Below are 144179 nucleotides of genomic sequence, written 5' to 3'. Positions count from 1 at the left end.
TTCAATTAAACAAATGTTATTTTTTTAAATATAGTATTTAACTGGTATATATTTCTTTCAGAATAACCATTCTGCATGCTATAAAGCTGTAAGCCACAGGAGGGCGCTGTTTGCTGATGGTGGAATGGCTTAAGAGGTCTAATAGGCAAGGTTATTAGAGTTTAGTTTCAATTTTATTTCCTTTTGATTTTTTGTTTTCAATTTCAGTTTAGCTTTTATTCATTTTTAAAAGGGTTTAGTTTATTTAATTAAAAAAATGGTTTGTTCAATTTAGTTTTTATTTGTTTTTTTAGGCTAAATTTGTATTTTTATTTTTAACTTAATTCACCCTTTGTCAAGTCCCGCCCGTTGTCCCGCCCCTCTTCACACCCATTGGTTGCTGTGTCTCGGTGGGACATTCGGTGGGACACTCCATCCACTACCATTGTAATTCAGTTGCTTCGTATTGTTAGTCTGTGTATTCAATTCTCATTTCAAACTTGGTTTCAGTAAAAATGGAGCTGCTCAGTGGCAGTATAGTGACTCAGAATGTTTTTAAATAATTGTATTCCTCCAAAAATTATGTTTTAGCAAATTCAACATAAAAAAGGCGGAACCAGGGCGGGACAAGGCAGATAGAGCCTTCTGGTTGGTCAGTCAGGGACCAACCAGAAGGCTAACAAAGGGTGTTTTGTCAATTCAATTATTTTTTGTTTGTTTTAGTTGCCTAATAACCTTGCTCTTAGCTGTTTTAAAGATCACGGTAAAGGTGCCTTATTGCTTTCCTAAAACCTTTACCAAATGGCAACATGAAAATCATAGACACGTACAGTAGTAGGCCAGCAGCACAAACAAGGCCAGCACAAACCCACAGGTTGCTGTGCAAACTAATGGATGGTGCTGGAGTGTGCAGACTAGAGAGTTGTGCATCTTGGTATCTGCCTTGTTAAAGCAAGGGTGTTCAACAAGGGGTCTGGGACCTCATTGGGGGTCCTCAAAGTTACGGCAGGGGTGGGGGTGGGGGCAAAACTTTGTGTTATAGATTTTTTTTCCCTTTTCTTTCTTTCTTTTTTTCATTTTTCTTTTTTTACATTTACCACTTTAACACTATATAGCATCCCTATACTAAGGGGAACATTAGCAGAAAATAGCCGATCTATAGGCTCACAACGCCTCGCACTGCACGGCGTGAGAGCTTGTAGATTGGCTATTTTCGCCAAAGAGGTTTGGTGTAGAAGGAAAAAAGAGCAGACCAAGTACAGACCCAAAGGTGACGTTTACTAAGCACTTAGGGTTTAAGTGGTTAAATGTCTGAAAATACACACAAACATATTCATAGAAAGGTTAGTGTGAAATAAAACAGAAACAAAAACAGAAACATGCAATAAGCTACTATGATGAATTGTAATACATCATAGTGAATATTGTAAACAAGACATAGGTGCAGTGATACTGGTAAATGTTTAGATTCAGCTGTTTAGATATGTATTTCAGCTATTCAAAAATAGACACTCTACAAGTTCACAACACGTCACGTTACAATGGATTGGGAGTTTGTACATCAGCTTCTTTCAAAAGAATGACACATTTTGAAAACTTTGAAACAGGACTTTCTGCATTATAAGTACTTTTTTGGAACTTAACGTGTATTTTGAAGGCAATACCTATATGTTTACATTTACTCAAGTTCAATTTTGAATACAGGACCTTCACTTGTAGCAAACTATTCTTATTGTGGTATTGCTACTTTTTCAACTTCTGAACATGATGTATTTCCTGATGGCATGTAACATGTTGACAGTGTAGGTGATTGGCTGTTTAATTAAGACTAATGAAACACATAATGAATGTTTATAAGTTATTAATGTAAATATGAATGCATACTGGACTTGTGTATATGAATTGCACAATGACTTCTGCTTGAATAAAGTTATTTTTCTCACTGATACTAGGTATACTTATTACTCTTAGTACTATTACATTACTAACATCTCAACATGCTGAAAGCTTGTATGTCCTTTTTTCACATGCTACAAATGGAGTGCAAATGTATTTCATTGTAACTTAATAACACTAAGTTACTTGGATATATTGATTCCAACATCATCATTTCATCAGGTAAGCAATGTTCAGTAGCCTAGGGCTTAAAATATCATTGTCTCCACCAGCCGAAGGCATGGAGGAGAGTATGTTTTCGCCCCTGTCCGTCTGTCTGTCCGTGCGTGCGTCCGTGCATGTGTGTGTGCGTCCTTCCAGTTTGTTACCAGCTAATCTCCGGCGCCGTCGGCTTGGTCACGGTGAAACTTTGCACACACACTCCCTGGATGCCAATTCAGAACCTCTGTCCCACATTTTTCAAATGGCCCTGTTCTAGCGCCACCATGAGGCTGATGTTTGCAAAACACATTTCTGTACACTACTCTTAGAGATTTTGTCCACAAATCCTACAAATCGGTAGACAGTATCTCTACAGTCATGTGATCAACATGGATCTGTCCGATTTTCCATATTCCATCCTGATTGGCTGCAATTGGCTTCCAATGTTTGCAGGATTGCTCCATTTTGAACAAAATGCCTCAAATCATGAAAACAGTGTGCAATCTTGGTGAAATTGGACGGCTATGGACGCACACATTCCCACTAGGCAGAGGAAGAAATGCCTATTCAAATGTCTCAAATCAGCCTCATGGTGATGCTATAACAGGGCAATTTGTGTTTTTACCTTTAACTCCACCGATAAGTGCAAAACTTTGTATGTGCACTCCCTAGAGGCTAAGGATAAACCTTTGCCCTGCATTTTTCACATTTGCCTTTTATAGCGCCACCAGGAGGACAACTTATGTAAAACACATTTTTTGCTATTACTCCATCAGATTTTCTCCAACAATCATGCAAATCAGTACACATTAGGGATGAGGCCGAATATTCGGCACCGAAAATTTTCGGCCGAAAATGGCTAAAAATGCATTTTCGGTTTTCGGACGTATTGTTTTTAAAACCGAATAGTATAGCACCGAATAGTGTGAAGAACAGGGGTCCAGTATAACCTCTCAAAAAGCAGCATCAGCATGCCACAGTAGTTCTGTTGGTGTGGCCAACAGCGTTAGCTAGAATCTATATTGTTGACACTTGTAAACAAAGGGAACGGAGGGCTGCTGTCCCTCGGACGCGCCTCCATAGTCCATGTTAAAATAATTTACCGCATCGCGGTAAAAGAAAAACATTAGCGATTAGCGAATAGCAAAGGCCGCGGGCCGCGAGTTTCTGCAAAGTAGACTTCCCAAGCAATATGGAGACGTTTTAATTTTAGAAATCCCTTCATAATTGACTACGCAATCTAATAATGTCCTTAAATCCTTGTGCATTGATTGAAAGCTGCAAAGTGAAAGTAATTTCTGTGCAACTGTGGCTCCCCCTCCGTCCCCTGCATGTGTGTGAAACTTTTGGTGTGTGTCTTAGGGTGCTTTTTTGCCTTGATGAAACTTAAGCAAGGCAGCGACATACAGTACTTTCTTCCTTGACAATAATGAGAGGCAGACAATACCATTACTGACATTTTGCTGAATATAAAAACGTTTTATATTGCTAATAAACAAAGTAAAATGGAATCTTTTGGAAACTTAATGGGTCTGTAACTCAGTGAATAAATGGAACCAAATGGACCTGTTCCATTTGTACTCTAGTATTTTAACATTTAATATAAATTGGGGTCCCAGTGATATAAATATAATTAAATGGGTGTCTGTAGCCTAGTGTATTTAGAAATCCTAGTTCTAAGTTCAAACATTAGCCAAATTGTAAAATAAATATAAGAAATAGAAATCTGGAATAACATGTGGGTCCCTGGCTGGCACACAATATTTTGAGAAGGGAGTCTGTGACTAAATTGGCCTATATAATTATGGTTTTGACATAATCACGTTTGCCATAATAAGGTAGCTTTACAGCAAATGTACTGTAATGACAGCAATGATACAAAAATGGCAATAAAAATACATTATGCGCATAATAATATATATTAATAATATTCGGCTATTCGGTATTCGGTTTTCGGCCGAGTGTTTCCATTATTCGGTATTCGGTTTCGGCCAAGAATTTTCTATTCGGCACATCCCTAGTACACACATAGTATCTCTATAGTCATGTGATCAAGTCTGATCTGTCTGATATTTCATATTCCATCCTAATTGGATAATATTGGCTTCCAAAGTTTGCAGGATTGCTCCGTTTTTGAACAAAATGCCTCAAATCATCAACGCAGCTTGCGATACCGTGACATTTGCCACACATATTCCCACTACATCAAGGAACAAATGCTACCCTTTTCACATTGGCCTGTTATAGCGCCGCCACAGGTAGACTTTAGCAAAACACATTTTTGGAACACAATGCCTCAAATTATGCATGGAGCGTCCGACTGCCTTGAAAGGTCTAAGATTGGCGAAGAACACATGCCACGCTTTTTTCAGGACACCTGGCCTGGTGGAGACCTGTGCTCGGAAGAGCACTGCTTCTAGTTTTTGACCTGTTTTCAAGTTTAAAGATGCAAAAAAGTACATTTTACATTTCTTTATTGGAACAAGGCTTCATGATATCGATATCCTCAGAAACGGCTATTTTAACACAACATTAATTATTACCATTTTAGTCCATTCTGATGGTCTCTATAAAAAAAGTGACATTTATGGTGTTATGGGTCAAAAATTACCTGGCAGAGAAGTGTGACTCAATTCCCCCATTTACATGTTTGAGAAAGAGAGACTTCAATTTGAATTTGCTATTAGGAGTAAGATAAAGTTTGGGTTTATGAAAATAAGTTAATTACTTTACCTTCTTTACTGTATACGGGTAAATTTTGACCCGTAACACCACAAGTGTCACTTTTTTGTTGATATTTGTTAATAAAGAAAAACTTTATTATAGTCAGATAACATCATTAGCTATTGTGTTCAGGACATGTAATTAGTGATAATTACAATTGTTATAATAGAATAGCGAGTTAAATGGTAAATGGTGCATTTATATAGCGCTTTTAATCCAAAGCGCTTTACATAGATTGTGCATTACATTCACCCATTCACACACACATTAATACACCGGTGGCGGAGGAAGCCATGCAAGACACCAACCTACTCACCGGGAGCAATTAGGGGTTCAGAGTCTTGCCCAGGGACCCTTCGACATTAACTCAGGGGGAGCCCGGATTCGAACTGGGAACCCTTCGGGATTTATACCCTTCGTGCTCTAATACCAGTTTCTCTACCCCTGAGCTATGCCGCCCCCGAGTTATATTGAAAGATGACACCCTGACCCTAACCCTAACCCAAAATAATATTTTAATAGTGTTAACATGGATATGAATGCATAACAAGTCAGCTATGAGGTGGGGTAGGAAAAAAAATACATTTATAAGTAGGCCTATTTTGGGCAGAGTTAAATTAAGGGTCAAATTTGACCCGCTAACACCAAAAGTGTCACCAGTTTTCTAACACAATGCAAGGGTTAAGCCTATACACGTTGTCAAGGATGTGACGCCGATCTAGTTTTCTTTTCTTTTTTTTTCCTTTTTTTTTGACAATATGAAGTTCAACAGCACGGCCAACTTTAAGTTGTTCATTTCCCATATATGGTGTGAATGGGGCGTTCCCAGTGCAGTCTACAAAGTGCTGCGTCATGCTTTCTACCATTTATGGGATGTGGGTGCTCCTACCAAAAGTAGTGTGGAAGCAGCGCTTCTGGCAGCTGTATCATGACATACGGTACACAAAATGGGACATAAGCACTGCTTGGTGAATCTCACATCAGTTTTTGCTTACAGAAATATTACAACAGATTTAGTCACTTATTTTACACTATACTGGTAAGACGCCATCAGGGAACTCCACATATAAGGAACTCCCAATAACGTAGCCGTGTACGGAGGTTTCTGTGCACTGGCAACATTTAACAGACAGGAGCTCCAACGAAATGTCATTTCCTGCAGCACCTTTAAGTTATTTCTAGAGTTAGAGCCACAAGTGCGTGACATCATCTTTACGTTCTACGAATCCAAGTATGCCTCTTGTCTCAAACTACTGGATGAAATGAAGGACAACCTTCTGCTGGACATGTGTCTGGTTCCTCATGTCAGAACACTGTACACACAGATCAGGAACAGAGCTGTAGGGATATCTGGTCTGTAGGGATATCACAGGCATATGGGCATAAAAGGGATTCTGTTAGTGTGACATCACAGTGAAGCCAGAGCGTGATGTCAGAGCGGCAAACCCATTCTGTTAGAGTGGTTCCCCTGACAAAAATGTGTACATGTCTACACAGACGGACACGGACAAGCTGTGACGTTTCTCATAGTAAACTGCGACCCTCGGTCGCAACAACCTGATTGATGAGTCGGGCCCAAGATGTGCAATCATATCAATGTGTTTTAAATAAACATTAAACCAGTCCGGCCCTCAACTTGTACATTTTTGAGCGGTGGTAAACCGCTCCTAAGAGTGGCTGTGTGTGTGTCTGTAGCCACTTTTCCTCAGCGTTTTGCCATAGCAATGTGTTTTCCTCAGCATTTCGCCATAGCAATATGTGTGTGTGCGTTGCCATATTACATCATATTACATCTCCAATTATCTGTAGCCACTATCTGTAGCCACTTTTCCACAGCGTTTTGCCATGGCAATGTGTTTTCCTCAGCATTTTGCCATAGCAATGTGCGTGTGTGTAGCCTGTATTACATCACCAATTATCAATTGATTGAAGACGTTATGCAAGCACGACCACCGCTCACTTCACATTGGGTGTGATTTTTTTTTAAATGTTTTGGCCCACTGTGTATTTGAGTTTGACATCCCTGGATGCTGATTATAGCTTCAATTGTGCCTATGTCTGTTATTTATTTATTTATGTAAAATTAATTTGGACATCCTTAGGGGGTCTTTGAGTGATAGGTGTCATTATTTAGATAAGGAAAGGTCCCTGCTCCTCCTCCTTTATTAAATGTAATAAAAGAAAAGCTTTAACATTTAAATTCCTTTAATATTGTCACTTGGAGGTGGGTAGATGCTGTGACATCAGTATTGTTGGGCAGGACTGTGGAATACCCTCTGTTGTCAGATATATAAAACAGATACACAAAGAATAATAATAAACTAGGTTGTGGCAGTTTCATGCCATCGTCCTGGCTGTGCTTTGTGATTTTAACACCAGCTTACGCCTGTTAGTGGCCCTGGTGGAGGAAGTGACCATGTTCAATCTCCCTCACTCACCCACTATTCAATCATTCAATCAATAGGCTCTATGCACAGCAGCCATGGAGAGAAGTTGGGTCTCTTCTCACTTCCTTCAAAGGTGTTACCAATGATACTAGGCTCTGCTCCATTTCATGTACCACAGTCAGACATCCCAAGTATCCCGGAAATAAGCGTCGCTCCCGGACTCCCGCGATTGGCACTAAAACTCACGGAAATCCTGGACGCTCCCGCAAATGCCTGCCATATCCGGCGGGATCCAGTCTAGAAACCGGATCTGCAACCCGCGATGCAAATAAATGTGTTCTCATTCGTCGTCGAACTGTCAATCTGGCAAATGAATGGTCTCAGATGCAGAGACTGGGCTCTCAGGCGCGAAGGATTTAATCAGCTCATAACAGTAAACAGACAGGTTTTGACAGGTCTTGCTTAAAATGAATAAAATAACAGTACTTTACAACTTTCGGTTCTTTTTCGCTGGACATACAACTGGACATATACATGTAGCTGTGTCAGCCTGTGCGACGCACGGCAGCCTGCAGGCAGGCTGTTGTGTCTCACTGTGAGAGTGACAGAACTTTCTCCCAAATACATCATGCTATAAATTAACCCGATTATATTAAGCCTAAAATGGTTCCGCCACGCAGAACCGCTTTTAACCTTAGAAAAAATAGTAAAATCCTCCCGGAAATGCTGATCTCAAAGTTGGGATTTCTCAAACCATTTATTTCATGGACCCCCATAACTCTGAGAGTGTGCAAATGGAACCAAATGTGGTTCCATTTTGCACACTCAGAGTTACACACCTTTAAGGGGTAATTTGGAACCCCCAAGGAACCATGAGGGTCCCCGGACCGCACTTTGAGACCCATCGGTGGAGCAGAGTGTTTCCAGTGAGCCAACATGCACAATATGAGCACCCTGACTCTGTTTGAGCAGAATGGAACGGAGCCTTCATTAGTATTAGTAGTATCATTGGTAACACCTGTGAAGGAAGTGTGAAGGGACCCAACTTCTCTCCAAAATGGCTGCTGTGCATATAGCCTATTCCGGGGAATGAAGCTATTCTAGCCCCTTGGGTTCAAGAGGTTAATCCACAACACCCACACCCACACTCTGGTAATAATATTACCAAAAACACATCAAGAGCTAGCCCTGAATGACCAACTGGTCTGAAACTCTGAGAGTGTACAAATGGAACCAAATGGACCCTTCAGAGCTATGGAGGTCCTCTGAAATAAAACATTAGAGAACTACTGTAGTAGCCTGCTAGTTGGACTGCTATAGTGTCACAGTAAATAAGTGTCATAATATTCTGAAGAAAACCTTCAAGACTTGACATTCAGTGGTTAATTGGGTCTTATGATCAAAATAGGAACATTATAATGGTGTGTGAAACAGTAAATCTAAAATGTGCAACGGACAAGAGCAATTCTTTGCCACGGATACATTGCTGACCCCTGTAGCCTACTTAGTTACTTTACACCACTACTGCTCAAACATCTCATCGCCAGTGTGGAAACCCGAGTTTACTTTATGTATTTATTTCTGGAACATTGATGAACATTTCAATCAAATACACATGATTTCATGTAAATATGCCAGATTTACGTGAGAGGCTCAGAGTAGAACCGCTTCTGCGTGACTTGGAAAGGAGCCAGCTTAGGTGGTTCAGGAATCTATAGTATAGGGGAGAGCGGGGTAAACTGAGACACCGGGTAAACTGAGACGCTCCATTTATCTTGGCAATGGAACACATTTGTGGCCATGTGACCATTATATTTTCAAGCCCCTTGAATTTCCCACTTGTCATGAAAAGAGAGACCTGATAGTGCTTTAGAAAACATGCTTTTTTCACAAAAATGTGTTTTTTGCATGTAAAAGTAAATTTTCTTGCTGTCAACATAATCAGCTGTTGTGTCAAAGCAAATTGATGCAGGGAGAACATTTTATATCATACATGTTGATGAACTACCAACTTATAAATCCATGTGATAGATGCTAGCTGAAGATTACCCTGAATTGATAAAAATATCCCTTTTCCCAAAATGTGGCTGTGGGGTAAAGTGAGACAATTGCTTCGGGGTAAAGTGAGACTATCCTTAACATGAAAGACAGGGAGAAAGCTGTAAAAACCTAATTAAAGGGTGTACCAAACTAGTCTCAATTGATTCTTATGTATTTTCCCCTGTAGAATCCATTTTTGATATATATTTCTTTGTATTGTGCATAATTAATGAGATAATTAGCATATTTGACTAAATATGCGAATTATTTAATTAGTTATGCACAATACAACAATATACTTTGCAGAAATAGATTCTACAGGAAGAATTACATAAGGATCAACTGAGGAAAGTTTGGTAAACCCTTCTATACATTTTTTATAGGGTTTTTAGTTTTTTCCTTCTGCCCATGTGTCACATTATTTGACACATGGGTGGAAATGACAGGACAAAGCCTATTAAAAGAATGTCTGCTATGTACATTTTTGTATTGCGCATATTTAACCCGGTTAACCGGGTTTTTGTGTTTTTATGGTAGTTTTAAGTGAAAAAAGTGAGTGGATCACTTTACCCCGTTGATTTCTCTGGTCTGTCTCAGTTTACCCCGGTCCTGGGGTAAACTGAGACACAAGACCACTTTTTTTAAAACAATCATATTTTCTCTGCCTTTTGTCTTGAATATGTTCTGATAACTTCCATTGTTAGGAAACATCCCAAATTACTGGGAAATGTGTATATTTTTACTGATATATCTTTTAGTTCGCCTCTAGGGGAGAAAATGTAAAAAGTGTCTCAGTTTACCCCGCTCTCCCCTAGATCAGGGGTCTTCAACAGGGGGTCCGGGACCCCTAGGGGGTCCTCAGAGTTACTACAGGGGGTCCTCCAAATCTTCCAATCCTTTTTATATTAACAACTTGAACCCTAGTGTCCATATTCTAAGAACTGTAGCCAAAAATAGCAAATCTACAAGCTCACAACGCCTCGCGCTGCGAGGCGTTGTGAGCTTGTAGATTTGCTATTTTTGGCAGAGGTTTGGTATAGAGGAGAAAAAGAGCAGACTAAGTACAGAGTGAAAGATCAGGTTTATTAGGTAATGACAGCTCAAGTGGTTAAATATTTGAAAACATGAATTAACATGAATCCAAAAATACACTGATGATTGTGCTGTCAAACAATGAAACTATATGGAATCTATGAAAAGGTTGTGGGGGTCCCTGCTTCATCTCTCTCTCAACTAAGGGGTCTTTGGCCTGAAAACGTCGAAGACCCCTGGTATAGATGTCTCCCAAGCGCCTCCCAGGTCCTCTGGGACAGTCCCCCTGGCAGACCAAGGACCAGGTGGAGAGATTACATCTCCACACTGGCCTGGGAACGCCTGGGGATCCCCCCTGGAGGAAGTGGATAATGTTGCTCTGGAAAGAGAAGACTTGAAATCTCTGCTGGAACTGTTACCCCACAACCCGATTCCGAATAAGCGGTTGAAGATGGTGGGAGCGTTTCACTGTTACTACGTGTCATCTTTTCGACACCCAACTCTAACCCTTACCCTAAACCTAACCTCAGTGGGGTGAGTCGCTAACCCTCCCGACGCTCCTTTGTCGAAATGACGGTCGTTCGAAAGAGCGAGATTTCCCAGAAGATGGATGGATATAGAAGCTCATTGCCACCCCTAGTCCCACATACACAACCACTACACACTACATGACAACAAATAGAGCAAATAGAGAACAAAACTACATACACCTGCCTACAAATCACAAATAAAAACATCATACCTAATTTAAGTCTATAACAGCAACCCAAATACGTACAGAATATTCTAATACAGGGGTTCTCAAACTTCTTTATACCACGCCCCCATATGATGGAAATTATTTGGCAATTTGGTTGCCAATACGCGACCCCAACGGCACATTCTCCACTTTGGGTCGGGACCCATAGTTTGAGAACCCCTGGTTAGTAGAATAGTCTAATACCTATAGTCAGTAGAATACCTAGTCAGTAGAATAGTCTAATACAGTAGAATAGTCTAATACCTATAGTCAGTAGAATAATACCTAGTCAGTAGAATAGTCTACAGTAGAATAGTCTAATTATTAGACTATTAGGTATTAGACTCTAATACCTATAGTCAGTAGAATAATACCTAGTCAGTAGAATAGTCTAATACCTAGTCAACAGAACATCTAAACCTATTTTGACACATCTAAGGTTTTAAAACATATCAATGGTTCCATGTTGAAGACATTTCTAACCATTGTTTTAGTTGTGCTTTAAAACTACTCATTCAGGGGTGCCTTGGATGAAAACGTTATTTACAAAAAACCTTTGAGAACCTCTGTTCTAACAACTGACATCTCTTGCACTTTACACCCGTAGCCAATCAGGGACCAATTATGGTTGTGCTTGTGTTAAAAAACATAATTTATGCCCAGTCACTATTACTGTATAGCTGATATGTTCCATTTTGCCGAGACCAAGTTTAAAATAAGAATCGAATATAGAGAATATCAATACAAAGCAACTGAAAAACATACTATGTGGAATCTACTAAAACATTTACAACAAAAATCTTTCATGCCCAGAGTCACTATTACTGTAACTGAGATGATCTGTTCCTTTTTACTGACACCAAGTTTAAAATAATCGAATACAAAGAATATCAATACGAAGCAACTGAAAAACCTATTATTTCAATGGTAGTGGATGGAGAGAAAGTATTTTCGTCCAACAAAGAAACGTCAGGGAGACAGGGAAGACAGGGACAACCACGGGCGAGACTTGACAAAGGGTAAAGAACTGCGACATAATCAGGGACAACATATCGGGGGGGGGGGGGGGGTCACGATGAACTAGAGCCATCATCAAAGCTCTGCTCCAAAAGGAAGTTTGCGGCCATGTTCTCGTTCTTCTCGCAGGCGTAGTAGGCCTGTATGACTATTCCCTCGGGAAAGCCCAGGGCTTTCAGCTTCTCAATGGCCTCTTTCTCCTTGGGCGTCAGCTGGCTGGGCAGCTCGGGAGGGTTGCAGCCGCCACCGTAACCATGCTGCGAGGAGCCGGCGTTCATGGTGGAAAGACTGGGAGTGGCCAGAGATCCTCCTCCCACCTGAGAGGCCACGAGGTCGGCGGCCCCTCCTCCCGTGTCCGGGAAGCCCGTGAGCAGATACTCCACGGCTCTGTCGGGGTTGTTGTAGCTGGCCCTCAGAGCCGCCACCACCTGCTCCCTGTCGTAGCCGATGGACATCAGCTCCACCACCATGGCTTCGTGGGACTGGCCAATCACCATGGCCGAGATGGCGTCGTCGAGCAGAGTGGTGCTCGTTCCGTTTTCAAAGGAGGTACTCGAGGAGACGGGCGAGGATCGGCCGGCCTCGTCCTTCTTGTCCTCTTTAGGCAGGGTGCCCCCTGGTGGGCCGCCTGGGCCCTGCGTGGCTTTAGGCTTCGCCGCCACCACCACGATGACAACGTTCTTCTCGTGTAGCTTGTACTCTTTCAGTGCCGTGTCGTCGCTCAGCACTTTGTCGGCGTATATCAGGTTCTGTCTGTCGACGGGGAAGACGTCCTTCCCCTTGACGTGTTCGATCTTCTCCTTCAGCGTCTTCACCGTCTCCTCTAAGTCGATGTCTATTTGAAACGTCTGCTCCTGAAGCGTTTTCAGGGTAATCTGCATCTTATCCCTTATCCTTTCCACCCTTGGAGACCAGAGACTCTCTCTGAGTATAACCTGTGTGCACTGTGTGAGCTATACTGTAACTATATGCACTGTGCTACTAGTTTTGGACTTATATGGGCCTAAGATCTGATTCATCATAACTTGTTGGTGATGTACAGTATGACCTTCCATATATGGGGCATTCAGACCCGCCTACAGGTTTTTCCTACTGGATCTGAGCAGATGATGCCATGCCCAATGCGGAAGTCTCTCGCCGTTTTGACCGATGAAGTAGTTATTGACTGCGACGAAGTCTCAAGCGACCTTGAGCCACGAGAGGCACCACCAAGTCTGTTGCCATGCCGAACGTTGTGAAGCGTTTGACTTCTGTCAGACTCAGGAGGCTGTGGAGCCGTGCTCTTCTTCAACAATTATTAATTATTATAATAACACTATGTTATCTTCATTATTGCCAGACCCATGAAATGGGTAGGCCTACATAAGCAAATGTCTGTTCGGGTTTTCTATATAAAGGGTATATATGATGATGACATGATGATGACATGCCTACAAAAGGCATGATGTCATAAATGATGATGACAGACAGGGGGTCTGGCACAACCAGGTTGACCTGGTCTAGTTTATTTACCAAGTTCCGTTGCAGACAGTACAAAGGCAGGGCCCTTAGCCAATGAGGTGCAATTGGCGGAAAAAACATCTGGGGAGTGGTGTTAGCTGGAGTATTGGTTGAGCTTCACATGACAGCTAGCGCGCTGCAGAATATAGTCACGTTGGCAAACATAAGAAATGAAGGAAAAACGAACGCCGTTATGGACAGAATTGTAAATATTATTCCCCCCTAGTTCGCATGGTCCAAGCAAAGCAAAAAAAGAAGTCGGATAGCTGCCTGGTTAGCTCACTTAGCAGCGATGGTTAGCAGGGAATCCAAAAGCCCGGGTTCGGTTCCCGCTGCGGGAACGACTAGTAAATTATTCATCTGAACATGTGTTGGCGCATGCGCATTGCAATGACAAGACCATGGGTGATAACCGGTCTACCAGCCTCCTGGTAGCCAGGTAGACAGATTACTGAGCCTTAGCTAAGGGTTGACAACGGTGATAACAGACCGATTCTAAGGGATGACAACGGGATATCGGCTGTGCGTGCAGAGAACGGCCGATAACAGAGCAGACCTCCAAGCTCACAATGGTCGCATCCACGCGCGATGTGAGCTTGTAGATCAGCTGTTCTCGCCGTGCAATAGGCTACCGTTGCGGGGTGAAGTAACTCGCAGTCGCTTGGAGCGTCTCACCACCAGCCAACAGAGAGAGGAGGTTGGTTGAATGAACTGAAACTCCCCAAAACAACAGTTTGGGAACTGAATGATTCTATGAAACAGGCACGTGCAGAGTCTCAATGTTGGTAAACAAGAAATCTGTCCTGCTGGTGTAGGGCCTGTTTGTTCGCTATTTAGGCTTTTTGATTTGTCTCCACACTGTCCACAGCGTGTGTGTTGAGAGGGAAAGGGAAAGTGTCGTTCTTGATTGTGTTATATTTAGGTAAAAAAACAAACCATAGAAAGCCCACACGAACAAACACTGGACAGCAAACATTGGACAGCGCGTGCCGTGCATGAGTGATGAATTGAAAGGACCACAATCCTGGATCTTTTTGTTATCCTTTTAGCCTAAACGTCTGACTGTACCTTGCGCTGTTTACATTTCTGACTAATAATATTCAATCACACACGCACGCCATAGACTGTAAAATATATGGACAAAGCGAAGCCATTGGTTTGACGCATTTTGGGTCCTCATAGATTGTAAAAGCACCAGAGGATGCTATTGGCTGCCAACGGTCACGTGCAACCGCAGAGCTACATGGGAGAATGTGGTTGGAGCCTCCCGAAATACAGCACATAAAGAAGAACACAGCCGGCTGGTATCAGCTTAGTTGGCCACGCCCCCCGCAACTTTATCATGAATTTTAACATAAATGGGACCTTATTTTCACAAAACGCATATCATAGTGATTGAAAGGCAATTTTTAACTAGCGATAGTAACCATAAAGTATTTATGAAAATGTTAATTAAGGTTAGAAAACGAAAGGGGAAAATGAACGGGGTCCAATGGAGAACAATTCTTTGTGCGATCGGCCGGGGGGGAAAACAGCGCAACTAGCGGCCAATCATAGGACGTTTTCCTTCCGTATTGGAATAATTTTAAATCGGCTGAACTATGCCCCTGACGCACGCACACGCACACACACACACACACACACACACACACACACACACACACACACACACACACACACACACACACACCAACAAAGTAGCCAACATTTCAGATTCCATCAAGTATTATGTACCCAATGTCCCACTTAATGCACACCCACTACACTCTGCCTCTGAGACTAGGATGTCCTGTGACTGACAGAAGGAGGGCAGAGGAAAGGCCTTTATGCAGATGATAAATGTATTTATAATGCAGCCGCTACATACTGGAGATTAGTCTTTTAAAGTCTTGGATCAAGACGGGGCAGGACTTTCCATGGCAGTTGTTTCCTCTAAGTCAGGGGTTTTCAAAGTGGGTGACGGGGCACCCTGGGGTGCCGTGACAGCAGTCCAAGGGTGCCGCAAGATCATTTGATAATATTTGGAATTTATTTGGACACTTGAAAAAATATTATTTAGTATAATTTTAAACTTGAAGTGCAAAGTACAGTTCTAACCAAAATGGCTATTATCTCAACGTTTTCCTTGCAACATAATCACTAAAATATCGTCACTGTTGGGCAGAAACCTCGCATCTAAGTTTCAAATGTGTACGTCTTTTGCCCTGAAAATACCGAAAATACAAGGCCGTTGCACAAAACTAGTGAAAACAGCAGATCTTGCGATGCGAGGCGTTGTGTGCTTGTAGATCTGCTGTTTTCACTGTTTAGTACATTTTATAGATGATAAATACAAAACAAACGGTTTTGGACATACAAGGTTTCCGCCCGATAACGGCGATATGCTATAAATATAAGGTGCTGGGAGTGAAAATTATAATGTAGGGGTGCCTCAGATTAAAAAAATATTTATGGGGTGCCCTGAGAACCCCTGCTCTAAGTTGTGCTTGTGCCCCTCAAAAAAGGCCACAGTGGCCTTAATGCCCCAGCTGACTGTAGCACTTTCTCCTCTGTCTCTTTCTTGTCAATATGTAGACAATAGACACCAGTGTCCCCCCTCTTTATTCCTATCCAGTGACTTTGATTGGTGCAGGGCTGAGCATGGATCAGATTGTAAATACCATTGTTTATTTATTTCGCTGCAGATAGTCATATATAATACATTTAAAAATCTTCCTTAACCCTTAAATTCAATTCATTGTTTCAATGGACGAAAGTCCTACTGGCATTTGGAAAAAAGAGCTGAAGCGCTCCCTGGTTACCATAGTTACCTGCATGGTAACCTTTGCCACCTTTTTGATACCGACAACCCGTCTGGCCCATGGACAATCAGTGCTATTGAGAGAGATATCTCTCTATAGCGATGCTGCTTCTCAAAGATTGTCCATTTTAGATCATGAGAGACAAGCCAGTGGACCAATTACATTAGTTATATTTACTTTGTGGGCCGGCCATTTTTTTAATGGCCGGCCTGGACTGGCCGGGAATGGACCGGCCTTTCGGGAGTTGTCCCGCTTTTCCCAATGGCCAGAACGTCCCTGTTAAAATCCCAACAAGTGGAAAAAAGAGGAAGCACCTGCATTTAAACACTGGCTTAATGAAAGGACTAGTACACTTCATCTTGAGAGAATACGATATTCACTTAGAGACAGGGAGGCACAATTTGATAAGATCTGGCTGCCCCTTGTTCATTACCTGAGTAGAAGGATGATGTTATTTTAAACTGTGTGTGTCTATCCGAATGAATATTTTGTATGTCCATGGATCAACTCACTTTGATTCTTCGTTCTTTATTGTGTACTACGCTAGCAGTTTTCATGTGAAGTTCGGGGACAAAGTAGCTAAATGTGGCATTAATAATTACACATTTCTGTCGAATATCTTAACTCATTTCCTGCGATCCCCGTCGAAACCGGAGATTTCCCGCTGTACCACTCTGCGATGCCCGAGGAGCCCGAAGATTTAATTAGCTTTAATCATTATGAAACGATTAAAAGTATGGTCGCTGATTATAGCCGATTCTGGCTCTTTAGGCCCGCCTCCTAACTGTATCTGGTCGTATTTCCCGTTTGGACCGGATCTAGGTTTCCATATCCGGTCTGAGGTCCAATCGCAGCTCCGTTCGCATAGCTTTTCATTGTAAACAAGTGAGCTGACTGCACGGCCATAGAATGGTATTTTTTCACGCTGTTTTTTTTATTTTGTAGCTGTTTGATTCTTTTACCCGCCTGGCATATGATCTGCGCACATATCGTCTGCTATGTGCGCGAACGTGTCCACGTGTTACCATAGCTGTTTCCAATGTTTTTTTTATGTAAACACTGGCGGATACAGCAGGGATACAGCGTGGCAACGGATATGTATATTTCAATGGGTTTTTTTTTATTCAAAAGCTGTCACCGAGTCTACACGTCTACTAGATGAGTCGCGCACAGATCGTGCACGATGCGTGCGCGTGCCCACGTTAAAAGGTAAAATTAAATTTGTTAAATTTGGCAGGAAAACAAGTTAAATTTGGCAGGAAAACAGTGCAGCCTATGTTTAAAATAGCAGCAAATGAGTTAAGGCCTGTCCATACTTTGACCGAAACCGCCCTTTTCGGTCAAAAGGTCCGGTTCGACTACAAAATGACGTCACTCGCGACTTCTGAAAGGCATTAGACCGAATGAGAGTTCAGAAATTTGCACGTCAGAAAGTCCAACTCGCAGAACATTTCGGAGAAAGTATGTACAGGCCTTTAATTACAATGATGAAATGAAGTTGACGTGTTTTTTTTAAGGGCAACAGTTGTTTAAAAAAATAAACATACAAACTGAAATGCCATAGTATGTGAGCTCTGTCAGCCACTCGCATGCACAAGAAACAGGCATTTTAAATTGAATTACGGCAGCAATGAATACAATTCATATCAACAGACTAATAGCGAGTTCCTTTTATCTCATCATTCCCATATAATAATAATAATAATACGTTTCGTCTGTCTACTACTCCCCCCCCACCCTTCCTCACACCCAGCCTGCCATGTGTGTGCGTGCGTGCGTGCGTGCGTGCGCGCGCGTGCATGTGTAGGTATAATAAAAGGCAGAGAGTGAATTACGCCTAAGAAAAAAAGTAAATTATCTGCGGCAGGAATACAGACAGACAGACAGACAGACAGACAGACAGACAGACATGCACACAGACAGGAACACAGACAGGCACACAGACAGACAGGCTAGTCTCTATACAGTCAGTGTACTGTAGTATAAAGCAGCCTATTGGGAGCTGGCCATGGTGCTGACTGCTGAGTCAGCGTTTGGTCACTGCATCCATCTATCTGCACTGCAGTAACACACTCTCTCCCCCCCACCCCCACCTCCCTACCTCCCTACCTCCCTTATTCATGCACCACACACACACACACACACACACACACACACACACACACACACACACACACACACACACACACACACACACACACACACACACACACACACACACAAGAGGGATGGGACGATATGACATTTTCATATCACAAGTATTTTGACCAAATAAATCGCGATTTATGATAAATGGTGCATTTATATAGCGTCTTTATCCAAGGGGCTTTACAATGTGCATTACATTCACACACAAATTCACACACAAATGGCAGAGGAAACCATGCAAGGCACCAACCAGCTCACCGGGAGCATCTAGGGGTTTAGTGTCTTGCCCAAGGACACTTCGATGTAGACAGGAGGAGCCGGGATTTGAACCGCCGACGGCCGACCCATGGATCATTGGCAACCTGCTCTACCTCCTGAGCTACAGCCGTTATTATCACAACATTCAGTGCATGACGGAGGACGATATCACGATAGATTAAAACTCCACAATACGATTATCGTGAGTGTTTTTTATCAGGATAAATGATAATATCGCTTATCGTCCCATCCCTAACACACACACACACACACACACACACACACACACACACACACACACACACACACACACACACACACACACACACACACCCCTGCTTCCTCTGAAGCAGTCTCAGTTGCTGCTGCATCATGACACACCCCACGGCATACAGCCCCCCCCCCCCCCACACACACACACAGCATCCCCCCATCCCACACACACACAGTCAATAAAGCAACCAGAGAAGAAGAAACATTATGTCATCAGTGCATGAACAAAGAAGAAGAGCTGAATGTCTGGAGTCGGCAACGCTAAACCCTAAAATGTGCTATGACGTCGTACAGTATAGCTCGCTGCCTGGAAACGTCCGTCCTCAGATTAGAAATGTGTGAGGCGTCGTCGTGTCGCACTCGTTGAAAATCTGAAAAGTTATAGGCAGAAAAAATTAAGCATAAATTAAGCTTTAATTTATGCTAATTGAATGTTTCTCCTGTTTTCTCCCCCCCCCCCCCCCCCCCCTCTACGTAAATGCCTAAATCGTAAATTGTAGCACACACTCTTATCCAGAGAGACTTACAGGCATGCAGACATCAATGTCAATAATAATCACATAAACACAAGGCATAGAGAACAAAGAAAGTGATACAAGGTTAAAAAAAAAAAAAAAAAAAAAAAAAAAACACCGGTCTAAATAAAATAATGATCACAGGCTTTACTTTTCCATTAGATGAATGGAGCTTGATTCTGATTGGACGAATAGAGCTTCATTCAAACTGATTTACTTTTCCATTGGATGAATGGAGCTTGATTCTGATTGGACGAATGGAGCTTCATTCAAACTAATTTACTTTTCCATTGGATGAATGGAGCTTGATTCTGATTGGATGAATGGTGCTTCATTCAAACTGATTTGCTTTTCCATTGGATGAATGGAGCTTAGGGATGTTAGGGATGGGAGCTCCATATATGGGTAACTGGTCCGATATACATCACTGGCCAGAAGGCAAAGACATGGCGCGACCTCGCAATTTAGGACGAGGTCGTTTGTCGCCCTTAGGCGTCTTACTAGTTAAAAAGGGAACATTCCCAGCGTTGGCGAAGCCCAATGTCTGCGGTGGAGCCCTGGTGTTAGGTATGTGTAAGATCAGGGGCGTCACACCAAATTCTGGGCCCTGGGTACAAGGATTCACTGCGGGCCCCCCATGAATGTTAACCATTGAAAAATAGCAGATATACAAGCGCGCGCTGCGAGCTTGTAGATCTGCTATTTTTGAAAAATCGTGAAAATGTGTGCCAAGAAACCTATGTTTCCATGTCAGTGATGCTCAAACTTTTTCATGTGAAGGACCCCCCATCTCAAAATATTTAGTTCCAGGGACCCCCCAGAAGCAAAATTTGAGTTACAAATGTTCACTTAAAAAATACATATATTCAAAGATTTGCGCACATTTTCACGACTTTTCAAAAATAGCAGATCTACAAGCTCGCAGTGCGGCACTCGGTGCCGCGCTGTGAGCTTGTAGATCTGCTATTTTTCAATAGCTAAAGTTACTAGGGCCCCTCCACCTTGGACCCTGGTAACTCAGTCCCACTTTCCTACCCCTTGTGACGCCCCTGTGTAAGATGCTCAGGCCTGCCAAGACTCCTGAACTCCCCATCTCAAATATTTATGCTTATTACACGGCTTGGCTTGATTCTGAGCTCAATAACAGACTGTGATCCAACATGACAGCCATGTAAACAAACACGCAATGTCATGAGAAACTGTACGTTGCTCTCAAGAATGTTTCTGAAAACATTTGAAGTGAGAAATAGACAGTGCAGCGACCGATCACTTCCTTGTTTTCCGAGGCGACCGTGCTGCGCTCGGCGGACGGCCAGGGGAAACCTTGTGGAATACTTTCACTGCCGGAAGCAAGGAAATACTTCCTTTTGCTGATACTCTTGGTTCAATTAATGAATTAATGAATGAATGAATGAATGAATTAATTAATTAATGAAGTAGCCATGTAAGAAGTGGGATAATTTATGGCCAGCAGGTCGTTGAGAAATAAACCCCCGACAGGATGAATGAATCAATTGCATAATCGTCAAGATCATTTTCATTCATCTGTTGGAAAATAGTTAAAATATCTGATCTACAAGCTCAACAAGGTGTCACAATGTGTCACAACAACATGTGAGGTGTTGTGAGATTGTAGATGGGCTATTTATGCAAAAAAAGAAGGGGAAAAAGTGAAAGTATACGATCATTCCATGGCCCCTTTAGGCCACAGTCCATGTTTTATTTTACGGTCACTGTCAGCCACTTCTTTGTGTATTTCAGGTATTTTTGCCACATCTTCCCCCGTGCAACTTTAGTTTATAAAGCTTAAAAGGCAAAGAGAAATGCAGTTTAGATTTATATGTTCCAACTGTTCAAAAAAACCAAAACCGCAATTAAATCATCAATCACAAGTCATGAAGTCAACTTTCTGGATGGTGACCCTACTTATGCTACCAACAGAGAAGGGAAGTCCCAGAAGTAATTTCTCTAGGAGAAGAACACTGGGGTAAAAATCATGTAAGAATTGTGGTCCAAAAATATACAAACTGTCTCAGCGAGAGGTGGCTCTGTATCGTTAAAGGGGAAGTCTATAGATATAGGCAAGTCTATATGTATACAAACACACACCCCCTCCACCTTCCCTCTATGACAGGCATCATACAGATAGTTGTCGTTGATGCTTTCATTGATAAGAGAGATCACTAACGAGCACTTGACACTTTTATGGACCAATCAATTACCCCAGTCCACAACCCCTTTGAAGTTCAAATGGAGGAATTAAGAGCTCTGGCCAGCTCCCCTTGACAGAAACGTCCCTCCAAGGGATGAATGTCAACATAAACAGTGGAACAGAACCAAAATACAGCCAGAGGGATGTGTCTTTCTGCAAGGAAACACCCCAGCACAACAATGTAGTGGCTGATAAAGGGACATGACTGCTAAAATATTTATATACATATATATATATAAAAATAGGCTTAAAGTTAACTAGTTTCCCTTTAACTCATACACTCCCTATACTCATATATTTGATACAGTCTGTTTCTGGCAACAACAAAAAAAATCCATGATCCAAGTGATCAATGCTTGTTTTTGGAACACACGCGCATATATGACACGATATATGAAGGACAGTTTCCGGGCCCCAGGTAGGATGTGTAAATGACATCAGACTTCAGGTAGGATGTGTAAATGACATCAGACTTCAGGTAGGATGTGTAAATGACAGGGTGCTGCTCTTATAACCGTTATTAACTAACCTTGGATCACCTGTCTTTCCACCTCGGAGGAAAGCCTGGTATTCGTTTACAACAGGCCGTTTGATCCGGTCTAGGCGTGGCCTAAACTGGAAACAAGCAGAAGAAGCGGCATCGAATTGTTTTGGTCTCCCTTGTTTGTTTCCCCAATCTTAAATTTCCATATTTAAATGCCTGAGAAGTGTAGTCTAGCCAGTCGCTGTGAGTTGGACTAAAAGATGGATATACCAAACAAACTTTAAAAAAAAAAAAAGCAAAACTACGCTGCATCAAGGGTTTTATTGGGTAGGTCCTAAAAGGATGTCCCTGAGCATGGGAATTGTTTTGTGTTAAAATTGATTCCGGTTGTGATCTTTCCGACCAAAGTGTAGTCCTTGGAGGACTACAACATGGCGTAGGAACCCCGAAATTGGAAGCGATCCCAGGCAAATTATTAACCATTAGATGAGTTTGTTGAGTAGCTGTTGAAAGTCCACGGTTGCACATGTTGACCCCACCACATAAACATCTAACACCACACATGTAATAAACATAACACCACACATGTAATACACATATAACACCACACATGTAATACACATAACACCACACATGTAATAAACATAACACCACACATGTAACAAACATATAACACCTCACTGTACAACTCACTATTGTTTAACCATATGTTATAAATAAATGACGCCACTTTGACACACATCATTAACTGGAAGGCTGCTTTATTGTTTGGAAATAGATTCGTGCTCAAATGAAGACAATCTTTCACCGATTCTCTCTTTAAATAATCCCAGGAGGTTTTTGTGCAACACACCGGCCTCTCCGTCTCTGACTGTTCTTTTTAGAGAAAACAACAGTCAGAAGGCATTTTTTTTCCCTTTTTCTTTTGCGATTTAGCCTATTTTCAGCAAAGAAAATAAATGTACCTCAGTCATGCTACAAAGGAAAGGCTACATTAACCAATATGTAAATCAAACATCGGAAATGTACAGAAGTGTGAAACAGAAGGCAAGCTGTTCTCTTACTGTCCGCACAGTAAGGAAGGTGATTCATACGCCGTCGCATCGTTGGGCTTTAAAGCAGAACACACACAGAGAGAGAGCACTTTGTAACTATACATGACTCTACAGGATGTTAGTTCAGTCAGTCTAGTCTAGAGGTGGTTAATTTTCAATGTTTTATATATTCTTTTCTTCTTCATACATGATTTTTCTGTCGTGCTCCATTTTTGATTCACACACACGTGTTCAGAGATAATCGTCATCATTAAACCGCTGTTCACTGACAGACTATAAATAGAGTAAGCTAAAAAAAGGCACGTGCCGTTTTATAAGAGATATTGCACCAGAAACAAACACACAAGAACTCTTCGATTTAAGACGACTAACCCTTAAAAATCATTTAGATTTAATCATATTGAAAAGAACAGGAAATAATAATAATTAAAAAAAAAAAAGCTCCAACTCAAAGTGCAAGTGGTACTTCTTAGGGAGGAAACATGAAACAGGGTTAGAGTTGAAACAAGCAAAACAAAAACAAATCTGACACTGGGAAAAAGCAAAGACGTCTGACACCGGTCTCTCTCTGGATGTGTGTGTGTGTGTGTGCGTGCGTGCGTGCGTGCGTGCATGCGTGCGTGTGCACGCGCGAGTGTGTGTGTGTGTGTACACTATGTGCATGTGCATACGTGTACACAGGTGTGTGTGTGTGTGTGTGTGTGTGTGTGTGTGTGTGTGTGTGCGTGAGTGCGTGCGTGCGTGCGTGCGTGCGTGCGTGCGTGCGTGCGTGCGTGCGCGTGCGTGTGTTTGTTACAAAGAGAGCTTCGCCCCAACATTGAACCTAAATCCTTTTCAACAATAAGTGTGATAAAATACCCCAGTCTTTCCATGTATTACTCTGGGAAATGTTAACGTTTTGAAAAGATGATGTGTCGATTCACGTTTGAAATACACATTTTTGGGGTATTTCTGTTTCACACAACGTGTTATTGATCCTCCTCGCGTCACAGGTAAAAAATGATTTTTTTTTGTTTGTTTTTTTAAATCAGTTGACGTTTTCCTTTTAGGTTGTGGCGAGGAGCTGTTGGGGGAGAGAGACATGGTCACAACATGGAAACCCTTAAGGGAAAAACATGGTCACAACATGGAAACCCTTAAGGGAAAAACATGGTCACAACATGGAAACCCTTAAGGGAAAAACATGGTCACAACATGGAAACCCTTAAGGGAAAGACATGGTCACAACATGTACAAAAGGGTTGGTAGTGCTGGTAGTGCAATCAGCAAGCAGTCCAGTCAGTACAAGAACACCATGCGATTGTACGCTGGTAACCCAGGATGGGATTGCCAGAGTTTTGGTCATTCTCCGAACATAATTATATTGCACACACAAAAGAAAAAACAAGCAAAAACTAAAAAACAAAAAACAAATAAACAAAAACAATAAAAACAACAATTAAAAATAAAACAGATCAATTACAGTCTGTGGTTTTAACCAGGGTCTCCCATTGAATACAAGAAAGCGGACAATAGGAGGAGTTCAGTTGAAGACATTATTCTAAACCTGTATACTAAATATATTTATATATATATAATTAAAATGTATATATAATATATGCAGTATACCCTTTTGTAGATGTGTTTGATTTTGATATAGATTTAAATATAGCTTTTGCTCTTTTAATATAGATTCTTTTAGCTTACTTCTCTCTTATGTGAAAAGACGTGACTCAAAAAAAAAAGAAAAAAAAAAAAGAAAAAGAAGAGAAACCTAAGTCCTTCTAAGGATGACGTCCCAGCCTCTAAAGAGGGTGACGGGGGGAGTGTCAGCTGGAAAAGCCATTCTATATGGTCAATAATATTTAGTATTATAATAATAGCTGTAGTTTTTTAAGTAATTTTTGTATTTACAAAAAACTACGCATGCCGTTAAAATAAAATTATATATTACATTATTTATAATCTCTTAAAAAGTCCATTCTTAAACATCAGCGTTTGTGCCGTATACAACATAGCCGGAACTGTACAATTATTATTATTATTATGTTTTTTCTTCACTTTTTCCCAAATCGATTGTGTGTGTGTGTGTGCGTGTGCGTGTGCGTGTGCGTGTGTGTGTGTGTGTGTGTGTGTGTTTTTGTTTCTTCCATTTTTACTTCTCTGTAATCCATGGTTGTTGGTTCTTGGGAGAAAATGGACGGCAGTAGCGTTTTTATGCTTTTGTCATTCAGAGTTTTTTATTTGGTTCAAAGTTTTTAACACCCACACTGGTTTTTGGAGATGGTCACATGCAGCTAACGGACCAATAGGAGAAAGGGATGAGGGGGGAGGGTGGGTTTATTCATAAACAGGAAGTGACATCACTGCACAGGAACAGGAAGTGCAAAAAGCTGTGTTGTTGGTGCTTCCTGGCTCACAGTACCATAACAATGCATCCAGTGCTCTGTTGGCTAGTATTTGGTTTTATTTGTTATTATGCAGTTAATTATTAGCAAATATGAGGAAAAATATGAACAATGAGATGGTTTCAGAGAGCAGTGTTTCCCAAACAGTGGTTCGGGGACCCATTCTGGGGGCCGTGGACAATTTTCTTTTTTTTATGGATCGTGGACCAATTTTTTTATGGATCGCGAGGAAATATCCTTTTTTTTTTCTTCAGCGTGGCCATGGAGGAGAGTAGCGACACAGACTTTTCTTATGTTCGGTTACCGAACATAAGAAAACAAAACGGAATAAAGAAATAAGAATCTATAACTTAAAAAAAAACAACAACAACCACAACAGCAGCGACAACGACAACAACGACGACAGCGACAACAAAAAATCAAAGACAGTTTGACAAGGAGAAAAAGTAAGAAATAGTGAAAACAGCAGAGCTACAAGCTCACAACGCATCCCATCACCACCATCTGTTGTGAGCTTGTCCATCGATTGGCCACTTTCACTATTAAACAGGTATCGTTTGAACGACAGCAAATTATGGGGGGGTGGGGGGGGAAGAGGGGGGAGGGTCACGAGCCGAGCCGAAATGTTGGGGAAACACTGCGTCAGAGCATGCGTCAAATACAGAAATTTTGGGCCTTTTTTTTCTTCCACTGAGCACGGCACTGTTTGCCTCAGAAAGTATTAAAACCAGCTTTAGAACCAATGATTGACTCCCATGTTATCTCCTAACAGTGGTTTCTATATCATCTGTGATTGCTATTGGGGGGAGGGGAGGGGGATGGTTATATTTGATTTTATAATTGAAATTTAATCGAGACCAGACTACAGTCCATACTGACATAATCCACAAAATGTGATCCGCTACCGATAACAAACGCCCGCCTTTTCGCAAGCCAGCGTTTCTGTCACTGAGATGCTCTTCTTCTAGCCCTATATTTCTAAGCGTCACAAGCAGGAAGCTCTACGAGGGGCCCCTGGGGGTGGGGGCAACAAAGAGGGCCCCTGACTGGGTGGCGTGGGCCAAAGAGGGCGCCCCCCGGTGGCGGGGCACAAAGCCACAAAGCTCCAGATCATTGTCCATCAGCATGGCGTTAAACATAAAAGAGTAAAACATTTTTTTTTCATAAATACTCTCATCACATTCACTTGCATTTAGTTGCAGAGCTTCATAATACATCTATAATAATTATCTCCTGAGAAAAAGGGGTGAATTTTTCAAGCATTGCATACATTTCTATGGTCTCATCTCCGTCTAAACCATGACAGCAAAAAAGAAACAACAGAATGGGCAGGGCACACTTCGCCCAATCCCACCCTGTGGACAACGGAAAGGGGCGGGGCATACTTCGCCCCGCTCCATGGACAAAAGGGCAACAAGGGGGCGGGGGTTTAGTGCTTAATTTGTACTCTGTCGTGCCGCGGAGCTGCGGCTCCGAAAAACAGCGGATCTACAAGTATATGCTTGTGGATGGGGCTGTATAAACAAACAGCGGATCTACAAGTATCTGCTTGCGGAGGGTCTGTTTTCGGCTTCGCCTCTTCACCGTACTACGAAGTATAAACCAGGCTTCTAACAAGGCAGGTCTCTTTGGCTTCTCCACACACAAGTCAGTTTCTCTCTATCTCTCTAAACCCATGACTACAAACTAACTGAAGACACCCATAAACAAACACAGTTTCTAGCATGAGATCAACATCGTTCCCACATCAAACTAGATTTGACTTGACAAAACTGTTTAAAATGAGACGTCAGCTGCCAAATGCCAGGTAAAAAAACAAAGCATATAAGCAGGTAAGTCAAATGTTATCCATATCTAAAATTATAAATAAGCATTGAACTCATAAAAAAAAAAAAAAAAAACATCTCAGCCCTTTCATTAAGTCTAACCACCCCAGAGAAACATCAGAAATGGAAAAGGAGCTTAGCCATACCTGTGTCGTCCCCACACAACTCACATTAGCACCCTCTCGCACAGAACCAAAGGCAGATGGTACGGACAGTACATTACATAAATGAAGATGTTTGCATATAAATTATAAATATAAGCTTCTTCTTCTTATCTTGATTTACAGTGATTCTATTCTCCACTCCTTGAAACCAGCGGACGGTTTCGTCCCGTGAATACACAGACATCCGTTTTCCGTAATCGTCCACACACATCTCCAGAGCAGCAAAAAAAAAAGGTTTGGATTCTTTCCCCTCTTATTCCACCACGTCGGTGTGTCTAAGGAGCCTGATTCAAGTGTTGCGAGACGCGATGTTGCTCGACCAATAAACATACTCACATTGTATTCTCCACTGAACAAAGCGCTGACGCCAAGGCCAACGCCTTTCTCAGTTGAAAATAAGTCCGACTTTAGAATCCCGAACAGTTTCCACACTCCGTCCCCATCGAGGCAACGATTATTGACATTTGAAAAGTGTTAGAGAAAAATAGGATCCATGTTTTAAGATCATCAACCCCCATATCACTTCTCTTTGTTTAGCGATGATTTAAACCTCTAACGTTCAATTTTTGACAATGTCTCGATCTTCATGGTCGAGCCACTGCTGTGGTCTGAGTATTAGTGTCTTGTGGACTATGATTATTCATGCAAGATTTCTGATCAAAACATGCCATCATGCAAGTCATTTCTATGCATTGAACAAGCACAATTATTTATGTATTTGTTTGGAAATCTTTCTGAGTAAATGTAAGCCCTTGGCCCGAGTTGACCCTTTAATAAACAGACCCTTAACCAATTGGTGAGAAAGCCCATGTAGAAAAAGCCTTTTTGATGTGGGTATAACAAAGATAGAATGAGTAGAAGAGTTAAGTGACATGGGCAAAATGTTGAATATTGTTCTTTTTTTGTGTATTTTTTTTTCTTTTTTTGTAACCTTTTTTCTTTTTCTTTTTTTTGCCGCTCAAATTAAGTGGAGATACAAGTATATTTTTAGCATTAACAAACAAAACAAAAAACTTCCATTGCTCTGGGTCTTTTTTTTGTCTTTCACTCACCAGTCGTTCTTCTGTTTGCTCATACAGAGTGAGCGTGTCGTTTAGTTCGATACGTTTCAACCCTAAACGACTCAGAAAGACCCTCGTTTGAACTGCTTTTAGATGATTCTTCAAACATCCAGCAGTGTTCCTTGTTTTTCCCTCTCAACACTGTTTTGCATAAGAATCCGTGAACCGCGCCGTGGATTCCGCGAGTGTCCCTCATTCATGCCTCTAAACGTAGAGTTTTTTGTCTCTTCCATAGACCAGCAGCAAAGTGAGCAGTCTGCCCGTCGGCAGACACAGACATTTCCGTAGTATTTCGTCTGTCGGACGGTCGTTCCCTTTGTGTAAAGATCAGTCTTGGATGCAACAATGTCACACAGTACGCTGATTATGTTTGGTTTTTACTCGTGTTCAAGTGTCTTCAAGCCGTCGGCCGCGGGGCCGCCGCTTCCCTCTGCATCGATAAAAGAATGAAGTCTGTAAACAAAATTATTGAATAATTATTCTTTTTCTTACTTGCAAATGAAATAATCTGTACATCTGTTTGGGTTAGATGGTTTTTCCTCTCACTTTGCTTGAAGTTACATTATTATAATAATTTATTGTTATTACTGTGATTATTACTTCCGACGCGTCTCTTTAACATTTTGATTCCCTGATGTCTTTTTGGTTTCTTCCCTTCTCTTTCCGTCCCCCCTTGCCCTCGTTGTTGTCCTCTTGCTTCTCCTTGTCGGGTTTGGTCACGCTGTCGTAGGAGGGCAGGGAGGCCGTGGACGGCGTTCCCTCCTTCTTCTCCTGCTCCTGGTTGGTCCTGCCGTTCTCCACCTTGTTGTTGTTGGCCGGCGGCTTGCGCTTGCACTTGAAGCCCCGGCGGGACAGGTGGGAGCGATAGGCCCTCTGGATGATCTTGGCAAAGACGTCCTCCTGCTTGCGTCGCAGGGTGGTGGTGATGGGCTCGTAGGACACCTTGGACGGGTTGGCCGCCACAAAGCGCTGCTCCATTTGCTCCCGCAGCATGTCTAGCTCGCCGCTGTCGCCCAGCACCCGCTTGGTGAAGGCAAACAGGATGTCCAGGCAGTGGATGCGGTCGCCGCTCACCATGGGCATGTCCATGGCGATAAGCTCGATGGTGTTGGGCTTGGGGATGCGCAGCGGGTGCTCCAGGGCATCGGCAAAGTCTGACAGCTTGGAGTAGGTGATGAACTGGGAGGCGTCGGGGTCAAACTTCTCCCACACTTCGTAGAAGGTCTCAAAGTCGTCCTCGCTAAGCGGGTCGCTGCTCTCCTCCGTGGCCACGCTGAAGTTCTCGAGGATGATGGCGATATACATGTTGACCACAATGAGGAAGGATATGATGATGTACATGACAAAGAAGAAGATTCCCACCGACGGGTTGCCGCAGTCGCCCGTGTTGGGCGTGCCGGCGTTCTCCAGTAAGGGGTCGCAGTCCGGCGGGTAGTTGAGGATGGGAAGTAGCAGGCCGTCCCAGCCAGCTGACGTGGTGATCATGAACAGGCAGATCATGCTGTTGCCGAAGGTCTCGAAGTTGTACATGTCGTCGATGCCGGCGCCGTACTTGACGTAGCCGAAGTTTGACATGCCGAAGATGGAAAAGATGAACATGACCAGGAACAGCAAGAGGCCGATGTTGAACAGGGCGGGGAGGGACATCATCAGGGCAAACAGCAGGGTCCTAATGCCCTTTGCGCTCTTGATGAGACGCAGAATTCTGCCGATTCGGGCGAGACGGATGACCCTGAATAGGGTCGGCGACACAAAATACTTTTCGATGATGTCAGCCAGGAACATTCCTAGAGCCGGACAGAGGAACACACAGAGACAGTGGGGAGAGCATTAGGTCACCGTAACTATCATTACTGCTTACGTTACAATTGTTAGTTAGACAAAAAGGACAACATGAGATGAAGCCACATCTGCGTTTTGCGACTAGAAAGCCACTAGGGTTTCAATGCTGGCCTGTTATTATTATTTTTCTAAAAATCTACAAAATGATATACTCTGTTACAACAGTCCTGCATTAAAAAAACGATACGAGTAAAAGTACTACGTATTGGCATGAAAATGCTTAAAGTCGGCTACGAAAAGTTAAAGTTACTCGGAATCTCTTGAACATAGCAGATCTACGAGCTCACAACATCTCCGCTTCGAGACACGTTGTAAGATTATGGATTGTGTATTTATTTACTCGAATCTAGAAATGAATCAGTGACTAAAGTGGAGTGGAGTAAAAAGTACTCTGAGTACAAGTATAAAGTATCGAATAAAGTACTTTTTCAAACTGAAGTGGCAAAGACAAATCTCTCTATAATCACACGTTGAAAGCAAACAACAAACAAAACAAAACAGTGGTTCAGTATGTATACTAAAACAGTGACTAAAACACTTAGAACAACAGACTCACTCCCTAGCTTCCGCCGTGGACTGAATGAAGACTCACCTTTTCAGACTCCACCTAAACCCATAGCACTACTGAAACACTCAATGACCATACATGAAGCTAGATATCATTTTTCTTTGGGGGGGGGGGGGGGGGGGGTGGGTTAGAAACTTTTTTACTGATTATATAGTTTTTCTAGATTGATATTCATATGCATTGTTATATTGTTGTTGATGTACTGACATATTATCTTGTTTATTATAGTGATGTATTATCTGCTTATTGTAAGTCGCTTTGGATTAAAAGTGTCTGCTAAATGCCTAAACTGTAAACTGTAAACTGACTAAAACAGTGGTTCCCAAACGTTGTTTTTGCTCGAGACCCAAAAGAGAAAATGTGATGTCTCCCTGGGATCCAAACAAGTGAGAATAGCAGATCTACCAGCTCACAGTGAGCTGGTAGATCTGCTATTTTCACTAGTTTTAAACTATTTATTTATCTATTTGTTTGTTTGTTTATTTATTTATTTATAGCATAGCAATTATTCGATTTTTCAAATTGTATTTATGATGTTGGAAATATATAATGTATTCTTTTAAACGCAGAAAACATATAATAATAAAGGAGACAGATTAGTAAAATAATCATCTAAAACAACAGTGGTTCTCAAACTTTTTCATGTCAAGGACCGCCAAATTCATATGTATTTGGTTGCAGATCCTCATCTGAAAAGATTTTGTGCCAGAGACCCTATAAGAGAAGATTGGTGTTAAATTCTTTCAAAATTTTAGAAACATTAAAAAAATATATATTTATTTTAAAAAATAGCCCAATCTACAAGTTCACAACGTGTCACGTTGCGTCGTGTTGCGTTGTTAACTTGTAGATCGGCTATTTTCAATATTGCCGAAGGGTAAAATTGGGTTAAAGTGGTTATAGCCTGACGCTATATTCACCACTTAAAGGAGAAAACCACCCATTCTCAACATTGAACCATGCCATAATATAACATATATTTTATATATATATGTAATATAGAGCTGTTGCTGTTGTGTAGAAATAAGAAAATAGTACCCCCCCCCCCCCCTTCTGTATTGCCTAGAACTGGAATTGATTGTTGGGGTCATGTGATCAATGTCATACGGTCAGTGTATTCTTTGGCTCCGCCCTCTAGGCTGACTCATGAAAGAGTACACCGACCGTATGTCACTAATCACATGACCCTTTCAAACCCCCCCCGTTCACTCAGATCAGCTAACACAGGGATAACACCCCAGGACAAGATAGTTAGATAGATAGATACCTTTATTATCCAAAGGTGGAAAATCCAGTAGTGGACAAAAAAAACACTAGTCCTCGACAATTCGCCCTCCTGGTCCCCAAACTGTGGAATAAACTCCCTGTCACACTCAGAACAACAGACTCCCTCCCTATAGCTTCCGCCGTGGTCTTAGCCCATAGCACTTACCATAGCACTCGCCTACCATCAATGACCTTACATGAAAGTTAGATAACATTTGTTAAGGTTATTATATAAAGTATAGGTGCTTGGTGTCCCACGTCCTTTTTCTTAGATTACTATTTCTTGTATTAATGTTGATGTATTGATGTATTACCTTGCTTACTGTAACTAAGTCACTTTGGATTAAGAGCATCTGCTAAATGCCTAAATTGTAAATTGTAAACAATTTCAGTTATAGGCAATACAAAAGGGGGAGGGGGATTCTTTCTTATTTCCACACAACAGCTCTAAGATATATGATGACAACGGGTGGGTTTCTCCGTTAAACCCCCAGCATTTCAATTGTGGGGGAGGCTCTGGCAGAAAACAGCAGATGTCGACCGGCTATGTTCAGCGAAAGCTTTCCCCACAATGACAGAAAACAGAAAATACACCAATATAGAGCCCTGAGGGATGCCAGTCAACTAAATAGGGTTTAAGTGGTAAAACACGTTTAGCTGTGGACCCCCTGGGATCTCTTCATCATGGACCCCTGGGGGTCCCCAGGCCCTTATACTTTGAGAACCAGTGATCAGGGAAAAAATAGGTCCTTACCCGTAGGCCACCCTTACCCGTGTGGTCTCCCGCCGCCTCCTCCTACTCCCCTCCCCTCCTCCCCTCCCCCTCTCCTTCTCTCATCCTCCTCTCCTCCCCTCCTCAGACAGACAGACAGACGTGGTTGTTTAATAGTTAGACGTTGTCGTGGTTGTCTCCCCCAGCCCCTCTCTTTAACCACGTACCCACAATGGACAGGATCACCACCACCACGTCAAAGATGTTCCAGCCGATGGTGAAGTAGTAGTGCCGCAGCGCAAAGAGCTTGAGCACAAACTCTGTGGTGAAGACCACGATGAAGACGAAGTTCACCCAGTAGAGCACCTCCTCCGTCTCCTTGGTCTGGTCGTCCGTCTCCACCATCATGGTGACCATGTTGAGGCAGATGAGCATCATGATGGAGATGTCAAAGACCTGCTGCGTGACAAAGTCAAATACCAGCCCCTGGACTTTGTTCTGTAGGAAGCAGAAGAGACAGGTTAACAGCGGGGGGGTCCCGGTGAACTGCTGCTTAGGGTTTAGTGTGAACACATGAAAATGCTCCTGGTGAGCGCCGGTGAGGAACTCAGGGTTTGAATCCAACGCCCTGTCTTTCAAAAAAGGCTGCTCTCTCTCCCGGCGCAGCGCCTGTTACTGTGTGGCATTCCACGTACTGTGCGTACGGTATGTACATGGGGGCAAAGGGCATCCCCACAACCAGGCCATGCCACTAAACATAAATCTGCTCGAAGGTTGTGATTACGTTACTGTAAAAAGTGCACTTAAAATGTTCTATTAGAGCACCGAAGTCTGACATCCCTGACACTAGAGGCCGCTATAATCTCCCTGGCTCAGGGAGGAAATAGTTTTTTCTACTTAGATCACATCATATAAGAACCGTGTTATCCACAAGTTTCCGCGGGAGTTTACTGGAGACCATCGGGACCAAACTTCCGGGTTTAACAGCAGACATACAAGCTCACGTCGCGTCGCAGATGCAACCCGTTGTGAGCTTGTAAATCGGCGGCGGAAGCTCGGTGCAGACGTCTGCGCAATGCACTATGGGGCGTAGGAAACTCGTGGATAGAAATAAACAAATCAGCCGGGCGACAGTGAAAATGTACAAATTTATCCAAAGAGTGAGAAAACATTGTTTTCCCCCCTCCTCCAAACAGACTGTAACTCCATGTCATAAAGCAGTGCTTCTCAACCTGTTCTGCTTCATTACGAGCTCTGGGCTCCCTTTGATCTTCAAAGGCCATACAAGTGTCAAACTTGTTCTGTGCTCGTTAGGATGTCAGTGGAACCGCGTAAATTTTTGCATTTTTCCGACAAACAAAACGTGTGCGTAAGTGTGTGTGTGTGTGTGTGTGTGTGTGTGCGTGCGTGCGTGCGTGTGCGTGTGTGTCACCTACCTAGCCATTTTAAAAGGTACAGGTCTGGTGGTTAAAATGCTGCAAACAGGGACGGACTGGGACTAAAATTCAGCCCTGGCATCTTGACTAGACCAGCCCCCACAACCAGCGCGCGCAGATACCGACTCGTCGGGTCGAGGGCAGCACATATAAATACACAATTAAGCTTTTAATACCACAACTTTTACACCACCAACAAGCGGAGTATGAACATAATTAGTGCCAAAATGTGTCAGAACTTTGGCAAGTTAGCTAATGAATGGAAAATAAGCATATTGATCTGAGAATTGGACAAACAAGTTGTATTGTATTGTTCAATATGCAGTAGGCTATAGGCTACTGTATATTATATACTAGAGCATGACACAGACACCAAACTGAGACTCTGCACGCAGAACTCTGCAAATCTAGACTCCGCACCCAACGGAAAACAACAAACAATGCTTGCAGGGCAGAATTAGGACGATACCCACTCATTATAAAAGTAACAAAGAGAGCACTTAAATTCTATAATCACCTAAAATAAGGCATCCAGACACTCTCCATAACATAGCCCTCAACCATAGTGAAACTGTACCTTTTCCTATGCAAACTTCAAATAGTCTTCAGTCTTCAATCAATCAATCAATCAATCAATCAGGAATAGATAGCACCTTAACTCTGCAGCCGCACTGAGGCGCTTCAACACAATAGTGCATCAGTTCTTTTAGTTGTGCATACTAGCCTAGTATCCACCAAATGTTTCCTCAGCTCCCCCCAAGTGCAACCAGTCATTATACAGACAGCAATGTTAGCTTAGCTTAGCTAATGTGAATATCTTTTTGTTTACAGTGAGAAAACACTACAAACATAATGTAATGTCCTCTTCAAAGCATAAAACACAGACTGCAGTGAGGCCTCAGTGTAATCTCTTACAGAGGGAGATTCACACTAAAAAACAGCTGTTAACACAAAGCAATCTGTTGGACATTGACTTTGATATGTCCATTCTAAACAACTGTTGCAGTGGGCCGCTAGGCTAGGGGGCTGCCCAGTGGAAAAAACTGGGCGGCCCCCTAGCCTAGCGGCCCACCGGGCATTTGCCCGGTATGCCAGATGGCCAGTCCGCCCCTGGCTGCAAACCATTCCAAGATAGCATCAGAACTGGCGCTACAATCAACGCCAAAGTCCGACACACACAAAAAAAGAAACACTCACAAAGCAGCGACTTGTTGAAAGTTCTACTCCACCAATATGAAATATTTAGCCTACACAAAAAGCATGTTTCGGGGAAGAGTGATTAAGTGATAAAGTCCAAACCAGGGGTTTCCTTCAAGAAACCAACAGAAATCTCCCAAGGGCATAACGTGTTATACTGTGGCCACAACGTTTTTTTCCAGATTATGCAGGCATCTATTTATAGAAAATATCTAGGCGATAATTAAAACCCTTCTATTCCAGTAAGTTCAAACTTGTATTACTCAATGTCAGTTGCACATATAATTGATTGTTTTTGCTAGGGAAAAACTTCTAAATGAGATCGTGCCCATGCATTTATTCCAAATTGTTCAAGAACAACAATCGGTTTACTTTGGGTGCGCGTTTTTTGCGAATTATACAGAATTGTTAACACGATTGTGATCAGATGGGCGGTGTTTATTTTAATGATCGACCAAGCAATTGTGTTCCCGCTCGATCAATGAAACTAACGTAGATTACTTATAATCGAATACGTTCTTATTGAAAAAAATACCATGACATTTTCTTTACAAGAATATTTTTAATATTATCATTAAAAATCATAATGTTTTGCCAAGTATTTGGGGTCCCAATTTGCAATACCATCAGGGCCCACCAGTGGTCCCTGCCCGGCCCACAGGTTGAGATCTACTGTATATAAACGACACAGAGCCACACGCCTGACGATAGTCGCTATGCTGGATTTGTTCGTTTTTGGAACACAGTTCTTATATAACGCGATCTAAGATTTCCCTCTGGGATTCTCAATCGAAAAATATATCTCGGCGACCCAGGGGTATCGAGAGTGACGTCAGGACTTCGGTGCTCTATAGGCAAATCTAAAGATACATAAATTATATATCTATATAGATCTATACGGTAAATAGATAGATAGATGAATAAACCTTTATTGATCCCGAGGGTAATTCAGCGCCGCAGTAGAGGCATGAAACACAGATACAGGTAAGAGTAGAGAGATTAAGAAAAGATAGCAATAAACAATAAATCACGAATTATCACGATGCTTTGTTCTTTGAGAGGCTCCCTTTATCCTGTTTAAATGTAACCGTTAAAGATATTAATGCACCACCAGACGCCATGATAGTTATAATGTACTCTTAACTTCATTAAATGTGTATACTATTAATTTCATTAAATGTGTATACGTACTATACACGTTCATAACATTTTAGATCATAGCTGCCGCGCGGCAGCAGTGACTATGGGGCCGGGCATTTTTGAGGAGGAGAGAAGAAGAAGGAGGAAGAAGAGGAAGGAAGTAGGAAAACAGGAGAGGAAGGAAGACAAATGGGAAACACAGGAGGGTTGGTCAGTAGAAACTGTCGGGGTTATGGTTAAAGCTATGACACTCTGTGGACACACAGCAGTACATTAATGCCTAGAGTAGTAGGTAGGTATACTGTACGATACGATACGATACGTTTCACTGAGCCCCGCCCCCAGGTCTTGAACTCACAACCTTTGGTCAATTTGGTGATCATGTCGAGCTACCCGGGGGGGAGGGGGAAATCACATGCAGGTGGCTTCACACTAAAACTCACACAACAACCAACAGGGTTGCACAGGGATGTGTCATTGACTCATTGTTAAGCATTTTCTAGCTACTAGAGGGTGACAGACACTGCAATACATTTGTACACAACACAGCAAAGACAGCACAAGTAGAACTACTGGGCTATGATAAAATAAAAGATTAAAAAGAAATAAAAGAAATCCTGAGAAATCCTAAGAACTGAGCAAGAAGGCAAATTGACAAGCTACGTACAAGAACCTGAATTCATAATTCCTGCCAGCATGAAGCATCTGAACATTTCTAGGCATACTAAGTTACTATTCAGTACATGGATTTAGTGGGAAGAAGAAATGTATCCAAGCAAATGGAAGTGTATTATCCCTTCTGCAGAGTTGTGAAAAAAACAGTTTTGCTTAAAGTCTCTTGCAATAGTCAAGCCAGTTATATACCACAGCATAAACGTCATCTACAGCCTCAGTTGACATTATTCATATCCATCCAAACCATAAAAGAAGAAAAATCAGAAAACTTAAAAAATATATATAGATATTTTTTGAAATCATATGTCTCTAATCCACACAGCACAATGCCTCAGTAGGCATTTAGCAACTTTTTATTCTGCATCATCCAGGGCTCGAACTCTCAACCTTAGGCACCAAGGTTGTGAGTCATGAACTTGTTGAGCTATTTGCCAAGTGAGAAACCGGCGATGGCTTCACACTATGACGTAGGCAATCACCAGGGTTGCATGTAAAGGCAGATTTCAAACTAGTGTCAAAAAGTCTGTTTTTTTTGTTGTTGTGTGTGTACTTCATCTAGACAACATAGAGATGTTTATTCATTTATTTTGACAATGATTGACTGCTCTATCTATAAAGGGAGAGAACGGATGTTTTTTGTTTTTATGAGGCTCTCTAGGTTACATGACGATAAGTCAGCCTGGTCGCCAAAGAATCAACGTCGACATTGTACGTTTCTGCGATCCACAGGTACGTTGAATGTGGAGCAAAACACATTGCATATCAACATTTCCAGATGCGGACCATGTCAAGCTCAAGTCCTAGATTTCGTGGTCAAAGTTTTCTAAACATATTAACTAGAGATTAGTAATAACTGATAATTAATAACCGATTCCCATCCTATTGATATGCAAGTCGAACAGCGGTGAGTCGTCAGCGCGGCCATCGCACCGCTCGGCACCGGCACTTCGCTCGGCTGGAACCTCGCTAGGGGGCGGCGCCTCGCATGGGGGCAGCGCCTCTCAGGCAGGGGCCGAACCTCGCTTGGGGGCGGCGCCTTGCGGGACTCAGGCCGGCTTCTGACGCCATGCTTGCCTTGAAAAGTCGAAATTCAACGTAACCGCGGTTTGCAGAAACACAAAATGGCAATGTTTTTTTTTTACGGCGTGGCTCCTTTGAGGCGAGCCGCCTAGAAGAGGGTCTGTCTGTGTGCCTGTCCGTCCCGCGGCGAAAGCTTGCAAACCGCTGGACCGATCAGCGCCAAATTTCCGCCAGTAGGCCAAGGACGTAAATCCCTGAATGTCTTTTCACATTTTTGTGAATTCCATAATCTCAGATCCCCCGTCCCGCCGTCACTCCATAATTGGGCAAAGATAGATGTCATCATTATGACGTCATCAAAAAGGACGTCAAGAGATCCACAGGGAAGCCACGCCGTTAATGATTAACGCCTTCTGCTTTCTCTGGCGATTGGGTTGGCTTGAGAATGTCTGACTATTTCTGCTGACTTATTGGGCCACTAGGGTACGTTTGGGTACGTTTGGATGAATGTTACAGGGGCGGTAGGGAAGATGTACCACTGATTTCTTAGGAGATTGTTTTAACTTTAGACAGTCGCACTTTAGACAGTCGCTCTAGCGCCACCATCAGGACTATAAGCGCAACAATGCCAGATGAGGAAGGAATGAAAGGTAGATTTCCTCATTGGAAGATGAAGAAGAAGATTCAAGACGCAAGATTCAAGAATGACAAATACAGAGCTGCCCGGCCCCTAATATAAATGGGAAATAAAATCTTCACTAACCAATGGCCTGGGTATTGGCTTCTGTGGTTTCTTTGAACCTAGTTTCTTCATGGCATTGTAGTACTTCTTCTGCTCTTCCGTCATGAAGATATCCTGACCTCCAAAGTAAAGGCATAAGAGAAATCTGGTTACAATTTGAAAGCATTTGGACCCGGATCTGCCGATAATCCAAATGTTGGGTTAATGATATAGTTAAGACTTCATGACACTCTTGTACACGCCAACACATGCATGCACACACAAGGCGTGTGTGCACACGCACACTTGAGCTTTGGATTATTTAGATGAGCTTTGACTCTTGTTGTGAAAAGTGCCTTCCAAAGAAATGTGCTTACATACTTGTAGTAGGTTGCATGCTTCAATGTAGAGGTCTTCACGGGTTCCGCTCCCGAACCGATAAAACCTTAGAGACCCAACCCGAGACCCGTTTTTGGGGGTTCGGGTACCACATTTTATTATCAAATTGGGGTCAGAGTCGGGTCCCGTTCTATCACCGTCAGTGCCTGTCCTTGTCACCAATGAGGCGAAACGTTAGTTTTAAAGAACATGAATGTAAAGAGGAATAAATTGTCGGGTCCGTTTAATTGAATGGTCTTGGATCCCGCTCTCTCTCTTTCCTGAATCCACCTGGACACACACTGGGTCGGTAATAGAACAATGGCAGATCCAACCGGATCTCAGTATGAATTTCCCCGGGGTCAATTAGGGTTCGGGTCTGTCATTAATGAAAAGAAAAAAAGAAAAAAAGATCCAATCGGATCTCGGAACAAATTTCCCGGGTCATTGGAGGTTCGGGTTCCATTTTTGTACCCGCGAAGACCTTTACCTCAATGCACTGCAATGCAATGCTAATAAGAAGAAGGAGAATAAGAATAAGAATAAATAGGAAGAAAATAATCCGTCTTATCTTTTTCTTTTGCTGGTTGAAGTTGTCAATGATGACACCAATGAAGAGGTTGAGGGTGAAGAAAGAGCCAAAGATGATGAAAACAACAAAGTAGATGTACATGTAGATGTTGTCCTCGTAGATAGGCTGGTCCTCCACCTGCACACATCATTCATACATAAACATGGCTGTACCTTTGGTCACATGAATCAGGGAGCCCAGCGTCGGAGCTGTGAGTCATCCCAGCCTACCTTTCTGGAGTCGATGGCTGCGTACATAATATCCATCCAGCCCTTGAACGTGGCCTGTGTGAGAGGAGCCAAACAACAAGCTTAAATTCAATTCAATTCAATTCAAGTCACTTCCGTTCAAATGTCATTGCAAATTCAAACAAATGTTACAATTTGCAACTTTTGACACATTGCAACTCGACTCCACGCAAATGTGTTTTTTTTTTTTTTTCGAGGGCTTGGACTGCAAAGGAGCGTAAGTGAAACTTATAGAATTTCACAGGAGAAGCTTGTAATTATTTAGTTAAAAACAACATAAAAAACATTCCTTGTATCATAATAAAAGTGCTTGTTCTTAAAGTCGGACTAATGGGTTTTTCACATGTTTGGCGGAGAGCGTTCCGGTTACCAACATGTATACAGTATCACTTATATCACCTCTATGAAAGGATGCACTCGCTCTCTCTCTCTCTCTCTCTCTCTCTCTCTCTCTCTCTCTCTCTCTCTCTCTCTCTCTCTCTCTCTCTCTCTCTCTCTCTCTCTCTCTCTCTCTCTCTCTCACACACACACACACACACACACACACACACACACACACACACACACACACACACACACACACACACACACATGCAACAATGTCCACATGCACATCATCATGCGTTTGTAGACACGCATTCACATGTTTTTGAAGCTTATCTATGAAAATCCTGGTGGTTTATGTCACTCAGCATTTCTCTAAAGCATCTTATGGAAATTTACCCCCAAAAATGGCCTTCACTGAAAGTGAAACTGTGAAAGCTGGTGTGACAAGTGACACTGTACGTGTCGTCATCTGGTGCAGCCAGGGACCGACCAATCACGTTCTCTTCAACGAGATGTGTAACCACCCAGAACGCATTATGTATTTATTATGGGGAAAGTCGGCTTCTGATTGGACAACATGTGTGGAATGCGTCTGTAAGCAAACTTGCGCTCCAAGCCCTCGATTTGTACTTAATCGCTATTAAAATGCGAGAAAAAGGAAATGCAGAAAATATTAGACCCAGGAGAATAGGTTAGGAGAAACAAACAACAGACAATGTGTTAGTCAACGGAACAGAAAGAGAGTTGATGAAGACGCCGACACTCAAAAGAGCCCTCCGAAGGTGTCAAGAGATGTCTCACCACTTGCAGCAGTGCCAGGTACCCTGCGCCTACGTTATCAAAGTTGATCTTGACGTTCCTCCAGCGGACCTCCGTGTAGTTGGAGTTGATGAGCGCAAAGCACTCCGTCTTGTTGTTGACGTCCTCATGGTTAAAGTACTCCTCAGCCGTGTCGTTCCAGCAGTAGTAGTACTTCCCGGCGAACAGGTTGACGCCCATGATGCTGAAGATCAGCCAGAAGATAAGACACACCAGCAGCACGTTCATGATGGAAGGGATGGCTCCCACTAGGGCGTTGACCACCACCTGGAGAGGGGGGTGAGTGGGGGGATACACACATTCAACTCATAGAATACAACAACACTCACCCCCAAAAACACGCTCGTCCCCAAGGATCGAATCCGGCGACCTCGGAACGGTCACCAACAGATGCCTAAACCTAACCTTATTCCTAAACCCAGGGTTCCCACACATTTTTTACCAATTCATTTCCAGAACCTTTCCAAAACTTTTCCAGAATATTTAACCCAATTTCTAGGACTATATAACAATGATTCAGCTCAATAACAAGTCGCTTACTCCTATGCGCAATGCCCAAAGACAGGTAGTGTATGCCAGTGGTTCTCAACCTTTTCGGGCTGTGACCCCCGAAATAATCATATTTTAACTGGGGACCCGGCACCCTGACGAGCACTAAGAGTTGAGGAATTTTGTATAACAAGTTTCTATTGTGAAAATAGCAGATCTACTATTCGGCTATTTTCACAATTTCTGCCTCTAATATTTGACAATTTGGCCAATGTTTAATTTGTCATACCAAAGAAAATACATAGCTATTTTTTTCCAGAACCTTCCAGGACCCTTGATCAATTCCAAAACTTTTCCAGTAATGAATGACCTCAGTAAAACTATGTCTAAACCGAACCGTATTCCTAACCTTAACCTCGGTGAAACTATGTCTAAACCTAACCTTATTCGTAACCTTAACCTCAGTAAAACAATACCTAAACTTAATCTTATTCCTGAACATAACCTCAGTAACACTATGCCTAATCTTGTGTTCCTAATCTTAACCTCAGCAAAACGAATACAAGAACCGCTGGGGGTGAGCAGTCCGCTGGGGGTGAGTGTGTTTTGGGGTGAGCGTTCCGGTTACCAACATTTATACAGTATCACTTATATCACCTCTATGAAAGGATACTCTCTCTCTCAGGCACAGGCAGGCAGGCAGGCAGGCAGGCACACAGCACGCACGCACGCACGCACGCACGCGCACGCACACGCACACGCACACACACACACACACACACACACACACACACACACACACACACACACACACACACACACATGCAACAACGTCCACATGCACATGCAGGTGTAGACACACATTCTCTCCCTCCATCAGAGGCACTATTGGTATGCTGGATACTTTTTTAGATAGCAAGATGAAGCTTGATGCCGTCGAATGTAATGATCCGCATCACCTAAAATGGGTTTAATTCAGATGATTATGAGGATGCTATCGATATACCACCGTATGGTAAGGTGCTTGTCATAGTTGTAAGACAAAATGTGAGGGCTGTGAACCAGTAATCAGCACATGTACATGGTGTGCCCGTTAAGATTCTCTAGTCCAGGGCTGGGCAACCTTAGACATGGGCGCCAACAGGGGAGGGTGATCACTGGCACACTGGCATAAGTGTCTGAGAGAGGATTTTTTCATATTATAATTTATTTTAAAAAAATTATGAAGTGGGTTTTTTATGTAGTCAATTAAATTAAGTCCTCTCACATATGCAAGCAAATTCAAACTGACTGTCTGGGAGACAGGGTGGGGTTATTACAACGTCCTCACGGTAAAAAGGTCAAAAACGTTGCCGACCCCTGCTCTATTGTAGGTTTTGCATCATTTTATTGTCTTTGCCTATATTGTATTTTTCTGGCCCAGGAGGTCCCAACGTTCTCCATGCCAAAGACCCCCAAATTCCTCCATACACATGGGTATTTCAGCAGTACTTTCTTCCCCTGCATCCATATCTACTGTCCGTGTTTGGGACTGTTATTATAGGTGAGAAAAGCTCTGTTTTCTTGGAATTTAGCCCAGAAGACGAACCTTGGCACACTCTTCTAGTCACTTCCCCAATGATCCTCCAAGGCCAAGAACTTGGCAAGTGTGGTTCTCTCCTCTCCAAGGCCATCTTGGCTGTTCCAGAAATAGCTGTTGATGGCACTCCTCATCTTGTCCAGTATCATGAGGCTGTACGTTTTTGCAATGATACATACATGGCAGACTGATGCCATGTTAGCCGTCTTGGCGTTGAGAGATCTCCAGATTTCCACCATCTCATATCCGGCTTGTTCTTGTTTTCCATGAGAGCCTGGTTGCAGATCTCCAGGATGATGGCGATAACCTCTCATCCTGGCCAGCTTCTTTCCCAATGTTTCAGAGTGGATTTCACAGCGTAAAAGGGACCGTCGTCAATACTACGATTAGATTAGATTAGATGTCTTTGTTATCCACAAGGGAAAATGGTTTTGCTCGGGTCAATGCATGTATCGAGATTTGAAACAGCTGCATGTATTTCTTCCTCAGCTCCATTCACTAGCGAGGAGTTTCTCTTCACTCCTCCAGGCTGTTGCCTGCAACCTGTCGCTCCTTTCACACATCTCATGATGACCCTCATGACCCCATGATGACCCTCATGACCCCATGATGACCCTCATGACCCTGACACACTAATGCTCCCACTGCCCACACCCTCTATACCAGGGTTCCCCAATTAGTTTTCCCCAAGGGCCGAATCATGTCTAGGGTACCAAGCCGAGGGCCACAACATTGCAGGGGGCGGCGGTGGCGTTCCTGCTACTCCAGTGACAGTTCAGATATCGTAGTTTTCGGGTGAAAATCTTGTATGTCCAAAACCGTTTGTTTTGCATTTATCATTTTAAAAATGATTTAAACTAGTGAAAACAGCCGATCTACAAGCACACAACGCCTCGCGATGCGAGGCGTTGTGTGCTTGTAGATCTGCTGTTTTCACTACTTTTGTGCGACAGCCTTGTATGATGAACTTTGCGAAAGAACATACACATTTGGAGATACGAGGTTTCCACCCGACAATGACGATATACTAGTGTTGTTGCTGCTCTTATACCACCATTATTATTGGGGTTGGTGTGGGCCAGACAGTAGCCCCCCGGCGGGCCGCAAATGGCCCGCGGGCCGCCTATTGGGGAACCCTGCTCAATAACATCATCCCTATCAACTCTTCCACCTCCTCTTGATTGAAGCCTCGCATCCAACAGCTGAATGAACGCCAGGGCTTGTGGTGTTACAGAACATCTGGTGCTGGCATGGGGTTTGGCTTGGAGAAGCTCAGGCTCATCTTACTCCAATAGAAACCAGCACCATGACCAGAGCCCTCACTGAAGGTCCAGCCTTCAGAATAAGAGTTCCCCCATCTCACCAGTATGTCGTCGACAGACGATAGATCGGTCGATAGACCGATTTCTGGAAGGTCCGTCTCTTGCCCATTCTTTTCTTTTCAGAACAGGGTGTTTGCCAGCCAGTAGCTCTTATTCCAACACTGGGGCAACAAGGTATTCACCATTGCGTTCAGTGTTGTAATTAAATGGCACATCAAGGGTTGCAGCCAATGCTCTGAGTCTTGCTTGAAAGTGTCCATGCATTAATACGAAGTTGTGAGCTGCTGCTGTAAGGTCCTTTCAGGACAATACAGACTGGAAGGGACTGGCAGGACATAACACACTGCCGCTGTAAGGTTGAGTTGTAAAACTTGATGACATTGCAAGGAAGAAAAAGTAAGCAACAATGTTATATTGCTGAGTGTTCCTCACAGCAGCTGTGGCTACTACCATTTATGGTACCAAATAGAAAAATCACACCTAGTGTGAAGTGAGCGGTGCTATTTATTAGCTCATTTCATTAAGCGTCCCTTGAAGCTTGGCCAATGTGACCCTGGGCGTACAACGCCACCACTGCCCCTCCACAGAGGGGTCAATGAAGAGTTTGAAAGCTTGTTTGATGAGCGTGAAAATGATGTGAATCATATTATAACTATTTGCTACCATTACCTTTACATATTATTATGTAAAGGTATTATAGTTGCAATAATACAAGCTTTGCATCAGTCAATCAGTCTTATTGACACTGTAATGAAACTGTACTTTTTCCTATTGCAAACTTCTAATACATTCTTCAAACAAGCAATCAATCAATCATTTTATACTAAAACGGTGTGTGTGTGTGTGTGTGCGTGTGTGTGTGTGTGTGTGTGTGTGTGTGTGTGTGTGTGTGTGTGTGTGTGTGTGTGTGTGTGTGTGTGTGTGTGTGTGTGTGTGTGTGTGTGTGCATGCACACATTCTGAAGCATATCAACAAAGAAATATCTTTAAGATGCTTAAACATGCTTTAAATATTGATATTAGATGTATTAGGACCATCCGAGATGATGCGTCTCCATGCAAATTATGTTTGCATATGTGAAATGGATGGTAGCTTCCTAAAAATAAAATAAAAAAAACTTCCTCCACATTGTCATATTATCTAGCATGCGCCGATGCCCTTATCTTCATTATGATTATGGTTTCCTTATTATTATTAAAGCGATCAGCCATGCAAATAAAAAGGCCAAGCCGACCTGGTATTTCAGATTCTTACCCTCATCCCTTCAAAACGTGACAGAGCCCTAAGGGGTCGCAAGGCCCTCAGTGTCCTGAGTGATTTAATGGGCCCTAGATCGGAGTAGCCCAACGCATTAGCTATGAGGCTGACTATAGACACCTACACAGAGAGAGAGAGAGAGAGAGAGAGAGAGAGAGAGAGAGAGAGAGAGAGAGAGAAGACACAAGACGAGCCACACAGTTACACAAGATACAGAGAGAAAGATAGACCCTACTTAAGGATGGTTGGATGGTTAATGAGCTTATTAATGAGCTTATACATACATATACATACATATATACATGTGTATATATGTATATATATATGTATATATACACTGTATACACACAGTATAAATGTATATATGTGTATTGTGTACGTGTATGTATCAACTGTATTATACCATAATTGAGAGAGGTTATCATTAAACAGAAAGTTAATCAAATATACAGGAAGTTCAGGAAGTAGTACATAGTTCCCAAACATTTCTCTGAATGCGCTTTTTCTTTGTTTGTGTGCTTGTTGCGTTTTGTTGCTGGCTTTTAGTTTGGCAGGGCTGGGCGAAGCTCGCTTATAACCAGCTCCAACACACACTGCAGCTACATACTGAGAATCACCTGGAAAATAGAAACTTTGAGAATGTAGTTTGACAGTAGTAGTTGTGACACCACGGAAAGAGAAGAGACGAGGAGAGAAGATAATATACACAACGAAGTGGGGGGAAAAATCAGAGGAGAGAGAAATGCATTCACAAACAACACAAACTCAATGTGACACGAGAAAATGCACACGCACACCCACATCACAGTACGGTACGGTACGGTTACGGTTACACCTGACAAAACAACGACATGGTATTGACACCAGGTGGAAGATCAGTTATAAAGAAGGGAAAGAAGAGAGGAACGCAGGAGGAGAGCATAACCTGTAGGAAGGAAAAAGGTCCCAACAGAGCACATGAACCTTACCCTGCGCCCCCCTCAGCGCCCTCTCCTGGCCCTGAACCGCCCTGCAGCAACAACAATGTCTCTCTCAACTTTAAAGAGAGACACTGTTAGAGGCCACACCTCCTGCTGTGAGAAGAAAGGACAGCGGATCAATGGGACGTCATTCTGTTGAGCTCATCAGCAGCAGTATTATTATTATTATTAATAATATTCATAGCAACACAATGGATCATATGACAAGGACAATGTGTGCTTCCTGTTTCCTGTGTCGCTGGACATCCTCTCCTCTGGGGGCAGCGAAGAGCTGGAGAGGCACGTCAATCCCTGCAGGAAGTCATGGCTTCATCTTGAAGGGATAGTTCAGCCCAAATATAAATGTATTTCCTATCAATACTCACTCCATGAAGACTTGAATTCATGGAAATTTGTTTTCTTTTTTGTCGCATTCCTAAGACAATAATTTGATGAACAGCTGCTGCAGTGGTTCCCTATGGAGACACAAAGAGTCTGCGATGTCCCCGATGGAGACACAAAGAGTCTGCTTTGTCCCCGATGGAGACACAAAGAGTCTGCTTTGTCCCCTATGGAGACACAAAGAGCCTGCTGTGTCTCCTATGGAGACACAAAGAGCCTGCTTTGTTCCCTAGGAGACACAAAGAGTCTGCTTTGTTCCCTAGGGAGACACAAAGAGTCTGCTTTGTCCCCTATGGAGACACAAAGAGCCTGCTTTGTTCCCTATGGAGACACAAATATTCTGCTCTGTCCCCTATGGAGACACAAAGAGCCTGCTTTGTTCCCTAGGGAGACACAAAGAGTCTGCTTTGTCTCCTATGGAGACACACAGAGCCTGCTTTGTCCCCTATGGAGACACAAAGAGCTAAAGAGTCTGCTTTGTCCCCAATGGAGACACAAAGAGTCTGCTTTTGTTCCCTATGGAGACACAAAGAGCCTCCTCAAATTATTGGCTCAGGAATGCGACAAAAATAAACAAAACAATATATCCATGAATTCAAGTCTCCATGGGGTGAGTAATCGATAGAAAAAACGTCATTTTGAGGGTGAGCTACCCCTTTAAAGGACAACTTCACCCTAGTCTGGGATCCAGTCAGCTTGCTACGTCCTGTGTTTTTCTTTTGTGTGTTTTTCTCACTCTGCCCAAACGGGAGAAAATGACTCGTGGCCTCTGATTGGTCTTTGGAGGGGGCGGACACTTCCTGACTTGCTTACGTAATGGAAATGTGAGTCAAATGGACCCTGCTGGCCAGACTGAGAAGTGCAGTGAGAAAAAGACGGACGTATCGAATCAGACTGGATTCCAGGTTAACTTCACCCTAATCTGAGTCGCCACTAGAGTTCACCCATCACAGGGAGGATGGGAGGAGACCACATGGTAAGGGTGGCACCCGCTTCGAATGTTATCATCCAATATCATCGGCTCTTATCACTTCTTATCAGCCGATTGTATGGAACTAGTAGGGCCATGCTCTGCAGACTGAGTCGGTCAGAGTGTTAGTGCGCATACATGTGCCGACACATGTTGACTCGAATAGTTATCTCCCCTGAGTGGGAGGCAAACCCGGACCATAGTGATAGTGGTTAGCCAAACCCCCTTTTTGTGTTATCTTTGACAACGTGGATACTGGGGGACTAATATTTACTATTCTGTCCATAACGGCACATAACTTTGTAATGGCCCTGAGTCGGCTCAAGCAACCTTCGCACCGCTCGACACGGCGACTCACTCGCTGCTGCTCGCTCTGCGGTGTCTCGCGGGCTCAAGGTCGCCTGAGACGGTGTGCCTCCGTCGCGGTTCCTGTGGCGAGAGCAGTAGCGTCGGGTGGCTGGGAAACCCAAGGTAGTGGTTTCAAATCCTACTTGGCGATTCCCTTTTTTATTTTACCACTAAAAGGTGCAATTGCATTACTTCAGTCTACAGAGCATGTCCATACAATTGGTTGATAATCGCTTCAGTCTGCAGAGCAAGGCCCTACTAGCTTCATACAATCGGCTGATAAGAAGTGATAATCTCCGATGCTATTGGATGATAACATTCGAAGCAGGTGAGGGTGGCCTACGGGTAAGGACTAGTGTGTGTGTGTGTGTGTGTGTGTGTGTGTGTGTGTGTGTGTGTGTGTGTGTGTGTGTGTGTATGCATGCAGTTTCAAGATTCCCCATTGATGATATCACTGGCAGGCAGGGTTTCTGAACTGTCCACAGCCCTCCTCTGAGACACAGACTTAATTGGTACATATTATGAGCATTATTAGTGAGAACCAGTTATATGAAGATGGAAATGGGTGAAGTTGGATATGGGTGAAGTCGACCTTTAAATAACGAAGACGACGAAGATCATGGATGCATATCGGCTCCTTCCTGTAGCCTATTGTCGTTCAGCAATATGCCGAGCCAACGTTATCCCGTTACACAACATTCCATCTGTCAAAACAGATCAGCCCGGTACCACTGACAACATCACTTAAAGGAATACTTCAATTTTTTTTTAATCTCATCCCTACTTTGGTGCTCACTAACATTCATTATTATCAGACCAGTACCATTTCGTGGTGGGCTGTGGATAGCTTTGAAATGCAACAACCATAGCTACTATTTCAGCATGTTAACTTTAAAAAGAATAGAAAGGCTGAAGTTTCAATTAGGCTCTATGCACAGCAGCCTTATTTTAAAGAAATTGGGCCCCTTACTTATTTCCTTCAAGGGTGTTACCAATGACACTGACGAAGGCTCTGTTCCATTCTGGTCAAACAGAGTCAGTGTTACCACTGATATAGTCTTGCGTGGCCAGACTCTTGACTCCCACAATTTGCAAATGCTCCCGTCATACAGTCTGGAACAGAAGTCGGATCATGAGTAGTATGTGACGCACCCGCTCCCTTGGTGCAGTAGCGGTAACAAGTCCTACTGGAAGCGTTATGTCTTCTTTCAATATTCAATATATCAAAATTTGAGGCATTATTTTCAGTGTTATAACTAACAGCGTTACGTAACAGCGTTAGGTTCGGGGGTAACAGAATAACCTAACAAGTTAGTTTTGCAATGTAGTAGTTTAGTTAATAGTTACCTTTTCCAAAATAATGGCGTTTCTCAGTTACATTTAAGACCTATATTTCCCTGATCTTTCTGTTGCCATAAAGGAAAAATAATCCACCTGACACATTTGCGCTGTTTCCTGAATGAACTCGTCTCTGTCAAAGAGGCATGCGTAACACTGTGTTGTGTCTTATTTTTTACATTCATTTAGAGTCGCACACGAGTCATGGCAGGGCTTGAGAGAAGACAGAAAGGTTGCCCTTTAGTAAGGCTGAGGAAGTATTCACAGTACTTTTGGATTTACTGGTGGTGAAAGGAGATCAACGTCAATGCAAACTATCCATGTTGAATCCCAGCATAGCTCCACAACACTCCAGTAGGCTGAACTCCGGATTTTATGTTTACCAAACGTCCTCGCTGGTGGGCTTTAATGGTCGGTAACGGAAAAGTAAACTAACAAGTTACTGTTCCCAGTGGGTAACGGAGTAACATAAGAGATTACTTTTTTAATGGCAATAACGCTGTAACTTAATTAGTTACTTTAAAAAGTCACGATACCAAACACTGGTTATTTCGTCTTTCTCTGGTGTTGTTGGTGTTACATCCATGATGTTTTCAAATGTTATCTTAAACTATACACACATAACAACAATATACCGCTCGAATGACTGTCTGTGCTAGTGTTCTTCTGTTATGTTTGTACAGCAGTGACTACTTCCGTTACTCCCCTTTCGGGAGATGTAGTTCCAGACTCTATATACTGTAGCATTTGGAGATTGTGGAATGGTTGTCTGGCTACGCGAGACAACCAATGATACTGATGAAGGCTCAGTTTCATTCTGGTCAAACAGAGTCAGGGTGATGATATTGTGCATGTTGGCTCGAACTGGAAACACTCTGTTACACCAGTGGGTCTCAAAAGTGTCCTCGAGAGGGTTCCAAATGGCCCCTTAAGGGTCTGTAACTCTGAGAGACGCGGAAGCGATGCAGATTCCCTCGGTCCACCGATGCATATGCACCAGAGCCGATGGAGGCGTCTACCTTTCTATGTCTATGGTATTTCCATTACATAGGCAAGTCAGGAAGTGACTTGAGTTTTTCATTGGACAACGCTGGTCCCACCCCTTACGCAGACCAATCAGAAGCCACAAGTCATTTTCCCTCATTTGGGCACGGAGATGGGAGGAAAAACGAAACGCAGGGATCATCTGCATAGAAAATGAGCGGACAATAATATTACCAGAAGTGGTATCCCTGAATGACCATAACAGGTCTATAACGCTGATATGGAACCAAATGGATGGGGGTCTTTGAGATTAAAACATTTTAAGAACCACTGTGCTGCACTAAACGGAACAGAGCCTTAATCAGTATCATTGGTAACGCCTGTGAAGGAAGTAAGGAAGAGGTCCAACTTCTTCCCAATGGGGCTTTTAAGCCGTGACATCATTTTCTAGTCAGACCTCCAAGCAGATTTATTGTCAATATCTGTCCCTCGCTATTTCAACAGATCCGAGACAAAAATAACGACTAAAGTATAATTCTACCACTTTCCTTTCAACAAGAAAGAGAAGAAAAATTAGTAAATAGTAGAAATAGTAAAAAGATTCGCTTTTTTGGGGGGCAAAAGTTCTCCTCTGCCTACAAAATGATGTCAGACTTAACAGCCCCATATGGCTGCTCTGCCTGTTAGCAGGAATTCATGGGCAGATCAACGTTTGAGTAAATCCACTGCCTGCCACTAGGGACACAGAACAAATAGATGAAATGTTCCCGGCCTATTGAGAACATCATTGAGGACTGGAAGGAGATACGTCGTTTTTTATGAGTTTTGGTGGTAATCTTCATCCTTACATCTCCCTGTACACATCACTGACCCCTGTAGGAGGGGGTGAAAACTACACCCCGTGCCGTCCGGTGTCGGGCACGGTTCTGCAAGTTGAAGACATGCAACAGCAGACAAACACAAACACGCATACGTTTGTAAAGTAAAAAGATGGAGTTGGTCCTTTGTTCAGTGAAGCCTTCCTTTAGCTAAGCAGTGGCATAAACCTAGCCCAGTGAGCCATAGTTGGCTTAGCCTATATGTTGATTAGCTATATCTACTGTATAGATTTATATACAGCCTACAGTAGCCGTTGAAATGACATTATTTCCCTATCATAGTACAGTCTGGGGTGATAAGCCATCACCGCGGTGTAGTCAGTCTTTAAAGTAAAAAAAAAAAACGACAACATTACGTCATTAGCCGCGGTGAAGAGCTATCACCGCAAACCCAGACACATCTCTCTGCTTTTACTATCCGACAATCACTGCTTCACCTCCAATAATCACACGGCGGCCATTTTGCTGTTATGACATAATTGGGGTGGGGCTGGGGTTTCCCCTCCCCCCACGTGTGATGTAAGTTCAAAATGGCCACCATGTGGATAATGCCATTGCATTGTTAAAAGGCAAACCTTTTTGATTTTTAACCTATAAATCTCATATTGTGTCATTGGTCGTATGGAATGCACATCCAGTGACACTAAAACTATGCATTATGACATCATCGTTCTGCCATGTCAACATTTGGCAGGGGAAATACACACAGGACGCAGGGTAAACAGCTGAACGGCAGCCTGCTCGGCGGAGTCTCTCGTGACTCAAGTTCGCTTTTAGGGAGGCCATTGACGCGCCCTAGTAATTCATTTTCAATGAGAGGCGGGCGATTATTTGGGACGCGTGGAGAAGTTGAAGGCCGGAGAGGCGAGCAGGCGGGCCGTCCCGTGAAATTCTCGCGCTCGTGCTCATTTCATGCACTCACCCGCGGGCGGCAAGAGCTGGACTGTGGTCATCTTTTGTAATCTCGCCCGGCGTTAAAGCCCCACTATATGTGTTTTTTTTTGTGGTGATAATTAAACAGCATAAAAAGTGACTTACATCCACAATGAAGAAGTCCAGCCAGCACCAGGCGTTGGTGAAGTATTTGACAAAGCCGTAAGCCACCCATTTCAGCAACATCTCCAGGATGAAGATGTAGGTGAAGACCCGGTCAGCGTACTCCAGGACCACCTTGATCGTTTTCCTCTGCTCGATGTAGATGTCTTCAAACGCCTGGAGAGGAAGGAAAGAAGGAAGGAAGGACCAACAACGGGCTTTAGCGGAAAGGGAAGCAGCCTGTTGTATAGGGCTGTCACAATTATTACATAATCGTCTAATCGCAATTATTTGACATAATCACGTTTATTTTTCATAATCGTCATAATCGTTTCCATGTCGAAAATTTTCATATATATATATATATTTTTTTTAAAGTAAAAAATACTTAGGCTAGCATGACTGTATGTGTTTTAATAATAATGTTTTGCTGTGTTATTGTTGTTCTCTTGCTGTGTTGTGTAGTGCTTGGGTTGGGCTTCGGTCATGTTAAATGTGCTTCATGAATGATATTTTAGTTTGAGTAGAGAGACCCAGTGTGTGTCCATTCCTCAACACATGAGTGTTGTGGTGAATCACTATTTGGCTACAGGCCGCCTCAAAAAAAAAAAAAAAAAAAAAAGCTGCAAAGCTAAGCTGGATTCCTTGCTTGCTGCATTACAGCACTCTGTTCTCCATTAGAGCCACAGTTACAGTAGAGATGGAGATGAACTCGATCTGATTTGTTTTGTTCCTGCGTCACATTCTCAGGGAGGGGTGTGGCTTATGATAGGTTAAGGTCACATTCTGAGGGAGTGGATGTGGGCGGCATGTACCTTTTGAAGTTCTTTTAACTCAGTGCTTCTCAAACTTTTTCTTGTCAGGGACCCCCTCCCTAATTGATATATATTTAGCCGTGGACCCCCCTCCCACACACACCGGTAAGTGTACAAGTTGTAAGGAACCATTTTCCTATATACCGTATTAGCCCGAATTTAGTACGACTCTGATTATAAGACGACCCCTATTTTTCAATTATCATTTTGGGAAAAATATGTTGAAGACAAAATATTATATATTATATTATATTATGTTATTTATAAAGAAAAATGTTATTATTGTAAAATTATTATAGAAAAGCTTATACAGAGATAACATTCTGCTGTGTTGTATTGCATTAACCATCAGAGTCAACTTCTATTCAAAAACAACATTCACAATTCAGACTGTGAAAAGCCCAATAACAAACACTACATTTCCCATCAAGCTTTGCGGCCCGTTTCATCATTCAGATGCGACGGTCCATTGTATAAACAGGAACCATTGCAGCGAGCGTTATAGCCTAGGGCTAGGCTATTCAGTTGCTGTTGGGATTAAACTTCCACGCTAAAGATCACATGTGCGCCCGTCATCCACACCGATGTTCGCGAGAACAACGCACACGCATGCAGCCCGGTAAGTCCAATGCCAAAGCCATCCGACTTTGCCAAAGGTCCTGAAAGATACATAACGTATCTCCCCGGTGAAAAGTCTAAGCCCCAATTATAGGACGACTCCCTATTTTGAGGATATGTTTATTAGAATAAAATATCGTCCTATATTCGGGCCAATACGGTATATATATATATATATATATATATATATATATATTATTTATTTATTTATTTTTTTGTTGTTACATTTAGACATTTAGAAGTTAGGTTTAGGGATTAGAGAAAGAGTTAGGCCTGATTTAGACCTAATTGTGTGCTTGCGTCATGCACCCAAAAATTGCCAAACTTCGGCTTTAGACTTTTCTTTGTCATTCATAACATCACGCTCTTATACATGTGCATGTGCATGCACGCACACGTGCTTGTGTGTGTGTGTGTGTGTGTGTGTGTGTGTGTGTGTGTGTGTGTGTGTGTGTGTGTGTGTGTGTGCGTGCGTGCGAGCGTGCGTGCGTGCGTGCGTGCGTGTGTGTTGTTCTTACCAGCGCGCCACTACTGAGCAGAATCATAAAGATGATGAGGGTTTCAAACCAGTTGTGTTCTACGATCAGGTAGCAGGTCTTCCTCAGGAACCACCAGTGTTTCCCCCAGCCGTGGGTGATGGGAACGTCACAGCACTTGTACTTGGCCACACACTCTGGGAGACACAGGGTTCACTCCAGTTCAGTCTATTTATCAGCACTTTTGCACAATAGAATACAAATACATGTCAGTGTTATTATCGGTGCATCTAGAGCAGGTGTTTTCAAACCTTTTGGACTCAGGGCACCCCTGTAAATAACGTTCTCGTCCACGGCACCCCTGAGTTACGCTGTTTTCTATCATCTATCATCTTTTTTTTTTCTATTTCACCCCATGGAGACATGAATTTGTGGATATTTCTTTGTTTTTGTTGCATTCCTAAACTAATAATGTGAGGAGACTCTTTACTATCCCTTTAACCAGGATGGAATTTAGTTTGTCCCCTCATCCACCTGTCTGACTCCATCCAGCCCTTCCATTCGGAGGCCAATAGGCTCTGACATCATGCTCTGACTTCACTGTGATGTCAGGGGAACCACACTAACAGTATCCCTTTTATGTCCATATATGGAGTTCCCTGATCAATATTAACACATGGGAAGCCAAGGTTTCTAACATTTCTAGCTGTTGCTGCTGCCGCCGTTCACTCACGCTTTATTTTGAAGAGCCTCGGAAGCTTCGTGCGTGTGCACGTGAGTGTCCACTGACGATTGAGGAAGAAAATCCATTTGTTTACAAACGCTCGCGAAACTAAAATCCAAACCGGGGCCGACCATCACGGTAAAGTGTCGCCGTGAAAACAATCAGATCTCTGCTTCCCTGGCGTTCTTTGCACCTCATTCATAGATAAAGCCCTTTTTATGTTTCAGCCTAGAATGGAAATCAATGCAGCCTCGTCGCGCCATTTTCTCTCTCTGCGAGCCACGGTGTGACGTATGGACTAGGGTCATTCACAGGGAACACAACATGCGCGCAGCACGCTGCACAGTTAACCCTTTGTTGTCTCGTTGAGGAACAAGACAACTCCTTTTGGCAGAGCGACCTCTAGTGGCCTTATCTCGTTACTGAACGAGTTTGGCCCCTTGGGTGTTAAGCCCATATCTAACAGGACTTCATATAGGAATATCCATATATGGAGGCCACATCGGCCGAATAACACACTAACAGAATCCATATATGGCCAAGACAGATGGCTGTGTGGCTGGTTCTACAGACATCTCCATGTATGGGCATAAAAGGGATTGTATGTACAAATAACTGTTTGGGCTCTCACAGTATATCTCCATATACAGTACATGGATCTCCATATATGGGTACCAGGGGTCCCCATATACATCACTGGCCAGATGGCCAAGACATGGCGCAACTTCTCCCTTTAGGGCGAGGTTGCTTCTCGCCCTGTGGCGTCTTACTAGTCAGTATAAACTAGCAGGTTTACCATGGGTCCAGCAGGTTGTAATCAGTATAAACTAGCAGGTTTACCATGGGTCCAGCAGGTTGTAATCAGTATAAACTAGCAGGTTTACCATGGGTCCAGCAGGTTGTAATCAGTATAAACTATCAGGTTTACCATGGGTCCAGCAGGTTGTAATCAGTATAAACTAGCAGGTTTACCATGGGTCCAGCAGGTTGTAATCAGTATAAACTAGCAGGTTTACCATGGGTCCAGCAGGTTGTAATCAGTATAAACTAGCAGGTTTACCATGGGTCCAGCAGGTTGTAATCAGTATAAACTAGCAGGTTTACCATGGGTCCAGCAGGTTGTAATCAGTATAAACTAGCAGGTTTACCATGGGTCCAGCAGGTTGTAATCAGTATAAACTAGCAGGTTTACCATGGGACCAGCAGGTTGTAAAGGGTATAAAACGTACCATCGGTCCAGCAGGCGTCCGGGTCCAGGTATTCCTCCACCACCTCCACGACGGCCACCTCCTCCACGTCAGGCTTGATGTCGATGGTGCTTCCCTCTGACGAGCTGGTGTCGTCCAGCTGTACACAGACATAGACAGACATATTTACAATATACTGTAGCACAACCCTCAAATCAAATTGTATTTATTTAAATATGCTGTACATGGAGGCATCATTGCACAACAAAACCTGTGCAACAATCACAGGGCATAGGGAAGAACATAAAAGCAGATAAGGCAGATGAAATAAAAACACAGAAAAATTAAACAACATTAAAAGCTACAGAGAATAAATGTGTCTTTAAGAGAGATTTAAAAAACCCAATTGACTGAGGACGTTGAATATTTAAAGGGAGGTTATTCCAAAGAGTGGGGGCAGCAGCAGCGAAGGCACGGTCGCCCCTGGACCAAGGTTTGTTGGGAGAACCTCCAGGAGCGATTGGCCTGCAGACCTCAGAGCCCTGACTGGGGAGTAGCGACTAACCAGTTCAGCTATGTAGGGAGGGGCCAGCCTCCCTACATAGCAGAGCGTGCAAGTACTGCGATCGTCTGGGTATGTATGTATGTCGGTGTCCTCTCTTGTTTAAGACCATAGCCCATTCAGGGACCATTGGCATATATCATAATATATCAATCTTGTTTCGGAAGTGGTGATGCCAGTGGTGAGCGCACCTCATGGCGCGCTCTGCTCAAGTAGTAATTTACTGATTTCTATCGTTTTAGCAATATTAGTGTGGGTGGGTCATGCATACATACTAAGTGGCTAAAAATGTATTTTTTAGACACAATAAGCCCATTCCCAAGATGCACCCCGATCTTTCATGGGCAGAGGTGACTTATGGGGGCTATTTGCGACCGCAGGTCGCAGAATAGTATGTGAACGGTCACAGCTTGTCCGTATCATGCTCTGGCTTCACTGTGATGTCACACTAACAGAATCCCTTTATGTCCATATATGGAGTTCCCTGATGTCATCATTATTAAGCTCATAACTAAAAGGACTTCATATGGGAATGCCCATATATGTAGGCCACATCGGCCACATAACACACTAACAGAATCCATATATGGCCAAGACAGATGGCCAAGACAGCGCATATATGTGTGGCTGGTTCTACAGACAGGGATTTCCATGTATGGGCATAAAAGGGTATAATGTCATACACTAGACATCATAGGACACACAACAAATAACTGAGTAAGCATGTTTGGGCTCTCGCAGCATATCTCCATGTACAGTACATATATGTACTCCATAAATGGGTAACTGGTCCGATATACATCACTGGCCAGATTGCCAAGAATTGGCGCGACCTCGCCCTTTAGGGTGAGGTCGCATGTCGCCCTGAGGTGTCTTACTAGTTTAGAGGCCTAGATATTACAAAACATACATTTTACGTAAATTCCAATATGGCCGCCACAGACATCTGTGCAAATGGAAACATAGATTTTCTGATTCCTTAGACAATACCCTTTCCAAAAATGTATAGTTTTGCAAATCTTCAAAAAATTCCAACAAAAGTTTAAATTAAAGTATAATAAGGAACCTGGCTAGTAATAGTCTTGGAGGATTTGTCTCGATACGTGGGCTTTTTGAGACATAACCTCCTCCATCTTTGCCTCTGGTTTCCCATACTGCTACCCAGATTCTGAGCTGGGCTGACTTCCGGCCCAGAGATATAATGGTTTATTCCCAGAAGTTCTTCTCGCCCCCCTAATGGTGAGAAAAAAAAGAACTTCTGGGAACTCAGATTAGTAACTGTCAACCTGCATGTTGTCACCCTATTTTGTGCAAGTCACAAATAAATAAAAAATAAATAAATCTGCCCTTTTTTCTGGTATGAAAATAGGGCTTAGGTGGTTAAACTGTTCTCATCCCCCCAAGGACCCCTGGGTTTGCCGGACCCCCCCCCCCCCCCCCCCCCCCCCACACACACACACACACACACACACACACACACACACACACACACACACACACACACACACACACACACACACACACACACACACACACTTTGAGAATCGCTCCACTATAGTGCACATGCAGACACAGACCAACATAGAGAATGATGCTGCACTTTATAAGACTGAGTCGGCAGCTCTCTCTCTCTCTCTCTCTCTCTCTCTCTCTCTCTCTCTCTCTCTCTCTCTCTCTCTCTCTCTCTCTCGTTTTCCGCTAGCAGCAGCCAGACATACATAATCCCTCCCTGCCTCTCCCTCATTGGCTCTTGTTTGCGGCCAATCCCCTTAGACATACCTGCCCCGTTGACTGCAGGATGAAGCCGGCCCGCGATTGGATGACTTAGAGCTACGCTGGTGTGCGATTGGTTGACCGAGAGGTATGCTGGCGTGCGATTGGTTGACTGAGAGGTATGCTAGTCCTGACGCTGCTACCTTTCTGAATCCAGGTCAAGGTGAGTGTGTGTGTGTGTGTGTGTGTGTGTGTGTGTGTGTGTGTGTGTGTGTGTGTGTGTGTGTGTGTGTGTGTGTGTGTGTGTGTGTGTGTGTGTGTGTGAAAGCGTTACTACATCTGTCTGTAGTTAAGTTAATTTACAGGAAAACACAAAATAAAGTAAAAATAGAGGTAAGGCATGGTCACTGTCACGTGGAAACCCTTTTTAACCACCTTTTTGTGTCAGTGTGAAAATCAACCTTTTTGATCAACCCATATCGGATACAATAATGTTGCAGATTAAACTTTTCACAGATTTTATGAACTTCATGAACCGCAGCTTCATTCCTAAATTGTAGGCTATTATAAACGGCCCGCCAGCACCGCCAAACAAGAACAGTGTCAGGATTCCTTGTTCCCTGTTGGGGTCAAAGAAAGGCTGTTTTATTGTATCTTTTACCTTGCACATCTGGTTACATTTGGCTGAGTTATTTGTGTTTTGTTGTTCAGAGCACACACCTGACAAAAGACCACTGATATTAAATATTGATGATCAGTGTCGGGGTAACGGCATTAGTAAAGCAACGCGTTACTGTAATATATTACTGAATTGCGGTAACGACTAATAAAACGCATTAGTAAAAACAAAATCGGTACTGATGAAACTAACGTTGCAGCGTTACTGTATGCGTTACTGACCAGGGTCCTGTTGTCAGTTTTGAGCCAATACGGTACGCATTTTGTTCCATACTTTCATAAACACCTCCCCTGAGCATCAACACCGATTTTAACAGTGATGAACAAAATAAAACACAAGAAGAAGGCCAGTAAGTTTGTCGTAGGACCCCGATTAGACCTCCTGGGCCTTCAGCCTTCCTCTCTGTGCTGCGCTTTGAAGTTCTCGGGGTGGAGTGGAAACCACTGATTATTAGCCTAGTAGTAAGCTACTAAATTCCACTACATACAACTGAAGAGAAAACACAAACTAAAATGCCTTACTGAGAGAACTGAGAACTATCAAATGCTTGGATGGACACATCATTAAAGGGGAAAACCACCCATTTTTAATATTGAACTGTGTCATTGATATACCTTAGAGAAGTTGTGTGGAAATAGAAAAAAAGTTCCCCCCCTTCTGTGTTGCCTAGAACTGGAGGATTGATTTTGGGGTTTGTATTGTAAAGTACAACTTGATGACATCACACATTGTACTTTACAATACAAACCCCAAAATCAATCTTCCAGTTCTAGGCAACACAGAAGGGGGGGAACTTTTTTTCTATTTCCACACAACTCCTCTAAGGTATATTAATGACATATTTCAATATTGAAAATGGGTGGTTTTCCCCTTTAATACCCGCGAACTGTAGTGTTGCGTTGTTGGATGTTTTCTCCGACAAGAGCTACAGTAACACTCCTGTAACATGACGTCATGTCAGAATCACAGTGTCACACAAATCATCTCCTGATATGGCATGGAACATCTATTCTTGATCTAATCTGATCAATCTGATCATTTTCGTTGCGTATAGCCAATGTAGGGTTACTGGACATCTGGGAAGCTTGATGTAAAATTGGCTCTTTTGACCAAAATGTTAACACATATTGTTGCCAACCCCGAGTTTCCCGAGTTTGTGATAGGCCTTGCCAAGCCCGAGTTTCCTGAGTTGGCCGTTTTTGAAGAAATGCATGTTTGACTCCCAGAACAGCCCATGGCAGCTCCCATGGCAGCCATGTTTGTTTACATTTGAAGAAAACACTATGGCCTATATCTTCTGAATGCCTGAACGGATTTCCAAGCGGATTTTTTTGTTTGAAAGCTGTGAATGGCGTGCACACGTGTGGTGTATCATCCGTGCATTATCCGTGCATGACCTGTGGACATTAAAAGTTACGATTTTAAAGATTCTGGCAATGGAAGACATTGAAGATTTTAATGTTTGGCAACAAATGTGTTAAGAAATAGCCTTGGTGCCGCGCTGTGAGCTTGTATATCTGCTATTTTTTCAATAGTTAAAGCACAAAAGAATGCATAATAATGCGTTCCCAGTCTAAATGGGTTAAACCACCTCCTCCCCCTATAAAGAACATTTATGGGGGGCCCGCAGTGAATCCTTGTACCCATGGGCCCAGAATGTGGTGCGACACCCCTGCCAACATGCACAATATGAGCACCCTGACTCTGTTTGAGCAGAATGGAACAGAGCCGTCATTAGTATCATTGGTAACACTGACTTTGTTTGACCAGAATGGAACAGAGCCTTCATTATAGTATCATTGGTATAACACCTGTGAGGGACGCAAGAGGCCCAATCTCTTTCCAATATGGCTGCTGTGTCATAGAGCCCATTTTCTTTTCTTTTTTTCCCCTTTTTTTCACCCAGTGCCAACTGTCTAATCTGTAATCCTGGGCGCTGCTCTTCCTCTGCCAACCTGGGGAGAGCCCCGAACTGAGCTCATTATGCCCCGGCTGGAATCGAACCCAGGACCTTCTAGCTGTGAGGCGACAGCACTACCGACTGCAACACCTTTTATATATATATATATATATATATATATATATATATCGTCGCTGTCGGGCAGAAACCTTGTATGTCCAAGTTTCACATTTGTAATTTTTTTCGCTAAGTAAAGCCCTGCCTCATCATACAAGGCCGTCGCACAGGTAGTGAAAACAGCAGATCTACAAGCACACAACGCCTCGCGGTGCGAGGCGTTGTGTGCTTGTAGATTGGCTGTTTTCACTAGTTTAAATCATTTTTAAAATGATAAATGCAAAACAAAGACTTTTGGACATACAAGGTTTCCACCCGACAACGACAATATATTATACAGTATATATATTTTGAAATATATAATAATAGCAACAAAAAAAGAAAAAGAAAGAAGATGGGTCCCGACCCACTGTTGGGGAATGACTGTATTAAAATACTACTCACGTCTGTCTTCTCCATCTCCGACTCGCTGCTGAAGTCCTCCGTGTTGAGGTTCTCGAAGTCGGACTCTCCCACGGCGATGGGCACGCAGACGGTCAGGTTGGGGTTGTGGATGAAGGACATGTAGTCCTCGTCGATCATGTACTTGCCCACACTGCTGCCGATGCCGCTGGTGGTGCCGTTGCCGTTCTTCACGTAGTCCAGCTCGCGGTTGATGTCCACGCCCGTGTGGTTGGCGATGCAGTTCACCTTCTTGTCGAACATGTCGTCGAGGGGCTTCTGCTCGTCCTCCTCCGGTGGCTGCAGGGTGGTTTACAGCGGGAAGAGGTCAAGTTAACTTTATTTGTATAGCACATTTAACCCATTCAGAACGGGTACACAGTATTGTGTATTATTATGTTATGCTTTAATTAACTATTGAAAAATCGTGAAAATGAGAATTTTGACCCGATTCTATAAGTGTCTTTTGAATCCTTCTAAGGTTTCTTTTTGAAAAACCTGTGTTTCTATGTCAGCAATCTGGCTATAGCCATCGTCAAAGAAAAGGTCCTTTTCACTTAACTGGAGCTCAGTTAGTCTGTTCTTGAGAGACTACTATGTCAGTGGTTCTCAAACCTTTTCATGTGAAGGACCCCCAAAATGATATTTATTTGGCCATCTCAAAATATCTAGTTCCAGGGACCACCCAGAAGCAAAATTTGAGTTACAAACGTTTGCTTTGAAAATACATCCATTCAAAGATTTGCACACATTTTCATGACTTTTTAAAAAAAATAGCAGATCCAGAGATCAGCAATTTTTCACTGGCTTATGCAAATCCGCTTATTCCATCGCTCCGAAAACCAAAATCCAGTGTCCAGAGATTTCGTGGTGAGTGTGTGTTTATAAACAGCAGATAATAAGATATTATTAATTTGGATTTTGGAGCCAATAAGGGGATTTGCCCCACTGCTCCCGTTTTGAGCTGTGGTTGAATCAAAAATGGACAATATTGTGTCTTGAAATAATTTTAAAAAACAAACAAACAGCTGGACCTGTTTTTTGGCAACAAAATAACAACGAAAAAAAGGTCAGAAAGGGATTTAGCACGGAATTCAATTTCAAAAACAGCAGGAGTTGCCCCGAAGTGCTTTCCATTAAAAAATAAAATAAAATACAACATAGTAAAAGAAAAAAAGCAATATATCATATAAATACAACAAATTTAAAAGAACAAAAGAAGGCAACAGAGTTCAACACAGAAGTCAAAATACATTCAGGGCTCTATTTTTGTACCAGCTCTTATGCCTTAACTTAAAGGCCTGTCCATACTGTCTCCGACCACCAAATCCAAATTAAAGTTCAGAAAGCTGCACGTCGGAAAGTCTCTCCGACCAAAAGTTTGGTGGCATTATAGATGGATGGCATTAGGGTGAAGAGATGGCATTAGAGATGGCATTAGGGTGAAGAGATGGCATTAGAGATGGATGGCATTAGGGTGAAGAGATGGAATTAGAGATGGCATTAGAGTTGGTATTAGAGATGGCATTAGGGTGAAGAGATGGCATTAGGGTGAAGAGATGGCATTATAGATGGATGGCATTAGGGTGAAGAGATGGCATTATAGATGGATGGCATTAGGGTGAAGAGATGGCATTATAGATGGATGGCATTAGGGTGAAGAGATGGCATTATAGATGGATGGCATTAGGGTGAAGAGATGGAATTAGAGATGGCATTAGAGTTGGTATTAGAGATGGCATTAGGGTGAAGAGATGGCATTAGGGTGAAGAGATGGCATTATAGATGGATGGCATTAGGGTGAAGAGATGGCATTAGAGATGGCATTAGGGTGAAGAGATGGCATTAGAGATGGCATTAGGGTGAAGAGATGGCATTAGAGATGGCATTAGGGTGAAGAGATGGCATTAGAGATGGATGGCATTAGGGTGAAGAGATGGCATTAGAGATGGCATTAGAGATGGTATTAGAGATGGCATTAGAGATGGCATTAGGGTTTAGAGATGGCATTAGGGTATAGAGATGGCAACGTGACAGAAAAAAAGGGACACTAATGACACACATAGAAAGCGAAGTTTTGTCGTACCTTTCGTATGTGCGTCTCGACGAATTCGTGCGCGTGAAGCTTGAACCAGGCCACGCCTATCTTGATGCGGGCCATGGCCAGCTGCAGGTTGTTGGGTTCACCATCATCGTCTGTCGCCGCGAGGTTGTCTGCGCTGAAGGAGCTCAGCAGCAAGGCAAGGAACAGGTTCAACACCTGGAATAAACACACAGCAAGGCAAGGAACAGGTTCAACACCTGGAATAAACACACAGCAAGGCAAGGAACAGGTTCAACACCTGGAATAAACACACAGCAAGGCAAGGAACAGGTTCAACACCTGGAATAAACACACAGCAAGGCAAGGAACAGGTTCAACACCTGGAATAAACACACAGCAAGGCAAGGAACAGGTTCAACACCTGGAATAAACACACAGCAAGGCAAGAAACAGGTTCAACACCTGGAATAAACACACAATTATCGTCACTGTCGGGCAGAAACCTCGTATCTCCAAGTTTCAAATTTGTATGTTTTTTCGCACAGTAAAGCCCTGCTTCATCATACAAGGCCGTCGCACAAAGGTAGTGAAAACAGCAGATCTACAAGCACACAACGCCTCGCGGTGCGAGGCGTTGTGTGCTTGTAGATCGGCTGTTTTCACTAGTTTAAATCATTTTTTAAATGATAAACGCAAAACGAACGGTTTTGGACATACAAGGTTTTCACCCGACAACGACGATATACATTTCGTCCATTTGAAAATAGCCGATCTACAAGCTTACAATGTGCCGCTGTGCAAACCATTGTGAGCTTGTTGATCGGCTATTTTCGAAAGAGTTTTATACATTTGAAAACTTGTGAAGTGGGACATTCAACATAATGATAGTACTTTCTACTTTTGGTACTTTAAGTACCAAATTTTGATAGCAATATTTTTGTACTTTTACTCAAGTACATTTTCTATTCCTGACTTTTACTTGTTAGGGCACGGTCACTTCGCACTTTCAATCTACCTATGCAGTATTGATACTTTTATTTAAGTAAAAAAAAAATAGTACTTTTTCCACCACTGGAGATGAGAGGTTTCGGTGTGGTCAGTCTTCTTACCACCAGGTTATCTCATTCAATGCCATTGACGAGATATGACAGATTTCTTTTTCATCGATATTTATTTTAATTTTTTATTTTGTCATTTATTTATTTAAAGCTATACTATGTAACTTTTTTAATAAAACAAATCTTAAAATTGTCCTAATTATTAAATCGCTAAAGTTTTAGAACACCCACTCTGTTCATTTCAGCTCCCAAAGCCTTTTCTTTATATGTGTTCTACTGAGCCCTGGTAGCCGTGACCGGGGCTGTTTCTCCCGGCAAAATTACGTCATATGCATCATTCTGTACACGTGTCTCCCTACCGCCCAATCAAATCCCAGATCATACACTGCCGAGCTTTTCAGGAAGTACACTGCAGTGTTTACACTGGGCTAGGAGTTTAGCATGTAGCTCCCCAACCGAGGCTCGTAGAGGGACACGAAAGACCTCTATGGATAGGTCTCGGCGAGGCGAGGCGGACGCGGTGGTCTGAAGGCCCGGTCCGCGGCGAAAAACGTCCGAAAAAAGCAGACGCGACCGCGGTTTGCTATAACGCTACTGACCACTAGTTGAGCAACTTACACAGTATAGCTTTAACAATCACAACCAATCGCATCTGCTGTAAAAAGATCTGATGCGGTTTCAGGAAACAGGAGCGACAGCACCTCAAAATGCTGGATTATAGTTCTTCAAATGGACCCGACCTGTCCGGACCGCTCTCTCTCTCTGGGACATTGGCTTTGGATCTCCGTGCTGTCGAATTTTCAGGCCGTCGGAATATCGAGATTTAGCCGGGCTAACAGCTAACATCAATTTTCTTTCGGCGACGCAGGCGTGTCTTACTCGAGATAAATATTCTGTGACTACTTTAAAAGGTAAGAAAAACTGGAAATGGCTGGCACATTAATTGGTTATATGTAGTGTTTTGTGCGGTCCTTCTTACCACCAGGTTTCCAATGACCATGACGGTCATGAAGACGATCAGACACATGGTCTGCCCTGCCACCTCCATGCAGTCCCACATGGTCTCGATCCACTCGCCGCACAGCACGCGGAACACGATGAGGAAGGAATGGAAGAAGTCGTTCATGTGCCAGCGCGGCAGCTCGCAGCTCTCGGCGATCTTGCACACGCAGTCCTTGTAGCTCTTCCCGAACAGCTGCATGCCCACCACGGCAAAGATGAACACGATGATGGCCAGCACCAATGTCAGGTTCCCCAGGGAGCCCACCGAGTTGCCGATGATCTTGATCAGCATGTTGAGCGTGGGCCACGACTTGGCCAGCTTGAACACTCTCAGCTGGACGGGGGGAGAGGAGAAGAGAACGCAGTTATTGTCAATTGTTATTACATTATTACTATCGCAAGGTTTGATGATTCCGATTGGTCAGTCGCTGAATTCAGCTGTGTTTTATTTCTGGATAATGACCGATGAGCTCATTAATGGGGTGGCAGTGGCTCAGGGGTAGAGAAACCGTCATTAGAACACAAAGGGTTCCCGAAGGGTTCCCAGTTCGATCCCGGGCTCCCCTAGAGTTGGTGTCGAAGAGTCCTTGAGCAAGACTCTGAACCCCCTAATGTGCATATAAAATATATGTACACGTTCAGATAACCAATATCGTTCATGTGAACTAGTTTGTTTATGCTTATTTGTTGAAATGATGAAAATCGCTATTGCTACTAAAAAAACACTAATGTTGGCCTACAAATCAACCAAGGTATGACACCCCCGTATCCTCTAAGGCAGTGTGAACAAGACATGTGCTGATGATCTGTAAGATTAGCTCCAGACATCAATCACGCAGAGGGACGGACAGACAGACTCTCTGACAGCTGTTCTCCTACAGAGCCATGACGTTTCATTAAATGCACGACACCGAAGAATAGAGCGGCAGCTCTTTTGTATGAACTGCTCCCATGGCTGAGGTCATAACATTTTAAGTCAAATCTCGTTGATTTATTTATGAAAACTAATAATAAAAATAATAAAAAAATAAAAAACAAGGACTGAGACCAAAGTGCTGTAAATAACAAAACAAAACAGTCTATGAAAAAAGTTGTGCTCAGTAGAACACTATGGGCCCTATTTGCATCCGTGCCTTGCCCTTATCCCTTATTAGTCTAGTAAATCTAGGGAAAAAATACACTCAGGTGGACGTTTCAGAATCAGTTGAAAAACTAAATAATACAATTCTGTCCAACCTCAGCTTTATTTTTACTGGACTATATCCCTAAACTTCTTCTTTTCCAAAATGGTAAAAAAAAAAAAAAAAACAACGTTTATGGATATGGGCTAAGGCACGGACGAAAATAGGGCCCAATGTGTGCTATCTCCATCATGCTGTCTGTCTGGATCATGTTTTGGGGTTGTGCGTAGGTGCGTGTCTAAGAGGGATATACAGTGGTGAAAGTGAGCCGGAACGGCCGGAACCCCCGTTCCGTTAAAACATTTGGGGCCGGAACGGAGTTCCGTTAAGACGAGGAGAAGCCAGCTGTCAAAATCCCATGTTAAATAACCTCCCACAAACGCACGTCCAGGAAGAAAACAATAGCCTATACCAAAGTCAGATTAACATACAGTAGGCTACACAAGTGTTACTAGTTAGGCTATATTTTCTGATAAAGTGCTTCTAAATTATTCCCGTGGGTTTGTGTAGGTCAGTGTGATCCATTCTGTTCGCGTTTCAGTGTTTGTTTGACACAGAGCGAATAGAGGTGGGACGTTCGCGAACGAGTCGAGTCTTTTGAACGGCTCTTTGAAATGAACGATAGGATTCGGTTCACAGTAGGGAGCCGTTCCTTTCTAATGAACAGTGGCCGTCTTTTGAACGGCTCTTTGAAAGGAACGGATCCCAGAGATCCGGCTCACTTCAAAGAGCCATAAATCCCATCTCTAGGAGGACTCGTTGTGTCTGTGCCTGCATGGATGCTATTCTGCATGTGTAGTGGAGTAGAATTAAAAGTATTGGAAATACTCCAGTAAAGTAGGCTAGGCTATACTTAAAACCTGTACTTAAATACACTACTTTAGTAATAATTAATAATAATATGTGTAATAATATAATAAATATAATAATAATATATAGATGCTTACCCTTCTGTATGGAACAATGAACAATATGAACAATATGAAGAGGCTTATTATAGATATTTCATTTAGGATTTCAATCATGTTTCATGTTACAGTAAGTGTAATGCCGTTGCCTAATTCAGGTGTAGGACCTGTAGTGTTTTTATTGTGTGTAGGCCTATAACTGTTCCAAAATGCAGTTTTCTATGCATTTCAGGGGTTTTGGGGGGTTAGAGCCTCCCAATTTTTTTCGGCCGCGCAGCTTCGCCGCGCGGCCAATTTATGACAGTTCCGGCAAGAATTTCAAACCACTTTCACCCCTGGGGATATACTGTATGTACATACCATTGTTCTTTGGCAAGAAGGCCACTTTACTGCTACCTATTCCTTTTTAAATGTAGGTGACAGGCGGGGGCCTTCGTCCAGTCATGATCAAGTGGGGGCGGGTTTGGTGCGTGTAAGGCACACCAAGCCTTACTCGACCGTGATTGGAAGAAGGCCCCCCACTCTATCCTGATAGGAGGAAAAACCCGTCTCCTCCACCAAAACGGAAACTTCTTTTTTATATGTCGATGAATTGAAGACCAAGGACCTCCAATTTTAAACAAGACCGCAAGGGCCTTTTTGGGGTGTTCCTTTTAGGCAGGGTGTTTGACTGTACGTGTACTGTACTAAATTTTTTGTTTTGTCTGTACTTCTACCGTTCTTCATGTTTGTCTAATAAAATGTGTCCGAACACAGCTGAGGGCTAGTCATTGATTTTTTTTTTTTTTTTTTTTTTCATTTTAATTTTTTCATTTCATTTGAAAACTGGGAATCATAGCTACAAAATGATATATTGGTTGTGAAGATTGACCCAACAGTTTTGTAGATATGGCTTATAGAGTTATGCCATGCAGAAATACTAGATCTGAGAAATTCAGCCTTTTAGATGAAATGTAACCTGCAAAATGTGAGGTTTCTCTTCACATTAATTTAAAAAAGTCTTATTTACATGCAGAGTTAAGCTCTGGCGTTTAAGTGAAATGTAGCCTGATATTTATGAAATGCTTTTGTGGCTTTATCACATTTAAAAAAAAAAAAAAAAAAAAAGCAATTTCAGGGCTGGTCTAAAGCTGTGCTTTCCGAAATGACTGCCCCTCTGCTATGCTGGGTCACAAATATTCAATCAATCAATCAATCAATCAAAAACTCCACTCACCAATCGGAAGGACCTGAGCACAGACAGCCCTTCCACGTCGGCCAGCAGGAGCTCCACCAAACTCAGGGTGACGATGAAGGAATCGAAGCAGTTCCAGCCTCCCTGGTAGTAGTAGTACGGGTCCATGGCGATCAGCTTGGCAAACATCTCCCCGGCAAAGATTCCAGTGAAGACCTGCAAGCGGTAAGAGGTGAGGGTTAGGTCGTTTCCACCATATTGTAACGATCAGGAATCGGAGGCAGAGACGTAATGCACAGTTTAGGCTTGTGTTTATTAATAGCACGTAAATAAGGCATGTGTTTATTAACTATTGAAAAATAGCAGATATACAAGCTCACAGCGCGGCACCGAATGCCGCGCTGTGAGCTTGTAGATCTGCTATTTTTGAAAAATCATGAAAATTAGAATTTTGACCCGATTCTATAAGTGTCTTTTGAATCCTTCCAAGATTTTTTGAAAAAACCTGTGTTTCTATATCAGCAATCTGGCCAGCCATCGTCAAAGAAAAGGTCCTTTTCACTTAAATGGAGCTCAGTTGGTCGGTTCTTGAGAGACTACTATGTCAGTGGTTCTCAAACCTTTTCACGTGAAGGACCCCCAAAATTATATTTATTTGGCCACGGACCCCCATTCAACATATTTACTTCCAGGGACCACCCAGAAGCAAAGTTTGAGTTACAAACGTTCGCTTTGAAAATACATATATTCAAAGATTTGAGGGTTCGTACTGTCCATAAAAAATATGTATACCAAAAAAGCCAAAGTCTTGCTTTTCTTTCCGATATGGCTCAGAGCCCGTTCAGTGTGTGGCTGAAGCAGATTTTTCTTTTTTTCTGCTGTCACAATAAGGCCTCACAATATTACGATGTCTCAGTGTGAAGGTCAATGAGACAATTACAATTTACAATTTAGGCATTTAGCAGACGCCCTTAATCCAGAGTGATTTAACACATCTGGTGCCAACCCCGAGTTTCCCGAGTTTGAAAAGGTACCACCCCTGTGCCAATCCCGAGTTTCCTGAGTTTGGGCCGTTTTTGAAGATTTTTTTTTTATTATTATTATTTATTTTTTTTCATTTTTTTTCCCTCAAAAATGTTTTTTGGACCTCCAGAAATGTATTAGGCATAAATCATGAATGCCTGAACGGATTTCCAAGCGGATTTTTTTGTTTGAAAGCTGTGAACAGTGTGCACACACGTGGTGCATCATCTAGGCATGGGCGTGCACGATCCGTGCACTATAAATTACATGGAAGTCTATGGAGACCATGGCATCGCGGGACATTGAAGAGAAAAAATCACTGCAACTTAAGTGTTAATAATCAAGGACAGCACATGGTAATACATCAAATGCATAGAAGTAGTAATCTAGGACAGGGTTTCCCAAAGTGGGTGCCGTGGCACCCTAGGGTGCCGTGATGCCAGTCCAGGGGTGCCGCAGAATAAATATTTGGAATTCATCAATATCACTATATAAATATCACTTCACTATGCTTAGTAAAACAGATCTGGTTTGTGCTGTACTTGATGAGTTCTTTTTCAATCTACAGACAACCTTCTTCACCAAAAATAGCAGATCTGCAAGCTCACAATGTGACACGTTGTGAGCTTGTAGATCGGCTGTTTTTGGTGAACCTTCCCCCCAGAAAAGGGATGCTGGGCTTCAACATGGCTAAACATCAAGTATAAAGTTATTTTCGGATACTTCTCTGTGACATTGCCTACCGTATCTCAGGTGGAAAGATGTGCATATTTATGTTGCATAATATGATGTACAGTAAGATAAAAAGAAATATAGTAATAATAACTGGGTAATTCATGGGTGCAGAGGATGGAAGGAAGTTATTTACAGGGGTGACCTGAGTCAAAAAGGTTTGAAAACCCCTGATCTAGGATCATAGGTAAACCAAGAACCATCAGTCTAAACAGTAGAATAACCTAGAAATCTATAATCTGTACCCTGAAGCTATAAACACTACTGTATGTGATTCAGATAGCATGTTGTGTAGACTGATTCCAGTTCAGTTTATTTCAGGAGGTTAATATATAACATTCGGAGATGCATCAAAAGTAGCAGATCCACAACATCAACGAGCTTGTAGATCTGCTACTTTTGATGCTTTTGGACATTTTGAGAGTTTTGGACGTATGAGGTTTCCACGCGACAGAGACGACATACAGTATGCGTGACCAGTGAGTACACATGACGACACGCATCAACGCTATCAGGACTGGGAGCACATTTCTAAGTGCAGGGAGGAAAAAGCCTGGCTCTGCTTACATGGCATTCTGCTTGATGTAGTGCTGATTAAAAATGGATCGGCCTCTCGCTGTGAGCGAGTGAGGACTCTCCTGACAGACCAAGGTCATGTAGCAGTGGTGGCATAGATAGTCCACCTGACCTGGAGGAGACTAAGCCTCTCTATGGCATGATGCTGTCTGTGGTACTGTCTGTCTGAAGGGGATCACACACACCGGATGTGGATGGCGCGCGTCAAAACATCCGCCCCCATTATTTTCAATGAACCTATGCCCACACTGACCGCTCCAACACACCACTGTTCTATTTCCAAACGTAGCCTGTCCGCAGTCTACAAGTTTGTAGATCGGCTATTTTGGCTGAAATGTACTTGGGGCTGAAGTGGTTAATGTATGTTTTGTGATAATAATCAAAATCCACAAAGCAACTAGTAACTAAAGTGTTCAAATAATTGTAGTGGAGTAAAAAGTACAACGTTTGCCTCTGAGATGTAGTGGAGTGGAAGTAAAAGTACTGAAATTGAGAAATACTCCAGTAAAAGTGAGTATAAAGTACCTCCGTAATTGTACTTAAGTACAGTATTGAGTGAATGTACTTTGTTACTTTACAGCAGGGCTCTCAACTTAATATGCCTCAGGGGCGCAGCATACCTAAAATCCAAGGGCCGCAAGCTAAAAATGTAGGCCCTATTTTGGCGTTTAGACAATGATTTCCTAACACACTACATGACAAGTCTAACAGGTAAGTAAACACACAGAAAACAGACACATTTCCATCTATAAGGCCAAACCTCATTGAACAAAAAGATTGTAATGGAATGATTAACTGTCTGTCCGTCAGTCTGTCAGTCAGTCACATCACGTCACACTTTTGCCCTAGTCATACAGTATCTCTGCCACTGTTGGCCATATAAATGCCAAACACTCCTTGAATGGCAAATCACAACCTCCACCCCTCATTTCTCACATGGCCCTCTTCTAGCACCACCATCAGGTCGATTTTTGCAAAACACATTTTTGGACAGTGCTCCTACAGATTTTGGCCTAAAATCACACAAAGTGGTACACAGTATCTCTAAAGTCATGTCATCAACATGGATCTGACCCATTTCCCATATTCCCTTCTGATTGGGTACCATTGCCTTCTAAAGTTTGTATATTATGGTTAATGGTGAAATTATGAAGTTTCTTCTTTATAGCATAAAAGCAAAAAGAATTAAAAAAAAAAAGAAAAAAAAATGTATAAAACAAGACATAGTTTGGAGAGAAACTGAAATAAAAAAGTATTTGTCCACACTGAAAGTTGAGAAAAATATATTTTATATATTCCAGTACTACACGCCCTGATGATGACCAGTTCATGGTCGAAACATGTCGGTTTTTAACACAATGAAATAAAGCTGTTCCTCCTTTTTAAACCTAAGTGCCTGGATCACTTTTCTATTTTTTTTGATGACTTGATCCCGTCGATCCAAGAGCACCATTATACTCGGTTTTACTATTATATCATCTGACGAGCACCTGGTTTCTCTCTCTCTTTCTGAAAAATATATTTTTATTGATGTGACCGTGGCGGGCCGCATGCGGCCCACAGGCCGAAGGTTGAACAACGCTGCTTTACAGCACTGATGATCATGTGCTTAATCAGCACTACGGCTAGCGGAGGGTCTAATGATTCATCCCTCCCCCACCCTGCCCCCACCCAGCCCCCTGCCCCCACCCACAGCAGCACGCCAATCTCCACAGGACCTCATTTCCTGTCTGTCACCCCTGGCGCCGCGCCCATTTCCCTTGACCTCAGACACTGAAAGGTCAGCGTGTTACAGTGGACACCGGAGCTGAAAGGATGTCGGTCTGTGTGATTGGTCGGTTCATATCACATGTTGCTGTGTCTTTACAACCGAACCACCTCTGATTGGTCGGTTCATATCACATGTTACTGTGTGTGTGTGTGTGTGTGTGTGTGTGTGTGTGTGTGTGTGTGTGTGTGTGTGTGTGTGTGTGTGTGTGTGTGCGCGTGTACTGATTGACTGCTGCTGTTTAACCAGAAGTTCTGAAGGGAGGGAAAGAGAGAGAGAGAGAGAGAGAGAGAGAGAGAGAGAGAGAGAGAGAGAGAGAGAGAGAGAGAGAGAGAGAGAGAAGAGAGAGAGGAGGGGGGGGGGCACAAGGCTCATAGATTTCCTTATGGATCACAATGTCTCAAGTAAAGCACAAGTTGGATTCTTATCAAATTGTAGGACATCAGATCATATTTTCACCCTTCACACCCTAATTGACAAACATGTACACCAAAACAAGAAGACAATTTATGCCTGTTTGTTGACTTCAAAAAAGCATTCGATTCAATTTGGCATTATTTTAGAAATTATTGGAAAGTGGTGTGGGGGGAAACAACATATGAAATAATTAAATCAATGTACACAAACAATAAATGTGCAACAAAGGTTGGAAACAAACAGACAACATACTTCACTCAAGGGCATGGAGTAACCCAGGGCAACACAAGCTCTCCAACCCTCTTCAATATTTATGTTAATGAAATGGCCAAGTTAATAGAAAACTCTACTGCTCTTAGGTTACATGACTCTGAAATCAGATTCCTCCTTTATGCAGATGATCTGGTTCTGCTGTCACCAACAGAGGAGGGTCTACAGCAGAACCCGGCTCTGCTTGAAACATTCTGTCAGACCTGGGCCCTGACAATTAACTCTGACAAAACAAAAGTAATCATATTCCAAAAAGGTCAAAAGTCAGGGAAGAAAGTACAGCTTCACCCTAGGAACGACAAAAATCTAACAAACAAACAATTACACATACCTAGGGCTGAAGATCAGTTCCGCTGGTAACTTGGCTATTAATGAACTGAAAGAGAAAGCAAGGAGAGCTTTCTACGCCATCAAGAAGTCAACACATTGATCCCAATTAGGACCTGGCTCAAAATATTCCAACTGACGTATATTGCATTATACGTCAGTGAAGTTTGGGGTCCTCCCACAAAACACGATTTTGGAAGATGGGAAAAACATCCAATAGAAATCCTGCATGCAGAGTTTTGTAAGAGAATCCTCTTGGTCCAGAGGAAGACTCCTAACAATGCATGCAGAGCAGAATTAGGCCAATACCCTCTAAGAGCCATACAATTCTGGAAACACCTAAAAACGACGCTTAACAAACCAACATCAGAGCCTCCTATCCACGGCTTTCCAACGCCCCATAGTGCATTGCGCAGACGTAACTTGTACCGAGCTTCCGGCGCCGCAGCCGAGTGTGATTTACAAGCTTACAACGGGCTGCATCTGCGACGCAACGTGAGCTTGTATGTCTGCTGTTAAACCGGAAGTGTGGTCCAAATAATCTCCAGTAAACTCCCGCGGAAAGAGGTGGATAGACACTCCCAACAACAACCCGCCTCAGGACAGTGACATCATTCAAACAAATCCGAGCCTACCAAATTATTAATCAACAGAAATACAAAAACTATTGGATCGAAACAACAAAAACACAAAGTGAACTGAATTGCTATCTGGTCCTAAAAAGACAATACGCTGTGGCAGAATAATATAGCATTAACAATGTTTAACAACTTAAGACTCAGTGAGCACAGCCTGGCCATCGAAAAAGGCAGGCCTCGACAAACCTGGCTGCCCAGAGAGGACAGGCTGTGTTCTCACTGTGGTCAAGGAGTGGTGGAGACGGAGCTCCACTTCTTGACTGCAGGTGATAAATATAAACACACAAGAGAAGAATACTACCCTAAATTCACACAAATAACAAAAACAAAGATACAGTTTGACTCTATCCAGGCAATCCCCAACTTATTAGGTGAGAAAGCCGAATGTTCAACGTGGTTGAACACCATGAATAGACTAATGGCATTTTGCTTGTATTGTTTGTTCTGATTCTGACGTATTTATATTATTATTTTGTATCATACTGCTTTGGCAATGTAAGAATGCTTGTCATGCCAATAAAGCATATTCTTTGAATTTGAGAGAGAGAGAGAGGGGGGGGGGGGGGGGCAGGAAGTGAGACTTGGGGTGGAGTAGGTGGAGGAGGCTGCTTTAAAATGTAACTGAATCATTAATGAGACCCCATCAAAGAGTGATTGTGTGTGTGTGTGTGTGTGTGTGTGTGTGTGTGTGTGTGTGTGCGTGCGTGCGTGCGTGCGTGCGTGCGTGCGTGCGTGCGTGCGTGCGTGTGTGTGTGTTGCTTTGCAGTTGTGTGGGTGTGGCAGAACGTGATTGCTACTAACTCATCCGAGGAAAAGATACATCGTTGACAGTTCGTTGATCATATAATAATAATAAAAAAGAGATAAACACTTCATAGTACAACACCATGAGTTGGAGAGCAACACAGCCGTACTACAGGGGGAAGTGGATCAATGTCACGTGATGTCCTTGTTTGGCGGCGAAGCTCGGATGTTTTGTCTCGAAGAATGTGATTGTTTGCAGAATCGCACACAGTTTTGAATGTTTGGCAGGCCAGTTTTTATTCTTCACTAGATCGGTGGTTGTTGCATTTAAATGCATTGCAACACTTCACCATCTGTGGCGCTATGACGAAATAAACCCATAAAATGTAACAATATGTACGTTCTGTAATGTAATCCCCATGGTGAAAGCTGTGTTGTTTCACCCAGCGAAGGAATGGCGAATTCGGCCAAACCCTGAAATATCTGTATGAACCCAGGGGTCATCACCATGCTGGCCATTTGTCAAAATCCATTTTTGCCCCCGACACACAAAATGACTGGACAATAATACTACCAGAAACACATACAGAGCTAGCCCTGCTAGCCTCCTATTTTGCCATAGTGTCATATTAAACTAGTAAGACGCCTCAGGGCGACAAGCTCGCGCCACAGTGATGTGGACATCAGGTTTGTGGACATCAGGGATCTCCATATATGGGCATAAGGGGGATTTGTTCCCCCTGGCATCATAGGGATCTCTCTGACAGGGCATCATTGATATTGATGACATCAGGGAACTCCATATATGGGCATAAAAGAGATTCTGTTAGTTTGACATCACAGTGAAGCCAGAGCGTGATGTCAGAGCGGCAAACCCATTCTGGTATTGTGGTTCCCCTGAGTGACATCAAAGCATGATGACATCATGATGACACATTTTTACGGTCTATGGGTTTGCCCATAGACCGTAAAAATGTGTACATGTCAACACGTCTACACGTCTACGGAGAAGCTGTGACATTTCATGGTAAACTGCGACCTTTGGTCACAATCAGTGTCACATATTCTGAAGAAAACTTGTAGACTTGACATTCGGTAATTGGGTCTTGTGATCAAAATAAGAACATTATAATGGTGTGTAAAACACAAAATCAAAGAATTGCCCACGGACAAGGACGAGTCTTTGCCACGGACACATTTGTCCGGGTACAGGCGGACACACTGACGACCCCCGTATGAACTAGACCAGATTATCGTCGTTGTCGGGTGGAAACCTCATATCTCCAAGTTTCAAATTTGTACGTTCTTTCGCAAAGTAAAGCCCTGCTTCATCAGACAAGGCCGTTGCACGAAAGTAGTGAAAACAGCAGATCTACAAGCACACAACGCCTCGCGGTGCGAGGCGTTGTGTGCTTGTAGATCGGCTGTTTTCACTAGTTTGAATCATTTTTAAATGATAAATGCAAAACGAACGGTTTTGGACATACAAGGTTTTAGTGACGTTATACTGTAATACTTCACTCACCAGATTGCCCACGGACAACACGTCGGCGAAGGGGTCCGACATGGGGTAGTGCTCCAGGGCCATGAAGACGGTGTTGAGGACGATGCAGATGGTGATGGCCAGGTCCACGAAGGGGTCCATGACGATGATGTAGAGCACGTGCTTGAGCTTCAGCCAGATGGGGCAGCACTCCCAGATCAGGAAGGTGTTGGCGAACTTATACCAGCACGGCGGACACGCCCTCTGAGACTCCTCCAGCTCTGTGATTGGTTGGTTTAAAGACGGAGAGAGAGAGAGAGAGAAGGGAGAGAGAGGGAAAGGAAAAAAGCAACAAAGAAAAAGTAAGGAAATGAAGAGCAAAGGAATTAGATGAGATGAGATTAGATTATAGCCTTTATTGTCTCAGAGGGATATTTTGATAGCAGTCTGTTACGCTATCATCCAAACAATATTACAACACGTAAGGTTGAGACAGTACATGGAATCTCCAAAGTAATATCCATACCTCCTAACACACAAACAATTATCAGCGAGGTACTTTTATTTAGGTGCTTTTTCTCCCCTTTTCTCCCCAATTTAGTCGTTATTCCAATTCATTCCTTCCCACACACATTACTGTGTTGTCAGTGTCACTGCTGTTGTATCCTGCTGACTCACCTGCCAGTGAGGAGCCCCCACCGGGAGGACAGAGGGCCTTGGTTCTACTCCTCCTGCCCAACACTCCTTGCTAGGCTCCACCCCTCCTCCCCGCCCAGGTTCCCTCCCCCAAACACGGGCCAATTGTGTTCATAGGTAGACACCAGACAAAGCTGGATGCACTGCGGTCGACTTGAACCCACATTAGTGTGGTTGCTATAGGCAACACATTATTGTCCTTGGTCTGAGAACTTTCATGACAGCTAAAGTGAACCTGTTTTTTGTTAACCTTTTAACAGAAGTTATCAGACAGGATTAGTCATGCTTCACATGACATCACAATATATTATATCGTTGTTGTCGGGTGCAAACCTCGTATCTCCAAGTTTCAAATTTGTACGTTCTTTCGCAAAGTAAAGCCCTGCTTCATCATAGGCTGTCGCACAAAAGTAGTGAAAACAGCGAGGCGTTGTGTGCTTGTAGATCGGCTGTTTTCACTAGTCGAAATCATTTTTAAAATGATAAATGCAAAACGAACGGTTTTGGACATACAAGGTTTTCACCCGACAACGACGATATAAATGGTAAGACGGAATTCATTTCCCAGCGGATTCCTCGCAACCCGTGTCAGTCCTACCACCTTTCTAGTTTGCTATCGTGAGCGCTGGCCTTAGCGTTCAGGTCAGGATGTTTGGGGGGAGGCCAGTCACCTTGGAGACAGTACTGCGCGCAAGTTTTCTTTCTCTAGGGTGAAAACGGGACAGAGCGCTTGTTTTCGTGACTACATGCTGGAAAGTCTCTTTCTGTTAGACATGGTCGATATGGTTCGACATGGACAAGGAGACACGCCTTGCAGATCTGCACTGCGCGACCGAGGATAAAATAGAGCTTAACGTGATTAATATTTCAACTCATTGCATGCTGGGTGAGCACTGAGCATGGGCTTCTAAAACATTTTCCTGTCAAGGAAAATCTACAACACAATCTGGGGGGCTGCGTGCGGACCCCCATTTGAAAAGTTTTTGTGTCACAGGGACCAGGTTTAGTCCACTGACAACGTCTCTCCTCTTCAGACTCCACCTTTAGACCGTAACACTCGCCCTAGCCTCGACGACCTTGCAGTCTTATGCAAAGGCTAGCATGTCATTTAGATAGCATGTTATGTAGACTGATGCCAGCATCCTATAGTGTGTATGGTTTCAATGTACAGATTATAGATTTTTCTACTGTTAGACTGATGGTTCTTGGTTTACCTACGATCCTAGATGACTATTTCTATGCATTTGATGATATCACCTTGTGTTGTTCTTGCTTGTTGTAAATCTCTCTGGATTAAGAGTGTCTGATAAATGCCTGAATTGTAAAGGCCAGTACATACTCTCTCTGAAACCGAACTTTTTGCAGGAGAGTTCTCACTTTCCGGCATGCAGCTTTCGGAACTCCAATTCGGGGTAATGCTTTTCAGAAGTTGCGAGTGACGTCATTTTGTAGTTGAAACCGGACCTTTCTGACAAAAAAGTTTGGTTTCAGAGAGAGTATATCTGGCCTTAAATTGTAAAGTATACTCGACATCACACGCTAACCATTTCCCCAAAAGCATGCCGCGCCGCTGGGTCCTTTTTCGAGCCCAATTGGAGTGGGTTCATTTCAGTGCACGTTTGAAAATCATCTGGCCGACTCTTGAAACGTGCATCAGATGACAGGCAGGTAATACAACACAGCTGAATGTCATGATGAAGTTACAGAAAAATAAATAAAAGCCAACAGTGTTTGTCACTGAACCACTTTCACCCGATAAAGAAATAAACACACAGCTCTACATGAGCTGTACTTGATCTATAATACTGTGTTGTTGTTGTTGAAAATGTTTTAAAATATTACAAAATATATATTGTATGTATAGGTTGGAACGGGTGGAAAAAAGTGTCAGGTGTGACGTGGGATAGTAAGGTATCAGCAAGAATGAAAGGGAATGTGTACAAGTCAAGATGGTGGTGAGACCAGTTATGTTGTATGGTTTAGAGCACATTATGTCAAACTCAAGGCCCGGGGGCCAAATCAGGCCCGTGAATGAATTATCTTCGGCCCGCGGGATGATATTTAATTACTATTAGAACTGGCCCTCTGGTATATCGCACGCACCACCATAATACTACAAGTCCCACAATGCACTGCGAGTGCATTGGCGCGTATCGAGGACCCGCAAGCGCAAGGAAGCGAATCGCCTGTGGTCAACTTTCAGCTACTCCTCTTCCCAAAAACAGGGGTTTTCAAGCCAGGTGGGAGGCAGCTGTTCACGGATGTAAAGGGCAAACCTGTGTGTCCTCTGAATGGATTTGAATTAATTTCTCATTTTACTATTATGAAAGCAGTGATTGGTGAGGATCGTAGAGCAGCAAACTGAGCTTTAATTTGATTTTTAATGCATGCAGTTTAATTTTTGCATTTATTAAGGGACATATTTTATTTTTTGCTGTTTGCCTGTTGAAGAAAAAACGTTTTTACTTGAAATTACTGAGAGAGCCATAAGAAAATATTGCAACTGATTCTATGATTTTTTGTTTTACTTAATTAATTTAATGATTAATGTTCAGTTTCAATATGCACAATCATTTCAATACGTATGAACCAGTTCGGCCCTCGACTTGTACCATTTTTTTTAATTTTTGCCCCCGTCTATTTGAGTTTGACATCCCTGGTTTAGAGACAGACAGCTATGTTATATTGTATGGTTTAGAGACAGACAGCTATGTTATATTGTATGGTTTAGAGACAAGACAGCTATGTTATATTGTTTAGTGACAATCGCACTATAAGGAAGGTTGACTCCCACCTCCTATGCTAGACATTTCAGCAGGCTTTTATTTTTGAGCTGAACACAAACGAAAGTAAAAGCCTGCCTGGGTACCGAGGCTAGGCAGGAGGCCTAGAGGAAAGACCAAAGAGGAGATTTATGGATGTAGTGAAAGAGGACATGAAGTTAGTTGGTGTGAGAGAAGAGGAGACAGAGGACAGGGTGAGATGAAGGCAGAGGCGACCCCTGAAAGGAACAGCCGAAAGGAGAAGGAGGAGGAGGAGAAGAAGGAGGAGAAGAATAAGGAGGAGAAGAAGAAGTCAGTGCGTACCCTCCATCAGTGTGTTGGTGACCACGCTCATTTGGCTCTGGGCATGGTCCTTGCCTTTCATGGAGGAGTTGAGCTGGTCCACAGACACCATCAGAGACCCTGAGTGCTTCTTCTGGCCCTCTGCCTCGGTGGTCTGATGAGGACGTGCACACATGTAGAGAGACAGCTGTCAGTCACAGTACACAGTGTACACACACACACACGGACAGACGCACGCACATGCACACGCATTTCTCATATTTGACTGTAATTGTTCTCCTATACTATGTCTACTTGTCTTGTATTGTGTTGTACTGATACTGTATGTCTTTTTGTATAGATAGTTAATACCAGCCGGCTCAGGGACTACAGATGGACATTAAGTTCTGGCCAAAACTCTGCATTATTTTACATTGATGTGAAAGCCGTCATGTTGATAAATGTGCACTGTCCATGGTAAATGAATAAACATGCACGCACGGGAACACACACACACACACACACACACACACACACACACACACACACACACACACACACACACACACACACACACACACACACACACACACACACACACACACACACACACACACACACACGTTCTTTGCAGATGCAACAAGAGCACAGTCACCCAAACACTGTAAAATATATCCAAAATGTAGCCACGGCATAGACTATCACTATAGTCCTGAGGATTCAAAATCTTTCTGTGTTATTTTGTAATCATCTCTACACACTAGAATCATACACACTTAAAACAGAAACACTAAAAGCCCTTCCTCAGCTCACTCCATAACACTCCATCATCATCATCATCATCATCATCATGACTAAGCAGCAACGTTTATAAACCGCATGCATTCTGCATGCACATCAAATGAAGGAGGAACAGGAAACAGGAAACAGAAGGAACAGGAAAGAGTCAAGACATCATTCCACCCGGTCTGGACATCACCATGCTAAACGTCTGGACACAAGGAGAACCCAGGTAAAAGCAACTGGATCGATAAGACAATAAAAAGGGTGTGTGTGAGAGAGTGAGAGAGAGAGAGAGAGAGAGAGAGAGAGAGAGAGAGAGAGAGAGAGAGAGAGAGAGAGAGAGAGAGAGCGAGAGAGAGAGAGAGAGAGAGGAATATGTCAGGAATAGGAATAAGACTGTTACACAGCAGGAAGTGGAACAACAACAACCCTGTGGCAACAGGAAGGGACGAGACAGAGAGACACCCTGTGATGAGACAGGCAGACAAACAGAAAGACAGACAGACAAATAGAATAGACCTGAGCTTTTAGAAACAAACTCCAGTGAAGGATGTACACACAGTAGTGCATGGGGGAGAGTTGGGAAGTGTTGTTTCTTTTTTCCTCTTCTATAATTAATGAGAATACCGGTACTTTGCTTTGTTATTGACCGTATTCACACGGCAGCCATTTTGCCCCTTCTTCACGCTTGGGGGGGCGGGATCTGGGAAACCCTGCCCCCACCCAACTATGAAGTGCAGTAAAAGAGCAAAATGGCCACCGAGCACATGTGGTTTAAACGAGCCCCCAGAACCACGGTAGATTGTTGAAGCAGCCTTCGCCTGGTGGTCAAATATGGGAAAGCATTTTAAATGCTACTGCGCGTGCATATGCTAATGCTAATGCTAATGCTACTAAGTACCCTAGTGCACCTGCTTGAGTTCCGTATTTGGGCATTCAGACTGAGAGCCCAAATCAAGACAAATGCGGAAGTAGAGCATTCTTCCAGGTGCTTCAAACGCCACTGAGCAACTTGCTTTGAAATGAATAGCCAGGGGGCGGGGCCGTCCGCACTCTAGTTTACATTATACCTCTATGGATTTAAATACTACAAAATATGGGCGAAGTGTTAAAGTGGCTACAAAGAATCCATTCGAATCTTTCCGTGTTTTTCGTTAATAAATAAAATAAATTTAAAAACGTCAGGAACAAATACATAAAATCACGCGCTTCAAACCTGTGATTGGATTCACAGGATAACGGCAGAGAACATAATAATAAAGCATATTTTCTGCCTATGTGTACGTCATAGTCGCAGCCCTGAACTAGAAGAAGGGGGAGAGGAGGGGGAGGAGGAGGAAGAGGAGGAGGAGGGGAGGAAGAAGAGGAGGAGGAGGAGACTACAGAGTCAGGAGCAAAAAGGTCCAAAAGGAAAGGAAAAGAGGGAGAACCACCACCAGCACCACAAGGTTATTATAGTTAATGAAATAATAAAAAAAACTGAACATTTACAAATATGTTTGTTAACTGAACTAGGCCTAAATAAAAAAATATAAAAATAAAGTACAACGATAATTAACTGAAACTGTATTGTGTTTTTACAAAACTAACTAAAACAAACTGAAATTATACACAAAATGCAATTAGTTTTTGAATATATATTTTTTAAATGTAATCCTGCACCGTACAAATAACCCAAAGAAAAACTAAAACTAACACTAAAACGAATAAAAACTAAACTAAAACTAAGCGTAACAATTAAAACCAATACAAAAACTGCTTTTAAAAACAAATTAAAACGAACTGAATTAGAAAAACTATTGTGAAAAAGAAGTAAAACTAAACTAAAATGAAAACTATTATAACCTTGCAGCACCTCTAGCATCATGCCTAGTATCAGTGTCTCATGGACATCCTTACGCTGTCGTCAGAGGCTGCCTTATCTATTTTCACCTCAGGCAGAAGCCGCCCGCCGTCGGTTCCTCCGGGGCCGATGAGCGACACCACACCGTTGCAGTCCACCGTGCTGTTCCGCTTGCCGCCACCAGGGTGGTGCGGCCCCGCCGCCAGCGGGTGGATGCGCGACGAGCCCTGGCTGTAGCCGCTATAGCTGGTCACAGTTTACAGCATAGGCGTTAGCAGAGACACTTACAATAAGCAATGTAACACATCAATACAAGGGGTGTAACGATATAGTAACTGCATCGTATCGTTTGAATTTGTATCGTATCGAATCGGCAGTGCAAAGAATCGATTGTATCGATACTACCTACTTGTGCATTGTATTTAGCATTTTTAAGAAGAAAAAATTAAAAGGAGGGGTTTAATTACTTTTCCTTTCCATATAGGTACACTGGTCTATCAATAAATGTGTGTAATCACTGGGTTCATGTCAAGGTGCAGGTTTGTCAATATACAATGTCCATGTATTTGGCAGATAATCACTGTGTTTACTTATTTCTATCCATAATAATTAGGGGTGTAACAATATAGTAACTGTATCGAAATATCGTTTTCAACTTAAAAAACCGAAGTATATCGAAATGAAAACAGCTAAAATCGAATCGTATCGTTTTATTTTGTATCGTATCGAATCGGCAGTGCAAAGAATCGATTGTATCGATACTACCTTCTTGTGCATTGTATTTTGCTTTTTTAAGAAGAAAACATAAAAAAGGGGGGTTTCATTACTTTTCCTTTCCATATAGCTACACTGGTCTATCGATAAATGTGTGTAATCTCTGTGTTCATGTCAAGGTGCAGGTTTGTCAACATACAATGACCATGTATTTGGCAGATAATCAGTGTGTTTCCCTTAAAAACCTGCACTATCCACACCTTTCACACAGATTTAATTTCTTTGATAAATAGTTACTATATCGATTTTAAATCATTGAATCGAATCGTATCGTGTTGCCATGAATGAATCAATATCGTTCATGTATCGTATCATCAACCATGTATCGTGATATGTATCGAATCGCTATTAAAATGTATCGTTACACCCCTAATAATAATACATGTTTCCCTTAAAAACCTGCACTATCCACACCTTTCACACAGATTTAATTTCTTTGCTAAATAGTTACTATATCGATTTTGAATCATTTAATCGAATCGTATCGTATCGCCATGAATGAACCAATATCGTCCATGTATCGTATTGTCAAACATGTATCGCGATATGTATCGAATCGCTATTAAAATGTATCGTTACACCCCTAATCAATACTGTACATAAACATAAACATCAATACATCAAATGCATAGAAATAGTAATCTAAGAAAAACTTAGGTAGTAAAACTATACAAATCTAAAACATATTTTCTATAGTTCTATGTAGGGGTTGTAGGGTTCTATGGAGGTGTGGTTGTAGGGTTCTATGGAGGTGTTATAGGGTTCTATGGAGGTGTGGTTGTAGGGTTCTATGGAGGTGTGGTTGTAGGGTTCTATGGAGGTGTGGTTGTAGGGTTCTATGGAGGTGTGGTTGTAGGGTTCTATGGAGATGTTGTAGGGTTCTATGGAGGTGTGGTTATAGGGTTCTATGGAAGTGTTGTAGGGTTCTATGCAGGTGTGGTTGTAGGGTTCTATGGAGGTGTTGTAGGGTTCTATGGAGGTGTGGTTGTAGGGTTCTATGGAGGTGTTGTAGGGTTCTATGGAGGTGGGGTTGTAGGGTTCTATGGAGGTGTTGTAGGGTTCTATGGAGGTGTGGTTGTAGGGTTCTATGGAGGTGTGGTTGTAGGGTTCTATGGAGGTGTGGTTGTAGGGTTCTATGGAGGTGTGGTTGTAGGGTTCTATGGAGGTGTGGTTGTAGGGTTCTATGGAGGTGTGGTTGTAGGGTTCTATGGAGGTGTTGTAGGGTTCTATGGAGGTGTGGTTGTAGGGTTCTATGGAGGTGTTGTAGGGTTCTATGGAGATGTTGCAGGGTTCTATGGAGGTGTTGTAGGGTTCTATGGAGGTGTGGTTGTAGGGTTCTATGGAGGTGTGGTTGTAGGGTTCTATGGAGGTGTGGTTGTAGGGTTCTATGGAGGTGTGGTTGTAGGGTTCTATTGATTGATTGATTGAAGAATTTATTAGAAGTTTGCAATAGAAAAAAGTACAGTTTCATGACAGTACAAATCACTGGTACAAGGTCAACTAAAAGGAGATCCTAGAAAGCCGAGGCTTATTTCCACAGGAACCACACTTTAAGTATCTCATATAACATTGAAAGACAGACGGATAGAACATAGTACTTTATCTAGGATAATATCAGTTTCAAAAGCATAACATCAAATACAAAGGCAGAAAAAAGAATAATAAAAAAGGGGGGGGGGGGGCATGGGGGCTTAGTCTATTTACAAGTCACAGGTAGCAGCTGTCTGAAGGTGACTTTTCATACCAATTTTGAAGGAGGCTAGGGATTTGCTCTCCTTTAGGGCTTGAGGAAGGGCGTTCCACATGTTGATGGTGTAGCAGGAGAACGAGTTAGAGCCTTGTTTAGTGTTAAATCTACGTTGATGATGATTAGTGGAGCTGCCTCTGGTGTTGTGGTCGTGAACATCCTTGACCTTTAAGAAGTAGTTTGTCAGGTACATGGGAATCTTGGAGGTGTAGTGTATCTTGTACACCAGGCCCATTGCAAGATGCTGTACTCTGTCAGCTACTTTGAGCCATCCCACGCTTTCGTGGTGATGATCGGTAAGGTGGGTCAGAGGAGGGAGACCAAGCACAACCCTAATTAGTTTGTTTTGGGCTGTTTGAAGCTTTAACTTTAAGGCGGCTGGGGCGTCGCGATACCAGACAAGGACTCCGTAATCAATGAGGGGCCCAATAAGAGCTCCTCCTAGTGTCTTTCGGGATTTAGTATTGATCAGCGGGGCAACCCTTTGCAAGAAGCGAATTCGTTGGTTGACTTTATTGATTACCTTGGTGGTAATTTTTTCACTGGATAGGTTAGCCTCCAGGATGCAACCCAGGTAGCAGATGTAGTTTTTTCTTTTTTTTTCTATGTAGGGGTTGTAGGGTTCTATGGAGGTGTGGTTGTAGGGTTCTATGTAGGGGTTGTAGGGTTCTATGGAGGTGTGGTTGTAGGGTTCTATGGAGGTGTTGTAGGTTTCTATGGAGGTGTGGTTGTAGGGTTCTATGGAGGTGTGGTTGTAGGGTTCTATGGAGGTGTGGTTGTAGGGTTCTATGGAGGCGTGGTTGTAGGGTTCTATGGAGGTGTGGTTGTAGGGTTCTATGGAGGTGTGGTTGTAGGGTTCTATGGAGGTGTGGTTGTAGGGTTCTATGGAGGTGTGGTTGTAGGGTTCTATGTAGGGGTTGTAGGGTTCTATGGAGGTGTTGTAGGGTTCTATGGAGGTTCCAGACCTGTTGCGGCGGTACGGGATGAACAGGGAGCCGCGGCGGTCCTCGCTCTCCTCCACCGTGGAGTGCTCGTCGTCGGCGAACTCGTTCTCGGAGCCCATGGCTTCCTTGGAGCGGCCCTTGAAGCTGAAGATGCTGCTGCGGCTGTTGTGGCGCGACATGAAGGGCGAGCCGGGGATGCTGAGCAGAGACTGGAGGAGGAGAGGGTTAGGGTTATAGGACTGATAATCTAAAAATCTTATAGAATCTTATGACTTTTGTACTTCCAACTGTAGATGGGACAAATGTCACCATTTCAGCACGATGCTATTCTACTATGAAGTAGGGCATTAACTTAAGAAAAAAAAAAACATAAAACTTTTAATATGGAGATACAAGGTTTCTTAGGGTTAGGACTAATGATCTAAGCTCTAGGATTAGGGAACCCCTATCTTGACAAAATGGTAAGGTATGGCAACATGACTGCCAGTCATGTTGCCATACCTTAGCTCTTGCTGAACTGACGCCACTGCTGTACACTTCTTTGCACCAACCTGGTTCATGATGGAGGTCTTTTTTTGCACCAACCTGGTTCACGATGGAGGTCTTTTTTTGCACCAACCTGGTTCATGACGGAGGTCTTTTTTTGCACCAACCTGGTTCATGATGGAGGTCTTGCGGCCCAGGCGGCTGCCGGGGAAGCGGATGGTGCTCCTCTTGCTGCCGTCGTCCGACTCCGACTTGACCACCTTCTCGCTGTCGCCCTTCTCCTGCTCCTGCTCCTTCTGCCGCCACTTCTTCTTGCGGTTGCGTCTCTCCTTGGCGCTCTTGGAGCTCAGCTTGGACACCTCGGAGGAGGAGTGGGACAGGTGCCCGCCGCCCTCCTCCTCCAGCGCCGCCTCGGACACCGTGCCCACCGAGGTGGCCATGAGCGCCGCCTAATGGTAAATAATACACTTTATTTCAGGGGTCTTCAACGTTTTCGCGTCTAGCAGATTACCAAGCATGTTTAGGAGTAGAGCGCTCGTTTTCGCCAGCGTCCACGACATTGCAAGCGGCGCGAAGGCCAGCGGGCCAGGGCCGACCGCGCGAGTTACGAAGCCGTGGTGAATGCAATCGTTATATTTATGCCCAGGTCGTAAAGCCTGGGCAAGCCCACGATAAACGCATTCTATTCACCTCCTCTGCCGCAGTCCAAGTGACTACAATGGAGCGCTCCCTACCTCCGGTTCAGCCAATCACAAGGTTGGGTCCTAAACCATGTCCTTAAACAAGCTTGGTAATCCACTAGACGCAACGTTTTCAGGCCAAGGACCCCTTGGCCTGAAAACCCCTTGGCCCCTTGACCCCTTGACCCCTTGGCCCCTCCGCGGCGACTCCGGGCGAAAAACGGCCGAAAAAAGCAATACCGCGACTGACCACTAGTTTAGCAACTTACACAGTATAGCTTTAAGTTAGTCATCTGGGGACCCCCCAAAATAATTTGGGGACCCCCTGGGGGTCCACCCGACCCACAGGTTGAGAACCACTGCTCTATAAGACATGTCTCCAGTGACTGACCTGTGTCTCCTCCTGCTGTCTCTTCAGCGCTTCCAGCATCTCCTTGAACTTAGCCTCTTTCTGCTCCGCCTCCTCGATGGTGGCCTGGTTCTGCTCCTCGTAGGCCATGGCCACCACAGCCAGGATCAGGTTCACCAGGTAGAAGGAGCCCACGAAGATCACCAGCACAAAGAAGATCATGTAGGTCTTCCCCGCCGCCCGGAGAGTCTGGCCGCCAAGAGAGAGACCATTAAGACACACATCAGAACAGGGGTCTTCAACGTTTTCAGGCCAAGATCCCCTAAAGCCTCTATCAGAGTCCAGGGTGAAGAGCTATTCACTTCACCGCGGTGTAGTTTTCTAGCTATCACCTAAAAATACATAACAAAGCCTAGGTGATAGCTAGGAAACTACAACGAGGTGAAGTGAATAGCTCTTCACCCTGGACTCTGATAGAGCCTTTAGTTGAGAGAGAGATGATGCAGGGACCCCCACAACATCCATATAGTTTCATTGTTTGACAGCACAATCGTCAGTGTATTTTTGATTCCTGTCAATTTGTGTTTGTATTTAACCAGTTGAACCGTCAAACTTGACCTTTCACTCTGTACTTAGTCTGCTCTTTTTCCCCTCTACATCAAAGCTCTTTGCCGAAAATAGCCAATCTGCAAGCTCACAACGCCTCCCAGTGTGAGGCGTTGTGAGCTTGTAGTTTACTTGTAGATCACTGCCATTGTAGATCACTGCCATTGACGTATACCCGTCATTCTATTTGTGGTCACTAGATGGTGCTGTACCATAAGTTATGAAAGACCATTACCACATGGCTAGTCTGGGTAGCCATGTGCTTCAGTGAATCATGTGACAACAAAGAAACCAGCTGATTGGCTTTTTAGAGAGGCTAGAGAAAACTTGACAACAATACATTCCTATGTGATGATTCTCCACAGTGTGTGAGTGTGTCTGTGTCTCCACTATTATTCATTGCTCCGGTTGACTCTTTTTCTCCCAATTACAAGACAGCCATGTGATTATTTTAAGACATTTTTTTTGTTTACAACTGGTCACATGCATTCCAGCTCCGAGCAAAAAGAATTAACATTGAAAACCTGATGGCAGCGAATGGATAAGTTAATTAATTAATGGCGTGGCAGTGTTAGTGTTAAAGGGGAATGGAACCCTATAAGCTGATTTTGTTACTTTCCATTTCAGGTTAAAAACTAGGGGTGTAACGATATAGTAACTGTATCGAAATATCGTTTTTAACTTAAAAAATCGAAGTATATCGAAATGAAAACAGCAAAAATTGAATCGAATCGTTTTATTTTGTATCTTATCGAATCGGCAGTGCAAAGAATCGATTGTATCGATACTACCTACTTGTGTATTGTATTTAGCATTTTTAAGAAGAAAAAATTAAAAGGAGGGGTTTTATTACTTTTCCTTTCCATATAGCTACACTGGTCTATCAATAAATGTATGTAATCTCTGGGTTCATGTCAAGGTGCGGGTTTGTCAATATACAATGTCCATGTATTTGGCAGATAATCACTGTGTTTACTTATTTATATCCATAATAATACATGTTTCCCTTAAAAACCTGCACTATCCACACCTTTCACACAGATTACATTTCTTTGTTTAATAGTTACTATATAGATTTTAAATCACTGAATCGAATCGTATCGTATCGCCATGAATGAACCAATATCGTCCATGTATCGTATCGTTAACCATGTATCGTGATATGTATCGAATCGCTATTAAAATGTATCGTTACACCCCTATTAAAAACTAGACTGCACTCTGTCGAGGTGCCAACTTGTGCCTTGTTATCTATTATATCAGGATGCGTCAGAAACACAGAACGCAGTACTTGCACGCTCTGCTGGCGCAAGTAACTACAACAGGCTAAACCATGGCAGACTGCATCACACTGACCTTATAGTACACAGTGATGTAAGCAACACAGCTGCATAAGGCTGACCTTATAGTACACAGTGATGTAAGCAATACAGCTGCATAAGGCTGACCTTTTAGTACACAGTGATGTAAGCAACACAGCTGCATAAGGCTGACCTTATAGTACACAGTGATGTAAGCAACACAGCTGCATAAGGCTGACCTTATAGTACACAGGGATGTAAGCAGGCTGAATGTATCTGTATACTATATGAATATATGATCTAGATGAGTTGTAACAATGTCTGTATACTGTATGAGCTAGATCAGTGATTCCCAAACATTTTAGCTCCTAATCCAAACGAGAGATTAGACATTTGCCCAGGACACAAACAAGTGAAAATAGCAGATCTACAAGCACACAATGCATCGCCACATTGTGAGCTTGTAGATCAGCTATTTTCACAACTTCTTAAACATTTGTTTTCTAATTGATGGGATTTCTTATGTAAAATTATCTTGAAAATCATCGAGCTTGTCTTTAATTCATGAAGCTGTTTATGTTTTCTTTAAAAGAAAAAAAAATCTAATGACAGTGTAGGAAACAAAACATTAAGGGATATTCACATATAAAAAATTGGTCCGCGACCCAACTATGGGTCCCGGCCCACTGTTTGGGAACCAGTGATTTATGACTGTAGAGTTGTAACAATGTATCTGTATACTGTATGATCTTTAGTTGTAACAATGTATCTGTATACTGTATGATCTTTAGTTGTAACAATGTATCTGTATACTGTATGATCTAGATGAGTTGTAATATCCACACTGTTTGCCTTTTGTGCCAGTGTTGTTCACTGCTCACATCATAACCAGGTCTCTCTCCCCTCCCCCTTCTCCCCTCCCTCCTGTTCTCTCTCTCTCTTTCTCTCTCTCTCTCTCTCTCTTTCTCACACACACACACACACACACACACACACACACACACACACACACACACACACACACACACACACACACACACACACACACACACACACACACACACACTCACTCTGCAGCTGCATTCTTGCATTCTACCGCATGTGCCTTTTCTCCTGTGGAAGCTCCACAGAGAATTCTAGGGGAAGCGTTTCACCAGCCTCCCTGCAGCACATAAGTCATCCTTTACAGAACAGACACTTCTCCTCTCTGCACTGTGTTTCCACCAGCTCCGACTATGTGTGAATGCGTGGCGTTGTGCAAATGATGACGTATGGACAAATTACACTCTTTGTGTGAACTGATTCAGTACCAAAGTCACCGGGGTGATGCGTTTTCATGGACTGCATGAAAGTGGTTTCAAGCTCTTCTGCGTGCAATATGGCTGATAACAGTATGCTGGCCCTGCTCTGTTTATGAAAAATCACAACCAGTGTGAAGTGAGCCGTGCCCTTTACCCACCGGCTCCACTGGGCGCGCTGAGCGCCGCGTCAGCGTCAACGCTGGGAACGCTCCCGTTTTAATCAATGAAGGGTGCTCCACTGCCGACGTCAACGTCGGACTCCCAGTTCGCCCCTGTTTATTTTTTGAGGCCGTTCGACGCCGGCACAACGCCGTCTTTTTGGTGGAGCCCTGGCCTTATGAGTTGATCTCATTAAGCGCCCTGCGAAGCTTGGCCAATGACGGACATACATACGCACAAATCCAGATGTAGCAGCGGTTAGCACAGAGATTATTCACAGCCTCTCACAGTGAACACAGGGAAAGGGGCTCTGCCCCCAATACCCCAATGCCCCCAAATGCCTTCAATGCCCCCAATGGCCTCAATGCCCCCCAATACCCTCAATGCCCCTCAATGACCTCCCATTCTTTATTGCGACCGTAGGTCGCAGTTAACTATGAAAACCAGCATCTTGTCCATAGAGTCGTAGAGTCATAGAGTCGTAACGGCTCAATGTATATTGTCTATAGCTATTGTCACATTGTTGACATTGTGACATCATTGTGACATCACATCAAAGATGAAACTCTGGATATCCGTGACATCACATTGTGACATCACATTCCGTCCTTGTCCCTTGTATGCCCATATGGCGATCCCTGATGTACAGATGTATACAATTTAAAATGTCAGTAGAACCGCCGATCCAAACAATATGCCCATAAAAGGAGACAAGGACTGAGAAACAGATACTGAAACGCATGGATGCATGTCTGCGGTCTCACAGCACATGGTTGGTTCTACAGACAGGGATCTCCATATTTGGGCATAAAAGGGATCGTATGTAGTAGTATGTAGTAACCGAGTAAGCATGCAAAGAAAAAGTAGCGCCCAGACATGGGAACAAAATACATTTTCTAGGCACTTTTTCTTATATGGCAATACAGCCTATACCTGACAAACTACTTCACCAAAGTGAGTGACACCCACACCACTAGAGGGAGTGACAACAACGATCTCCCATCTATGGAACAGCTCATCTTTCTACTGCACTATGGAATGCTCTGACACCATCGCTTGATGCAGTGCCATGATGTTTTTCCACCCAAAAACATGATGATCAGGTATTATGATTATACTAGGTGGAAGATTTTTTCAAAAAAAATGTACAGAAAGAGTTAAAATTTTGTTTTTATGTGGCCACACCCACGAGTTCATTAGGTATGCCTGGTAGTCAGGTGGGTGTTGACCCAGCTGAACTATGGCACCACCTCTTTAAAACATGGGGATCACTGGCTTCCTGAGACCAAAGGGGAGGTCAATAAACTACATTTTCCCATAGAAAAATACTTTGTACATAATGGTGTTTTATTTCCACATCAGCGCTGGTCACTGCAACATAAAGCAGCATTAAGCATTGGAGTTTGGAAGCACGTTTCCTCACTCCTACTGACTCCTCATGACTCCTACTGACTCCTACTGACTCCTCATGACTCCTACTGACTCCTCATGACTCCTACTGACTCCTACTGACTCCTCATGACTCCTCATGACTCCTACTGACTCCTCATGACTCCTGCCGACTCCTACTGACTCCTCATGACTCCTGCTGACTCCTACTGACTCCTCATGACTCCTGCTGACTCCTACTGACTCCTCATGACTCCTACTGACTCCTGCTGACTCTCACTGACTCCTCATGACTCCTACTGACTCCTCATGACTCCTACTGACTCCTACTGACTCCTCATGACTCCTACTGACTCCTCATGACTCCTACTAACTCCTGCTGACTTCTCATGACTCCTACTGACTCCTCATGACTCCTACTGACTTCTCATGACTCCTACTAACTCATGACTCCTACTGACTCCTCATGACTCCTACTGACTCCTACTGACTCCCACTGACTCCTCATGACTCCTACTGTCTCCTCATGACTCCTACTGACTCCTACTGACTCCTCATGACTCCTACTGACTCCTCATGACTCCTACTAACTCCTGCTGACTTCTCATGACTCCTACTGACTCCTCATGACTCCTACTGACTTCTCATGACTCCTACTGACTCCTGCTGACTCCTGCTGACTCCTCATGACTCCTACTGACTCCTCATGACTCCCACTGACTCCTCATGACTCCTACTGACTCCTCATGACTCCTGCTGACTCCCACTGACTCCCACTGACTCCTACTGACTCCCACTGACTCCTCATGACTCCTCATGACTCCTACTGACTCCTACTGACTCCTCATGACTCCTACTGACTCCTCATGACTCCTCATGACTCCTACTGACTCCTCATGACTCCTACTGACTCCTACTGACTCCTCATGACTCCTACTGACTCCTACTGACTCCTCATGACTCCTACTGACTTCTCATGACTCCTACTAACTCATGACTCCTACTGACTTCTCATGACTCCTACTGACTCCTCATGACTCCTCATGACTCCTACTGACTCCTCATGACTCCTACTAACTCCTGCTGACTTCTCATGACTCCTCATGACTCCTACTGACTTCTCATGACTCCTACTGACTCCTCATGACTCCTCATGACTCCTACTAACTCCTGCTGACTCCTCATTACTCCTACTGACTCCCCATGACTCCCCATGACTCCTTATGACTCCTACTGACTACTGTCAGTAGGAGTCATACTACTGACTACTGTACTGTAGTACTGTAGAGTCATACTACTGACTACTGACTACTGTTCTACTGACTACTGTCAGTAGAACTACTGCCACTCAGTAGTTCCAGCATAACTTCCGGGTACAATGATGTCACGCGCATACCCTCTATAGAGGCAAAGTAAATGTAGTTCATGTATGTGCAGTTGTTTGTGTGGGTTTATACTGTATGTGACATACAGTATAAACAGTAACTATAAAAACATAAGGAAAAGAGAGCAGATGGAAGCGGTCTCCGTGCTGTTCTGACAAACAGCAACATGGTTTAAAACGACTTAAGTTTCTTGTCACATGACAAGGTTACAGGAGTGTGTGCATCTTACGACGACGAGCAGGCGTGAGAGACGGGAGACGAATACAGAGAGAGGAGGGAGCTTTACCAGCATGTAGAGATGTCAGAGGCGCATGCAGAGAGAGGAAGGAGCTTTACCAGCATGTAGAGATTCTCCCAGAAGTCTTGGGTCATCAGGCGGAACAGCGTGAGGAAAGCCCAGCCGAAGCTGTCAAAGCTGGTGTAACCGTAGTTGGGGTTCCTTCCTGCTTTCATACACATAAAGCCTTCAGGACACCGTCTGCAAGAGAAACACCGTAGATGTACCATTTATAATAAAGTCTTCAGGACACCGCCTGCAAGAGAAACACCGTAGTTGTACCATTTATAATAAAGTCTTCAGGACACCGCCTGCAAGAGAAACACCGTAGATGTACCATTTATAATAATAAAGTCTTCGGGACACCATCTGCAAGAGAAACCCAGCAAATATAACATTTCATGAACACATACTATGCTTTTGGTTTTCCAAATCAGTAAAATTCTTGTGTAATTTAACTCAGAGGCTGCATTCACGCAGGAGGCAAAGATATGTTGACGCTTCATTCTGTGAACCTCACCCTGGTCGGAATATTTCAACTTTTATTAATTTAGTGCAATTGCGGCGTCTGGTTCCACCTTTTTGCATCGACTTTCTAGTCTCCACTGAATGTAATCATGCCACATTAAAAAGATAAATGTGTGTGAACGTGCCTTGAAAGAGTAAGTTACCCAAATGGCCCCACACATGCATGCAGTACACTGGCAACTAGTGTGGGGCCTTAAGGGGAGCAAATGCTAATTTCAAGCAGATCAGTCTAAAAGCGCCAAATTTTGCACAGATGTAGCCCAGGGCTTGCTCTAATGATTTAGCTAGGGCGCCCGAGCCGACGACCTTCGGGGTCGCCACAGCGGCCAAATCAAGTTGGGCTCCCATCGACTTTCTATACAGGAGGAAAATACCCAGAAAAACTTTTTTTTCTTTTCTGGGTATTTAAGTAGGATGTGAGGGGTCTAACTAGGGGTTTGTCATGATGCTGAATCCATTGCAAGCATTTGTTTTGCACAAAAAAAAAAACACATTCCTTGGGCTATAAATGGCCCCAGAAAACGCCCACAAAACTGTGATTAGTCCTAAACCATCATTTTCTGTAATTAAAATTTGGCGCTTTTAGACTGATTTGCACGATATTAGCATTTGCTCCCCTTAAGGCCCCGCACTAAACTCCATCAATTTCAAATTATATCATTTTCAAGATTTTATTTATCAAGAGTATTTATTTATGGATGGATATCAGGGGTGTACTTGTACCTCAAGCTGCCTCACGCAAGAAAAAAAAGAAAACAGGAGATAGGCTCCTGCCCTATGGGCCTCACGGCTCGGTAATGCTTACTTACTACGCATTTATTGGACAGTAATATATAGAACAGTATTTACCCAGAGTCGCTGCTGTTTCCACAAAGTAACGCATCAATGAAGCCAGGGATGAAGTAGAAATTGCCTGAAAAAACAAACAAACCACAGTTACTCAAGCTCTCAAGACATTCTGTGTTACAACATTTCTGGGTTTTACTAGAGCACTCGGGGAACGATGCAAGTTGGGAACGATGCAAACAGGGAATGCATGCCCCCGGCACCCGATTGTGCAACACCCCGTTATACCGTCATCAGAGAGTTTTGAGGTCCGCTTCAGGCATAGTTTCTGTGAGGTTAGGTTAGGGTTAAGGTTAGGCATAGTTGTTCATGAGGTTAAAAGCTTAGGGTTTCGGCATATAACCAAGCCCACCTGGGCGGAGGAAAAAAAGAAAGAAATTGTAGGGTAAATAAAAACTCACTTTCGTTGTTGATGTAGGAGTCCCAGTCGAAGCCCCTGGTGCCGTTAGGGAGGTACTGCTCCGTCATGTTGATGGGCCAGAACACGCACTTGTGCCGCAGGTTGCCCATGAAGAGCTGCAGCCCGATCAGCGCGAAGACGCCGAGACAGAACACCGTCAGGATCATCACATCGGCTAGCTTCTTCACAGACTGGATCAGAGCTCCCACAATGGTCTTCAGCCCTAGGCACAGCATGACGCACATAGACACCCACCACGAGGCGGTACAGACATGTTGAAGAGAAGGTTTGGTCACCCTTAACTAGAGAGTACCGGGGAAACAAGTGGGTCGCGCACATCCAGTTCGTTGCTTGATTCAGTATTTGGGATATTTGATATTCATTTAATCGGGGCCGACACGGCCGGCCTATAATGCAAACCGGTTTAACCAGGTCGAAACCGTGCCATTTGATGAAATGAATGTGAAATATCTAAATACTGAATCAAGCAACTTAAAAACTGTCCGGGGTTAAACACTAAAGCCTTGAGTATAGACGTTAAAGTGCCCCCCCAGACGTGTTTTTAAAGTGAAATGATCTTACTTAAGTCCTTAATAGATCTTAAAATGATTGAGCGTAGTGGCTCAGGGCTGTGCTAGTGTCTTTCTGTTGTTTTGGGGGTAAAGCTTGCTTTGCGTTGCGCTGGTTCCGTCTCAGAGTCTTTGGCCTGATCGGAACCACAGCTCCCCCTGGAGGCTGGGGAGCGAGTGGTTAATGTAGCGGTAGCGAGTGGCGTAAAGTAACTGAGTACATTTACTCAAGCACTGCACCTAAGTATAGTATTGAGGTATTTTTTTACTTTGCCGGAGTATTTCCCAATTTCCCAGCACTTTTACTTCTACTCCACATCTCAGAGGCAAATATTATACTTATACTCCACTACAATTATCTGGAAACCTTAGTTACTCCTACGTTATATCAATTTTTAGCGACTGGCAAGACTACACTTCTCGAGCATTTAAATAGAGATTGGGGAAACAAACAGGGGGGACCAAAACGAAGCAACGCTGTTTCTTCTGCCTGTTGCCGGTTTAGGCCATGTCTAGACCGGATCACACCGCCCATTTAAAACGAATACCGGGCATTCTTCCGGAGGGGAAAGACCGGTGACACGAGGTTAAGACAGAATGCACTGCTTTTAAGAATCCAATGGCTGCAAAAACCTGTCGACAGGCACAAAAGGAGTTTATCAACTGGCTGCCATACTTTGGTGTGATTGTGCCCTAACAGAGTATTTATACATTGCAATTACCGTAAGTACTTTAACTTAAAGGGGTACTGTCACTTTAAAAAGTAATCTTAAAATATGAGTTAATATTTTTATGAGCCAATCAAATTAATTGACTGTACTTAGACTACTTACTGTACTGGTCAGCTGTTGTTTGGGGGCAAGGGGCAGATTACACTGTGACATGAACTTCAGACTGTTTCAGACTGTTTTCAGAGAGACCACGTGAACTACTGTATCATACTATTATAATTTCAGGGTGTGTCAGCGGGCCTTTAAGTAAAAACAATAGTACTTTTTCCAACACTGGCATTAGAACAATATCAACATGTTTTTGTCTTAACACTTGGGATGCCATTATTGTTGTAATTATTTGGCTATAGGTTGCCGCCATTCACTTGCGCTTTATTTTGAAGAGCCCCGGAAGCCACAATCGTGTCCATGTTGTGGAAATTGACGATGTTGGTAATGGCGGTCAGTATGTTTATTTTCACACGGAAATGAAACATTCTAACCGCGGCTGACAGTGTCGCAGTGAGAGAAAAAAAAAATTCAGCGATAGAGCCGTTTCTTTGTATCAGCAATGAATAGGAGCCTATGGAGGTAAGACGCTTCATGATGCTGACGGCCGAGCTGCATCATGGGATATGTAGTGTTTTCGCTCACCAGCGGTGCCTGTTTACCTAGTAACCATGGTAACCAGGTAATACATCCCTGGATGTGATAGCGGGGTCTTGGTGCCGCACCAAGGTTATTATTATCACCTTCCTGGACGTGTTAGGCAGCAGAAGTGTTAATGTAAGTACCGGTGTGCTCAAAATTATATATATATTATATAAAACAATTGCAAAGGCACTGAATGTTCTACGAAGTATGGTTTTGAGCATACAGTAGTTCACAAGTTTTAAGGAACAGTGGCCACACTAATAAAACTAATTTTCAGAGGGGGTTGAATAATTTCGAGCACGACCATATTTAAGTATAAACTTCTTTGATTATAGCTGATCTTACAAGCTCACAACGCGTCACAACGCACTGTGAATGTGTAGATCAGCTATATTGAAATGGCTGAATTACAAAGTAAATCGACACTAAAAGACACTAAAACTGTCATGGAACTGTGGTGGAGTAAAAAGTGCAATCTTGCTTCCGAGATGCAGAATTATACAGGATTTTAAAATATAAATATACTATCGATTAAAGTAAAAGTACCACAACATTGCACTTAAGTACAGTTCTTGAGTAAATGTACTTAATATACTTTCCACCACTAACATAGACAAACAGACAGACAGACAGACAAACAGACAGACAGACACAGATACAAATACAACATATACAATACAACAAGAATACTATAGAATACAGTACAATACAATAAACAGGCTCCTAACCCATGTATGCGCGCACACACACACACACACACACACACACACACACACACACACACACACACACACACACACACACACACACACACACACACACACACACACACACACACACAGCTTGTGGACTACAGAAAAAACTCATTGCGGACTGGTTACTGCAGTGGTACTCCAAATGGACCAGGGGGTCCCCAGCAAAATATGGAACAGTTTACCTACGTTTCAGTGGTTAAGACCCCCAAATGTTGTGTCAGGGATCCCCAGAAGCTAGGATTTGAGCTAAAAACGTCCACTTAAAATATATATCCTGAATATATATTTAATTATATTCAAATGCATATGCACACATTTTCAAGATTGTTTTTATAGACAAAGTATAAAATATTACTAATACATATTATTAAGTTGAAGTGGTTAAAGTGATTGTGACGCTACACTGTGAGCATGTTTTGCTGGGGACCCCGTTATGACAGCATAGGAACATTCACTGATAGTTTATATAAAAAAAGGCTAATAACTTAACCATACAGGATTGAAGCTACCTTTACTTAAACAAAGAAGTCACTATATGCGTACTGTATAATGTAAACAAAAAGTATTAGACTAGATTCTTTCGATTTACCTCACTTGTCACCATAATATTCACACACAGCGAACAGAGCAGAGAGAGTTATTTCACACAGAACAAAAAAACACCACAAAACAATACAACCAATAAAGTGGCCGTTATGCGACGTTTCCTTCATGATGTTGCTCATCAAATAAACTCCCCCTTGTGGGCTTTGAAAGAACTGCAAAATGTGAGGCAGCAACTTCTAACAGAGTCATTTTCAGACCAATGGGATTTTCTCTGCACAGCTTTGATGCTTAAAGTTGCACTCCGTTGTGCGGAGGACCGGAGGTGTCGCGCGCCGAAAATATCAGACCTATAAGCCCACAACGCGTCACATCGTCAGCTTTATGGTTCTGCTATATGTTCTATATATCGGACCTTAGAACAGATTCTTCTTCCCATTGGCGGAGATGTGTGATTGACACCGGAGGGGCGTGCAATCCAGGAGAAAGGTGCATTACATTACAGCTGTGGTTCCCAACCTTGTCAGGCCGCGACCCCAAAATATTTGAACTGGGGACCCCCCACAATAATTAGCCTATATTTAAACCGGGGACCCCCCCCAAAATAATCATATTTTTTTTAACTAGGGACACGCCAAAATAATTATATTTGAACTGGGGCCCCCCCAAATAATCATGTGTGAACTGGTCACCCTCCAAAATAATTATATTTGAACTGGGCCCCCCCCAAAATAAACATATTTGACATGGGGACCCTCGCCCCCCCCATCCTGACAAGAACTTGGGATGTAGGAGTTGAGTCATTACATTTAGTTTGAATCAGTTCCACAGATACATATTGTGAAAATAGCCAAACTACAAGCTCACAATAATATATTGGCTATTTTTACAATGTCTTTCTTTGTCTCTTTCTTTGACCAGTATCTTTCTTTCTTTCTTTCTTTCTTAATTTCTTTCTTTCTTTCTTTCTTTCTTTCTTTCTTTCTTTTTGTAATTATAAAAGGTCTAAATGTCCTTGAATTGTCTCTTCTCTGTCATATAGGACCCCTCCCTCCCCCACCTAAATAAAACATATGGGGACCCCGACCCACAGGTTGAGAACCTTATGTCCTCGCTGGCCTCCATCTCAAAGCAACGTCCACAAAGGCCACTTTCTCTCTCATAGACAGATAGACAGATATATTATATAAACATCCAACAGACAAACAGCAGCACCTCAAACACAGCGGCGTTGTGTGCAGGAGGGGGGAGTCAGGCTCAGTTGGGGGTGGGGGGGGATTAGGAAATAAAGGGGAAGAAGAAGAAAGGACAGGCGAGGAGGGGGCGGGGCATGCAGGGTCACTTAAACGCCAAGGCTGAAGGAACTGACTCTGCATGGTGTCTGTGGGTCAACCATAGACTGTAAAACATATGGACGGTGGGAAGCCATTGGTTTCTATGCTGCGAAAATTACGCTTTTTTGGCCCTTGTACGGGTGCCGCCATCATTGTAGAAATCAACGTTCATTGGTAGAAATGGTACCATCTCGAATGCTATTGGCTGCCAACGGTCACGTGCAACCGCAGGGATACTTGGAAGAAAAGAGCTTGCCGAAAATAAAGCCCGCGAAGAAGAATTATCACAAGCCTATGATCACAAGTCCCTCCTACAGCATACCCTGCTTTAACATCAATTATAACATAAATTGGACCATATTTTCTCAAAACGCATATCATGGTGATTGAAACGAGGCTTTAAACTAGCGACAGGAACCATGAAGTATTTATGACAATGTTTATTTATTAAGGTAAGAAAATCAAATGTAAACGTTTGAGGGAAATGAATGGAATCCTATGGAGAACATGTTGCTTCTGGTACCAGAACAGCACAACTAGCGGCCAATCGACTTTCAGTTCCGTGTTTGCTTAATTTTAAATCCGGACAACTGGCCACCTGGGGTCTACACCATGTTTCAACACCGCGTGTGTCAACACCGTGTGTCAACACCGTGTGTCAACACTGTGTGTCAACACTGTGCGGGTCAACACTGTGTCAACACTGTGTACACCGTGCGGGTCAACACTGTGTGCAACACTGTGTGCAACACTGTGTGTCAACACCATGCGGGTCAACACTGTGTCAACACTGTGTACACCGTGCAGGTCAACACTGTGTGCAACACTGTGTGTCAACACCGCGTGTCAACACTGCGCGTGTCAACACCGCGAGTGTCAACACCGCGCGTGTCAATACTGTGTCAACACCGTGTGTCAGCACCGCGTGTCAACACCGTGTATCAAACACCGCTTGTGTCAATACTGTGTCAACACCGCGTGTCAACACCACGACCAGGATGAATTCTTTTTGCTTTTGAGCTGAAGAAGAAGAAGCGTTCTCTCCTCCCATCCTAGACAACACACTCACTCGAATAATAATATTAAAATCCCCAGAGAATATTCCTTGAGGCTCGATGACTTCTCTGACCTATTCTTTATTCCACTCCCAGGTGGACACAGACCTTCTCAGAAACCAGAGATCCAACAGAACCAAAAAGTAAAAAAAAATACCCTTAAAAGCCAAACTTTTAAAAGCAGGTGTTTCAAAGCTTCATGCAGCATCAAACGACTCAAATAGGGCATTGGCAGTCTCAGGGAATTAAATGGCCTTTGTTGGGAATCAACGGATAATAAACTAATGTGAAAATAAAATCAATGTGCTCGCACATGATCGTACATCTTTACAATATTTATTCCAGTGATCTGATGTTGAGGTATAAGACCATCCTTAAAGCTGTTGAGTTCACTCTATGTTGTTGTTGTTTTTACTATAGGCTATATATAATATATATTATATATATATATATATATATATATATATATATATATATATATACATATATATATATACATATACATACAGTATATATACACAGTATATATATATATATACATATATATATATATATATATATATATATATATATATACACACATATATATATATATATATATATATATATATATATATATATATAAACCTCTTTCCTCCAAATGCAAACTTTATGTGCTTTTGCGTCAAATGAATGCCCTACTTGATCACACTACAGCATCACACAAAAGTATCAAAAGTATGCCGTGTTTTGAGGTTTTACACCCGACAGAGACAGAGTGGTCTTTATTTCATATCTTTCATATCTAATGAAAATGAGGAACATTCAGATTATGTTGTATAACCTGGTATGTCCACATAGTGTATAAGACACAGTTCAGAAACACTTCTACCACTGAACACCACTGAAGACTGCCAGTATTCTGCTAGAAGCCTATCAAAAATGTATTGCTACCATTTTTGATTGTTGAAAGAAGGAAAGAAATAATACAATAACACTATTCCCGAGGCATCCTCTTTCTTGAAAAAAAAAAAAAAAAAAAAACATAAATAAGGATAGAAAGTTCAGCCTTAGTGTTTAAATGGGAGTCTCACCTGGAATGACAGAAATAGTTTTCAATGCTCGGAGAACCCTGAACGTTCTCAGCGCCGAGACATTTCCCAGGTCCACAAACTCTGTAACATATCTGTAAACAAGGTAGGATGACACACAGAACAGAAACCCCGTGACACACAACACACAGCGCACAACAACGTTACAACGCACAGACACGCACGTTTACAGTTAGACGTGCAAAGAAGAGCACGACACCAGCACCACCATCGAAGACCAACGTACGTGGGGGGAGGGGGAGGAGGAGCCTGTCCGCCCGGTGGGAAGGAAGGAGAGAGAGTTGGAGGAGGAAGGACAAGTAGCCTGGAATCCAGACCGATTCGCTTCGTTCGGCTGATTTTAGTTTTTCTCTCACACTTCCCTTCTCAGTATGGAAATCGTGCTATTTTGAAGGGGCAGAGTGGGGCGAGATGGGCACCCCGGAGCCGCGGCTTCTGATTGGTCTGTGAGGGGCGGGGGGGGGGGGGGGGGGGGGCAAGTGGCTTCCAATGTAAAGGTCTGTGAGGGTGGGGCGGGACCAGTGGCTTCCAGCCGGCAGATTCATCGCACTGGGAGACAAACTGCAGGCGGGTTTGGTGGAATACATTGGCGTCAATAAGACCAGCATATGAACAAACACTATTTCTGAAAGACTACAACCTTTGAAAATTACATTCACCCATTCACACACACATTCATACACCGATGGCAGAGGAAACCATGCAAGGCACCACTCATCGGGAGCAATTAGGGGTTCAGAGTCTTGCTCAAGGACTCTTCGACACCAACTCTGGGGGAGCCCTGGATCGAACTGGGAACCCTTCGGGAACCCTCCATGTTCTAACTTCTAATGACGGTTTCTCTACCCCTGAGCCACTGCCGCCCCCAACTGTGTTGTATGTCATTTTATTGAGGTATCTAAGGAATACTTTTCTGAACATGCCAAAGTATCGTGAGGCTGTCGAAAATCTCACAATACTGCCATGCCAGAAACGATACATGTCACTGTTTAGATGCCTCAATAGAATTGTACAGTGTGCACATCAAAAAACAAAGGATTAGAAAACAACATGTGATATATATATATATATATATATATATATATATATATATATATATATATATATTATCTTCTTTTATATTTCTGAACAGATTAACTGACAAAGGAAGCAACCGTTCAGAAATTGTGTTTGTTCACAAGTTGGTCCGGCCGGCTCCCGTTGACTCCATTGTACTGTATTTCATCCAACTTCCTGTTCCAGTTTTGCCTCCCATGTGCGTCAACGGCGCCTGCCTGGCCCTTCGATCATAGCCTTGACTGGCCAACATATTTGGTGACGTTTGGAAATCCGTCTCAAACAGGATGACAGCAAGACGGAGAAGCAAAGTGAAAAAAGCTAAAAAAACTGAAAAAAAACTAAAATGAACACTGAACGAGCGCCTCCGTCTGGATTCCAGGCTAAAGGAGAAGGAAGGAAGGGGGGAGAAAACCCAAAAAGAAAAATCAAAATAAAACAAAAAACACACCTAACATCAACCCCGCGACTCGCCCCGCCCGGGAGACACACACACCTAATAGGACAGCCTTACCTGGGATTACAGAAATAGTTTTCAAAGCCCTCAGAACCCTGAACGTACGTAGGGCTGACACATTGCCTAGGTTTACAAACTCTGTAATATACCTGCAAGTTGGATCAGACAGGGTTACAACTCAGCAGCCGTCCCCCGACACAAAGAAAAGACAGTTGTTTTTTTTTCTTTTAGATATCATTTTTTTGTTTTGTTTTTTTCGCCAAGCGCTGTTTTCCCAATGTGAGCTCAAGGCTTAAGATTCGTAAAGCAAGGGTTACGTAACGAACACACAATGATGGTCCCCTTTCCACCAGGGTTGAACCCATTCCTTTTCCACCAGGGTTGAACCACTTCCCGTCTTTTTCCTTGCCCAATTTCTTTAACCAGTTTCTCAGAACTGGAACCAAATGAACACCAGCAACAGTCGATTTACCGCTAAACCTGCCACGCATGTGTAGCAGAGTGTCTCACTGCCTCAGAATGATGGCCTCAAAAGTCTAATATCTCCCCTGGACGATAGGGATATGCCTTTGGTCTAGTGGTTGAGATATTGGACTTTCACGCGGGAGACTTGCGTTCGAATCCCGGGCGCTGCACATGCTCGCAGCTGCGGTGCACTCGGAACAGAGATATGAAATGTTTCACCGAGGATATAATTACATCTGATTAAGGAACGAAAAACGGCTCGTCTGGAAATTCTCCTTTAATGGAGAAACTGTTGTGACAGTCAAGACAAACTGCTACTGTTACTAAATATTAATCCACAATAAAGATCATAGAAAAGCATTGACAAATACAAAAAGGTAGTACTGTACACATAACATTATTTTATTAAAGGAGCTATAGTCAACTTTTTCATTGTAGGGCCGACACTTTGTTTACATCCTAGTCTATAGACTAGAATGTAAACAAAGTGTCGGTCTGACAATGGCCAAAATGATTATTTTATCAATATGTTACGCTTTTTGTGGTCATTTTTGAATAGAAACACATATATGAAGCTTATTCTTTTATAATATATATTTTAGCATCCGTTTTTCAAGAAAAAGTTGACTATAGCTCCTTTAACACTGAAGTTCAGTGGGTGAATAATCTTCAAGGGCATGTTGTACGTAAGATAATTATGAAAGGAACATAACATTAAAGCAGTATGTATCTTTTAAACAACTATATAGCATATTATAATGTCCCATGACATTATAAAGTTACTGTACATGTTTAAAGACATTGTGCCGTGATTGTTTCACCTCTAGAACATAATCATGAGGTATTATGATGTTTTTATGTGACCACACCCACCTGTTCATTAAGTACGCCTGGTTTTCAGGTGGGTAGTGACCCAGATGAATTAGCCACACCCACATTATGTTGTTTTATGGTAAAAAGGGGAGGGGATGATATTATGATGTCATTATAGCCCTAACCCTAACCCCAAATGACTTTTTTTCTATTGATTACTCAAGCCATGGAGACTTGAGTTCAATATTTTTTTTTTTGTATTTGTTGCATTCCTAAGACAAACAATTGATTATCGTAAATGTACCCCCGTTGATTCCGGAGGGGGACCCAAATGCATTAGGGTCCCCATCCGGAATCAATGGAGGTACATTTATTGTAATCAAATTATTGTCTCTGAGTAATCAATAGAAAAAAGTCATTTGGGGGGTGAACTACTCCTTTAAGGCACCAAGGCACTGCCAGTCAAACTACATAGTGCTGCTTTAGTACGATGATTTAAAGGAGCAGTTCACCCCCAAAATGACTTTTTTTCTTTTGATTACTCATGCCATGGAGAGTAGAGTTCAATAATATTTTTTGGTTTTTGTCACATTGCTAAGACAAAAAATTGATTCCAGTAAATTTACCCCCATTGATTCCGGATGGGGACCCGTTTCGAAACGGGTAAATGGGGGTACATTTATTGTTATCACATTTTTGTCTTAGGAATGCGACAAAAAACTAAAAATATTATTGAACTCTAGTCTCCATGGCATGAGTAATCAATAGAAAAAAAGTCATTTTGGGGGTGAACTACTCCTTTAAGAAAAGAACAAAAGACAATGTTTAAAGGGAAACTGCACAGAATTTGAATCTGAATCCCATAGTGCTGATGCAGATCATGACATATAGCACAAGGGACTGTATGGTACAGTATGTGTTCTGTGGATTTCTACTACAAAATGTGAAAATGTAGCTAAAACCAACACGTTTGTTATCACATCAGAAATGAGGGATGTAGGTAAAAATCAAACCTCGGTTCGAAGTGGAGCGGTGAATTTGAGCAGCTGTACCCTATGTGAGTGAGTGAGTGAGTGTAAACTGTGCCTGTGAGTGAGTGGTGAGTGTGCCTGGCCTGCACAAAACAGCGCCCCTCCTTTAACTAGTGTGTTGTGTGTGGCCACTCAAGGTATTGCCAGGCTACGGACACGGCCAGCCACCCAGCCAGCCACCCACCCACATACCCACGGACATACCTGTCTATTGGGAGCGCTTTCACCGCTCCAAAAAAAACAGCAACATTTCCCTTTCAATTCTCAGTAATGATAATTCAGCATATTGTGCATAATTCATGTTCCGTTGCGCACCACAAATAGACAATGAATGTGGCTTTTAGAAAGAATGCACCATCCAGCAATCAATATTTATCTGTCACCATTTAAAGAGGTGGTGCCATAGTTGTGTACTTTTTCTGTTTTGTATGCGTCTATGGAGTTGACATTACTCTAATAGACCCCCAGGTGTGGTTATAATGTGCAGATTTGTCTTCCCTGTGTACTTTTGGTTACTTCCTGAAAGCTGAAAGACTGGGCCTCAAAAGGCCCAGTCGAAAAACACAGATTAAATGACATCATAAACTCATCCCCTCCCCTTTTACCATTCACCCAACACTGTGGGTGTGGCTAACCTCAGCTGGGTCACCAGCCAACAGACAACCAGGCATACTTAATGAACTCGTTTTAACACTTTCTGTACACTTTCTTTAAGAAAAGGCTGATGCACACCCCAAAGATTGGTTACCGCGATTGGTTACCGCGCAGGACAAAAATACATATATCAAAAGGGTTTCTCTGATAGTGAAGTCAAAGAAGTGGACCAGCACACTGTCGAACTTGCAAAAAAGTAGAAAGGTAGCTTTATTGTGACGTTTCGGTCATTTTGACCTTCATCAGAACAATTGTCTGTTCTGATGAAGGTCGAAATTACCGAAACGTCACAATAAAACGTTCTACTTTTTTGCAAGTTCGACAGTGTGCGGGTCCACTCCTGTACACTTTCTTTGAAAAAAACGTCCTCCTAGTATAATCATAATACCTGATCATCATGTTTTAGGAGGGGAAAAATCATGGCACTGCATCTTCAAATGAGGGTGTACTCACGCCATGGAGATGACCATGAAGTCCAGCCAGTTCCAGGGATCTCGTAGGAAGGTAAAGCCGTCTATACAGAAGCCTCTGGCCACGATCTTTGTTAGCGACTCGAAGGTGTAAATACCTGTGAAGGTATACCTTGAATACAGACACAATGAAACAGGTTATATGAATACCTGTGAAGGTATACCTTGAATACAGATTACAGACACAATGAAACAGGTCACACAAGTGAGGTTTGTGTACAAAGCTTTTGTTGTTGGTTGTTGGCGGACAGTAAGATTCACATGAGTACTGTACTTAGGTACTTTATTTGTTTGAAGCTTGGGACTTTCACTATACTATCTTTCAAAGACGAAATGTACGTTGGACTTAATTTCTAGGAATTTCTGTGAGCCAACCTTAAAAAGTAAATAAAAATAAAATAGTAATAACGAACCACTTAAGCTCTATTTTATGTGAAAAGTGCAGATCTACAACCTCACAATGCATCGTGATGTGACACATTTTGAGCTTTAAGATCAGCTATTGCCATTATTTAAAATGTAAGTATTTTTTTTTATTTTTTTTACTTCAGTACCTTTACTCAAGATCATAATTGACTGACAAACTGTCTCTTGTATTTCACTTGAGTAATATAATGAGTGTGTACACTTTAACTTGTGTATTGGGGTTGAGTACATTTGTCCACCACGGATTATGGGTTGTCATGAATTATTGAGAGCGATACTTACTCTACTTGTTTGGACCATTCTGGAGGGTCGCTAAAAGTCATGAATATACAGTTGGTCAAAATCGTACACATGATGATCATGCTGAAAAGCTTGAAGGGGGCAGGAGTTAAGGAGAAGTTGGCACACGTTTGTATATATATACGTAGAAGTAGCACACAATCAATAAATCACACGCACGCACGCGCACACACACACACACACACACACACACACACACACACACACACACACACACACACACACACACACACACACACACACACTTTGGCTTTAGCATCCAACAACATCATGAAAACACAATGTATTTATTTTTCCATTTGAAAGGATATGAGTGTATCAAAATCTTAATAGCTATTTTCCTGAATAAATTGAACGGTGATATGATGTACAAGGACGGCGTGGCACTGAAGCGGAATATTACTTTCCCTTTGTTGAGGACTATAAACGTCTGTGGGAAAAAAGAAGAGACACAGAGAAACAACGTTAAAGAGTTAAAGACACACAGACAGAGTCAAATGCATACTTTGTTGAGGATTAGTCTATAGAGTCAGTGGCAGAGAATCTCACAACAAAGACAAATTAAAACCATATAAACTCGTTTTGTCATACAACCGTATCCGCTCGCCGATTATCAGTGGTGGATAGTAGTTAAGTTTACAAAGAAGATTCTCAAAGAGAACACCAGCACTCACGGAACAGTCCTTTTAAGGCACTTTTTATTTTATAAGGTCGGCATGGTAAGCTGCAGAGCAGCAACAAACGGACACGTTTCGGCGTTCATCAGCGTTGCATGATGCATGATGCAACGCTGATGAAGGCTACTTTAAACGGATAGTAGTTAAGCACATTCACTAGAGGTCTAGAGCAGGGTTTCTCAAAGTGGGTCCAAGGATGCCTCAGAGTTTTCTGATTTGGAATTTATCAATATTCACGTAAGACCTGGAACGCATTATTACGCATTATTTGTTTAACTATTATTTTATGCTTTAACTAATTGACAAATAGCAGATATACGAGTGCCGCACTGCAAGCTTGTATATCTGCTATTTTTTAAATACAATTTGTGTCTTTGAATATTTTCACCCGATTCTATAAATATGTCTTCTAAATCCTTCTTCTCAGTGATTCCTTTTCATGTAAAGGACCCCCCAAATGATATGTATTTGGCCGCGGACAGCCATCTCGAAATAATAGGGATACAGAATAGGGATACATGGCTGCTCAAGTGGTTAAATGTCAAGTATAAATACGTCATTTTCAATCTGTCCTGTAATAAAAATAGATATTCTCTCAAGTTTTCCTTGTGACATAAACTGTATCTTAGGGGGGAATTTTGACATAATGACATACATTATAAGGTACTGTAAAGTACTTTGTCCTGCACTGTAATTACACTGAAACTGATCCTTTGCTGATGATTATAGACGTCTGTGGGAGAAAACATACACACAGACAAACCCATCATTTTGTCGGAAAACCGCACAGTGTCATCGTACTGATCTACAAGCTCTTTCCTGTTGAACACCAGCTTATTTCCGCCTACCGACGTGGTTCTGTGACCAAATAAGTCAGACATTATAGTCACATTTCAGCGTAAATTACAGTCAGAGCACAAGCATCATCTGTACTGTACAGTTATAGTTATAGTAATATCATCTATGGTGTCATCACCAAGATCTGCAAGCTCAACATCTGTTTGTAGATCTGCTATGTTCAGTGTTTTCCAAGTGGAGACCGGGCCCTAAATGGTTAAAGATCAAATGTAGAGAGATAGAGTGAACAGTCAGAGTGAGGGGCAAAGAGTGTGTGTGTGTGTGTGTGTGTGTGTGTGTGTGTGTGTGTGTGTGTGTGTGTGTGTGTGTGTGTGTGTGTGTGTGTGTGTGTGTGTGTGCGCACGCGCGTGCGTGCATGTGTGTGTGTGTGTATGCGTCCCTGCGTATACTCTCAGAGTTAAGGGGGTCCTTGCAAATGAAACATTTGAGAACCACTAGTGCTAGTTGAACTCCTAATGTCTCATACATAGTGTCATAGTAAATCAGTGACATATCCTGAAGAAGGAGGAGACTGATATTCAGTAATTGGGGCTTATGATCAAAATAAGAACATTATAATGGTGTGTAAAACAGTGAATCTGTTGGACCTGGGTCAAACTAAACGTAACGCAGACTATTCCAAGTGCTTGTCAGGATGGGGGGGTCCCCAGTTCAAATATGTTTTTTGTGGGGGTCACGGCCTTAAACATTTGGGAACCCTTGATGTACACAATCAGTGTAATCAGGGCCGTTTTTAGCTATAGGCGAGCTAGGCGGCAGCCTAGAGCGCCATCCTAGAGGGGGCGCCGAAATGGAGGGAGCGGACCCAAACCAGCCCCAAACCGGCCCAAAACCAGCCCAAAACCGACTAAAATCACGCCAAAACCTGCAAAAAATCGCGCGCGGGCGTGGAGAGAGGCGCATTCGAGAGAGCTTGCATAGAGCGCTGATTAGACGCGCTACGGTCCTGAGTGTAATATCACTTGTACTTGTAGACCAATAACCCATTTGGCAGGCTAGGTTTGCAAGGTTACTGACTGCACTTTGGCTATAGTAGGACAGAATAGCCTTTAGTACCTCCATGTGGGCTGCTTTGAGGTTTGCATGGACAGACAGACAGACAGACAGACAGACAGACAAACAGACAAACAGGGAAAACAGACAGACAGACAGGCGGGCAGACAGGCAAACAGCTCTTACTGGAAGAGGCCTGCAGGCTTTGCATCGATCAGGGTAAAGATGTGCTGACATAAACACAGTCTGTAGTGTAATGTAGTGTAGGGGAGGGGCCGAGTGGGGCTGGGCTGCTGCTACTGGCCTGTCTCTACCATAGAGCTAATATATATCAGAGAGCGGACCGCCCCGCCCCAGCTATTCATTACAATGCAAGTTGCTCAGTGCACCCGGAAGACTGCCGGAAGTAGAATTAGCCTAAAGATTTGAGTAAATAGCCGTGCTTGCAATGCGTCGCAGCGCGATGCGTTGTGAGCTTGTAGATCTGATATTTACAATTTAGGCATTTAGCAGACGCTTTTAATCCAAAGCGACTTACAATAAGCAGATAATACATCAATATAATAAGCAAGATAATATGTCAGTACATCAAAAACAATATAACAATGCATATAAATATCAATCTACTGTAGAGAAAAACAATAACATAGGTAGACCACGCACCTAATCAGTAAAAAAAAAAAACGTTTCTAAAACCTAAAAATGCTATCTAGCTTCATGTATGGTCATTGAGGGAAGAGGAGTGTTACAGTAGTGTTATGGGTTTAGGTGGAGTCTGAAGAGGTGAGTCTTCAGTCCATGACGGAAGCTAGGGAGTGAGTCTGTAGTTCTAAGTGCGACAGGGAGTTTATTTCACAGTTTGGGGGCCAGGGGGGCAAATTGTCTAGGACGAGTGGATCTTTGTCCTGGGGTTTTTAGCGAGGGTTCTGTCAACATCCCTGTGTTGGCTGTGTTGGGATTGTAGGGGTTGATCAGGTTTTGGAGGTATAGAGGAGCCGTACCTTTGGCTGCTTTGAAGGTCAGCATCAGTGCCATCAGCAACCTACTGTACATTTTAATCATTTGAAAACTTGTGAAATGGGACATTCTGCATAATGAGGACTTTTTAATTTACCGTATGTACATTTTGATGCCAATAATTTGGTATTTTATTTTTTACTCAAGTACATTTTGAATTCCTGACTGGGCACGGTCACACAGCACTTTTATTCGACCTATGAGGGCAGATTCTGCCAATGCATTTCAATGGGAATGTTTTTTTTATCCGCAAATGGTAGCAAACCACTCTATTCCCATTGAAACGCATGGTCATAATCCGCCCTCATAGGCAGAAAAAAACTACATTTAAAATCCGAGGCACGGTCACACAGGATTCTGCCAATGCATTTCAATGGGAATGGAATTAATGGTTTGATGGTCATGTGCAGCTTTTGGCGTGCCCAGTGGCGTCAGTTCAGCTACGGTATGGCAACATGACTGGTGTCTTGCGTGCTCGCAAGACACCAGTCATGTTGCCATACCTTAGCAACAGGCATGATATATTTTTATTTTAAGAAGAAGTACATATAATATATAATTATATATACCTATAATATAATTATAATACCTTGTTAAAGTGACCATTTTGTTAAATTTAGCATTTGTAGTTATTTTAATGTAATTTACCAACATAATAACCAGCGCAGATAGACAAAGAGACATTCATGGATTTATATTTAGAACTAACTTTTATTTTCCCCCCTGGACCCAGGGTATGGCAGCTGCATACCCCTGCCATACCCAATTGACGCCCCTGGGCGTGCCGCTCAGACCTTGGGTTTATGCTTGAAGCTGGGATGATAAGCGATATTATCGTTTATCGTGATAAAAAAACACTCACGATAATTATCGTGGATATTGAATTCATCGTGATATCGTCCTCCGTCATGCAACCCTCTATTGGTAAAGATACTTATAATATACCTACTTGATACAGTCTTTTTCTCACTCTCAATCAAATGTCTTAGCCAAAAAATAGCCGATCTACAAGCTCACAACGCGTTGCAACTAGGGATGAGGCCGAATATTCGGCACCGAAGATTTTCGGCCGAAAATGGCTAAAAATGCATTTTCGGTTTTCGGCTGGATAGCTTTTAAAACCGAATAGTTGAGCACCGAATAGTGTGAAGGACAGGGTCAGAGGTCCTCAATAGGCGGACCGCAGTCCATGTCCGGACCGCGGCACATTTCTGAGAAATCTCCGCACAGTTGTATCTGACGATCGGACTGACTGTGTGTGATGTGTGTTTGTGTGTGCGTGGGTGTGTATGTGCTGATTGTGCTCATTCGCTCAAACACATACACAGGCTCACAAGACACACCCCTACGCCAATTTGCAAGCCCACAAAGCGTCGCGGGTGCAACGTGCTGTGGGCTTGTAGATCAAAGGTTTTCCTTCCCTCCGAGTCTCCGACGCAGTCTGCTCTCCATGCTGCTCCCCCCCCTCCCCTCTCCTCTCCTCTCCACACACTCATGCCGCTCGCTGCCTTAAAAAAGTTGCTAAAACCTCTTGGAAACCATTGCTCCCACTGGATTAATAACTTAGAGATCTTCTACCTTTGGCTGTTCAATTGGAGAGGACAACAGCAACACATTAATATCCACGATGTAAGGCTCCAACTGCTTGCATTAGACGAGAAATGGTCGCGAAACTCGCGATGCGTGATCATGCGTCTTTAACAATGTGATGTGTCGTCGCATATTATTGCCAGCTATCCTAGGCTGTGTTAGGTTAATAACTATGACTCGTTGACCCTGATTTGACTGGTCATTTGACATAGTCAATCAGCACAGTCAGTCTGGCTTGTGCAGTACGTGTGTCAACTAACTGAATGTCAAGTAATCCTCTCCCCCTCACGCTAAGTTCCACTTTATTTTCCATTCTGAACGACAAGCCTAATATTGCATTTATGCTCTTTAGTTTCCAATAATTAAACTATAAGCCAGTGTTTTGCATGCATAAATAATTATCCATTCATCCATCCATCCATCTTCAACCGCTTATCCAGCATCAGGTAGCAGGGGTAACAGTTCCAACTGAGATTTCCAAAGTTCCAAATAATAATAATAATAATTAAAATAAACAATTCTAATGATTATAATAAACATACATACATACAGTACATACTGTATAAATGTATCCGCCTTATTTCGCCTTCGCCTTTTTTTCGGACCTGGACCTGTTTCAAAAAAATATTTCTGGACCTTCAAGATTTGTATTTGAGGACCCCTGGGCCCTAGATCATTTTGCAACATACAGTATGTGCATTTGTTGTTGAAGGCCTGGCTGTTACAGCCCTTGTGTTTACAATAATATTTTGTTGTAGGCCTAGATCATTCTGCAGTTTTAAGCACCTTGTTCTGATGCACTTTTATCTCTGTAGGATACTACAGAAATAGTTGCACTATTTTGACTTTGTTTTATGCTAACATTGCAAAGAGAAAATATTTTATTTTGTTATGTGTGCATTCAAAAGTGAGAAATAAATGTTTTATGGAACCATATGGTGATTATTATTTAAGTTAGGGTTTGCCATAATCAGGTAGCTTTACAACAAAGGTACAGCTATGGTACAAACATTTATTATACAAAATAAATTATATACATGTATTATTCGGCTATTCGGTATTCGGTATTCGGTGGAATGTTTCCAGTATTCGGTATTCGGTTTCGGCCAAGAATTTTGCTTTCGGCCCATCCCTAGTTGCAACGCGTTGTGAGCTTGTAGATCTGCTATTTTTTGGCAAATCATGTTCCGTCCCAGGATAATGAATTTTGATTATCGCGATAATATCGTAAATCGCGATTTATTTTGTCACAATAATCGTGATATGACATTTTCATATCGTCCCATCCCTACTTGAAGCAGATAAATTCTCCAAGTAGATGCTGCTTTCCCCCCTCTGTCCAATCAGGTGAGTCGAATGCGGAACGTCCCAGGACTCAGGAAGTGACAGCTGGTGTGGTTGTAGCTACAGTATGTGTGTTGTGTAGCTACGGGCAATGTGTCATGATGACCATAACTAACACATCTGCATAAACCACTAGAGGGCCATGTTACAGATCAGAGCTGAATTAATTATTGAATGCTTTAACTATTGAAAAATAGCAGATCTACAAGCTGCGAGCTTGTAGATCTGCTATTTTTGAAAAATCGTGAAAATTTGAATTTTGACCCGATTCTATAAGTGTCTTTTGAATCCTTCTGAGTTTTTTTGAAAAACCCATGTTTCAATGTCAGCAATCTGGCTATAGCCATCGTCAAAGAAAAGGTCCTTTTCACTTAACTGGAGCTCAGTTAGTCTGTTCTTGAGAGACTACTGTCAGTGGTTCTCAAACCTTTTCATGTGAAGGACCCTCAAAATGATAACAAAGTGATATCACTATCACATCACCTGTATGTTAGCATTGTCATGTCAGTGTCTTTTAGTCTAAACTCACCCATTTCTTCTTTATTTGTTGAGGCCTAGAGCCGGGCCACACTGAATGTATGTGTGTAGGGCTATCACAATTATGACATTTTACCTGACGATTAATTTTCACTCAAATAATTGCGATTAATGATTTAATTGTGTTTTTGTCATTGACAGTTACATTTCCGTTTAGCTTCTAGGCTTTGGAGTTGCACATGGCAGATATGACACATAACCTAAATGTACAAAGAAATTACTGACATATTTGACAACTTTACACTTAAAAAATAACATTGATAGTGGAAATAGCTGATCTAAAAGCTCACAGAACTTGTAGATCTGCTACCGTATTTCCCCCCTTTTTTTTTACTTTAAAAAATATATATGAACTTTTTTCAACATGGAAACGATTATGAAAAATAATCGCGATTATGTCAAATAATCGCGATTAGACGATTATGTAATAATTGTGACAGCCCTATGTGTGTGTGTTATGTGTATGTTAATAATAATTCAATACAAAGGAAGAATGATCACAAGGTCACAACGCAATGTTGTGACCTTGTTGTCTCAATGTTTGAGTTATACTGTATGTACATCTTTAAATTATATTCTGGAAATTCGAATAAAAATACATATACGGTACATATAGTTTGACAGTTTTCACTCCTAATGACAATACCAAAATAGGAACATCAAGTTCAAAGTGACTGATCTGCAGACAGGGATGGGACAGGAAAGGGGGAAAAAAGCATAAATGATGCTTTTGTTTTGCAGAACACACCCACACACACACACACACACACACACACACACACACACACACACACACACACACACACACACACACACACACACACACACACACACACACACACACACACACACACACACACACACACACACACACACACGCGCGCACACAGAGGGAAACACTGAGGGGAACAGGGAGGAGGAGAAACAAGCAGAAGTCCTGGGAGACGTGAGGTGTCCTGAAATCTAATTAGATTAAAAATAGTGTCCGCAGTCTGGGGGCGAACGACATGCATCCTCTGCATCACAACTCTCTCTGTCTGTCTCTCTCTCTCTCTCTCTCTCTCTCTCTCTCTCTCTCTCTCTCTCTCTCTCTCTCAGTCACAGTGGTATCCCTCCTTGATCGATGCCGTGATGAGAGCCAGTATTTCTCTAACATTTTCATGTCAAGGACCCCCTAAGGACCCCCAGCGTTGGGGATGTCCCTGGAACCCTCAAGGACCCCAGAGACCCCACGTGGTCTGGAGATGTCATTGCACTATTAACTAACTCCCACACACGCACGCACGCACGCACGCACGCACGCACGCATAGTGTATTGCAGATGCCCAACCATCCTGGCTCTATTGTGATTGTAAATAGCTCTATATTGTGATAGTCATCATAGCTATAGAGTGTTTGTTCAGTAACAGTGTTAAATAGCTCTATATTGTGACAGTAATCATTGCTTTAGAGTGTTTGTTCAGTAACAGTGTTAAATAGCTCTATATTGTGACAGTAATCATTGCTTTAGAGTGTTTGTTCAGTAACAGTGTTAAATAGCTCTATATTGTAGTAATCATTGCTATAGAGTGTTTCTTCAGTAACAGTGTTAATTATATTGTGATAGTAATCATTGCTATAGAGTGTCTGTTCAGTAACAGTGTTAACTAGAAATACTGTTCGTTCGAAACAGTGTGGGCTCGCTTCCAACCAAAAAAATAATAGTAAAAAGTGTCAAGGTCCCAGGCAATGCTCTCTTTCATTTTACTGACGTAAAATGGTAATGGAAATACAATGTAGACAAGCAGTGTTATTACATGAACTTAACGTTATGGACAATTAAATCAAAATAAAATTAAAACATAATGTGGACGGTACCTTATGGTACTTTACCTTACTGTACTGTACTGTACTGTACTGTACTGTATCATACCTTACTGTACCATACCGTATTGTACCGTACCGTATTGTACCGTACCTTACTGTACTTTACCTTACGGTACTTTACTGTACTGTACCTTACTGTCCCGTACTGTACATTACTGTACTTTACTGAAACGTTCTGTACCTTACTGTACTGTATTGTACTGCACCTTACTGTAATGTACTGTACCTTACTGTACTTTACTGTACACTACTGTATCTTGCTGTACCTTACTGTGCTGTACGTTACTGTACTTTACTGTACACTACTGTACTGTACTGTACCTTACAGTACTGTACTTTACTGTACTCTGCTGTACCTTACTGTACTTTACTGTACTCTACTGTAACTTACTGTACCTTACTGTACTGTACTTTACTCTACTCTACTGTACTGTACCTTACTGTACTTTACTGTACTCTACTGTAACTTACTGTACCTTACTGTACTGTACTTTACTCTACTCTACTGTACTGTACCTTACTGTACTTTACTGTACTCTACTGTACCTTACTGTACTGTACCTTACTGTACTGTACTTTACTGTACTCTACTGTACCTTACTGTACTATACTGTACTGTACTCTACTGTGCCGTACTGTAACTTACTGTACTGTACTCTACTGTACCTTACTATACTGTACTTTACTGTACTCTACTGTACCTTACTGTACTCTCATAGGCGATTTTAAGGGGTGTCCTAGGGTGCACGTGCACCCCCTGGCCGCCAGGCGGCCATTTTGATTCTTTTTTTTTTTTTGTAATGTAACTTTATTTTATAATTATTAAATAAAACAGTGATCGTGATTTGTAAAATGTGCGCAAAAAGAGAGGTGGAGGGGCAAGTATAGTAGTTCACTCGACACTGACAGTAATGCTAATGAACGTGAACCAGAGGAGGTGGACGGAGCTTGCAGCAGCAGTGATCCAGCCACCGACATCACTGTGGAAGGCTCGCCGTTGCCGGAGACCGAGGCCCCGGTTCCTCCACAGCAAGCAAGCCCCACTCCAGACTCAACTGTTGTTACCCCAGGCCCAGACCCAGAGGAGCCAAATGAAGCCAACTTTGTTCATGAAAGAGACCCTTGCCATGGCCCGGATAAAGCCAAGCAGTTTTTGGCTTTGGGTCCATATCAGCCAGAAGATGTAGAATGTCCATTAAAGGCCGCTGGCGAAAAACAACGCAAATTCAGAAAGGAGTGGTTTAAAGATTTTGCCTGGCTGGAGTATAGCGTGCGCCATGACCGGGCGTTCTGCTTTCCATGTCGGGCCTTTGGTTCTGAGAACGCCGAGCAAGCTTTCAGGAGGACAGGTACATAAAGACACATCTCTGTTTACACAATGCTGTTGTACTCCCTCCAAGTGCATTCTATTATGTTCCCTTTTTTCAACTGTTTCGTTATATTGAAGAGAATGTGCGCAAAAAAAAGAAATGGAGGACACGACACTGTTTGAAAAGAAACTTGCTTTTTTTCAAGAGAAGGGAATGCATAATTCTGATTCATTTGGTACATTAAAACACGTCTACACACTGTACCTCACCATACCAGTTACGAGTGCTTCAGCTGAGCGCAGTTTCTCTACTTTGAGACAACTAAAAACGTATTTACGGACAACCATGACTGATAAAAGAGTGTCAGATATAGGCATTTTACAGATTGAGAAAATACACGAAATTAAAGTGCAGAAAATAATTGAAAGGTTTGCAAGTGCAAAACCCGGAGGCTGCAGTTCATTGTGTAATAAGGATGTGTCTACTATTTGTTTTTGTGAAATGCTTATTTGACACTGTAAATGACTGCTTGATTGCTTGATGAATGATGATTAACTTGATGTTTGGCTTTATATGTCCTGGCTGTGCTGCCTCTGTCTGCAAAATAAGTAAATAAATCCTATAGATAGACATATGGTGTCTAGAAAAAGAAGAACCTGTTTTACACTTTTTTTTGTTTATATTGTGTTACATTTGGGTACAAAATTAACTGCAGAAATCCGCTAAAACAACATTACAAAACCGCTAATATCCGCAATTTTTCCGCAAAACGTCGTGCACGCGCGCTGCGCGCGCGTGCATGAGGTAATAGAGGTCGTGCACCCCCTGCTGGAAGAGGCTAGAATCGCCTATGTGTACTCTACTGTACTTTACTGTACTCTACTGTACCTTACTGTACTGTATTGTACTTTACTGTACCTTACTGTACTGTACTTTACTGTACACTACTGTATCTTGCTGTACCTTACTGTGCTGTACGTTACTGTACTTTACTGTACACTACTGTACTGTACTGTACCTTACAGTACTGTACTTTACTGTACTCTGCTGTACCTTACTGTACTTTACTGTACTCTACTGTAACTTACTGTACCTTACTGTACTGTACTTTACTCCACTCTACTGTACTGTACCTTACTGTACTTTACTGTACTCTACTGTACCTTACTGTACTGTACCTTACTGTACTGTACTTTACTGTACTCTACTGTACCTTACTGTACTATACTGTACTGTACTCTACTGTGCCGTACTGTACCTTACTGTACTGTACTCTACTGTACCTTACTATACTGTACTTTACTGTACTCTACTGTACCTTACTGTACTCTACTGTACTTTACTGTACTCTACTGTACCTTACTGTACTGTATTGTACTTTACTGTACCTTACTGTACTGTACTCTACTGTACCTTTCTGTACCTTACTGTACTTTACTGTACTCTACTGAACCTTACTGTACTTTTACTGTACTCTACTGAACCTTACTGTACTGTACATATTCTATGTGTTCTAGATCTACATTTTTGATTCTGTGTTTGGGAACCAGCAACTGTCAAATGGACTCCAACTGTAGTGGAGTATATTGAGTGCATATACTGTAGGCTAACAATCCCAGATCACATCTGTCCTCCACTATGTCTATAACCAAGGCGTTCTTCTATGTGGCCACTCCAGACTGAGGAGTGGAGCATGGCTTTTATTGTGTTTGTGGATCTGACTTGGAAATGCATTGGTTTTGATATCTCCCTGACAACCAACAACAACCACTAATATGGCTGACTGTCCCTGCGGGCTCTAGGATATATGGCTATGGGATTTACATCCCATCGCCCGGACTTGATTCTTGATCACAGCTGTGTAATCAGTAGAGTGGAGAGGGACATTTATTTATAGTTTTAACTATAACTATAGTTTTATACATCACACAGCTTAGATATTTGGATCAAATCAGAGAGCAGACCTGTGTGAACGCATTGATATAAATAGCATATCTGAAGTGTGAATATTGCAGCCACAGCGCCTTAATATAAACATGGGTCCCTTTCCTCTGTCTCACGCTGTCCCCACTCACTAAACCCATTGGAAATGCATTGGGTGCTTAAAGTTAAACATTTTTATTTTTTTATAATTATACTACAAAACATTTCAAAAAGAAAAATACACGCACACTTGTCCTCAGTAAGCTGAACACATACAAATTTGAATGGTGTTGAAAGGTGTAAGCGTTTAGGAGATGAATCGCGCCAAAGTTTTGAGGATACTGACTAGTATAGAAACAAATAAATAATGAAGATAACATACGTGTGCTCGCCTTCCAGGCGAGCCCACAATTATATTGTGATAGTAATCATTGCTATGGAGTGTTTGTTCAAATTGTTCAAACTCCTACAAATGTCATCAAAACGGAACACAAAGATCATATTACCTTTTGTGTTTTGTGTGATAATTTGTCTGTATAACATATTTTCTGTTTACTAAAAAAGCTGCAGAGGTGGGGACACTGAACAAAAGCTGTTCAGTTGTTGCAAACTGTGTTCAGGCAGGGTTTCAATCAGCTTTGCCCCGAGAGTAAAGAAATCTGCCGAGTGCCTCCAACATGGGCACAGGGTGGCACCACCGTGACAGTGGGTGGTGGCACCCCCGTGACAGTGGGTGAGCCCACAGTGACAGCCTGGCTGCAGATAGGAGGAGGCACCTATAGGAGACTCAACACGGGCACCCTGTCATGGTAGGACAGAGGGGGATGCAGGAACATGCTGGGCCCCTGATTCAGCCCGGGAAAAAGAGTTGGAGAGGCCCTCATTGCGCGCTATAGAGAGAGATCTCTCTCTATAGCACTGCTGCTACTCAAAGATTTGCCATTTCAGATCATGACAAGTGACACGCCAGTGGGCCAATTACTGTACATGAGTTATATTTCGTCGTTGTCGAGTGGAAACCTTGTATGTCCAAAACCGTATTTATCATTTTAAAAATGATTTAAACTAGTGAAAACAGCCGATCTACAAGCACACAACGCCTCGCACCACGAGGCGTTGTGTGCTTGTAGATCTGCTGTTTTCACTACTTTTGTGCTACGGCCTTGTATGATGAAGCAGGGCTTTGCTTTGCGAAAAAATGTAAAATTTGAAACTTGGAGATACAAGGTTTCTGCCCGACAGTGACAATTTACTTTGTTGGCCGCCCAGCCCCCAAAATGGAACGAAGGCCGACATTTTATTTTGATTTTTTTCCTAATGGCCGGCCTGGACCGGCCTGCGCGGAATGAACCGACCGTTGGAGAATTGTCCCGCTTTTCCCAATGGCCAGCACGTCCCTGGGGGGATGCGACCCTGTCATGGTAGGACACAGGGGGATGCGACCCTGTCATGGTAGGACAGAGGGGGATGCCACCCTGTAATGGTAGGACACAGGGGGATGATGCCACCTTGCCTCTGCCTCCTGAAGCGTACTGCTCAGGACGGCCAGCATATCGCCAGCCTCCCTGTCTTTATCATTATTTTAGAAACATTTTAACACCTAAACCCTACATGATTGACATGGAGTCCCTCAGAGCTCCATACTAGTGGCCTTTTCAGTTTTTTCCTGTTATTGCGGGGAGAAACCTTTCGCTGAAAATAGGTGGTCTTACGTGGCGCGTCGCGAGCTTGTCGATCTTCTATTTTCTGCAATGGCTTTCCCTGCGATAAGGAAGGATGCTGCGCTTTATAAGCGGTTAAACTCTAGGACAACCACGTAGGATATATATGCTACAACTTGCCTTTGATGTTTTCCAGAAATCACTGCTGGATATAAAATTAGTTTTAAATGCTGATAAGACCAAATTTATGTTGTTCACAAAGGGAAGAGCTTTTAATGAAAATGATCCTCACCTTTGCACCACTAATGGCACCCCTATTGAACGAGTCCCCCACTACAAATATCTAGGGATTTGGTTGGACGATAATGTAGTGAATACAATGAATATATGGTCCCTATAATGTAGCGAATACTATGAATAAATGGCCACTATAATGTAGTGAATACTATGAATATATGGTCACTATAATGTAGTGAATACTATGAATATATGGTCACTATAATGTAGTGAATACTATGAATATATATGGTCACTATAATGTAGTGAATACTATGAATATATATGGTCACTATAATGTAGTGAATACTATGAATATATGGTCACTATAATGTAGTGAATACTATGAATATATATGGTCACTATATCGTAGCCTATAGTGAACAATATGCATATATGGTCACTATAATGTAGTGAATACCATGAATATATGGTCACTATAATGTAGTGTATGAATACTATGAATGTATGGTCACTATAATGTAGTGAATACCATGAATATATGGTCACTATAATGTAGTGTATGAATACTATGAATGTATGGTCACTATAATGTAGTGTATGAATACTATGAATATATGGTCACTATAATGTAGTGAAAACTATGAATAAATGGTCACTATAATGTAGTGAACACTATGAATATATGGTCACTATAATGTAGTGAATACTATGAATATATTGTCACTATAATGTAGTGAATACTATGAATATATTGTGACTATAATGTAGTGAATACAATGAATATATGGTCACTATAATGTAGTGAATACAATGAATATATGGTCCCTATAATGTAGTGAATACAATGAATATATGGACACTATAATGTAGTGAGCTCTATGCAGCACGAGGAGCGTCCCAGACGGTGCAGACGCAGCGTCTTCCTCTGCTCTCACAGAACCACTGATCTGCTGCAAAGCCGCTGTTGAAATGAGAGTTCCTTCCTACAGTACAGTACGGAGGAACTCTCTCTGTAGAGAAAACAGGAAACGGGCTCATATGCACGAGTCAGGCTGCCCACAGCAGCTGCAGGGAGCAGCCTGTGTGTGTGTGCGTGCGTGCGTGCGTGCGTGCGTGCGTGCGTGCGTGCGTGCGTGCGTGCGTGCGTGCGTGCGTGTGTGTGTGTGTGTGTGTGCGAGCGTGTGTGTGCGTGCGTGCGTGCGTGTGCGCGAGAGAGAGAGGGAGAGAGAGAGGGGGGCATGCAGGGATACAGGACAGCAGTATAAGAGAGAGAGAGAGAGAGAGAGCTAAAGAGCGAGAAAGAAAAGAATATGGAGAGAAAGCGGAAGGGGGAGCAAGAGAGGGGGGGGGGGGGGGAGAGAGAGAGAGAGAGAGAGAGAGAGAGAGAGAGAGAGAGTTTAATGCAGAAGAGGAAAGCTCCAGAGCTGCAGAGGGGAGAGAGCCAAACCTGAGAGTAGATGAGCAGACAGAGGGGAGGGAGGGGTAGGCATGCAGCAGAGAGAGAGAGAGAGAGAGAGAGAGAGAGACTCACTCACTCACACAGGGGGAAGGATGGGGGGAGTATTAGACCACTGCATGGTTCACAAACACCCACAGTCATGTGATCCACGGATCCCAGTCAGAAAGGAGAAGGACTGTGTTAGAAAATGATTCAAAATCAGCCCCCCCCTCACCCCCGCCCACCACCACCTACTCCCCCTATCATATTGTGATCAATTCACTTTGATTGTGACTGGTGTGTAATTTTGTGTAAACAACACACCTGTGCATTTCTGCGTAATCAACACTAGAGGGCAATGCAAGCCAGACTAGAGTGTTTGCTCATTTTGTGTATGCGTGCGTGTTTGCGTGCGCACGGGAGCTACTACGCTGGAACAGGTTGGGAAGTCCCGGAATAGACGGGCTGTGATTGGCCAGTAGTGACTTTGAGTTTCAGTTGGGGCAAAAGCAGCCCCCATCCCAACAATTATTGACTATTCTGTCCCTATTGGGATGCAATTCAGTGAACTTCGCAGCGCTCGGCCCGGCGACTTGCTCGCTTTAGCTCCCTGGGCGAGGCCTTACATGGCTCAAATTCGCTTGAGACTGCGCGCCTCCATTGCGGTCTAAACTCTGACTTCGATAACAATAAGCTTTTCGTATCTATGCTATCTATGCTTTTCAAGGATGGAGTGATCACGTGGCCATAGTTGGCCTACTGCGTCCGTTAACATTGGCCTGGAGCTAACCATTAGCGTGGGACCGTTTGCGCCACACGCGCGTTTGATGGTGTAAATATTATGATGGCCCATCGGCTGGGACACGTATCCACGCCACAGACACTTCAAACCGGGTCAAAATCCGACGTAATGACGCTGCGTTATTTATTTTAGTGTGTATTGAAACCAACGGCTAGCATAGGCGATTTTACAAAGAGGAGGCCTGAGCTAGCGGTGACGTCATGAACCAATCCTTACTTTACACGGTCACTCGATACCATCGTACAAGGTAGGCAAGACCATTTATTCAGCAAAAAATATCCAATAAATTGCTAAAAAATTGCAGATCGACTTAAAAGTTGATCAGCAGAGAGTCTCCTAGTTAGAATGTCGTTTTAAAAGTCGACCCGCAGGCAAGAAGTTAAGGAAAAGTCATGAAAGGGCACATTTCTGAGCAAACCCATTCCACCTCAAAATCCCCAAATCAGGCTCAGTCATGCGAGTGTGTTAAAGGGCTCCGCGTTCGGAGATGTTCCCTGAATTTTGTTCACGCATGCTTGCTATGCAAAATCAGGGAACTTTAAGCAAAACCCCCCATAGGGATACAACAGTAGTACAATAAGAGGAAATTCCCTCTTTTACATTAAGAGATGGAGGCGTGACCAATTGCCATTTTGCTGTTATGAGTGTGGTATTTTGCACACTACAGGAAGGCGCAAAAGGCCCTGAATAAGTCATGGGCGTGTTTGGGCATTAATTTAATCAAACAAATCAGCATTTCGGCTGTCATATTCCCTTTAAAAGCCTTAAGAGCTTCTCTAAAGGACAAATGACAACAACAACAAACATCTCTCCGCCTCTCCACACAATGGAAGGACAACAATGAAAACCTTCGCACAGAATATTGAACCGATTACAATACTTTCACATCCTCTATACGCAGTAACGTGTTGGCATGTTTATCAAACAGGGTTTTGTGGAAAGGCATTGAAAGATTATAGGGAAATCACAATGATTCAAGTGTTGTGTAATGTCCCAACATTACGCGGGTCCATTTGGTTTCATTTTATGCTCTCAGGAGTTAAAGATCTAACAAGAGTCCATTTGGTTACCAACTCTCCGTCATTTAGCTGGACCACCAGGAACCCCCTCAAAGATCCCTGGAGGTCTGCGGACCACTGGTGAATGGATGAAACTGGAGTGTTGTTTTTGTTTTTGTCACGGCTGGTAGGAAGGTAGGTTTCCCAAGTAATATGGGGATCTTTTTTTATTTAAAAAATCGGTTCAGAATTGACCGAGATATGCCAAGAGTGGACAAGTGGTCAAAATGGATTTGTAGAGCATACGGGGAAATCGCGCTCTTTCGAACGACCATCATTTCGACTGGAGGGTTAGCGACTCACAGAGGTTAGGGTTAGGGTGAGGGTTAGAGTCAGGTGTCGAAAAGAGGGTTAGGGTTAGGCATGTAGTAACAGCGACATGCTCCCGAGCATACAGGAGGTACGGATCCATTTGAAGCCACATCTCGGTCAATTCTAAGGCGATTTTTCCCATACTCATTTGGATGCCAACTTTCCTTTCCAGTACTAGCCGTGACTGTATTGTGTACAAAAGATTAGCCTGATTTCAGACTCAGCTGACGCTTTAGTCTGACACTGTGCCCCGTATGAACGATTTACGGGGGAGGGACTTTTGTGCGAGCGTGCGCACGGCGCGTGTGCGAGTGATCGCGACGCACTGTGATCGCGACGCACCGTGATCGCGACGCATCATGATCGCGACGCATCATGATAGTGACGCACGGTCGCGGCGTGTGTGTGTGTGTGTGTGCGTGTGTCTGTGCCAGTGACTGCTTCCACACAGAACTGCGAACATATCATGTAATCAACATTAACAGCTAGGTGAAAGCCTGCCTGGTGTGTGTGAACTTTGTTTGAATTATTTCTACTGCTGCAGGGATTGAATATTTGTTAGACCCACCTCCACCCCCTGAGCTCATTGGAAAACCGCAATTTTTGGGTTGCTAAACTGCCGATTCATTTACTCAGCTCCAGACCAGAGAAACGGTCCACTCTGAGAGTGGGCAGGGTCTATGGGCTGGAACCAGGCTATACAAAAGATAGCAAGTGAAAACAAAACATCGGCCTGATGGTCACAAGCATCCATGGATAAGAAAGCCCCACTAAGTCGCGTATTAGCTTGATCTCGCTTGATCAGTCACGGCTAGTACAGAACAAGAATGTACACTTACCAAGGAATAATTATGTGGAAATAAAAAAATAAAAAAACAGGATTGACCGAGATGTGGCTGAATCAATCTGCTGTGTCCTTATACAACCAGATGGACCCGCGTTGGGAAGCCACTGACGAGGCGCGCTTTGTGGCCAAATAAACATTTCTGTTTGCGCCCAGATGTGGTCTAACCACCTCCAAACGGTATGCCTTATTTCTTTTTTAAGTCAAGGTTCATAATAGCATGTCACTGCATTGCGCCATTTAATTAACATATGAACACTCCGCCATGAGTTAAATATGCTGGCGACTCTTAAACCACAAGTGTTTGCGTTCAGTGCCACTTGCCTTCTGATTGGTCCATGACTGGCCAACCAGAAAAGTCCTTCTCTTTTGCTACCAGGGGTGGAGTTATACAGTGGGACAAAGTTTCTTTCATTCACATAAATGTATATTTATTTTTATTTTATTTTTTGCTTTGTCATGATAAATAGGAACATTTTGGAAGACAATGGAGTGAATACACAGTGAAATTTTGTTGAAATGATGAAAAGAAATCGCTATGTGGATTACTAGCCTTGCATAGACATGGTGCGGTGATGCGCGGTATGGCCGCGGCGCGGTACGGCCCAGCGCGGTCATAGAGATTTTGATAATTATCATGAATAAAGCTTCAACAAACTAGTTCACGTGAACGATATCGATGTAACTAAGATATTCGATTGGGTACATATATTTTAAATGGGCAGAATTACAATTAAAATACATTTTATGGTGAGGGCAAGGCTATGCTTCCTCAATTTCCTGGTCAGGGCAGGTCAGCCTAGAGCAGCTGCTCTCACTCTCTCTGCCCTCTGCCTGGATTTTTTTTAAAGAAAAACATGTATTTTTGGGGGGGAAACTACTACTGTATTTTTTTGTTCCTTTTTTATTAACTGTCCTACTGACAGATGTTATTATTTTATTTATTGGGGCTGGTGCCAGCAAAAAGCAGCTTACCTTTGCGATGTTATAGAAAATTATCTATTGGTTCTTTCTAAACTAATTCATTTTACAATGGACGGTCAAATGTGTACTTTGGCCATACTGGCGGCAGAGGGCAGCCTTATGCAAGAATTAATGTGAATTGGGCCACTCCGGTTGCCATACATTCAGAGCATAGAAATGCATTTTCTAGAAGAGATCCACAGAAAACAGCCAGGAAGTGATTTGGGACATTTTTGCTAACGTGCGGTGGACCTTTGAGAGCAGCATTACGGGAGATGTTTTTACTGTACACGGCGGCGCGACACCCCCTCAGCTTACAGTCATCAGACGAGGTAAAAAGAACGAGCCGTATTGGCAACGCGCCACCGTAAAAATTGGGGCGAACGGGAACGTCCGAAGCAGTAAAAGAGTTAATATCACATAGATGTTTTTCTTTTTGTTCTTTAAATAGCAATATGAGGCTATGAAAAATCTCATTTTTACAATGGGAGTGGATGGAGGGAAGACTTTTTTGTCCCACTTAGTAACAAGGCGACAGGGGGTGGGACTTGACAAAGAGTGAATTGTGCATTAGATGGTGCCATTATCACTTTATTAAGGAATATGAGCTGGGATTAAGAGCTACATTTTAGGTTCCTTAGTGTCCAAGTGTCCTTGAGGAAGACTCTGAACCGCTAACTGCTCCTGATGAGCAGGTTGGTGCCTTGCATGGTTTCCTCTGCCATCGGTGTATGTGAATGGGTGAATGTAATGAATGTGTGTGTGAATGGATGAATCTAATTAGAAAGAGAGAGAGGATTGAGGATACATTCCCAATCAAAATTCCCAATTCAGTCATAAAAAAAGAAATAAAAAAGGGCATACTGTACAAAATAATTTGCGTTTTTGGAAAATCGTTTAGAAACACATCCACACACCCTCTCCTCTCCTCTCCTCTCCTCTCCTCTCCTCTCCTCTCCTCTCCTCTCCTCTCCTCTCCTCTCAGGATGCTGTGTCATCACACACTGAGGACTCAGACAGAGCACTAAAGCCTCGCTCTAATTTACTACACTCTGGAGAGAGAGCGAGAGAGAGAGAAAGAGAGAGAGAGAGAGAGAGAGAGAGAGAGATAGAGAGAGACAGACAGACAGATCCTATATTCCCACAGTCTTCATAAGTCACTATATCATTCAACGTTTTGCAAATGAAGCCTTTTTTTTATCAGATTGAACAAATTCACATGGCAGCAATGTTGCTTTCATTAAATACGGTGCTCACTTCGCATGGTATCAAACATGACACACGTGCACATCTCCTTGTATGGACCGTTCTATGTGGCGTCAGTTATCTCCAAAACATGGAGTTCTGTGCTCATACGGACACTCATACATACATACACACAAAGCCAGAAGTAGGAGCGGTTAGCACCGCTCAAACAAAGTTATTGTGATGCAAATAGCAGTAAAAAAGACAGGATCTTTGTAGAGAATGGTTAAAAGATTAGTTTTCAGTCATTTGCTACTGTATTGAAAAGAGGATAAGAGAAAACACAGCATTGTAAAAATAATAATAACTAGAAGCACAGGTATCTGCCAGGTCAGGTTATTGTGGCCTCCTGGTGGCACTGTATTAAGCCAATGTGAAAAGGGTGCCATGTCTTCTTCTGCCTTTCACGGCAATCGGATGCTGCATTCATGATTTGAGGCATTTTGTTCCAGAAATGTGTTTAGCAAAAGTCAACCTGCTGGTGGCAGTATAACAGGCAGGCCAATGTGAAAAGGGTGGCATTTGTTCCTTGACCTAGTGGGTATGTGCGTGCCAAATTCCACGGAAATTGCGCGCTGCTTTCATGATTTGAGGCATTTTGTTCAAAACTGACCAATCCTGCAAACTTTGGAAGCCAATGTTAGTTCTTTAGGATGGAATATGAAATATTGGACAGATCTGTCTTGATCACATGACTATAGAGATAATGTATACTGATGTGCGTGATTTTTGGACAAAATCTGTAGGAGTACTGTCCAAAAATGTGTTTTGCGCAAATCTGCCTCCTGGTGGCGCTATAACAGGCCCATGTGAAAAATTGGGGGCAGAGGTTCTGCTCTGGCACCCAGGGAGTGTGCGTGCACAGTTTGGCTGCCATCGTGCAAACGGTGCCAGAGATTAGCTGTTCACAGACGGAAGGATGGACGGGCTGACGGACGGAGAGGGTGAAAAACATGCCTTTCGGCCTGGTGGAGACAATAATAATGAAAGTTACAAGCAGCATTGACCGGGCCCTCGCGCGTCTGTGCACTTATTACACTTATTGAACTATTACACCAACGACCCCATTACAACTTTTAATGCATTAGCATTGGTGGAAGTAGCGGTTAGCGGGCATTAACATTAGCGAAAGTTACATTAGCATTAACTGTTAGCAGTAGCGGTTAGCATAAGGTTAGCGGTCTGTGGGACCACCTACCAAGTTCGAGACCAGTAGCATGTTGGGAACTGGAGTTATGGCTGTTTAAAGTCCGGCCAATAGGACGATAGAGGGGGAGGGGCTTTTGCAGCAATTGCAGCTTATCCCTATTGGTGGTTTAAGTCCAGTAACCGAGTTTCGAGACGGTACCATGCTGCGAACTGGAGTTACAGCTGTTTGAAGGCCAGCCAATAGGAAGACAGAGGGGCCCTTTTGTAACACTATTACAACTATTACACATATTGCAATATTACACTTATTGCACTATTAAACTATTACATGCATTGCACTGTTACACCTAGGCTATTACACTATTAACTGACTGCACTATTACACTATTACACATATTAGACAATTACACCTATTACACTTATTACACTATTACAATAATACACTTATTGCACTATTAAACTATTACATGTATTGCACTGTTACACCTAGGCTATTACACTATTAACTGACTGCACTATTACACATATTAGACAATTACACCTATTACACTTATTACACTATTACAATAATACACTTATTGCACTATTAAACTATTACATGTTGCTCTGTTACACCTAGGCTATTACACTATTAAACTAGCTGCACTGTTACACTATTACACTTATTAGACAATTACACCTATTACACTTATTGCACTATTAAACTATTACATGTTGCTCTGTTACACCTAGGCTATTACACTATTAAACTGGCTGCACTGTTACACTATTACACTTATTAGACAATTACACTATTACACATATTACACTTATTACACTATTACTCCTATTACACCTATTACACCTATTACAGCTATTACACTTATTACACGTATTACACATATTGCAAAATTACACTTGAAGGACTCTGATTTCAATGAAACCACCCATAAGGAGAAATATCAAGTATCGACCAATCAGAAGAGGGGGCGGGGATAAGTTACACCAATGAAGGACAGCGAGACAGGAAACTGTCTGTCTGTCTCCAGCGAGACAGGAAACTGTCTGTCTGTCTGTCTCCAGCGAGACAGGAAACTGTCTGTCTGTCTCCAGCGAGACAGGAAACTGTCTGTCTGTCTCCAGCGAGACAGGAAACTGCATGTCTGCATTTCTCCACTTTGACCACTGCATCTTAACTCCCCCCTCCCTCCTCTCTTTCATGCACAAGTGCTAAGATCAGGTTTCCTGATAAATGACAGTAACGCACACTCACGCATATGCATACTCTTACACGCACACACACGCACGCACGCGCACACACACACACACAACAGAAAGTTGAAAAGGGGAAGGAAGATGAGGTCCTTGCTGTCAACTGACATCTATAGATACGTGTGTGCCACTGGCGCCTGATCAACGTAGCCAGAGAGCGCAATAACTCCCCCTATCGGCCGGGAGGGGGAATGCTGCCCCTCATAGCACCAAATGACAGCAAGCTGAAAGCAGACCATCAACCCACTCCATTCCCATTGAAATGCATTGGCAGAAACCACTAGGTAGAATATTTGGGCACCCTTATGGCCCTTTCAGAGTACAGTCTGCGGTGATAAGTCATCACCGCGGTGTAGTTTTCTAGTTAGCACCTAGGCTTTGTAATACATTTTTAGGTGATAGCTAGAAAACTACACCGCGGTGATGACTTATCACCGCAGACTGTACTCTGATAGGGCCGTTACAAGTTAAAGTCTGGAATTCAAATTGTAATTCAGGAAAAGTACAAAAGTATTGGCATCAAAAAAGTACCAAATGGAGAAAGTACTCCCTACGCAGAAAGTCCTTTTTCATACTATATATATATATATATACCCGGGTCTCCCACGCGAAAGTCCAATATCTTAACCACTAGACCGGGGGTCAGCAACCCGCGGCTCTAGAGCCGCATGCGGCTCTTTAGCGCCACCCTAGTGGCTCCCTGGAGCTTTTCAAAAATGTATGAAAATGGAATTGTTTTAACGATTTTTTTATCGTCACTGTCGGGCAGAAACCTTGTATCTCCAAGTTTCAAATTTGTATGTTTTTTCCCCCCGCAAAGTAAAGCCCTGCTTCATCATAGAAGACTGACGCACAAAAGTAGTGAAAACAGCAGATCTACAAGCACACAACGCCTCGCGGTGCAAGGCGTTGTGTGCTTGTAGATCGGCTGTTTTCACTAGTTTAGTTCATTTTTTAAATGATAAATACAAAACGAAGTTTTGGACATACAAGGTTTCCACCCGACAACGACAATATATAAGACTTTTAAAAAATTTTGCGGCTCCAGACACATTTGTTTTGGGTTTTTTTGGTCCAATATGGCTCTTTCAACATTTTGGGTTGCCGACCCCTGCACTAGACCAAAGGGATATCCCAATGGGACGAGGGCAGATACTAGACTTTTGAGGCTTCAGGCTGGGGCTGCGACTCTCTCCGCCACATATATATATATATATATATATATATATATATATATATATATATATATATATATATATATATGTTACAGGGTAACTGGGTAACTCAGGGAGACTGTGGTAAGAGCGCTCGTTTTGTAGTTCACCACACACTAATCACCACCAGATGGCGACGCAGCCATTCAATAGTGAAGGCGCTGACGTCACTCGTTTGCGACTCTCTTTCTTTATTTACTAGCCTAGCCTAGCCTAGCCTAGCCTAACCTAGCCTAGCCTAGCCTAGCCTAGCTTAGCCATTAGCTCCATTGTAGTCACTTGGACAGGGCGTTTATCGTGGGCTTGCATTCGATTGCATTCACCACGGCTTCGTAACTCGCGCGGCGCTCCGCCGGCCGCGCGGCCCTGGTCCGCTCTTCGCGGCCACTCGCGCCTGCGGCGCTCGGGGGCGAAGAGCAGGACCAAGGTCCGCTGGCCTTCGCGCCGCTTGCAATGTCGTGGACAATCGAGTGGCTCCGCCTGGAGGACGTTGTTGTGGCGACCGCTTGTTCCGCCCTGTGCGGCACGGCAAGCGCTCCGTTTCTCTAATTCTCTGAGACGCAAAAAAAACGTGACATATATATATATCCAGGCTATACATGTAGGTCTGAAGTGGTATGTTTTGTAATAATAATCAAAATCTACAATATTTGCCTCTGAGATGTAGTGGAGTAGAAGTAAAATTACTGAAAATTGGAATTACTAAAGTAAAAATACCTCAGAAATGTACAGTACAGTACTTGAGTCAATGTACTTGGTTACTTTACATCACTGCCACTGTATAGTTCTCATAGATCTCATTTCAACGATGACTTGACAATAATCTGCATTAAAGCGTCCAGCAGTCCTTAGCATGTCCAAACAACAGTGCTGCTGAATGTGACTGCAAACCTCCGGCAACACAATGTGTGTGTGTGCGTGCACGGGGAAAAGCGTCATCAAACTGCAGAATTGGTTTTTATCAGACCTAGAAGATGCATTATGAATTGTTTGTTAAATCCAAATAAGCACCACTCTCATATATCATGAATATACATATCAAGGCTGTCTAAAATAGAGCAGAGAGAGGTGCAGGTTTGTGTAAAATCAAAGTAGATTTGTGAGAAAGAAAGAAAGAAAGAAAGAAAGAAAGAAAGAAAGAAGGTCATAAGAGGTCAAGAAAGGTGAATGGAGATCAGGGTCTCTTGTTCGGCTGTCCAAAAAGACTCATAAACGGTTATAATTAGAAATGTAACAAAGACAAGCCTGTCTTTATTGTTTTAGAACTATTTGAACCTGATCCTCCTGTAAAGTCCTGAGTGTTCCTCTGACTCTGAGAACAAATGGTTCAGTTTGTTCACTCTCAGAGTTACAAATGGTTCCGTTTGTTCACTCTCAGAGTTACAAATGGTTCAGTTTGTTCACTCTCAGAGTTACAAATGGTTCCGTTTGTTCACTCTCAGAGTTACAAATGGTTCCAGAGTTAGAAAAGGTTCCATCTGAACACTCTCAGGGTCCTGCTGTCGTCCGCCTGGCGCGAGACGGCGTAAAGGTGCAGCACACTTTATCAAGACCATGTAAAGGAGCACGCTTTATCACAGATGTTTTTTGAACTATGCAGTCATCTAATCTGGAAACCAGACCAATCCGGAATCTAAGAAAAGTATTGCTGCCCGACACCGCTCAGTTGTGATTGGATTTCACCTGCCTCCGAAGTAGTGAGGGCCCAATAAGGGACCAGTATGCAAATATGGGGCAGGTTTAACACCAGAGGCATTTTTTTTATCCGCCCCTTGGAAATGCAGGTTGCACAATGAGATTCCAGAATTTCTATACGCAGTGATATTAGGAATCCCTCCTATTCTACACTCATTACCTGTATTAATTGCCTCCTATTGACCCACGTTTGAAGTTGTATAAAAGACCCCTGTTCACACACTCAATCAATCAGACTCCAACTTCTCCACTAGGACAAGACCTAAGGACCCTGGGACAACATTTTAGACCTGCACAAGGCTGGGATAGGCAACAGGACAATAGGCAAGCGGCCAGTGTTGGCAAAGTTCACTTTCAAAATGAACTAGTTCAAGTTCAAGTTCAAAACTTCTAAAATGAACTAGTTCATTTCATAGTTCATAATTCTACATTTTGAACTAAAGTTCATGGTTCCCCAAAATGAACTAACTTAGTTCTTTTTGGTTCTATTTTAACCACAATATTTTTATACTTTTGGCTATTCAAATTAATTATTTTTAGATGTTGCTGCAAGCTATCATTTGTCAAAATTATTGACACAGCCCATATAGAACCACACAATAATTTCATCCAACTTAACATTGAGATGCCCACAATATTTAGGTGCCCAGTGCCCAGTGCCCAGTCTACCTTTATTGTGAAGGGCTGAAGGCAGAGGTTTCTAGACGTCGCGCACAGCATGTTTTTGCGTTGGTTAAAATAGCTGATCTACAAGCTCACATTGTCTTGTGGATGCGACGCGTTGTGAGCTTGCAGATCAGCTATTTTCGGCGCGCAACACACATCATACGACAAAGTATAGTTAGGCTTTACTTGCGAGACGTAATGAGGAGGAGATTCACAGTGCTTCATGTGATAAGAAGCACCCAGCTGCAGACAGCACCGCATATCAACGTTCGCGAGGTCTGCGAGCCTGCAGCTGTGTGCAGCGCGTGCATGCTATTGGAGCATGTGAATGAAAAGAGAGACGAGAGGACAGATGACCGCGGACCGCCGCACGAACGGGCCGACGAACGCCGTTCACGGACGTCAGAATGAATACGTTCGACAATATCGTTCATCAAGCAAAAATTAAGAACGTTCAGTTCACGTTCGCCCAAAATATGAACGTGTTCATGAACGATCGTTCATTGAACGCGTTCGGGTACAACACTGCAAGCGGCTTAGTGAGAAGGCAACAAGTGTCAGCACAATTATTTGAGCATGGAAGAAGCTCAAGTTGTCTATCAGCTCCCTCTGTCTGGGGCTCCAAGATCTCACCTCGTGGGGTATCAATGATCATGAGAAAGATGAGGGATCAGTCCAGAACTACTCGGGAGGACCTGGCCAATGACCTGAAGAGAGCTGGGACCACGGTCTTAAAGATTACCATTAGTAAGACACCGTATTGAGGGGAGGATGGATGGGGCCATGTATCGCAAGATTTTATGCAACTACCTCCTTTCTTAGTAAGAGCATTGAAGATGGGCCATGGCTGGGTCTTCCATCATGACAATGACCCAAAACAGACAGCCAATGGATCATTCTATTTCAGGGACCACCATAACTCTGAAAGTGTACAGATGGAACCAAATGGTCCCTTACAGGTATGTAACTGAGGGTTCACTTGGTTTCATTTGTACACTCAACAAGGAGTGCACGCATAAGGATCCATTAAGGAACCAAGGAGTACAAGTGAGTTTTCAAAGGTGATTTAAACTCAGCAGCTCCTTCCACAGTTTAAGCACTACATCTCCCCGGGTCTTCAGCTTTGTTGGTGGGACCTTAAAGCAGTAGTTCACCCCAAAATGTATTTTTTTCTATTTTGATTACAATGAATGTACCCCCATTGATTCCGGATGGGGACCCAAATGCATTTGGGTCTACATTTGGAACCAATGGAGGTAAATTTACTATAATCAAAATGTTGTCTTAAGTAATCAATATCAAATAAGTAATGTTGTGGGTGAACTCCACCTTTAAGGAGTGACTGGTCAGTAGACGTCAATACCCTTTATATAACTGGTCCTCACTATTGCTCATCATAATATCTTACCATTTCTGTCTTCTAGGTCTGTCTCCGAGAAGGGCTGTGGACAGCTATCAGCACACAGACAGTTATCAGCACAACGACAGCTATCAGCACGCAGACAGCTATAAGCACGCAGACAGCTATCAGTACGCAGACAGCTATAAGCACGCAGACAGCTATAAGCACGCAGACAGCTATCAGCACGCAGACAGCTATCAGCACACAGACAGCTATAAGCACGCAGACAGCTATCAGCACGCAGACAGCTATAAGCAGGCAGACACCTATCAGCACGCAGACAGCTATCAGCACGCCGCCAGCTATCAGCACGCAGACAGCTATAAGCACGCAGACAGCTATCATTACGCAGACAGCTATAAGCACGCAGACAGCTATCAGCACGCAGACAGCTATCAGCACGCAGACAGCTATAAGCAGGCAGACCGCTATCAGCACGCAGACAGCTATAAGCACGCAGACAGCTATCAGCACGCAGACAGCTATCAGCAAGCAGACAGCTATAAGCACGCAGACAGCTATCAGGATGCAGACAGCTATAAGCACGCAGACAGCTATCAGCACGCACACAGCTATTAGCACGCAGACAACTATCAGCACGCAGACAGCTATAAGCACGCAGACAGCTATCAGCACGCAGACAGCTATAAGCACGCAGACAGCTATCAGCACGCAGACAGCTATAAGCACGCAGACAACTATCAGCACGCAGACAGCTATAAGCACGCAGACAGCTATCAGCACACAGACAGCTATAAGCAGGCAGACCGCTATCAGCACACAGACAGATATCAGCACGCAGACAGCAGACACCTATCAGCACACAGACAGCTATAAGCACGCAGACAGCTATCAGCACATAGACAGCTATCAGCATGCAGACAGCTATCAGCACGCACACAGCTATTAGCACATAGACAGCTATAAGCACGCAGACAGCTATTAGCACATAGACAGCTATAAGCACGCAGACAGCTATCAGCACGCACACAGCTATTAGCACATAGACAGCTATAAGCACGCAGACAGCTATTAGCACATAGACAGCTATAAGCACGCAGACAGCTATTAGCACATAGACAGCTATCAGCACGCACACAGCTATTAGCACATAGACAGCTATAAGCACGCAGACAGCTTTAAGCAGGCAGACCGCTATCAGCACACAGACAGATATCAGCACGCAGACAGCAGACTGCTATCAGCACACAGACAGCTGTCAGCACGCAGACAGTCTGCATCGACAGAAAACAGTCCACCCAGCTATGCAGCTGCGTACAGTACACTTTCAGTCAGCAGAGGATTCAATTAGCAAGACCACTTGAGAGGCCAGGCGTCCTAAAGGCCGTCTCTCCTCTTCTCTCTCTACCACTGCCCTGCCAGTAACCAATAGTACCTCCACAGTACACTTAAGTGCATCTACAGAACATGAATCTACGCTGCAGAAAACAACCATGTCGGGGCTTTTTACCACTGCCTGTAAAGAGAGCACTGCATTCCAGAGACAGCAGGGCCTGCAGCGTTGCACAACCAAACCCCCCCCCCCCCCCCCCCCCCTGTTTAAAGACACATCCATGTCAAAGACACCCCCAAGTAAATATGTACATTATGTATTTGGCTGCGGAACACCACGTGAAAATATTTGGTTAAAATATAGCCTATTCCAAATTTCTCTAAATGTTCCAAGATAACATGTGTCATCGGCAATTTAGGCATTTAGCAGACGCTCTTAATCCAGAGCGATTTACAATAAGCAAGGTAATAGCCTACAATCCCTACATCAATACATCAAATACATAGAAATGGTACTCGTAGGAAGACCAAGCACCTATTCAGTTTAAAAATAAATATATAAAGAAATGCTATCTAAATTACACGTACAGTCATTGAGGGTAGGCAAGTGCTACTGTACATTAGGTGCTATGGGCTAAGGTCTGAGTCTGAAGAGGTGAGTCTGAAGAGATGAGTTTTCAGACCACGACGGCAGCTAGGGAGTGAGTCTGCTGTTCTAAGTGTAACAGGGAGTTTATTCCACAGTTTGGGGGCCAGGAGGGCCAGCTAGTTTCAAATAGCCAACAGTATGTAAACAGAGTTAATGTGTTCAAACAGCTTTTGAAGCTATGCTAACACATTTTTCTGGGGACCCCCTGGAACCCCCTCAAGGACCATGAGGACTCATATGGATACCACCGCTTTTCTAAGGAGACCCGCTGTGATTGACACACTGTGACAGTAACGTTTGTGTAACTATGCCTAAACCTAACCTTAACCTCACAAAAACTATGCCTATGCCTAACCTTAACCCTAACCTCAGTACATGGGCGTACATACGGACACAGTCAGATGTTGGAGCTCAGCTCCACCCAGGAGCAGCACTCAGAAACACAAAAAGTTATAATAATCATGGAGAAGAGAGGTTTGTTGTCTGACAGCGACGGCATCAGATGTCTATAAATATAGACCACCTGACGTCACTTGAAGTCTGAGATCCACACAGGAAGGAAGTAATCCACACAAGAAGGAAGTCACTGCCGTTCCCATGTGGATCCACCTAATCTCCAAACCCACGTGTTTCAGAGACCGTCTGATGCAGTCAAAGAGTCGGTTATATTATAATTATAATTATTATTTTATCATATATTATGTATTATATTACTGTCAGTATGACAGAGATTCTGTGTGTCAGTGGTTCTAGTGAAGCTACGTTATGACTCCCTATAGCGTTTATTATCACTACTTAATCCATTCATGTTGTCTATAGCTCCACTACACGGCCAAACCAGAACTAGAACCAGAACCTTCTAGAACTCTGAAGTTCAGGGACCAAGTTCTGCTTACATTTCCATATAACCAGACCTTTCCGGGAAGGTCCCAGAATATAGCAGCAGCGCTGCTGGCCCCCCCATAGGTTCCCTGAACTCAAGTTTAGTACTAAAAAAAGGTTCCCAGAACCTTGTCTGAAATCGGGCCATGGAAACAAAACCAGATAAAAACAATAAAAAATAGGTTCAGGTAACGGAAAGTTCTGGTTCTGCCTTGTAGTGGAAAAGTGGCTTAAGAGTGTAACATGTCTGTGTACACGGAACATGACCATTCAAGGACAGCACTAGAGTGAACAGATTGGCATACTAAAAATGATATTATATATCTCGACAACCGCTCACACCCTACGGTCGTACCCCTTCTCGTACGACAAACAGTGAAAGAAAATACTGTATGTCAGGGTTCCCCAATAGGCGACCCGCGGGCCATTTGCGGCTACTGTCAGGCCCCCACCAACCCCAGTAATAATGGTGGTATAAGAGCAGCAACAACACTAGTATATCGTCATTGTCGGGTGGAAAACCTGTATCTCAAAATGTGTATGTTCTTTCACAAGGTAAAGCTCTGCTTCATCAAACAAGGCGGTCGCACAAAAGTAGTGAAAACAGCAGATCTACAAGCACACAACGCCTCGCGGAGAGAGGCGTTGTGTGCTTGTAGATCGGCTGTTTTCAGCCGATCTGGTACCCTAGACATAATTTGGCCCTTGGGGAAAACTAATTGGGGAACCCTGCTGTATGTTACACTTTGATCAAATCGTTAAATTGTGATGAACGCCCGGTGTGACGGAGCGGAACCGCAGACTCACTTTCTTTTGCGTGTCGATATAGTAGGAGTCCAGGTCCTCCAGGGGCGTGGCGGTCATGCCCGGCGGGATCTCGCCGTAGGGGAAGGGCAGTTCCTTCCCCTGCTCCAGGTCGTTGTTGGGCTGCGGCTCATCCTCCTCGGTGGTGTCGCGGTGGCTGCTGTCCGACCGCGGCTTGGGCTTGGGCTTGTTCTGCTCATCCCAGATGCGCTTCTCGATGTTGGCGAGCGACTCTGGCGTGAAGTACTTGAAGCTGGCGGGTCCTGGGGGCGCGTTGTTTATCGGGGCGGCCATGTTTTCATCATGCAGATAGTTCCTCTTTTTATTTGCTTTCCACCCCGGACGTCGTCAGCAGAGCTGTGTATGAGAGAGAGAGAGAGAGAGAGAGAGAGAGAGATCGAAAGAACTATCAAATGTGGAAGAACTAGTCAGATTTTAACCCATTGAAACCAGGAAAGTATCTGCGTCATTTTAAAGATTTTTGCATTGCCTTTTAAACAAAAAATAAATCTAGAAGCTTCTAGATTTATTTTGTGTTTAAAAAAGAAAAGTTTCCCCACACACAGATTTAGTGTGTCTAATAGCAGGTGTGTGTGAGGTGAAAGGGTGACCGTCAACAGTAAGAGATGACCAGCGCACACAGCTTCCACTTGGCAAGGCACACATAGGGTGATTTATTATTAAAGCCACGTTACGGTCACGGTGACACACCACCTCCCTCAGGCCTGACTCACACAAACATTCCTTTATATACAGCCCACTGGGACGGGATCAACCAATCACTGCACCCCACTGGGTCGGCATCAACCAATCAGTGTTGAGCATAAGGATTGGACCAAAGAGGTACAGCTGGTGGTGATGATATAATCAATGACAACCTCCACAGTATGATGACACAAGCTTCTCATCAACGCTCACTCATCAGTGAGTGAAAACACACACCGTTACCATCAGTGGCCCGAATATAGGACAACTGATTATAAGACGACCCCTATTTTTCAAATATAATTTTGGGAAATAAATATGTTGAAGACAAAATGAAGTTATTTATAAAGAAAACCTTTTTTATTGTAACATTATTATAGAAAAGCTCATATACAGAGATAACATTCTGCTATATTGTATTGGCATTAACCATCTAAGTCAAGTTCTATTCAAGAACAACATTCACAATTCAGACTGTGAAAATCGGCTCCTCATATGTGTATCAGAATAGACTACAGTCCATTACTCACAGAGGTCTTCTGCCTCACTGGGGGATAAAAAACACTACATTTCCCATCAAGCTTAGCGGCCGACCCGCCTGCAAGCTTTTCCTCATTCAGATCGGTGTCTCTGTGCTCCATTCTCTGAACTGTTTCAGACCTCTGTAGACGATTCGTAAACAGGATCCATGTTATTGACTAGGCTGCTAGGCAACAGCAGCTTCGGTTGCTCTTTGGATTAAACTTCACCACGCTAAAGATCACATGTGCGCCCGTCATTCACACCGATGTTCGTGAGCACAACCGTCAACGCACTCGCGCCGGTAAGTTCAATGCATTTACCGTAATAGTGGCGTGGATGTGTAATGGCAATGGAAAATGTCTAGTCCTCGATTACAATACGACCCCGTATTTTGAGAATATGTTTTCTACGATAAAATGCTGTCCTATATTCGGGCCAATACGGTACCCACGTGTTTAATTAAGTAAAAGTATCAATACTGCAATGTAGAAACACTGTTACAAGTAAAAGTGTTGGTATCGGAATGTGGCGGCATCGGAATGGGGCGGCAGTGGCTCAGGGGTAGAGAAACCGTCATTAGAACACGGAGGGTTCCCGAAAGGGTTCCCAGTTTGATCCCGGGCTCCCCCAGAGTTAGTGTTGAAGAGTCCTTGAGCAAGACTCTGGACCCCTAGTTGCTCCTGATGAGCAGGTTGGTGCCTTGCATGGTTTCCTCTGCCATCTGTGTATGAATGTGTGTGAATGGGTGAAAGTAATGAATGTGTGTGAATGGGTGAAAGTAATGAATGTGTGTGAATGGGTGAATGTAATGAATGTGTGTGTGTGTGTGTGTGTGTGTGTGTGTGTGTGTGTGTGTGTGTGTGTGAATGGATGAATGTAATGAATTAATGGGTGAATGTAATGAATGTGTGTGTGAAAGGATGAATGTAATGCACAATCTCTGTAAAGCGCCTTGGATAAAGGCGCTATAAATGCACCGTTTACCATTTAATGTACTTAAGGGCTCGTTGTCCAGAATGTCCCACAACATATAAAATGTATACAAATATTTAGAACATAGCAGATCTACAAGCTTACAGTGGATGGTCTATTTTCAAATGGCCTACATGTATATAGTGTAGTGTTGAAGTGGTTAATGTATGTTTTGTAATGATAATCAATCTATAAAGTAACTAGTAACTAAAGTTTTCAAATAAATGTAGTGGAGTTAAAGTACAGTATTTGCCGCTGACTTGTAGGAGTAGAAGTAAAAGTACAGAAAATTGGAAATATTCCAGTAAAGTACAAATATCTCAAAAGTGGAATTGAGTACAGTACTTAAGTAAATGTACTTAGTTACTTCACACCACTAATTACCATGATGCAAAGACATAGATACAAATTTACAAAAAACAAACCAACAAACAAACAAACAAACAAACAAAAAAAAAAGATTTACAAGGAAGAGTATAAAGTAGTAATGTAGAAACCCTATTGTAAAGGCAAGTAAAAAGCCATGTAATCAAAATGTTTCGTCAGTATCTAAACATTCTTGCAGTACCAAACCGCGTTTTTTTTATCTCGCTTGGAAGTCCATTTTTCACTACATGCC

At 42.9% G+C, this 144179-nt stretch overlaps 2 protein-coding genes across 4 annotated transcripts; both read right to left on the bottom strand.

Annotated features, from left to right (window-relative positions):
* Window positions 1-12068: 12068 nt before the first annotated feature.
* Window positions 12069-12896, bottom strand: LOC308286938 (UV excision repair protein RAD23 homolog B-like; the record flags this gene model as incomplete). Its single annotated transcript, XM_080728060.1, has 1 exon — window positions 12069-12896. The coding sequence occupies one exon, from the start codon at window positions 12894-12896 to the stop codon at window positions 12069-12071; it is 828 nt and encodes a 275-aa protein (XP_080584186.1).
* A 16418-nt stretch (window positions 12897-29314) lies between these two features.
* LOC308287747 (sodium channel protein type 8 subunit alpha-like) lies at window positions 29315-141655 on the bottom strand (the record flags this gene model as incomplete). Of its 3 annotated transcripts, none has more annotated exons than XM_080728997.1 (28): window positions 29315-30486; window positions 33315-33585; window positions 39319-39423; window positions 40226-40363; window positions 40456-40509; window positions 41602-41886; window positions 46264-46386; window positions 53184-53357; window positions 55132-55286; window positions 57043-57160; window positions 62416-62712; window positions 64499-64672; window positions 66494-66850; window positions 69822-69995; window positions 77800-78038; window positions 81540-81702; window positions 84180-84369; window positions 87610-87797; window positions 88242-88523; window positions 89146-89352; window positions 95581-95722; window positions 96899-96962; window positions 97297-97518; window positions 103989-104080; window positions 108936-109064; window positions 109661-109749; window positions 109989-110108; window positions 141365-141655. In XM_080728997.1, 28 exons carry the CDS (start codon window positions 141653-141655, stop codon window positions 29315-29317), a joined length of 6015 nt encoding a protein of 2004 aa, XP_080585123.1. The 3 variants fall into 3 exon arrangements, with proteins under 3 accessions (XP_080585123.1, XP_080585124.1, XP_080585125.1); XM_080728998.1 differs by having other exon boundaries at window positions 81540-81672; XM_080728999.1 differs by having other exon boundaries at window positions 81540-81672; window positions 84213-84369.
* Between the last annotated feature and the right edge of the window lie 2524 nt (window positions 141656-144179).

Source organism: Nannobrachium achirus (genome assembly GCF_963921795.1).
Source record: "Nannobrachium achirus genome assembly, chromosome: 6".
NCBI classification, from domain to species: Eukaryota; Metazoa; Chordata; class Actinopteri; order Myctophiformes; family Myctophidae; genus Nannobrachium; species Nannobrachium achirus.
Note: the sequence above shows the minus strand (reverse complement) of the source record. Positions and strands in the feature narration are given on the sequence as shown.